The 102,659-nt window shown below is 42.4% G+C and overlaps 2 protein-coding genes and 1 non-coding gene across 10 annotated transcripts in view; 2 read left to right on the forward strand and 1 right to left on the reverse strand.

The window, feature by feature from the left end:
* NR2E1 (nuclear receptor subfamily 2 group E member 1) overlaps positions 1–4,549 on the forward strand; it is a 23,575-nt gene extending 19,026 nt beyond the window's left edge. The window contains exon 9 of the mRNA XM_025383464.1: positions 3,068–4,549. Coding sequence (XP_025239249.1) covers positions 3,068–3,230 — 163 coding nt within the window. The 3' untranslated portion in view covers positions 3,231–4,549. The remainder of the gene's footprint in view (positions 1–3,067) is intronic.
* A 15,032-nt stretch (positions 4,550–19,581) lies between these two features.
* On the reverse strand, positions 19,582–78,691 carry SNX3 (sorting nexin 3). Of its 8 annotated transcripts, XR_003118976.1 has the most exons (6): positions 78,189–78,691; positions 39,736–39,831; positions 30,638–30,762; positions 28,209–28,454; positions 26,527–26,534; positions 19,582–19,596 (listed from the first exon to the last, which is right to left on the reverse strand). XR_003118976.1 is itself a non-coding variant. In XM_025381927.1 (4 exons), exons 1-4 carry the CDS (start codon positions 78,348–78,350, stop codon positions 28,349–28,351), a joined length of 423 nt encoding a protein of 140 aa, XP_025237712.1. In that variant the 5' UTR covers positions 78,351–78,691; the 3' UTR covers positions 27,713–28,348. The 8 variants fall into 8 exon arrangements, 6 of the variants coding, with proteins under 6 accessions (XP_025237712.1, XP_025237711.1, XP_025237710.1 ...); XR_003118975.1 differs by lacking the exons at positions 19,582–19,596; positions 26,527–26,534 and adding an exon at positions 22,154–22,165 and having other exon boundaries at positions 28,175–28,454; XM_025381927.1 differs by lacking the exons at positions 19,582–19,596; positions 26,527–26,534 and having other exon boundaries at positions 27,713–28,454; positions 78,255–78,691.
* Positions 60,313–60,416, forward strand: LOC112623998. The gene has a single exon (XR_003119329.1). It is a non-coding gene; the product is annotated as a small nucleolar RNA U13 (small nucleolar RNA).
* Positions 78,692–102,659: the final 23,968 nt, after the last annotated feature.

The following is a 102,659-nucleotide window of genomic DNA, read 5'->3' on the forward strand; positions in this document are numbered from 1 at the left end:
AAAAAAAAAAAAAAAAAAAAAAAAAAAAAAAAAAAAAAAAAAAGAACTTAAAAATGAGAAGAACATGGTATCTAGTTATTGATTCAGTCAAGCCTTTGCCGAGTACTGGCCACATGCAGGGCTGCAGGTGGGCACTATGGGATACCAGAAGGAGCAAGACACTGCCCCCTATCATCTCAAGCAGTGGGCAGCAGTGTCACTCCAATCCAAATAGAGGAGAGGAAAGCAATGTGGAGAGTGTGAGAGATGAATCCTAGACAGAGGGAGTGAGGGACAATTGGAAAGGCTGAAAGTCTGATTGGTGGAGGAAGGAACATGAGAGTTGGTCCTTCAATAGGAGGAGGATTTCAGCAGGAGAGAAGTTGTGTCTTGAGAGCGGTGGAGGAGCTGGTAGGTGTCCTGTGGGAAGTGCCAGGGAGGTGAGTGAGGAGGGGAGCCTGGTGTGCCGGGAGCTGCTGATAGGGTGGCCCAAGAGAATTCAACCATGGGTTAACAACAGCCTATTTTAGAGAAATGGCAAGGAAACTACATCTCCCCAACACCCCAAAAGAAGAAAATCATGTGTGGAAAAAACACATCTGCTTTGCCATGGGATTCGTATTATTTCTATTAAATATTAGAATAGTAAATATTAAATAAGTATCTTATTTCTTATTAAATAATGGAATTATGGAATTTCTTATTTTATGGAATTCTTATTTCATTCTGATATCAGCTACAGCTGTAATTTAATATTTATATCTAGGGTCATACATGTGACAAAAATGACTATGTCTTATTTCTTAGCCCTTCAAATCAGTGAACACTTTTGCCTCCAGCACTTTCCTGTCTAGAAAAATAAAATCTGAAATTGAAATGAAAAGTTAACATGCAAACTGAAACTGAGCCTAATTGTATATTACAGCTCTCTAAGCTATTTCTCTAATTATCCAGGATGTAAGGAGGAGCCTAGGAATTGACATTCCACACAAACTATATGCTATACTGAAGATCAAATGTGCAAATCTATAATAGACCTAAAACACTTAAACCTGAAAGAAAATCCAATTATTGATGCTAATGGATGAAGACAAGGGCATAGATATTCTAAAAAATAATTTTGATTAGTCAGACTCCCTCTCTCTCTCTGTCTGTCTGTCTGTCTCTCTCTCTCTCTCTCTCTCTCACACACACACACACACACACACACACATACACACACACATATTTTTGTTTTGAATGCCCAGGCTGTGTTGCAGTGGTGCAGTCGTGGCTCACTGCAACCTCTGCCTCCTAGGCTTCAGCAATTCTCCTACCTCTGCCTTCTGAGTATCTGGGACTACAGGTGCCCAGCGAATTTTTGTAGAGATGAGCCTTGCTTTGTTGCCCACGCTCATCTTGAACTCCTGGGCTCAAGCGATGCTCTTGCCTCAGCCTCCCAAAGTGCTGGGATTACAGGTATGAGCCCACCACACCTGACCTCCTACATTGCTATTTCTGGTAGTACTGTATGCTACATATAATAGACAATTAATTTTTGTTGACTGACTAACCAACCCTTTCCCAACTAGAGAATAAAATAAGTGGGAGAGTAGATGAGTGGGTAATCTGTTTGCAGAAAATCAGGAGCTGGTTGTCTATGGATTCCCCCAAATTCATCCTTTCCGAAGGTGATGATTTCTCGCAGTGGTTTATCACCATGGGAAACGTTCAGCATGTTGGGTGGATGCGCAGATGGCAGAGGTCGTCCAGGCAGCCACTGCCTCCAACTTGCTGCAGAATTATCTCTACTATGCCTGGTCCTGGGAAGGGAAATAGAGCTGTTGAAGAAAAAACTGGCCAATGTGAAAGGGAGACATGGATTTGGGGATTACTTTCCAAGAAACATTAGAAATACATTCAACAAGGAGAACAAGTGGTAGGATTTAAGTTTTTTGTTTTTTTTTTTAACGTAGATAAGCTTCGCCATTTCCACACCACACTACTAGATGTGGTCTGGTGGCCCCTGTCCCCAGGTGGTCATGAAGCTGGGCAGTGAAAGAGTCAGCTGAGGTCCTGAGAGGCCCAGAATGAACTAAAAGCCTTGTATTCTGTGGAAGAGAAGGACTCTTATGTGCCCAAAGCTAAATAGACAAGCATGAAAGTTGCTCCCCTGAACTTTATTTGCAGGGTGGAGTTACTCGGTAGTTAAACACAGCCACCTGACTCCTTTGAAGGAATTTTGATATCCCTTAGCTTCTAGCACCTTGTGGCCTGGGTTGAACCCAGCTTAGTCACAGATGTGTATCCCGGAAGGTCAGTTTTTTGGGTGTTTCATTTCAGTGGAGGGAGCCTTCCTTATGTATATTGATATCTAATTCTAACTATTGGCTGAAGAAGTATCAGGGCTGCAGTGAGGAGGTGGGTGCAGGCATCTAAAGGCAGCAGAAGATTGAACTTGCACATCTGAGCACAGATATATGTTGGACATCAAGAGAGGAAATTGTTAAGCAATTTCTCACATCTTTAATTACATGCCAATTTCATTGACATGAGAGTTGGGTGGCACTGCCCCAACAGAACTTAGTCTTTAATTTGCAGTGTAATAAGGATGGAATTATTCCTGAGAGAGACTAAGTATAATGCCTGAATAATAATTTGGAGAATTGCTTAGAAAAAGAAGCCATTTTATGTGAGGGAAATAGCCTTGTGAAGGAGTCCTGAGAATTAGAAAATGTGTATTCTGTTGCTAGCTTTATCCTCAACGTCCTGGTCATTTTCTATAATGGAAATCTTAAATTTATTATTTGGCTTAAAATTAGTACTATGTTTCTTAAAATTCTTTTTTCCCCCAAACAAAATGCAATCCTTTTGTTAATGTAGAGAGAGTGTCTGTGTGATTTTGGCAGCATCATTTATGGTCTCCCTGCCTCAAGCAGTCTACCTGCAAAACAGGGACAACAGTGCCTGTCCAGAACTCTGCTGCGGGAGACTGTTATTCAGGACACCTAGATCAGGAATGCAGGAGGTGATGTATGTTCAAGTATAAGACGTTAGTTTCCATGAGTAATGGACTCTGACCTTGTTTTCATGGCTTCTCATATTCCAGATATCCCACTCAACCCTGTCGCTTTGGAAAACTCCTGTTGCTTTTGCCAGCTTTACGTTCTATTAGCCCATCAACTATAGAAGAAGTGTTTTTCAAAAAAACCATTGGCAACGTGCCAATTACAAGACTGCTTTCAGATATGTACAAATCCAGTGATATCTAAGCTCACAAGGTACCCACTTTTCAGGATGGGACAGTATCAGATGAACTTCGACCCGTGGAGAACAAGCCTCAACTAACAAACCCTTCAGGAAGCATACACCGGGGAATGTGTAGCCTTCAGGAAAAAATGCCAATTGACACGAAACATTCCAGTAGCTATGACCTGCCGCCCTGACCAGGGTAGGGAGGCTGGGAAGGAGAGGGGTACAACAGGACCGCCTGCACTGAAAACTCACTGCTGCCATGCCCTGGGAGGGGGCAAACTGGGGGTTTCCACAGGCCATGCCATTCTGCCTCTTACCTGGAAGATCAGGCTGAACGATCAAAAGCTGAAACATAAGTAGTGCTTTCTTTTCCTTTTTAGCATATAAAGTTTGGTAACCAAATATAGCTCTGTGTATAACATCATACTGCGGCCTTCAGAACTACGTTATGTTGGAGCATTTATTTTAAAAATAATGGTAGGTTTTAAATTAAAAGTGTTATCAAAAGTTTCCCCTCTATTGTAATACATTATTAAATGGCCTTCAGAACTGAGTTAATAAGTGAAAAGTAGCTTATGCTATGTGATTTGCTTTTTCGCTATCTTCTTTTTTCTTTTCTTTCTCTTTCTTTTGTTCTTTCTTCTTCTTCTTTTTTAATACCATAGGCCAGGCAACCTTGTCAAAGGAATTGGTGGACAAAACGAGATTCTCACCAGGACTTCAGGTTGGATAACATCTCAAAAAGAGAAGAGCTTTACTAAAAGAACATAAGTCAAGGGAGGATGAATCAAAACAGCAAAACCAAATAAAGTGGAGATGAGTGATTGAGTGAGGTAGATTGCTGTCCCGTTAACATAGTGCTGAAACCAAAGGCAGTGGGGGTCCAAACTCGTGGTGCAGCAAGTCACACCAGACAGGAAACGAGTATGGACGTAATTGCAGAAGGAACTTCAAGGAGATGAATGCTAAGAGGGTTCTTGATTGATCCATTGCTAACAGCCTGAGACTCTTCAATGCCTTTCCGAAAACTGGTTTCTAGTAAAGCCTTGAATGAACACACACACACACACACACACACACCGTCCTACACTTTAAGCTGCTCCTTTGGTATGACTCTATACTTATGGAAATGTAGAAACAAACATTTTTAAATAGCTGCTGTACTTTTCACATTTTGATTTATTAGGTACTAGCACTGAGGGAAAACATTCAGCACTTGGACTATCATAGGAGGAGTAAAACTTTCCTTGTACAAAGTGAATTAACTGATTTGTGAAGTTAAAAGGTTGTACTCATTGTATTTACAAAGAATAAAAATATATTGAATTTAAATGAACTCTGCCTGATTTCTTACCCTGCCTCTCTGGCTGGTTCTCACCCACCAGAAACAAGGTAGGGGCAACAGCTGGTGTTAAAACTGAAGCTCGGAGCACTCCAGCACAGAGCCTGCAGAACCGAACTACAAAGGCAATTTCCTTCTTACAGTGAATACCATTTGGAAAATGATGAATAAAGAAATAAAACATAAGATTCTGTTCTCTACAGCTCTCAAATGTAATTGCATCTGTTAGAAAAATTGCTGTGTGAGGAAGAAAGAGGCCGATTAACGGAGTCTTCGTTCCTTCCTCTGTTTCTAACTCTCTTGCTAACATTTCAATCCTGACCAGACACTTGAAACCATTTAATGATCAAAAATATGAAGTATGATGAAGTTCATATGGTGAGTAAGATGTGGAAGGAGCAGTAGAAAGGTCATCCAGATGTTCCCAGCAAGCCTTAAGGCACTGGTCCCACAAGCAAAGGCCAGAGATAGAAATCAGAGGTGCCCAAGGCCACAGGCACTGTGGACTCCTTTTGGGTGGCAGCTCCAGCAAGAGATGCTCGTGCCTCTTCTCTTGCTAAAATGGCCTTACAGACTGCATATGTGAAATTTCAATCAGCCGTGCACTTCTTGTCTACTTATTCTACAAAGAATGAGAATTGGTCTTAAAGAAAAGCACAGTACTCAAAGATTGTGCAAAATGTCCCTTGCAACACTGTTTGTATTTAACAACTTTAATATCCATTGACAGAGAATAGGTACATTGTAGTGAATACAGACAATGTCGCCATAGGCAAAGTGAATGGCTAGAGCTAATGTATCAACATGGGTAAATCTGAAATACAGTGTGTTTGTGTGTGTTATGGGGAAAGTAAATTGCAGAGGACACATACAGCTTAGTATCATTTAAATAAAGTTTTACAACCTACAGAACAATATTAGACAATGTTTATGGGTATATAAATGTATAGAAAACATTTAAAATAGGCATGAGTATTATAAATACTAACTGCTTGATAGTGGCTACTTCCAAGAGATGGGATGGGTGAAGGGTACTTAGAGGACCCTCAAATGTTTCTGTAATGGTTAATTTCATAAGAAAAAAAAAAAAACTCAAACAAATATGAGATCAATGACAAGATTTAGTAAAGCTGAGTGATGGGTCCAAGGCTGTTCATCTGTATCAGTCAAGTTTTCCTTCAATAATACTGAAAAACAAACATCCCTCAAAGCTTACACCAACAAACTCTTATAACTTGCTCACAGGACTGCCAGTCTCGTGTGCGTGTGCAGGGCTTGGCTGGGATCAGCTGGAGCTGACTCCAGGCTATAGTTTGGGTTTAAATATGCTCCAGGGAGTCTGGGGGAGGTGACTCACACCTGTAATCCCAGCACTTTGGGAGACTGAGAAGGCAGATCACAAGCCCAGGAGTTCGAGACCAGCCTGTGCAACAAGGTGGAACCCAGTCTCTACTAAAAATACAAAAAATTAGCCAGGTGTGGTCATGTGCACCTGTGGTCCTAGTTATTTGGGAGGCTAAGGTGGGAGGATCACTTGAGCCCAGAAAGTCGAGGCTGCAGTGAGCTGTGATCATGCTACTGCACTCCAGCCTGGTGACAGAGTGAGACCCTGTCTCAATAATAAATAAATAAATAAGCTTCAGGGTTTCCTCATCCTAGACTAGCAACTTTCCTAGGATAACTTCTTTTCATGGCAACATGCAGAAGTGCAAGAGGCTGATGCAAAGACATTTACACCTGCTACTGACTTCACATTGCTTACTTTCCCCTGGCCACAGCTAGATCGATGGCCAACCTTCCCAACCTTCAGTGGGCAGAGAAGTGTACTCCTCCCATGGAGGTGGAGTGAGGGGAGAAGATTCACTGAACTGTAACAAAACCTAGTACAATCACAATCTACTTTAGTCTATTATAAATATTCTCAGGAAAATTAAAAGAGAGTAAGATTCTTGGAACAAGCCACAGAATACTGATTCCTACTGGGATGACTTTTGTTTCAGGCATCTCTGCCATTATTTAAAAAAAAAAAAAAGCAAACCTGGCCTCCAACATTTGAAAAAGCCCAGAATTTAAAGCATTTAAAACTCAGTAACAGTCTCCTATGGGATTTTGGGGTTTCTGCTGGATGTAGCCTGACGATGGGCTCCTTTGGGTTCTTAAAGAACATTACTACGTGCATGGACTTAAGGCAGGTATTCTCCATGGTCTCTGTGGTCGGTGATGTGGGGGAGGCTCAACAGTGGTCTGTGAATACACAAGTTCAACATATACAATCCAAATAAGAGATGCATTCAGCCAAGTGATTATTGCAGTTAAAAAAAAAAAAAAAAAAAAAAGTCTTCAGTGCTTCTCCTTTTTTTTTTTTTTTTTTTTGACAGAGTCTCACTCTGTCTCCCCGGCTGGAGTGCAATGGCCCGATCTCGGCTCACTGCAACCTCTGCCTCCCGGGTTCTAAGTGATTCTCGTCCCTCAGCCTCTGGAGTAGCTGGGATTACAGGCACAGGCCCACGCCCGGCTAATTCTGTGTTTTTAGTGGAGACGGGGTTTCACCATGTTGGCCAGGCTGGTCTCAAACTCCTGACCTCAGGTGATCCACCCGCCTCAGCCTCCCAAAGTGCTGAGATTACAGGTGTGAGCCAGTGCGCCCAGCCTAGAGCTTCTCCTTTGATAAATGTTTTTTCTAAATCTGGGAGGGTCACTTTTCAAAAGTGTTATTTACATATCATGGCAATTAGGAATCATGTCTTACATTTGCGTTTAACTTACTTTTAGTTATCCTTTGATACAAGAGAAGAGAGAGAACAGGGGGTGAGTTCAGGCACTGAATTGAGACTCCTGTTATTTTACATATAGATTAGGTTTTCATTCCAATGTAGGAGCCCAAGCACTGAATCCAATGGCCAGAGATTGCTCATGGCTGCCTTCCTTACACATTTTTATAAAAATGGTAACACTACTTTTCTGTAAGTTTCTTTTTTTGCCTAAGGCTATCTCTCCTGATGAATACATATGGCTCTACCTCATTCAATTTAACATCTATCTAGTATTCCATTTTAAGGATGGACCACCGTGTACCCAACTAATTCCTTGTTCAGGAACTTGGTTTGCTTGCAGTGTTTCACTATAATAAATTAAACTGCAAAGAACTCACCTTCCACGTACAGTTTTGTGGGTTTGGGGGGTGTTTCTGCAGGATAAATTCTTAGAAGTGGCATTTCTGGGTCAAAGATTATATGCATTTTTAATTTTGACAGATACAGCCAAATGGCTCTCCAAAGAGTTGTATCAATTTGCACTCCTGCCAAGAGGGTATGAGAGGGCCCATTTCATTGCTCAGAATTTAAAAGTGCTTAATCAGACACGGGCTTGATGAACACTTCAGAAGCTGTTAGAAAAATACAGAGAATGCATATGTTTCTATTGTGAATATGCCGCTGCTACAATGCTTTCTGGACTCATTAAGTAGGTCTCACCCTGTACTGATAGTCAGAGTTTGGTTCCACCAAATTTTTAGTGCAGGCCACTTCTAAGAACTTTTGGGAGTGCCCATGCTACAGTGAAGTTTGAGAGAAAGGGTAAATGAAAATGTGAAAATGTAGAACCAGGTTGGCTGACGCTTTTTATTTTATTTTAAAAATTTAATTAAAAAATTTTTTTGAGATAGTGTCTTACTCTGTCACCCAGGCTGGAGTGCGATGGCACCATCTAGGCTTACTGCAGCCTCTGCCTCCTGGACTTAAGTGATCTTCCCACCTCAGCTCCCAAGTAACTGATACTACCATGCTCGGCTAATTTTTTTGTAGAGATGGGGGTCTCGCCATGTTGCCCATGATGGTCTCGAACTCCTGGACTCAAGTGATCTGCCCATCTCAGCCTCCCAAAGTTCCGTGATTATAGGCGTGATAATTTTTTTTTTTTTTTTTGAGACAGAGTCTTGCTTTGTCACCCAGGCTGGAGTGCAGTGATACAATCACAGTTCACTGCAGCCTCCAACTCCTGGGCTCAAGGGATCCTCCCACCTCAGCCTACTGAGTAGGCTAGAAGTAAATGTGCATGCCATCATGCTCAGCTAAATTTTTTACTAAATTCTTTTTCTTTGCAGAGACAGAGTCTAAGCTATGTTGGCAAGGCTGGTCTCAGGTCCTGGCCTTGAGTGATCCTCCTACCTCAGCCTCCCAAAGCACTGGAATTAAAGGTGTGAGTCACTTCACTTGGCTGGCTTATGCTTTCTACTACTAAGATGCTGCTCTAAGGATCTTGTACTACGCATTTTACAATACCTTTCTGAAAACAATCAGTTCTAGAAATTGAAGAACAACAACTCTCTTTAACTGAATAACTCCAGTACCTTTACCACAAATCACAAATGATTTCTTTTCAATGTAGTCTTCATTTTTAATAATGTTTTTAGATTTTTGAAACTCATTTTGTAACATTGCTGAATATTGAATATTGCTGACCTCAATATAGACCATCAGGGAGCCTCATCAGATCTTTTACCGTACACTGTGAGGCAGGCTTGTCAGCAATGTGGCAGACGGCAGACTCTCAGATGAAGAAACCAGGATGTTGCCACATATCCTGGGCATCTTCATGATGTGCCAAGATGTTGCAATGCTCTGCTGGGAAACCATGGGTGGAGTCAATGTATTGAGGAGACTAAGGTCATAGTTTGCATTTTCAGGTGAACCAGGCGGCCTTATTCTGTCCATGGAACTGATATCTCTACTATCTGTCGATCACTATGTCCCAGGAAACTGAGCAAGAGTCAGGAGAGACCTGGACTCTTCTACCATGCAGGCTAGAAAACAGCTCACAGCTCCCGACCCTCGACGGTCAGAACAGAGCATCCTGTTTGACACAGTAATGGGCCTAATAGAAGGAGCATTGGCCAGGGGGAAGAGACTGAGGTTCCAGTTGTGACCAGTGTGATCTCTGGCAGGTCAGCTAACCTGTTTGCACCGCTGGGTTTTCCGTCTGTGAAAGGAGTATTAGGCTTAGTGATGCCTAATTTTCCTCCTTCTGTTCTAAAATCTCATCATCATCTTTTACTGGTGTGGTGCTAGGAGACCCCAGAAGAAATTCTCTTTTGTGGAAGAATTAATCAGAGTGCCCAGGTGCAGTGGCTCACACCTGTAATCCCAGCACTTTGGGAGGCCAAAGCGGGAGGATTGCTTGAGGCCAGGAGTTTGAGACCAGCTTGGACAACATGCTGAGAAAAAGAAAGAAAAGAAAGAAGGTAAGGGAAAGGGAAAGAAAGGAAAGGAAAAGAAAGAAAGGAAGAAAGAAAAGAGAGAAGAAGGAAAGGAAAGGAAAGAAAAAGAAAGGAAACGAGAAAGGAAAGGAAGGAAAGGAAAGGGAAAGGGAAAGGAAAGAATAAAAGAACCAATCAGATTAAGCACATTTGCAAATGTGTTCAACCTTGGCCACTTGCTTCTTTTAGACTGGTCCTTCTCAATCTTTGTTGCACATGGAATCACCTGGGGAGTGTTAAAAATGCTCAGTGTCCAAGCTGTACCCCAGATAGATTACACTAGCATTTCTGGGCCAGGGCCCAGGCATCAGTGTTGTTTTGTTTGCTTGTTTGTTTGTTTTTTGAGACGGAGTCTCATTCTGTCGCCCAGGCTGGAGTGCAGTGGAAACAATCTCAGCTCACTGCAAGCTCTGCCTCCCGGGTTCACGCCATTCTCCTGCCTCAGCCTCCCTGAGTAGCTGGGACTACAGGCGCCTGCTACCACATCTGGCTAATTTTTTTTTTTTTTTTTTTTTGTAGTTTTAGTAAAGACAGGATTTCACCATGTTAACCAGGATGGTCTCGATCTCCTGACCTCATGATCCATGCACCTCGGACTCCCAAAGTGCTGGGATTACAGGCTTGAGCCACCGCGCCCAGCTGGCATCAGTGTTTTTAAGGCAATTCCAGTGTGCAACTAAAGATGAGAAGCCCTGATGCTGGCCTTTGGTCAAGAACCCTGGAAAAGGGGCTCATCTTCAGGCTCCAGAGTCGTCTGTGCCCTCATCCGTCATGCCTGGTTGGTCTCCCCCTACTTTCTGGTGACCTTTTAAAAAGTTAATTCTTTCCCCTCTTTTTTGCTCTGGCTTGTCATTGAACTCACCCAGCTGATTATGGCGCTTATGATTGAGAACCTCTTCTGACCGCTTCCCTTTCCCCAGAAATTAACATGATCATTAAGGCTTATAATTTTACTCACCAGTGCTATCAATCAAGGGGCTGCAAAAAGGAGTTAAGAGTCCTTTTGTAATTGGCAGCAGCCTGTGATTTGGAGCAGAGCATCCAGGATCTGTGGGAGGCTGGAGGTGGGGAAGGCCTGGGGTGCAGGGAGGGGCTCTGCCCCCCTTGAGCTGACTCCTAAAGCTTCCCCCAGGGGCTAGCGAGTTTCAGTCTTCCTCTTCCCTGAATATCAAAATAAGGAAGCCAGTTCTTGCCAACGGGACTCCAGGCTCACCCCAAGCTCTGCCATAGGAAGGAAGGTCTCTCAAGGCATTCCTGGGATAAGGAAGATCAGGGAATTTTGTATACACTAGGCAACCCAGGTCTGGCTGGGGAGGGGCAGTGGGCCCAGATTATCTGTAGTTCAGAAGTGGGATTGAGACTGTCAGACCCAAGAAGGTGATCCATCCTTCCCTAGTCCCCTTGGAACCTTGTTTAGGGCAACAAAAACAACAGCTGAGTCTGATGCAATGCACCCTCCGCCGCTCCCCACAGCCCAGGCAACTCCATGCTCCTTCCACATGCAGCGAGCTGCAGAATCGCAGTGCCCTGGGACAAGGGCTGACCTTCCCTTCTGGGAGGGCTGGGCTGTCTGAAGACATCTCTGACCCATGCAGTGCCTTGTGGTATATTTTACAGATACATGGTAAGTGGCATGTATGCCAGAGGTGATAGGGTAGTTATTCTCTCTTTCTCTCTCTCTCTTTTTTCTTTCTTTTTTTGAGAAAGTGTCTCACGCTGTCACCTAGGCTGGAGTGCAGTGGTGCGATCTCCACTCACTGCAAGCTCCGCCTCCTGGGTTCAAGCGATTCTCCTGCCCCAGCCTCCCAAATAACTGGAATTACAGGCACGCACCACCATGCCCGGCTAATTTTTGTATTTTTTAGTAGAGATGGGGTTTCACCATATTGGCCAGGCTGGTCTCGAACTCCTGGCCTCAAGTGATCTGCCCACCTCAGTCTCCCAAAGGGCTGGGATTACAGTCATGAGCCACCATGTCCAGCCCTATTTTATTTCAATTACAATATTGTAACCACACGAAAGTGATTTATTTTTATCTTTATTTTATTTATTTATTTATTTGAGATGGAGTATCACTCTGTCGCCCAGGCTGGAGTGCAGTGGTGCAATCACAGCTTACTGCAACCTCCATCTCCTTGGTTCCAGCAATTCTCCTGCCTCAGCCTCCTGAGTAGCTGGGATTACAGGTGTCCACCACCGCACCCAGCTAATTTTTGTGTTTTAATTTTGTAGTTTAGTTTCACGATGTTTGGCCAGGCTGGTCTCGAACTCCTGACCTCAGGTGATCCGCCTGCCTCAGCCTCCCAAAGTGCTGGGATTACAGGCATGAGCCACTGTACCTGGCCTTTTTTTTTTTTTTTTTTTTTTTTGATAACACTATAGGAAAATCTGGAGACGGATAAATCACCTATAATTCTACTTCTCTAATACAACTATTTTATTTTCGCCTTTTTTTTCTATTTCCTACACGTGTACCTATGTATTTTAACATAATTGTAATCAGAGTAAACATGTTTTGCATTCTGATAGCCCTCTTAACATTCGATCTCTGGCATTGTTACTAGTGGTTATGAAGTCTAGAATTCCTTTTGGTGTTTGCATAATAATTCTGTTAGTTGGTATGTGCCATTTTACCTGCCACTCACTGTTTTGGCTAATTAGGCCCAACAAAAATGTTTAAAAAATCAGTTCGCAATATATGAAACAGCATGAATATGACTTACCCGTGGAGATTAGATTCCCAGTTCTTACCTCCTGAGACTGGGACTCAGCAAGTGCGAGGTGGAGCCCTGGCACCTGCATTTCACAACCCTGATGCCATTGGTCCTCACTCCATACTTCCTGAAACACTGCCCTGAGGCTTGCTGAGTTTCTTCAGGGACCATCAATGATAGGGGCTTGGTTATAGCCACCACAGAAACACCAAGAGCAATTGCTTTCATCTTCCCTTCCACTTAACACCAAGGTTGGGCAGAAGATTGGAGTTAACATCTCTTCAAACATCATGTGTAGGGGCTGGGCGCAGTGGCTCATGCCTGTAACCCAGCACTTTGGGAGGCCAAGGCAGCTGGATCACTTGAAGCCAGGAGTTCAAGACCAGCCTGGGCAACATGGTGAAACCCCGTCTCTACTAAAAATACAGAAAATATAAATAGCTGGGCATGTTGGTGCAAACCTGTAATCCCAGCTACTAGGGAGGCTGAGGCAGGAGAATCAGTTGAACTCTGGAGGAGCAGATTGCAGAGAGCAGAGATCATGCCACTGCACTCCAGCCTGTGTCACAGAATGAGGCTGTGTCTCAAAAAAAAAAAAAAAAAATATATATATATATATATATATATGAAATACATATACACGCACACATATATATGCGTGTGTGTGTGTGTGTGTCTCACATGTGGGTGGACCAGGTGCAGTGGCTTATTCCTGTAATCCTAGCTGCTTGGGAGGCTGAGGCAGAAGGATGACTAGAGCCCAGGAATTCAAGGCTGCAGTAAGTTTTGTTTGTGCCATTGCACTCCAGCCTAGGCAAAAGAGTGAGATCCTGACCCTGGAAAAAAAAAAGAAAGAAAAGAAAAGAAAAACAACTGTGGGTTACACTGGAGCTTCTTCTCCATGGGGCTGTTCTTCCCCACCTGAGCACTCGCTCTCCTGGAAGGTGGTGCCACAGGACATGTCAGCACCTTGTGGCCCTAGGTCACATCTGCTCCAGGTGCCTTTGTTCCAGTAACTCAATACTCAGATGATGGGGGAGTGGGGGGGACCCACATTTTCCAGCTGGTGGAGATCTGGGCAGTCAGCACAAGGAAGGGGATAGTGAGGGATTGCTTGACTCATGCTGGGCTCGCCTTACTTCCGGCAGCCCAGGCCTCTCTCTCTGCACACACAGGCTGCACTTGCCAGCATCTCTTCTCTCCCAAGCCGAAACCGTCTGGCAGTCTCTTCAACCTGCTCTCTTTCCTCCTCTTTGGTGTCTTGGTGGTCAGAATTATCTGCAAAAAGGAAAATGCCTGCCTTACCTTCCTTTGTTTGCCTTAAACCTCCCAAATCTGGGTCTAGCCCAGCTATAAGCAGAGGCTGAGCAAGCAGGCCCCGGGAGTGAGACTGGGCCCAGAAAATGGCTCCAGAAACCACCAGATGACCACGAGTAGACTGTGGTGAGCACTTGGAGTAACTGCCATGTGATTCCACCCCAAATCTGGCTGCGGCTCCACTTCTTTCAGAAAGGGAGAGGGAGCTGCCACCTCTGAAAAATCAAGTCAGCGACCAGCCCAGCCACTTGCCATGTCCTAGCCTGAGTTTCGTTTCAGGGCCACAGTTGTGAGCGTATTCTTCGCTTTGTTATGAGATCTCTGGGGTGTCGATTTTTCTGGCTAGAAACCTCTGTGGCCTGAGTTCCTGTTCTGTGTCCAGGAAGAATGAGGCACACAGACAAGTGAAGGGTGAAGAAGATGAAGAGTTTTATTTAGTGTTAAAACAGCTCAGAGGAGACCCACAGTGGGTAGCTCCTTTTTCCAGGCAGATCATCCTGTGGAGTGTTGAGCTCTCAGCAGAGATGCGGCCCTGGAGAGGCTGGCTCCTCTCTGCAGGCAGGTCATTTGGATGTCTCTGCAGGTCTCTGAAGCTCTCAGCAGAGAGGGGCGTCTTGTCTTCCCATTGTCTCTCTACCCTCTTCTCTTATGGCCATCCTCTGCCCTGCTCTGGCTGAGCCCAGTTTTCATGGACCTCAGAGGGGAGGAAGTGGGTGCCAATTGGTCCATGGGCGGCCATGGGTGCCGGGAAGAAGCACCACCAGTCCCCACTTCAGTCTGTGGGACTGGCAGCCCGGCCTTCAAGCCCTCTCTGGCCTGAAGGTGGGGCCTTGCTGAGGACCTGCCCCTTTCAGGCCAGGACTCTGTCTCCCGCTGCCATTCAAGGCCTGGGGGCTCAGCCCCAACCCCACTCCAAGATCAGAACAGGCGCCAGAAGTGGAGAGAGGCCAGGCGGTGGAACAGACACCCTCGAGCCTGTAGGGATGCGGAGGGCGTGGGGAGTGTCCTTCCCGAAGGTGCAGGCTGCAGCCACGCAGAGGTCCTGCACCTAGGAGGGCCAGGCAGTGGGAGCAGACACCACCGAGCCTGCAGGGATTGGGGTGGGGAGTTTCCCTCCTGGGGCCTTCGAGGGTACAGGCTGCAGAGACGACGGGTCCTGTGCCTAGGAGGGTGGCTGCAGTCTCAGCAGATCCTGCCTGCACCTAGCCCTCCTCCAAGAGCATAAGGAGGTTCGAATCCACAGCTGCAGTTTGGGTGGCTATAGCCCTGCCCAGGAGTCGGGGGACTCCTGCCTGCTCCATGGAGCAGGAGGCCTGGGTCTGCAGCTGTGGTTTGGGAGGCTGTGGCAGCTCCAGGAGTTCCCATCCCAAGACAGAGCAGAGCTCCCGGTGGGGCTCCCACTGGGAGCGTGCAGTCCCAGCCGCGCCTCCCTGCTGCAGCCGGCGTGATGGCGGCAGCCACAGCCATCAACTTTGCCTTCATTTAAGTACAGGCCATAAGAATCGTTATAAATGAGTAACAAAATAACTGGGATGATACTTTAAATTTATCTATTGCCTGGTTTCTGAGGGGATAAAAACTGACTTACATTTTCTCATCATCTTCATATCCCTCATGTTGTCTTGATTTTAGTTTTCTTTCTTAATTACCTTATTTTATTTCATTTTACTGTTTTTTGAGACCCGGCTTGCTTCGTTGCCCAGGATGGAGTGAAGTGGCATGATCTCATCTCACTATAGCCTGCATCTCTTGGGCTCAAGTGATCCTCCCACCTCGGCCTCCAGAGTAGCTAGGCCTATAGGTGGGCACCACCACGCCCAGCTAATTTTTGTATTTTTTGTAGAGACAGGGTCTTCCTATGTTGCCCAGGCTGGTCTCGAACTCCTGGGCCCAAGCAATTCACCCACCTCAGCCTCTCAGAGTGCTGGGATTACAGGCACGGGCCACCGAGACTGGCTTTAATTGCCTTATTAATGCAGATTCACGGCATGAAAGGAAGGGCGCAACGGTAAAACCTACCCAAAAAATTGAAACTAGATACATCAGCTCTGAAAAATCAACAAATTATTCTCTAGGACGGTAGTCCTTTATTTCAAAAAGGATTCTCAAATGCATGTTTTAGTGGAATTGGCAAGTTTACTAAAATTTCCATTTGCTGCCGGGCGCGGTGGCTCAAGCCTGTAATCCCAGCACTTTGGGAGGCCGAGGCGGGTGGATCACAAGGTCAGGAGATCGAGACTATCCTGGCTAACATGGTGAAACCCCGTCTCTACTAAAATACAAAAAACTAGCCGGGCGCGGTAGCGGGCACCTGTAGTCCCAGCTACTTGGGAGGCTGAGGCGGGAGAATGGCGTGAACCCGGGGGGCGGAGCTTGCAGTGAGCCGAGATCGCGCCACTGCACTCCAGCCTGGGAGACACAGTGAGACTCCGTCTCAAAAAAAAAAAAAAAAAAAAAAATTTCCATTTGCTTTGAATTTTTATGTGGTGCACACAGTCACTCTAGGAGGCGCTGTCCATCTCCGGAGAGAGAATCAGAGAGAAGAGGAAGCTTTATGACCTGACCCCCGGGGCCCGGGAGGCTGAATCTCACACAGTCGGTGCCTTCATCCTCCAGAGAGGTGCAGTCATGGAGGTCAGCAGGCCTGCAAGACAAGGTCTGGACAGTTTGAAGTTTTTTGGCGGTTGGCGGGGGTGGGGCGGAGTCCCGCCCTTGTCACCCAGGTGGGAATGCGGTGGTATGATCTTGGCTCACCGCAACCTCCGCCTCCCAGGTTCAAGCGATTCTCCTGCCTGGAGACAGGGTAGAATCCCAGACTGGTCTCAAACTCTTGGCCTCAAGGGATCTTCCCATGTGGGCCTTTAAGTTCTTTTCATCTACATTTTCCAAAATATCTATCATGTGGTTTTTAATTTGCATTATTTTATATGTTTATTTAGAGACACGGTTTCACTTTATCACCCAGGCTGGATGGAGTGCAGTGGTGCACAGTTCACTGCAGCCTTCACCTCCTGGGCTCAAGCCACCCTCCCACCTCAGCCTCTTGAGTAGCTGGGACCATGGGTGCACGCCACCACGCCTAGCTAATTTCCCCTGCTTCTTTCTTAATATGGAGGTACTGACTCAGTGTTTACATTTGAGGCTTTCTTCTGATTCCCCCTGCCTGAGGGCTTTGTCTCACAGTGCTCTCAACCATGGTTCCCTGTAGGCACCCCCAGCAACAGTGCCTGGGCTGAGGACAAAGTGCACCAAGCCAGCTTCTGTTTGGTGCTGAAATGTGCGGGAATGTCTATGGGAAGGTTAGAGAGTGGTCAGTGGTGTCGCATTTCTGCACAAGTACAGATCCAGGATAGAGAAACACACTTCTTCTTCTCAGAAAATTCTTAGAAATCAGGAATACTTCTTCAAGGAATTGTTTTTAATTTTTTTGGTCTTTTAAGGAAATTATTGATATGTGTGCAACATGGATGACTCTTAAAACATTATGTGGAGCGAAAGAAGCCAGTCCAAATAGAAGTGTAGTGACTGGCCCAAGACTGGGTGACTTCAAAGCCTGTGTTCTTTCAACCACTCTCCAAGGGCCCCTCCCCTTGGTTTCTAGTCTGAGCCCCAGGTCTGCTGTTAGGGGAGGCCCTTGGACAAGTCCCTTCCCATTATGAGAGGCTTAGATGAGATTGCTTCTAAGATTTGTTACAGTTCTAACATCCTAGCACTTTCCAAGTCTATTTCTTTTAAAAAACTTACTTGTTTTTGGCTGGGTGCGATGGCTCACACCTGTCATCCCAGCACTTTGGAAGACCAAGGCAGGCGGATCACGAGGTCAGGAGTTCAAGACCAGCCTGACCAACATGGTGAAATCCCGTCTCTACTAGAAATACAAAAATATAGCTGGGCATGGTGGCACGTGCCCGTAATCCCAGCTACTCAGGCTGAGGCAGGAGAATCACTTGAACCTGGGAGGCAGAGGTTGTAGTGAGCCGAAATGGCACCACTGCACTCCAGCCTAGGCGACAGAGTGAGACTCTACCTCAAAAAAAAAAAAAAAAAAAAAAAAAAAAAAAAAAAATTAATTAATTAATTTACTTGTTTTGGAATAGTTAATAGTCACATGATACAAAGTTCAAAAGGATATACATGTCACAGACCAGGAAACTAAAGAGATAGGAGGACTAAGTGAAATATGGTTTCCTGAATTGGCTCCTGGAACAGAAAAAGGATATTCTTTAAAACTAGTGAAAGTGGTCCAGCACTGTGGCTCACACCTGTAATCCCAGCACTTTGGGAGGCCAAGGTGAATGGATCACTTGAGTCCAGGAGTTGGAGACCAGCATGGGCAACACAGTGAGCCACGCACCCCCATCTCTAAAAAAATTTAAAAAATAATAATAAAAAAAAACCAAACTAGTGAAAGTCAAAGTTTGGAATTTGGTTAGTAACAATGTACCAATACTAGTTTCTTTCTTTCTTTTCTTTTCTTTTTTTTTTTGAGACAGAGTCTCACTCTGTTGCCCAGGCTGGAGTCTGGTGGCACAATTTCAGTTCACTACAACCTCTGCCTCCTGGGTTTAAGCGATTCTCCGGCCTCAGCCTCCCTAGTAGCTGGGATTACAGGTGCATACCACCACACTCGGCTAATTTTTGTGTTTTTGGTAGAGAGGGGGTTTCACTATGTTGACCAAACTGGTCTCGAACTCCTGGTCTCGAGTGATCACCTGCCTTGGCCTCCCGAAATGTTGAGATTACAAGCGTGAGCCACCACTCCTGGTCCCAGTGCTTGGTTCTTAGTTTTGACAAATATGCCATGGTCCTGTAAGATGTCAGCATGAAGGGGTATATAACTCTTTGTACTCTTACAACTTTTCTGTAAATCTAAAATTATTCCAAAACAGGCCAGGCGCAGTGGCTTACGCCTATAATCCCAGCACTTTGGGAGGCCAAGGCGGGTAGATCACCTGAGGTCATGAGTTTGAGACTAGCCTGGTCAAGATGGTGAAACTCCATCTCTACTAAAAATACAAAAATTAACCAGGCGTGGTGGCAGGTGCCTGTAATCCCAGCTACTTGGGAGGCTGAGGCATGAGAATCACTCGAACCTGGGAGGTGGAGGTTGCAGTGAGCTGAGATTGTGCCACTGCACTCCAGCCTGGGTGACAAGAGCAAGACTCTGTCTCAAAGAAAAAAAAATTATTCAAAAATAAAAAGCGTTTTTGTGTTTTTTGTTTTTAAAGTAACGTTTTCCCTTTGTCCCTGTCCTTGAGCCACCCAGTCCCCAAGCCAGACAACCAATGTTCAATGTTATCTCTTTCTTATATAATCTTTAAGATATATTCAATTAATATTAAAAGAAAATCTATATTCTACAAATGTATCTCCAAATAGAAAGTGTGCTCTGAGATGAATTCCTAGAAGTGGGATTCCTGGGCATATAGTTTTCATAGTTATTGCCAAATTGCCTTCCATAAAAGTTGTAACAATCTATCCTTCCACCAGACAATGTGTGTGAGGACCTGTTGTCTCATCAGCTCAGAGTGATCTGAGAGTGAACTGGTATTCACTTACTTCAGTTTAAGTCAGACTGTCAACTCTCAAAGTGCTCTTGAACAAAACCTCTCTAGAAAGCTGCCACAAAATGGCGGCTCCATTCTCAAGGAGGGAGTAGAGGCAAGCTGGGAGTTGGCTGCAGTGGCAAAGGGCAGCAAGGTCATGAAGAAGCGCTCGCCAAATGATTAACATTCCTGTCGCCAATTACTACTGTCCTCAAGAGGAGAAGACATTCACAGAAGGGCATTGTCTCTGCTTCACAGCACACAAAGGGTCAAGCCTCACAAATTTGCTCCTAGTTGGGGGGGAAAACCCTCACAGGTCAAAGTGTTCAGATTACAGATCCAGGAAAATCCCTTTGCAGAAAGAAGACAGCAAATCCCCAGTGAAGTTGAAAGGACAAAACTTTCTTCACCTCAGAGACACTCCAATGAATAAACCGGTTAAACATGGTTTGGATTTAGTGAACATGAAAACAACTGGATTAAAGTATAATCTAGCTAGAAAGGAAAGGAAATGTGCGGAGAGCGCTAAGCAATGACAAAGCTGCGGTGTTTACATCTGTCAAGCAGGAACGACCATTCCAGGTTTATAACTGAATTCTCTTAAATGTTTAATTTTTCTTTAGCTCAACATGAGCCTCTGCTCATGTTGGCCTCTTTGATAACACTGGCACCAAGGCAACTGTGTGAGCACGAGGGGTGTAGAGTCCAGGAGTCTGCAGGCACCAGCTGTCAGGGCGAGTGTTCGGCATGGGCCTTGGCCAAGCTGCACACAGTCCAGATTGGAGGCAGCATCCATCACACAGGTGCAGGTTTTAGAATCACAAAGACTTGGGTTTGAATCCCAATTGTACTTTTTACTGGCTGTGTGACCTTGGACAAATTAAACTCTGTTCCATTTCCTCTCTTGGTAAAATGAAGATAATACCCATCCAATAGGGCTGTTTCGATAATTAAATGAGGTAATACATGTAAAAGCCTACACCGAAACCTAAACACTCAATAGGTGGTCGGATCACCAATCTCTGTCTTTCTGTCTCTCCTGCTCCTGTTTCCCCTTGTACACACACCGGAGCACCAAGTGAACCTGTTCCACATCAGGCTAACTCCAGGCACTTCAGATCTTACTCTGTGACAGGAGCATTCAGAGTCTTAAACATTTTTGTAAAGACCCCTACTCACATATCTGTTTGTAAAAGTATAAAATAAAATACATAGGATTATAAAAGAAACCAACTTATTGAAGTATGTTTATTAAAATATTTTAAAACTTGTGATAAAATATGTGCTTCTTTGGAAAATGTTAAACAAGCTGGGTGTGGTGACTCACACCTGTAATCCCAGCACTTTGGGTGGCCAAGGAGGGCGGATCACTTGAGGCCAGGAGTTTGAGAACAGCCTGACCAACACGGTGAAACCCTGACTCTACTGGAAACACACAAAAAAATTGGGCATGTGTGCACCTATAGTTCCAGCTACTTGGGAGGCTGAGTCTGGAGAATCGCTCGAACCCAGGAGGTGGAGGCTGCAGTGAGCTGAGATCGCACCACTGCACTCTAGCCTGGGCAACAGATTGAGACCCTGTCTCAAAAAAAAAAAAAAAAAAAAAAAAAGAAAGAAGAAAAAAATTAAACAAGATCTGGGGGTGAGTCTGATAACTACAATAATTTTCAAGCAGTGATCAATGTATTTCAAGATCTGCAACAACAAATGTGATATAATTAACATACTTACATTTTTTAATTGGTGACAGTCAAAAGTCCTGCTTCTACTAATACTCTGGTTTACTTCTACATTCATAATGGAAGAAATAATAAATTTTAGTTACAGACTATTAAAGGTGACCCCCTCTCTCTCTCCCTTAGAGCAGAAGAAAAAAAAGAATATTAAAGATACACCATTTTCCCATTCAAATTAGACTCCAGGTATTATAAAATATTACCACCTCTGTTCTCAAGACTGCTGATAAAAGATACTTACAAACTGTCATGCCAGCACTCCCTTATTTTACTTTTTTCTCTGACTTCTTTCAAGATTTTATCTTGGTCTGCAGTTTTTTTGCAGTTTGAACATGACATCCCTAGGTGTTTTTGTTATTTTTATTTTTTTACCAACAAGGTTATTACTTTTAAATTTATTCTGCTTGGTGTTCTCTCAGCATCCTGGATCTGCGGTTTGGTTCACTAACTTTGGAAAGGTCTCAGCCATTATTACTTCAAACATATAGACAGTTTGAACGACACGGGTTTGAACTGCGCAGGCCCACTCATACACAGACTTTTCCAATAAAAGTAATAGAATGTGCCTGTCCCTTCTGCCTCCCCTTCCACCTCCTCCACCTCTCCGCCTCCCCACCCCTCGACAGCAAGACCAACCCTTCCTCTTCCTCCTCCTCAGCCTACTCAACGTGAAGATGAGGATGAAGACCTTTATGGTGATCCACTTCCACTTAATGAATAGTGAATGTTTTCTCTTCCTTAGGATTTTCTTAGTAACATTTTCTTTAGCTTACTTTAAAAATACAGTATACACGTAACATACAAAATACTTGTTAACTATGTTATCAGCAAGGCCTCTGGAAAACAGTAGGCTATTAAATTTTGGGGGAGTCAAAAGTTATATGCAAATTTTCAACTATATGAGGGGTTGGCACCCCTAACCCCTGCATTGTTCAACTGTATATATTTTTTGGCTCTACTCTCTTTTTTTCACGTATTCCAATTACACATATGCTATACCTTTTGAAATGATCCCAGTTTTTGGATGGTCTGGGTTTTTTTTCCTACTTTTTCTCTTCCCATTTCAGTTTGGGAAGTTCCTACTGACCTACCTTCAAATTCACTAATTGTTTCCTAAATTTGTCAAGTCTACTTATGAGTCCATCAAAAACATTCTTCGTTTTTATTATAGTGATTTTGATTTTTAGCATTTCCTTTTGAATTTCCATCTCTCTGATTACCCATCTATTCTTGCACATGTCTACTTTTTCCATTACAAATTTTAATATGTTAGGTTGTAATTATCAAACAGGGAATCTGTGTCATATCCAACTCTGGTTCTGATTGCTTTCTCTCTTCAGACTGTTTTTTCTTTCTTTTTGGCATGCCTTGAAATTTTTTTGTTGAAAGCCAGGTATGTTGCACTGGGTAATAGAAACTGAGGTAGACAGGCCTTAAGTGTGAAGGTTCATGGTAATCTGGCTAGAGGATGGACTATGTTAAATGTTTGCTGCAGTTACAGGTGCCAGAGGTTTCACCTTCCTCTAGTGTCTTTGCTTTTGCCTGTCTCTTAACTTTGGGTTTCCCTAGTTACTCCTCCACAGAGGGGGACTTCCAGCTGTAATCCACTACGGTTACACTGGAATCCCACTGGTGCGGTGGTAAACTGTGGGAAGCGGGATATTCTATAATCTTCAGATTAAATCTATGTCTTAGTGGGCCTGTGAGCTTCACAAGTGTTTTTCCAGTGGTAGAGCTTTTCCTTTCTGGCCTCCTACTCCCTTCTCTGGCTGCAGCATTTGCAGTCTATTTCCTTGAAATCCTGACCCCTCTTGACTAAATCCCCATCCCCGCCCCAATTAAGAAAGACAGGAAGCCTAGAGGGGAGGGGCTAGAGTGGGAAGAACGCCCTTCTGCCAATTGAGATAAGGCTCTGGCAGTCTTTCACCCTGGAGAGTAAGCCTTTGTAATAAAGGTTTTGGACATTGATCGCTTTTCCACATCAGAGCCACAGATCTTACTAGATCTTCACCGAGGATGTGGTGGGATTCTTGGAGGTAAAGCTCACGAACCTGTGGAGACCCCTCTTAAGACTATGATCCCCAGGGACTTCTCACTCTCATACTCGCCCACACTCAGCTGCTAGCAATTCATTACCATCTAAGTGTTTCCAACTAGCTTATGGCTCCAGTAGCTTTTGCTCCAGATAAGCAGATTTTGGCTGTCTCTCTCTAGATAGCCGTTTCTCCAGACTTTAGGATGATGGTTTGCCCTTCAACCTCAATTCTCTGATGGGTCCAAGAAAAGTCACTGATTTTCCATTTGTCCAGATTTTTCTTGTTGTAAGGACAAGATGATAACTTTTTCTCTTGAGAAAGGGTCTCACTCTGTCACCCAGGCTGGAGTGCAGCAGCGCAATCACGGCTCACTGCAGCCCCACCCTCCCAGGCTCAGGTGATCTCCTGCCTCAGTCTCCCAAGTAGCTGGGACTACAGGTGCGTGCCACCATCCCTGGCTAATTTTTTAATTTTTATAGAGACTGGGTTTTGCCATGTTGTCCAGGCTGGTCTCGAACTCCTGGGCTCAAGTAATCTGCCTGCCTCAGCCTCCCAAAGTACTGTTGATTACGGGTGCATACCACTGTGCCAGGCTTGGTGCCAACTTTCAAGCTTTTTACCTGTAGAAGCTTAAACCAGAATTATTTATATCATTTTGGTCATTCCCTTCCATCCACCTGAACTACTGTGTCCCTTCTTGTCCTCACATTTGCCGTGACTACTGTACCTCTTAGTCTTTTCATGTCTAGGTTTGAGGAAAGGGCTGGTGTTTGATCTCGCCTGTCTGTCAGCACTTTGCACAATCAAGTGCTTGGTGTTGCTAGTTGAGTCCACTGGGTCGCTTTCATTTCTGGCACTCACTCTACAGTAAAGAGCATCTGGGATGAGGTGTTATTGCCCAGCACCCTCTAAGCTTCCTTTGTGCTTTTAAATTCATTTCCCTGGCCTCCAAGTCAGTCTTATTTTCTTAGCAAGGTTGGAATAAAGCAAACTTCACTTCCTGTAAATTAGGATTTACAAAAGTAATTTCTCAAGTTCTGATAAATCCTTTTTTCTCAATTTCTTGATTTCTTTCTGTAATGACTTAAGTAGCCAGGTAAGATCAGATTTGACCAAGTTCAAGGAAATCACAGGGCCTCTGAGCTAAATGACCAAACCTGACAGTTTCGGAATTACTTGGGAAGCTTTAAAAAAGAAAATCCTAAACTCAGTCCTAAGAGAGTAATTGTGGTGGGTAGCTATGTTTAGGAAAATACGATACTTCAAGTAAGCTGTGCCATGTCCAAAAGAGCTACTTACACCTAAACTTAAAATCAAAACTAAAAAACATACTAGGGAGACAAAGTGAAAAATACTATTAGAAAAACCAAACCAAACCTATTCATTCATAACAAACGATATAGGAATTGTTTCTTAACATTCACCCTTTCACTCATTCAGTAACTGTATTGAAAGTCAGAGGCACGGCTGGGCGCGGTGGCTCACGCCTGTAATCCTAGCACTTTGGGAGACTGAGGCGGGTGGATCACTTGAGGTCAGGAGTTCCAGACAAGCCTGACCAACATGGTGAAACCCCGTCTCCACTAAAAAAAATACAAAATTAGCTGGGCATGGTGGCGCACGCCCGTAATCCCAGCTACATCGGAAGGCTGAGGCAGGAGAATTGCTTGAACCCAGGAGGCGGAGGCTGCAGTGAGCGAAGATCATGCCACTGCACTCCAGCCTGGGGAAGAGTGAGACTCCATCTCAATAAAAAAATAAAAAAATAAAAAAATAAAAATCATAGGCCCTGTCCACAAGGAAGTACACCAAGCCATGGCCTTTAGAATCAAACATCTTCACAGTTTATATCCAGTACCATCCTCTCCCGGTTAACCTTGAAAATTCTGCTCAAGCTTTCAAAACCTCAGTCTTCTCATTTGTAAAAATAACATTATCTACCTCATAGGGAAGTTCTGTGACAGAGATCACAGTGGAATTATTACAAACTTATTATCTCTATCCTAAAACAGTTTTAAGTCCTTTCCTAGCCTAAACACTGGCGTTTTGTTAATAATAGCAGCTGGCACCCACTGAATATTAATCTATATGCCAGGGAGTGGCCTAAACTCTGTCCATCCATAGCTCAAACACATTTTATCTGTAAAGGCCTGGGGGCCACAGCCTTATTCCTTCATTGGCCATATTCACCCCACTCATGTAACCAAAAAAGGCAAAGCAAGTGGACACAACAGGACAGCTTTTAATCTAGGGTGGCCTCCCAGCAAAGAGGGCTGAGTGGAAAAACCATGGGATGTAATAAAAAGGAGATGCTCCTCCTCCCCTAACACCCCTTCCCCCAAGTCATAATCACTACCAGGGGTCATGATGGCAGAACCTCTGGGTAGCAAACCAAATACCAGATAAACCTATTCTGGAACTGCCATGGTAAATGAGTAAGAGTGGTACCATTTGCTACTACTACTGTTGTATCCATGACTACCACTGTCAACTAATAACTATTATTATGCTTTTATATGTTCCGACACTGTTCTATGAATTTTACATGTAATCCTCAACGTAAGTTACTAAAGTTACCACCAATATTGACCCTTTATAACTGGCAGGAGTTGAGACAAGGCAATTAAATACTTAAACAATGGACACAGAGCCTGAGATTCCTTAGAATTACCCATCTATTGCTTTGTAATTCACTGCCAAATTAGTTTTTTTAGGAAGATTCTTAAGGGATTCTGGAATCCCCTCCTATGTAGTTAGAATTATGAGCACCTGTATTTTTACTTTAGTGGGTTAAAGGCATAGTTTTACTATAAACCATGGTCTCAATTTCCTACGAGACATCACTGAAAAGTACCCTCCTCCATTAGGCAAAAACATGTTACCTGGAATAAACTTTTCGCCTACTTTAAAACCATTGACTTTTCAAGAGCATGCCTGCCCTTAGGAAATTGTGGTAGAGGTTAAAAGTGGGCAGGCTGGTACAAACCATCCTAAACCACACTATTCCTTGTCTGTGAGTGATCAAAATCAAGACTCCATGGTGAGTGGAAACCTTGACATTACTGACATTTTTCTGTTGTGGGAGGCTGGCTTGTTCATTGTAAGAGGTTTAGCAGCATCTCTGACATCCACCTGTTACATTCCAGTAACATTCCCTAGTTGAGACAACCAAAAATATCTTCAGACATTGCCAAACATCCCCTGGGGGACAAAATCATCCCTGGTTGAGAACCACTGCTTTATTTTAATGTTTAACAGAAAAAAAAAAAAAAAAATTCTTTTGAGACAGGGTCTCACTCTCACCCAGGCTAGAATGAAGTGGCATGATCTTGCCTCATCGCAACCTCAACTTCCTGGGCTCAAGATACACTTCCGGCTAGCCACCCAAGTAGCTGGGACTACAGGCACACACTACCATGCCCAGCTAATTTTTAAACTTTTTGTAGAGACACAGTCTCACTATGTTACCCAGGTTGGTCTCAGAACACCTGGCCTCAAGCAATCCTCCTGCCTTGGCCTCCCAAAATGCTGGCACTATAGGTGCAAGTCACTGTGCCTTGCTGAGAACCACTGCTTTAAAGAATTATTTGGTTTTGCAGAGCTACCATTATTCTGTTCTGCATACCCAAAACTGACAGCCTTTGACTTTACTTCTCAGTTCACTGAAATAAAACTTACGTGTTGTTTAGCTTTGTACCTTCTTACTTTACGGTAATTGAAATCTCCAGTATTAGGGAACTGTGAAATACTGTTTGAGCAACGAAAGGCCTTATGGGGCAACTATGACTTCTTCCTATGACTTCCATCTGCTTGGTGGACGTCCTAGTTTGGCCAAGACCTAAGCTTGTTTCCTTTTAAATGGACTGATCCATCTTCAGAGGAGACGCCTCTGTTGTAGGAGGACAAAATTTCTTTACCTTGGGATTTAACTCCAAGTCACAACGGGTCCCCAAACCACCAGAAGTTGTACAGACTCAAACTAGAGACCACATTCTGGCCGAAAGGTCTGACCACAACACAAGCTAGGCAGCAAGAAGTCATGTATTTTCTGGTATCTTATCATTTTTGCAGGTCAGGCTACAAGATTGTGCCCTTCTCTTAAAGAGGATAAAGTGTGCTAGTATCCCAAACCAAATTAAAGAGAAAGCACAAACCTGCTGACTAAGAAGAGTTATTACACCCCTGCTAAATTTATTTAAACAAGTCACTCAGTTGAACTAGGAAAAAACTTCTGAAAAATAGGAGAAATGGTATTGAGTTATCTTTAAAAGTCCTTTTAATAAATGACTTGAGATTATAAAACAGTTTTGAAATACACAAAAGTGCTTCAAAATGATTCAGTAAGTCTTAAGGAATAAATTTTTTAGTATATCACTTTTGTTGTTGTTGAAAACACCCCATTCAATGGGTGGAAGTATATTTGATGTCACCAGTGTTTAAAGGGAATGGAATGACAGGAATGAGAAGTATATAATTAGTAAATAATCCCTCTCAACAAGTGACTTAAGCAGTCACTCATGGAGAGCAAAGAAAAGCTGGAGGCAACACAATCAGTGCATATCAGAAACGCATTTTAATTTTTATTTGAAAACAACTTAAATTTTTAGACAAATGATTTTAGTATATAAATTTGATTTTGTTTTTATACAGAATATAAAGATTTCCCTCATTAATCTTCCATGTGAAGGGTATTACAAGCCTGAAGGAAGATACTTTCTGCACACAAGTATGTATCTTACGTGTGCAGTATTGGAAACCAATGGTGTAGTGCTCCTACACATAAATTGGGTCAAGTGACATCACACATTAAAAGGGGGAAAGAGAAATATTCTAGTTAATCAGATGCAAGAAGCAAACAAGACACAAAAACTGTGCAAATAAGACCAAGCCAGTAACTTTAGTTAGGACACTGCAGATTACATTGGAATAACAGGTTTGTGAGGCTACAGTGTGCACCACATTAAAACAGCAAGGAAGAGCTATTTATATAGAAAGGCTGGAATGAGGGATTTTCACTAAAGCAAATTAACTTCTTGTCAACTGCCAAAACAAAACAAAACTGAGCATATGAGTGTTAGTATACTGAAGGCATGTTATACCAGTTTCTGTGCAGCATGCTAAAAGTTAGAACTTCTTCACTGGTGCTTATCAATCATTAATAGTCACATTTTTGCCCCTTCTTGCCAAATTTCAGGCATGTCTTATTTTAGATGGAGTATAGCTTTTATCTATTATTTCATCTTGTAAAAACATGTGAAGACAACGTTCATTCTGTGCCAGAGGATGACCAGCGACCCTAAGAATAAAAAATATAAATTTAGTCCAACATTTTACACAAGGTGGGGGAGTTCAAAACACATATTTTAAGGTTAAGAAGTATGTATAATTTTTTTTTTTTTTTTGAGATGGAGTCTTGCTCTGTTGCCCAGGCTGGAGTGCAGTGCCTGATCTTGACTCATGGCAACCTCCATCTCCTGGGTTCAAGTGATTTTGTGCCTCAGCCCTCTGAGTATCTAGGACTACAGGCGTGTGCCACTATGCCCAGCTAATTTTTACTAGAGACGGGGTTTCACCATGTTGGCCAGGCTGGTCTCAAATCCCTGACCTCAAGTGATCTGTCCACCTCAGCCTCCCAAAGTGCTGGGATTACAGGCATGAGCCACCATGCTTGGCCCAGAAGCATGTACAGTTTACTAATAAGTATTATTCTGGACTGTCCATAAAGCTATGCACTATCAACTAATGGCATATGTTCTTTTGTTTGGTTCACAACTCTTAATTTAGAAAACATTTAATCACAAATTTTTCACTGCTTGTGGTACATGTATCCAATTAGCTTTACATATAGCTGGTGTATTCATAAGAAACTTTAATTTTAATGTTAAAAGTGAAACATGTCAATTGATCGTAAGAACCTTTTTTTTGAGATAAAGTGTTGTTCTGTCACTCAGGCTGGAGTGCAGTAGCGTGATCTCGGCTCACTGCAACCTCCACCTGCCAGGTTCAAGCGATTTTCCTGCCACAGCCTCCTGAGTAGCTGAGACTACCGGCGTGCACCACCACGCCCCACTAATTTTTGTATTTTTAGTAGAGACAGGGTTTTGCCATGTGGCCTTGGAACTCCTGACCTCAAGTGATCTGCGCACCTCGGCCTCCCAAAGTACTGGGATTACAGGTGTGATCCACTGCACCAGGCCAGAATCTATTTTAAAGAGGAGAAGATACAGGATTGAAGTTAGAAATACAATGAAGTTCAATAAAAGCCCCAAATACTAAAAAAACAGGCACAAATATCCAGGCATTTTGTTTTTGCCTGCTTAAAACCAGACTGGGCAACCAGACTCCTATCTTACAACTTAAAAACATCTAATATAGGCCAGGCGTGGTGGCTCATGCTTGTAATCCCAGCACTGTGGGAGACTGAGGCAGGCAGATCACTTGAGATCAGGAGTTCGAGACCAGCCTGGCCAATATGGCAAACCCCTGTCTCTACTAAAAACACAAAAATAAGCCAGACACTATGGTGTGCACCTATAATCCCAACTACTCAGGTGGCTGAGGCATGAGAATCACTTGAACCTGGGAGGTGGAGGTTTCAGTGAGCCGAGATTGCACCACTACACTCCAAAGCCTGGGTGACAGAGCAAGACTTTGTCAAAAAAAAAAAAAAAAAGGTTTACAGACAATGAAGATTGAGTGCTATAGTAGATAACCAAGGGCTTTATGTAACCCTTTCTCTTCTGTTTACCACTCATGCATCTTCAAATCACTAGATAAAATTTAAAGTGTAAGCTCATATTACCATATTCTGTAGGATTTGATTTACTTTTCCTAGTTTAAGGCCAATGCACAATTACAGTGAGGTCTTTCTTGGCATAAATCTTTCTATCATTTTGGCTTTCTATTACTTTACAAAATAGCTGTATTTCAAACGGGAATAAAATTAAAAGCTAAAAATATTGGTTTGAGCTTATCAAGAGTTTCTAAAGTAAGAGAGAAACAATCCTAAGTCTTCTTACATTTTTAAAAGAATACATTTTACCATGAAAATTAAAAATGTGCACCTTTATACAAGACATGCTAATACCTCCATCTGCAATCAGACAAGATGATTGCAAGTATATTGTAAGTTTTATTGTTCATGCTAGAACATACCTTAAATCAGAAAGAATCATAAGTAAAACTGTATTTTTTAAATGCCGTAATTTTAAATGTAATTTGCATAAATTAACCAAGAAAAACAAATACAAAACTTAGGTCAACACAAAGATGCTCATTTCAATCACTCAAGTGTGTTAATATTTATCACATGATATTCAACTTGTCGGATACTTTACTTTGTTTAAATGATATGAAAAGTTAGGAAATGGCTAAAAGGCAACAGTGCAGTTTAGCTTAACATCTAAACTATAAGTAGTCACTTCAAGTAGTCTCAAAACATACCTCACTGCTACACTTTGAGGAATAGGAAGCACTTACTTGTTTATAAACTGCTCCAGCCCTTGTTTTCTTTCCTCAATAAAATTGTCATCAAATATTCCATCATCTCCTCTAAAAGGAAGCTGACGCAAAAACGCTTTCCCAGGGAGTGGGGGAACTACGACCTAAAACATGAAGACGGAAAGTTCTTGATCATGATGACTGGTTGTGAAAATGTATAGAGCACAGCATGAACACAAAGCAAGTCCTCACTATGGCAGCCATCACCTGGTCAAACTAGTTTAAATATAAAAGAGCAAAAAATACACTGAAAAAAGACCAAATGTTTAGATAAATGCAGAATAGCCCATCAGACAAAAGCTCCTAACTCAAAGGCAGGGCCCAGAGCTTATATTAATTTTCTTGGCCTTATCGAAGCACAGGTATACAAAGAGAACACTCACAATACTGAAATAAAGGTTACCATGCCCCTCAGACACTTGTGATGCCACTTGGAGAAGGCAATGCCTTCTTGCAATAGAAACTGCAGAGATCAAAATCAACTCTCAATTAAATGAAGAAATGTTAATGTTCTCTCTGCAACATGGTTAGATAAGAATTCTGGTTTCAGCCGGGCGTGGTGGCTCACGCCTGTAATCCCAGAACTTTGGGAGGCCAAGGTGGGCGGATCATGAGGCCAGGATCATCCTGGCTAAGACGGTGAAACCCCATCTCTACTAAAAAACACAAAAAATTAGCCGGGCGTGGTGGCGGGCGCCTGTAGTCCCAGCTACTCTGGAGGCTGAAGCAGGAGAATGGTGTGAACCCGGGAGGCGGAGCTTGCAGTGAGCAGCGATCACGCTAGTGCACTCCAGCCTGGGCGACAGAGCGAGACTCCATCTCAAAAAAAAAAAAAAAAAGGCCGGGCGCGGTGGCTCAAGCCTGTAATCCCAGCACTTTGGGAGGCCGAGACGGGCGGATCATGAGGTCAGGAGATCGAGACCATCCTGGCTAACACGGTGAAACCCCGTCTCTACTAAAAAATACAAAAAACTAGCCGGGCAAAGTGGCGGATGCCTGTAGTCCCAGCTACTCGGGAGGCTGAGGCAGGAGAATGGCGTGAACCCGAGAGGAGGAGCTTGCAGTGAGCTGAGATCCGGCCACTGCACTCCAGCCTGGGTGACAGAGCAAGACTCCGTCTCAAAAAAAAAAAAAAAAAAAAAAAAAAAAAAAAAAAGAATTCTGGTTTCTTCAACCTCTTACCGTCTGCATTATAGTCTTTCCTGTTTGTGTTTGAGGTGATGACAAAATATCAATAACTCTAGTTGTCACTATTCTGTTTCCTAAATTAAGAAACAAGTCAACTTTCTCCCAAATGCCCTATCCTGCTGTATTTTCCCAAAGACCTGTCATTTCTCCCTTCCCGCACTATAGGAAGATCCCAAATTTTCCCCTTCAAAGCCTAACCAAGGGTCAACTCCTGCGATCTCTCCCTTCTGGGAATTATCCGGAGCTCAAATATTATTATAGGCCAGGTGCAGTGGCTCACATCTGCAATCCCTGCACTTGGGAGGCCAAGGAAGGCGGGAGGATTGCTTGAGACCAGGAGTAACACAAGCCTGGACACATGTCTACAAAAATAAAAAAAAAACTTAGTGGGGTGTGGTGGTGTGAGCCTGTAGTCCCAGCTACTCAGGAGGCAGAGGTGGGAGGATCACTTGAATACAGGAGTTCAGGACTGCAGTGAGCTAAAATCACATTGCTGCACTCTAGCCTAGGTGACAGCGAGACCCCGTCTTAAAAAAAATAAATAAATTTTTAAAAATGTTATTCTGGAGCTCAAAATACTTGTTTTGATTAAATAGCACCTAGCTATTTCACAGGTTTCTTTGGTTTCTCTATCCTAGCATTATTGAGAATCAGGTAATTTTTGTACAGGGGGGCTTTCTTGTGCATTATTTTCTTTCTTGAGATGGGGTCTTGCTCTGTCACCCAGGCTGGAGTTCCATGGTGCAATCATGGCTCACTGCAGCCTCCCCCAGACTCAGGTGATCCTCCTGCGTCAGCCTCCTGAATAGCTGGGACACTACAGGCACACAGCATGCCACCATGCCTGGCTAATTTTTCTATTTTTTGTGGAGATGGTGTTTCACCATGTTGTCCAGCCTGGCATTCTTTTCTTTAGCTGTATCCCCGGCCTCTACCCACTAGACATCATAGCACCCCCCGCTGAGACAATAAAAACTGTCTCTAGACAGTGTCAAATGTCTCCCGGGGGATAAAACTGTCTTTGGTGGAAAACCACCAATCTATCATACTAATGTCTTCAAATCAAGACCCCTGTCTTAGGCTTCTTGTGGTTATTTTAAGAAAAACTGGGCATACAACAGAAGCTCAAATATCTGTTAAATGACCAACCACTTAGCTGGATCCTTACTTTAAAACCAAACAGAAAAATGTGTAAGCAAACAATTAGAACAAGGAGAAATATAGATAGTAAACTGATACATATATATATTTCTTTTCACTAATAATAAAAATTACACATATTCAAAAAAATTAAAACTTTAAACCCTTGATACAGTTTCTACACCAAGGAGTTTATCCTCAAACAAAATTCAATAGGGTAAAAAAGGGAAAGAACAACTCGACTTCATGTAGATTAACAAAAAACAAAATAAAAACAAAAAACGAAACGTTTGGCCGGGCGCGGTGGCTCAAGCCTGTAATCCCAGCACTTTGGGAGGCCGAGACGGGCGGATCACGAGGTCAGGAGATCGAGACCATCCTGGCTAACATGGTGAAACCCCGTCTCTACTAAAAAATACAAAAAACTAGCCGGGCGAGGTGGCGGGCGTCCCAGCTACTCGGGAGGCTGAGGCAGGAGAATGGCGTGAACCCAGGAGGCGGAGCTTGCAGTGAGCTGAGATCCAGCCACGGCACTCCAGCATGGGCAAGAGAGCCAGACTCCGCCTCAAAAAAAAAAAAACAACGAAACGTCCAAATAAACTTTATAATCCCTTCCTAGATTTACTCTCCCCAGATGACCAATGATGAAGATATCTAAGGATTTATCTCTGTAAATTTATGCTAGCATTCTTAGATCTCACTCCCATGTTAGCATCTGTTTAGCTAAGAGTTAAAATCTGCAGGGACCTTTTATAACTGAGAAACAAAGGAATGCTAACCATTAAGTTCCAGTAGAATGGCTATCTGGTGAGCAGGGAAAAATATCTGTATCTACACAATTATTATTTAAAAAAAGAATCTAGAACCAGTGTGTTAAATAAACGACCATCATTAATTCAGGGTAGAATTTAGCATGAAACTTAAGAAAAGTATGGCTCGAGGATGTCGGTTAAAGAAAGAAGGAAAATGATAAAAAAAAATTTAAGAATATATATATAAAATTAAATATATATAAATTTCATATATAAGGGAAATTTAAGAAAAGGATTGCTATATTATCCTCTGTAGAGATACATTCTTCCTAATATATTCAAACTAGTCATTCAAATGGATGGTGAGGTGGTAGGCAACAGGATTAATGACCTATAAAAATCATAAATGGCTTATCCAGCTAAGATTCTCTTCTACATCAAATTATTTTTGCTAAAGCAGTCTGAAAACACCTAATTGGAATTCTAACACCAGGTTGGGTGCGGTAGCTCACACCTGTAATCCCAGTACTTCAGGAGACCAAGGTGGGCAGATCACCTGAGGTCAGAAGTTCGAGATCAGCCTGGCCAACATGGTGAAACCCTGTGTCTACTAAATATACAAAAAATTAGCCGGGCATGGTGGTGCATGCTTATAACCCCTTTACTCAGGAGGCTGAGGCAGGAGAATTGCTTGAGCCTGGGAGGCAGAGACTGCAGTAAGCCGGGATTGCACCACAGTACTCCAGCCTGGGCAAGAGCCAGACTCCGTCTCAAAAAAAAAAAAAAAAAAAAAGAAAAGAAAAAATCTAATACTAATTAAAAGGTCACGAATGCAAAGATATGTGCATGCATGTGGGGTGAGAAACAGAGTATCTGGTGAGCATAATATATTGAAAGCTAAAGTAAACTAGAATAAAAGCTAAAAGATCTGACCACAATACATGTCGGCTAATTTCTAGCTTAGTTTAACAGATCTTAGTTAAAAGTACTAATATACCACAAAATAACTTGATTACATTGTTCTTTCCAATACTGTAATACGAGTACAACTTTCACATGGATTTAACTCTCAATCTATTTAACTGGTCTAATGTTAAATGTGAAGTATTGTGCTTCAAAAGACAACATCAAGAAAGTGAAAAACAGCCCACAGACTGGGAGATACATGCAAAATATGTATCTGATAGGGAACTCTAAGAGTCTTATATGTTCTCGACATAACTCTACAATAAAAAAGATGAACCCATTTAAAAAGGCAAAAGATCTCAATAAAGATTTCTCCAAAGAAGATACATAAACGGCCAGTAAGTACATGAAAAAAAATCAACATTAGTGGCCATCAGAGAAATAAAAATCAAAACCACAATGCAATACCCCTTCACGAACGGTAGGATAGCTATAATAAAGAAGACAGGCAATATAATAAAGAAGACAGGCAATTAATTAGTAGGGATGTGGAGAAAAGTAGAACTTCACATTGCTTGTAAGAATGTTAAAATCGGCCGGGCGCGGTGGCTCAAGCCTGTAATCCCAGCACTTTGGGAGGCCGAGACGGGCGGATCACGAGGTCAGGCGATCGAGACCATCCTGGCTAACACGATGAAACCCCGTCTCTACTAAAAGATACAAAAAACTAGCCGGGCATGGTGGCGGGCGCCTGTAGTCCCAGCTACTCCGGAGGCTCAGGCAGGAGAATGGCGTGAACCCAGGAGGCGGAGCTTGCAGTGAGCCGAGATCGGGCCACTGCAATCCAGCCTGGGCGACAGAGCGAGACTCCGTCTCAAAAAAAAAAAAAAAAAAAAAAAGAATGTTAAAATCATGCAGCTGCTTTGGAAAAACAGTCTGCCAATTCCTCGAAAGGTTAAAAAGAGTTATGATATGACCCAGCAATGTACTGGTAGGTATATACTGAACAGAAATGAAAACACATGTAGACAGAAACCTATGCATAAATGTTCACAGCAGCACTACTAAAAACAGCCAAAAAGTAGAACCAAATGTCCACCAAATAAGTGGATAAATAAAATGTGGTATAAGCATACAATAGGATATTATTTAGGAATAAAACAAAATGAAGTACTGATGCATGTTAGAAAAGCATGAACTGTGAAAACATGTTAAGTGAAAGAAGCCAGACCCAAAAGATCACATATTCTGGGCTTCCATTTATGTATGTCCAGAATGGGCAAATCCACAGAGAAAGGAGACTAGCAGGTGGTTGTCTCAGGCTGAGTGAAGAAGGGTTGGGGAAAAATCAGTAGTGACTACTAATGGGGACAGGGTTTCTTTTAATGGGTGATAAAAATGCTCTGAAATTGAATAGTGCTCTAAAATAGTGATGGTTGCACAACTCTGCGAACATATTAACAACCAGTGAATTATACACTTCAAATGGGTGAAGAGCATGGTATGTGAATTATATCTCAATAAAGCTGTTACTAAAAACAAAAGCGGCCGGGCGGGGTAGCTCACGCCTGTAATCCCAGCACTTTGGGAGGCCAAGGTGGGCAGATCACGAGGCCAGGAGACCGAGACCGTCTTGCTAACATGGTAAAAATAAAAATAATAATAATTTTAAAAAGCAAAATATACTATTCAGCAAAAGTTTATTAAACATTTCCAGTGTGCCACATGGTATGTGAAGCAAAGCCCAAAGCCTATGAATCAAGACACTTCTCAGCTAGGTGTGGTGGCTCATGCCTGTAATTCCAGCACTTTGGGAGGCCAAGGCAGGAGGATTGAGGCCAGGAGTTCGAGACCAGCCTGGGCAACATAGTGAAACCCCGTTCTTACAAAAAAATTCTAAAAATTAGCTGGACATGGTGGCTCATGCCTGTAGTCCCAGCTACTTGGGAGGCTGAGGCAGGACAATCACTTGAGACCAGGAGTTGGAGGATGTTATAGTATGCTATGATCACACCACTGCATTCCAGCTTGGGCAACAGAGCAAGACTCTGTCAATCAATTAATCTATCAATCTCCTAACCATCTGTAATTTGTATATAGTGAGATACAAATCTTTATTTCCTAATAGACAAATATTTCAACTCCATTTGCTGAATTCCTTTCCCACTGAATGATAATGTTATTTTTGTTATGAACTAAATTCCCTATAAATACATGGGTCAAAGTCTAAACTCTATTACATTCCACTCATCTATCTGCCCAACCTAAAGCAATATACACTGCATAACAGTTTCCATCAGAGATGGACCACATAAGATAATAATGGTTGTGCCATGAGATTATAATGGAGGTAAAAAATTCCTATTGCCTAGAAATGTCTTGGTGATCCTGATTGTGTGCAGGCCTAGGCTCCTATGTATATTTGTGACTTGATTTTTAAGAAAAAGTTAAAAAAATTTTAAATAGAGAACAGCTTATAAAATAAGAATATAAAGAACATATTTTTGTACAGTTGTTCAATACGTTTGTGTTTTAAGGTAAGTGTTAAATTACAAGAGTCAAAGAGTTAAAGTAAAAAGTTTAAAAACTAAGCTAAGATTAATTATTGAAGAAAAATATTTTATAAATTTCAATGTACAGTGTTTATAAAGCCTGCAGTAATAAACAGGAATGTCCTAGGTCTTCACATTCACTTGCCACGTACTCGCTGACTCACCCAGAACAACTTTCAATCCTGCAAGCTCCATTTATGGTTAAGTGCCCTATACAGGTGTACCATTTAAAAAATTGTCAGTGCTTTAAAAAAAAAAAAAAATTCTTCCACTCTGTATTTTTTACCATATCTTTTCTATGTTTAGATGCACAAATGCTTCCCACTGTGTTACAACTGCCTGTAGTATTCAGTACAGTAACATGTTGGATAGGCTTGTAGTCTAGGAGCAATAAGCTGTACCATATAGCCTAGGTGTGTAGCAGGCTACACCACCTGCGTTTGTGTGAGTATACTCATATGATGTTTGCACAAACAATGAAATCACCTAAGGATGCATTTCTTAAAATGTATTCTCATCATTAAGTGCCATATGACTACACCACATTGTTTGAATTACTACAGCTTTAAGATATGTTTTGACGTCTGGTAGAACAAACACCTGCTGCCCACTATATACTGAAAATATTTTTTGGTTATTCTTGAGTTTTTACTGATTCTAAAGCTCATATATAAATCTGCAAGTTTATAAACACCCCTACTGAAATTTCTACTAGAATCTTATGAATTTATAAATAAGTTAGAAGATACTGCTTCATGCAGGTCTTTGCTAATGTCACCTAGAGCGAGGCCTTCCCTGCGCTCTATATGAGAGTGGCTCCCCTGGCACTTCCTACTTCCCTTAGTTTAGCTTTGTCTTATTTTTTTTTAGAGCTTCTCATCATATGACATCTATATATTTTACTACATTTTTCCTGCCTTCTCTTCAACAACCCCCTCCCCGCCGCAATTTGCCTAATAAGATATAAGCACCATAAAAGAGGGGACCTTAATTTGTTCATAGCTCTACCCATAACTCCTAGAACACAAAGAACGAGCTCTCTAAAATGTTCATAAAATAAACAAATCTTCAAAAGTAAATATTCCAAACGAGGAACACAGTATTACAATGAATACAGTATCACACTTTTTTTTTTTTTTTTTTTTTTTAGACAGGGTCTGGCTCTGGTGCCCATGCTGGAGTGCAGCTGTGAGACTACAGCTCACTTCAATCTCTGCCTCCTGGGCTCAAGTGATCCTCTTGCCTCAGCCTCCTGAGTGCTGGGACTACAGGTGCATGTCACCATGCCTGGCTAATTTTTGTATTTTTGGTAGCGATGGGGTTTCGCATGTTGCCCAGGCTGGTCTCGAACTCCTGAGCGTAAGTGATCCATTGGCGTTGGCCTCCCAAAGTGCTGGGATTATAGGCGTAAGCCACTGTACCTGGTCGCTCTTTATTTAGGTCTTATTTTTTCTGGTAAAGTTTTAGAGCTTTCTTAACATGGATTTTGTATTTCTAGTTTTATTCCTATTTAAACATTTTGGAAGAGATGGGGCGCGACTCACAATGTTGCCCAGGCTGGTCTTGAACTCCTGGGCTCAGGAGATCCTCCTGACTCAGCCTACCAAAGTACTGGGATTATAGGCATGAGCCACCATGCTTGGCCTTCTTTATATTTTTGTTGGAATGCTATTATCTGCATATTTTGTGCTCTTATGCAGCCATTTTTAAGCTAGAAACAGAAAAAAAAAAACAAAAACCAAAACCCTTATTAAACTTGAGAAATGAGTACAAACTAGCCTTCATCTAGTTCAGGACTCCTACCATACCCACTTCTTTTCACCTACTTTCTAGTCACAAAATAACTTTTCATCATTCTGAGCATACCATGTCCTTCCATGACTCCTTGCCTCTGATGTCATTCTGAGGCAGGGCTGAAATGAGAGACATCAGAGTGAGACCTTGCTTTAACTTATTTTGAAGCCAAAGCTACCAAATTCTATTCTAAGAAGATCAGGCATGTAACAGTGTTTTTAAATTGCAGGCAGCAACCCACTAGTGGATCACGGCTATCATTTAAAAACGCTAATCTGAAGAGTATCAACATATATCACACAGAGTGAGGTCTTTTACTGCTTTATGAAACTTCTGTTACATGAACATGTGTGATGAAAAAAACTTATGTGTCAGTAAAACAAAATTGGAAATACACTGACATTTATAAAATGTACTGAGAAAGAGAAACCTGGCTTAAGTGTGTGGAGAGAGGAAGATGGAATAGGACGATGAGGGAAAGGAAGGAAGTAATAGCAAGAAGATTCTAAGAAGTGTTATTCAAGTGTGAGTCAGCAAAGACCTCAACTGAGCCAAAGTAGACAAGAGAAAGAGTTCTAAGGAAAATTTACAAAGACTCTACCTCTATAAAATGACATCGAACTATTTGAAAAAAAGAAATCACATTTGCTTTTACCCATTTTATTCAAGATCATTTTCCTGAGAAATATTAAACATTAAAACTTGGAATGTTTTGCTTTAAAACCGCATTTCGAATCATTCTTACCTTGCTCTCTCTTTCTAATTCACTTCGCAGCCATTCAAAGTCACTGTATCTTCTTCTAACAGTAGATTCTTTCAGCTTGAAAATAGGAAGATTTGTCTGAAACAAAAAAAGTTACTCCTAAATTGAAGTACATTAAGGAAACGTCAAAAAAATGGAGGAATGGGGGAATCTAGGCTTGCCAATTGATAATATGGCAAATCTGATTACCTTACCAAAAGAAATCATGACTTTCTTTTTCTTTTTTTTGGGACAGAATCTCGCTTTGTTGCCTAGGCTGGAGTGCAATGGCACGATCTCGGCTCACTGCAACCTCCACCTCCCAGGTTCAAGTGATTTCTCCACCTCAGCCTCCCGAGTAGCTGGGATTACAGGCACCCACCATCATGCCCAGCTAATTTTTGTATTTTTGTAGAGATGGGGTTTTACCATGTTGTCCAGGCTGGTCTTGAACTCCTGACCTCAGGTGATCTGCCCACCTCGGCCTCCCAAAGTGCTGGGATTACAGGCATGAGCCACCACACCCGGCCGAAATCATGAGGTTTTTAAGATGACCTTTTACCCATAACAAAAAAAACTTTGCTAGTTCTTTTTTTTTTCTGAGACAGAGTCTCGCTCTGTCGCCCAGGCAGAGATGCGATCTTGGCTCACTGCAACCTACGCCTCCTGGGTTCAAGTGATTCTCCTGCCTCAGCCTCCCAAGTAGCTGGGATTACAGGCACCTGCCACCAGGCCTGGCTAATTTTCTTGTATTTTTAGTACAGGCGGGGTTTCACCATGTTGGCCAGGCTGATCACAAATTCGTGATCTCACGTGATCTGCCGCCTCAGTCTCCCAGAGTGCTAGGCTTACAGGCCTGAGCCACTGCCTGGCCCACTAGTTCTTTAAAAGTATTTACACAAGAATACAACTTTTAAATGTACCTTTGCATGCATGCTTTTGGATGTCATTCTGCCTGCGGCTATCTGCATAAATGTAGGTCATTTTCTTATTATTTTGGTGAGCTTTAAAAATGTCAACTAAGCAGGGGTGAAAAAAGGTTAGCTCTTGACTATTCTTCTAGCTAGTACCTCAGCAAACAGTCCTCATAGGGGAAATACAACTAACCTTTTCAATTTTAAAATTTAATTTTCTTGGTGCTCATTCATTATAGCAAAACCCCAACTTATGTCTCAATGCCTATCACTGCCCATTGATGTAGAAATTCTTTTTCTTCTCCCAGAGAGAGGGTCTCACTGCATTGCCCAGGCTGGATTTAAACTCCTAGGCTCAAGCAATCCTCTCGCCTTGGCCTCCCAGGTAGCTGGGACTGCAGGGTCATACCACTGTGCTGGCTCACTTTACTTTATTTTAGTTTTTGAGACAGAGTCTGCTCTGTTGCCCAGGCTGGAGTGCAGTGGCACGATCTCGGCTCACTGCAAGCTCCGCAGCCTAGGGTCATGCCATTCTCCTGCCTCAGCCTCCCAAGTAGCTGGGACTACAGGCCCAGCTGCCACGCCCGGCTAATTTTTTGTATTTTTAGTGGAGACGGGTTTCACCGTGTTAAGCCAGGATGGTCTCCATCTCCTGGCCTCATGATCCACCCACCTCAGCCTCCCAAAGTGCTGGGATTACAGGCGTGAGCCACCGTAACCCGCCCACTTAGCTACTTTTAAATGAAAACAAAATATTTTGTTAAGAGGACTAGATTAGATCTTGTATAAAAAAAGACCTAAATAAAACATTATTCTTAACGGCCACCTAAAAAATGCCAAAAACAGCAGGGAAAGTGCTGCATAAAGTGTCTGTGGTCTTACCACTAGTAGGAAATTAAATCGTACTCAGTAGACCAAGCTCATAAACCCAGAGCTTTAAAAGCGAGGGCAAGAACCGAAAACATAACACCCAGTACTTGGAAGTTACACCAGAATGTAAGAAAATTTCTGGAGACTTTGTTCTTTATAAGATTGCAAAGGCTACTTGTTGCCACTTCAGTCAACTTCTACATTTAAAAAAAAGTAACAAGAAAGATTTCTATTATCTTTTACTGGATTCCTTTTAAAGAAAAAATATGCTAGGCCTGGCGGGGTGGCTCACGTCTGTAATCCCAGCTCTTTGGGAGGCCGAGGTGGGAGGATCACGAGGTCAGGAGTTCGAGACCAGCAAGAGATCAGCCTGACCAATAGCCTGACCAATACGGTGAAACCCCGTCTCCACTAAAAATATAAAACTTAGCTGGGCATGGTGGCGGGCGCCTGTAATCCCAGCTACTTGGGAGGCTGAGGCAGGAGAACTGCTTGAACCCGGGAGGTGGAGGTGGCAGTGAGCCAAAGATCGCTCCACTGCACTCCAGCCCGAGTGACAGCAAGACTCTGACTCAAAAAAAAAAAAAAAAAGATGTTACCAAATCCAATAAAAAATGGTTTATGACTAAAGACACTAAAGACTATTAGGAGTGGTATGAGACCAGTATTTTATAATTAAGAAGAGATTTCAGGCCTGGCACGGTGGCTCATGCCTGTAATCCTAGTGCTCTGGGAGGCTGAGGTGGGAGGACTGCTTGACGCCAAGAGTTACCAGCCTGGGAAACATAAAAAGATTCCATCTATACAAAAAATAAAATAAATTTACTGGGCATGGTGGCATGTGCCTGTGGTCCTAACTACTTGGGATGCTGAGGTAGGAGGATCTCTTGAACCCAGGAGTTCAAGACTGTAGTGAACTGTGATTGTACCACTGCACTCCAGCATGGGCAATGAACGAGACCCTCTCTCAAAAAAAAAAAAAAAAAAAAAAAGAAGATAGATTTTATTTTATTTGAGACAGGATCTCACTCTAACCCAGGCTGGAGAGCAGCGGCATGATCACAGCAGGGTCAAGTGATTTCTCCCACCTCAACCCCCTGGGTAGCTCAGCCTACAGGCACATGCCATCACACCTGGCTAATTTTTGTACTTTTGGTAGAGACAGGGTTTCACCATGTTGCTCAGGCTGGTCTTGAACTCCTGAGTACAAGGAATCCACCTATACTGGACTCCCAAAGAGCTGGGATTACAGGCATGAGCCACCGTGCCCAGCCAAAAAGATTTTAAAATATCACAGAGTTTGTAGGTGACAGAAATGACTTAACACAATAACTAATGCCATACTACACCAAAAATACTACTCAACACTATATATTCTCTTAGATTATATTCTGTCTGTTAATTCAGACCTTGAATTAATTAGCACAGAATTTGCATAGAACTGCAAAGTGTTTTACAATTGGAAGAAAAAAGTTAAGTGCCACCTGAAGGAAAGACTGGCTTCCTACTGTGTACACAGGGACATCATCTTGTAATATTAACTCCTAAGAAAGTTCCACCTATTTGTTAAGCTTAATGCCACTGGTAAATAGCTGTCACTCAACACAATAAAAGCTTTTTATTAAGGACCTTACATCCATTTTGTAGTGGTCTCAATTTTTTCCTAAGTGTATTAACTTCTCTATGTTGTATACCTTATAGCTTAGAATTCTCAACAGATGCTATTGGGCATAACAGCGTATAGGTTTCAAGCATGAAACCAAATCTCACAAGAGATTTAAAAGCACTTGAATTTTCTTTCCCAGGTAACCACAACATTTGTTCATTGTATTAATGACTAAGGAAATAATTGCACCTAACAAGACTCGTATTATACTAAAAGTCAAGCTTATATTTAAAGATGCTGGCTTGTTGTACAGAGGGTATTCTCATTCCCCACAGGGAATAAAATTAGGTCCCCTGGAGAGTAGAATAATTCCCAGAAAGAAAGCACTGGATTATTTCTCTCTAATTTCACCTATTGGCTTTTTAACCAAGTTCACCCTTCCGCATTAAAATATTAAGTCTTTGTAAGTGTCTTAAAGATAAAAAGGCCTTTACAGAGCTGAGTGTTTTCTGCAGGTGAGATTTTACATTCTGAATTCCCTCCTCTCAAATTACTTTACAAAGGGGATTAACTGCTCTCTTTATTCAAATACGTTAAGATCAAGCTTGTGAAAAGAGTCCCCTAAGAATTTTCATACTTCTGGGTACGGAAGTCTATAAAGTTAATCTCTGAAACAACATATCAAGCTTACAGGTACAATGTTGAGAGAAGAGTGCCAATTCAGCTCATTTTACCTTCCATTTTCCCTTTTGAACTTTTGACACAATCATGATTATATCTGATTCACTCTAATAGAAAGGGGAGGGGTGATGGGGGAAAAGTCCTTTCCCTTCTATGATTAGCTAATAGTTTGATAGTTTATATACTTAAAGAGGATCATGATTAGCTTAAGAAAGTTCTTTTAGTTTTCTTAACTGGTTATGATTTCTTTTTGCATGAGGACTTCTTTAGAGTTTAAAGTCACATCAAGAAATTCGAACATCACTTGCCCATTACATATGCAGTGGTTAACTTAGCTTGTTAAACATCTTCCTGATGATTACAAGGACTTGTAATTCAACGTCACCGATTAAAATAAGTAAGTGGAAAATGTGGGGGTTTTTTGTTGTTGTTTGTTCACTGCTGAAACTCCTGTGATTGGTCACTTTCAACTTATTCAACTTTTATAAAATGACTGAAGGGAGAGGTTTTTTACCTACAGCTTCAGGAGGACTAAACTATTATTTACTGATCATCTATAAAAGGCACCATGCTAGATAAGGTAGAATCATTATTTATAATGATGAATAAGATGCAGACCTGGCCCTTATGAAACATATACCAACCAAGGAGGTTAGAAAATAAGCACATAAAAAGTTGAATTTCCATGGTTAAAAAGACTACAAACTGGCTGGGCATGATGGCTCAAGCCTGTAATCCCTGTACTTTGGGAGGCCAAGGTGGGCGGATCATCTGAGGTCAGGAGTTCGCAAACAGCCTGGCCAACGTGGTGAAACCCTGTCTATACTAAAAATACAAAAATCAGCCAGGCGTGGTGGCGGGTGCCTGTAAGCCCAGCTACTTGGGATGCTGAGGCAGAATTGCTTGAACCCGGGAGGTGGAGACTACAGTGAACCAAGATCGCGCCATTGCACTCCAGCCTGGGCAACAAGAGCAAAACTCTGCTAAAAAAAAAAAAAAAAATTAGCTGGGCATGGTGGCACATGCCTGTAGTAGGAGGATAAGGTGTCAGGACGGCTTCAGCCTTCAAGACTGAGGCTGCATGAGCTGTGATCACATCACTCACTGCACTTCAGCCTGGGTGACAGAGGGAGACTGTCTCAAAAAAAAAAAAGGAGGGGGGGCATTTTGGTGAATACATTATCCATTACTGTATTAAATGTACATAACTTTTGAATGAACAATTTCAATGGGAATTAATCCTACAAATATTTCCACACATACAAAAATATTTCAGCATTGTTTGTAATAGAAAAAAAAAAAGACCAGAAACAATAAATCTTACATTACAAACTTACATTACACAGCCTTTTACAAAATATAACTCAGCCCTAGGTTAATCAGAAAAGCTGTCTAGAATGTATGACACATAAAAAGTTTCAGGCCGGGCGCGGTGGCTCATGCCTCAAATCCCAGCACTTTGAGAGGCCGAGGCGGGTGGCTCACTTGAGGTCAGGAGTTCAAGACCAGCCTGGCCAACACAGTGAAACCCCATCTCTACTAAAAATACAAACATTAGCTGGGCGAGGTGGCACGAGCCTATAATTTCTGCTACTCGGGAGGCTGTGGCAGGATAATCGCTTGAACCCGGGAGGCGGAGGTTGCAGTGAGGTGAGATCATGCCACTGCACTACAGCTTGGGCAACAGAGTGAGACTCCACCTCAAGAAAAAAAAAAAAGTTTCAGAACAGTATATTCCATAGCATAATACCATTTGTGTAATACAAAAAGCACGAAGGAATTGACAATTGATTTGGCCCGGATTCATTCATTCTTTCCCTTCCTTTTTTTTCCTTTCCTCAGTCTCTCTGCTTCCCCTCCCTCCCTGCCTTCCTTCCTTTAGAGACAGGGTCTCCCTAAGTTGCTCAGGCTGGTCTTGAACTCCTGGGCTCAAGGGATCCTTCCACCTCAGCCTCCCAAAGTGCTGGGATTTGAGGTGTGAGCCACTGCATACAGCCAGCCGGGACTCTTTTTTGTTTTGTTTTTGAGACAGAGTTTCGCTCTTGTTGCCCATGCTAGAGTGCAATGGCCTCAGCCAGGACTCTCTTAAGACAGAGCTAGCCATACTATAAGACAGTTGAAAACGGTGACAATGGTGTGAGCTAAATGCAGAGAAGAAGTAAGTACAGGGTATATTTAGTATATATTTCTTGAATATTCTAAAGCATAGGCAGTGGTGGGAAATAAAACTGAAAAGTTTAAACTGGACTCTAAATATAGGGCTAAGGTGCCTACCTGTGAGCACCGGGAGTTAATATGTTTGAATAGAAAAATGATAGCTATGAACAGAAAAAATAGAACAGAGAAGTTACCACAGAAGTAGAAGCCACAGATGAGCTGCATGTAGGTTTAAGGTGTAGAATTAAGAACAGATGGCTCTAGTTAATTCTTAGGTTTATCTGCTTTGAAGTGTATGGACAAGAGTCAGACTACTGAGGCAAATTACAGCAAAAATCCCTTAAAGGTTTTATCTTGGATGTCACTTTAAATGCTCTAGATTTATCCAGAAAGAATGAATTCTGAAATTAAACGTAAATCAGGCTTAAATATTGTTAACTTACTTTAAGATGACTAAAACTTTTGAAATTTAAACAGCAAGATTTAGTATTCTCTCACCCTAATATTCATATTTTCCCCCAATTTTAAGAGAAGTTTCTTAGTATCAGGCTGAGTATGAAGTGGAAGCCATAATTTTCTTCCTAGCTACTGTTCATTTTATTTCCTAACAGGTAAAAGCGTCAAATACAACCATCTGTATGAAATAGTATTTGTAGGAAATACAAGAAATATGTTATTTGTGGGAAATAACAATAGATCAGCCAATATGGGCACAGTGATCACAGACAGGTAAGATGGGAGACAAGCAAAAGTATAGCATGGGGCAAGAACCAAAAAGTAAGCCACAGCCTTCATCTATTTGTATAGGTATATATTAGTAAATGCCGAAGACAGTGAGTTTGAGTAACCCTGGACTACTTTAGACTTCAGTTTTGTTCATGGAGTTCAAAAGTTCTGCAAATCACGTTTCATCATATATATGAAGCAAAGACAGAGGCTCAAATAATCTGGATAGCTCTCAAGGGTTCTATGTAAGAAACCCAATATTAACAGTCACTTAAAGCAATGTCAGGGCCCAAACTAACATTTAAAGAGCAGATAATTATAATTATCTGCATCTCAAAAAAGTTAAGTTCGTTGCCTGGAATCCACTGAGTCTATAAAACTATCTTATTCCACACTCAAAATATGCCTTTGTTAATTGTTATTTGCCAAATGCTAATCTGTTACCACTACTTAGTAACATTTCTTTGGAAAACTATAAAATAGATTACCAATATTATCAAAGAAGACAGGAAAAAACAGAGGGTCTCGCTGTGTTGCCAAGGGTGGAGTACAGTGGCAAGATCCTAGCATACGACAGATACTTGGGCTGGAGGGATCCTCCCACCTCTGGTGGTTATTTTATTTTATTTTTTTTTGAGACAGAGTCTTGCCTTGTCGCTCAGGCTGGAGTGCAATGGCGCAATCTCAGCTCACTGCAACCTCTGCCTCCTGCCTCAGCCTTCCGCGTAGCTGGGATTACAGGCGCGCATTACCATGCCTGGCTAATTTTTTTGTATCTTTAGTAGAGATGGGATTTCACCATGTTGGCCAGGCTGGTCTTGAACTCCTGACCTTGTGATCCCCCCACCTCGACCTCCCAAAGTGCTGAGATTATCGGCGTGAGCCACTGCACATTTCAAAGGTTCTCTGGACTAAAAGCTTATTCTTCATTTAAATGACTTCTTCTCAGCCTTATTAAGAGTTCATCTAGGCCGGGCGCGGTGGCTCAAGCCTGTAATCCCAGCACTTTGGGAGGCCGAGACGGGCGGATCACGAGGTCAGGAGATCGAGACCATCCTGGCGAACACAGTGAAACCCCATCTCTACTAAGAAATACAAAAAATAGCCGGGCGAGATGGCGGGCGCCTGTAGTCCCAGCTACTCGGGAGGCTGAGGCAGGAGAATGGCGTAAACCCGGGAGGCGGAGCTTGCAGTGAGCTGAGATCCGGCCACTGCACTCCAGCCTGGGTGACAGAGCGAGACTCCGTCTCAAAAAAAAAAAAAAAAAAAAAAAAAGAGTTCATCTAGGTTATAAACCATGTCTCAAGGTCACAGGTAGACACCTTAGCCCCATATTTAGAGTGCAGTTTAAACTTTTCGGTTTTATTTCCCACCATTCCCTATGCTTTAGAATATTCAAGAATTATATACTGCACGTTGTTTCTTTAGTCATCTTTAACCTAGAAGAGTCGCCCCTGCCTTGTTGTCATTGAAGACATTGACAATAAAGAGTTCAGGCTAGCTATCTGAGCTACATTCTACATTTGGGTTTGTCTGTTTCCTCATGACCAGTTTTGTTATGCATTATTGGCAGTAATGTTCCTAAACCGCAGGAATGTTGATGTTTTCTGAGGCATCACATCACAAGGCATATAATGTCAGTTTGTCCCATGACTGGGTCACTTGGTAAGGAGAGGTCAGATTCCTCCAATAGTTATCTTTCCCCCACCTTTTAATACCTTTTTCTTGAACCAGCCCTTCATAATAAAATTTAGTGCCATTTAGAATTTGCCCAGCGAATTTGAACTTACAAAACTATCAGACCACAGAATAAACTCTGCTTCTTGGAGAATTCACATTTTTAGGTGAAGTTATTTATCTAACTTTAACCATTAGGAGAGAGATTGCTTTACTGAAGGAAAGCCCCACTCCCTGCCAAATACAGTATTAATATACAGATGTATTAAGTACAGTATGTTCTCAATTTGTTGATTTAATAAACAGAATTAAAGAAGGGTTTATAGTCTACTTCGATATTTGTACTCTTCTGGAGAAATTCAGGGTAATGCTCAAGCTAGTAGGTATCTTGCTTTTCATTTGCAAGATGAGAATATATTTTGCTTGGCTCATGAAAAAGTGATGAAATAATTACAAGATCCTGGGACATTCAAAGAACTAGAAAAGAACAAGACTAAAAACCTGAAGAGAATTGTTCAATGTTATTTTGTTGCTATTTGTATATACCAGGAACAAAACTGCAAAGTGGTAAAATGTTAAGAGACACATGTGTATGCCAGATACTAAACCAGCCATTTTCTACAAAAAGTATTACTAATCACACAGGGTAAGATCATCAGGAATGCAAATGGACATTACATACTAAGGAAAAGATTTTTGAAACCATGGTATAGAGGTCTAAAACAAGTGCTCCCTTCAAGTCTAAGCATAAGAAACTACCACATTATTGGTCTCCAAAAAGGTAGGTCTTATACACTTACACAGGCTGACCTATTAAAGTCAGCAGCTCACAGATACCCTATATGTTACCTGATTATCACTGATAGCCAAGCAGAAAACCAAGCCTCAAAATGTGATCACCTGAATATAGCTTAACAATAGATATTAGAAAAATGTTTACTAGGTGTTTCTAGTATTTCTTCAGATAGTGTCACGTGTACATTTGAAAAGAGACTGGCAACAACATCAAAAGTATACTCAATAGGCCATACTCTATTCAACCAATCCTAAGAGATGTAAATGGATGCCCCACTACAGTTCTCATTAAACAGCCGCATTTCTCCAAATATCTACATCTAGAGATAAAAGATAAACTGAGAAGTGCTTAAGCTATTACTTCTCCCTTCAGTACTTTTGATACCTGTTTTACCCAATCTGGAACAGCATGAATAACTGGAGATATGGTTTATAACCTAGATGAACTCTTAATAAGGCTGAGAAGAAGTCATTTAAATGAAGAATAAGCTTTTAGTCCCGAGAACCTTTGAAATGTAGATTGTCACTAAGCCAAAGTATTTGGTTTCTTTCTTTAAAAAATAAGGACATGGCCTTCCAGTGATACAATTCCTCGTTATTTTAAAAGAAGTATCCTTTATGGTATAATTTCCAAAACAGTAGAGAATTATCTAGACTAGCTTAAATGCATAAACCAAGGAATTCCAGATATTTTCCTACATTGCCCATATTCTTCATTTGTGAATTAGCAACAAGACTCACTGGAGAGCTCACACAAGGTTTTCAATGAGTAATCTCTAATGAAACTGTGCAATAATAATTCTATTTTAAAGGAAAATTCATTCATAACAATTCATGCAGATTTACATAATCCTACAGGCTTATGCTGAAATAAAACTGTCTATTAATAGTCTAACACCTTTTTTGGACAATCTTTAAAATGCAAAACTATTTTCTGTATCTTCCCAACTTGTCCAATGCTAAGAAACACACTCAAGTGACACCAACTAGAGAATCTCATGCAACTGATCTAGGGTGGAATCTGGACATCAGCATTTTCAAATGATTCTCAAGTGCATCCAGGGTCAAGAACTGCTGCCCTAGGAGTTCGAGACCAGCCTGGCCAACATGGCAAAACCCTGTCTCTACTAAAAATACAAAAATTAGCCGGGCGTGGTGGCACACACCTGTAATTCCAGCAACTCGGGAGGCTGAGGCAGGAGAATCGCTTGAGACCGGGAGGCAGAGGTTGCAGTGAGCCAAGGTTGTTCCACTGCACTCCAGCCTGGCTGACAGAGGGAATAACTGCTGCCCTAGACTTAACAAATGTGAAAGAGGGTAGGAACTTGAGAATTTGTACAACCACCAAGTAATTCTGGTTTAGCTGGGACAGATATGGGCGATAATATTTTACCTCTTTAAGGGTAGTGATTTGGAATAATACTGTGAGAATGGAGTGTAAAGTCATTATAAGTAAAACTATGATGTGGGAGCCAGTTAAAGAATATTGGTTAAGAAGCTCTATTCAGTAAGTACTCGTATTTTCTAAGCTTCTACATATGGAGCATCAGGCAGCTATGGACCACAGGGATCTCAAAACATCCTCCTCAAGGGTTATATTTACATTATATTTACAGTGTGAAGGGGGGATGGGGACGGGAGAATGGAATACTCTTCCAAGATTCATTACATGTGGCATTTACAACCACAATCACATAGCTCTTTGATGTTTGAATGAAAGGGTGGAGACCAGTATTTGAGAATCAGGGTAAAATTAAAATATATATAAAACATATACATGTGACAGCTGGGTGCGGTGGCTCACGCTTATAATCCCAGCACTTTGGGAGGCCGAGGCGGGTGGATCACCTGAGGTCAGGAGTTCAAAACCAGCCTGGCCAAAATAGCAAAACCTGTCTCTACCAAAAGTATAAAAATTAACCAGGCACGGGGGCATATGCCTGTAGTTCCAGCTACTCGGAGGCTGAGGCAGGAGAATCGCTTGAACCCAGGAGGCGAAGGTTGTGGTGAGCCTAAATTGCACCACTGCACTCTAGCCTGGGCGACAGAGTGAGACTCTGTCACAAAAAACAAAACAAAACATATACATGTGAATATACTGAGTTTGCATGGTGGACTTATAAAAGATATCCTTACAATTAAAAAACATACATACTGGCTTGTAGATATTCCATTTCAGTATACAGCCTTTTAGATTTTTATATATACAAATCTTGGCCGGGCGCAGTGGCTCAAGCCTGTAATCCCAGCACTTTGGGAGGCCGAGACGGGTGGATCACGAGGTCAGGAGATCGAGACCATCCTGGCGAACACGGTGAAACCCCGTCTCTACTAAAAAATACAAAAAACTAGCCGGGCGAGATGGCGGGCGCCTGTAGTCCCAGTTACTTGGGAGGCTGAGGCAGGAGAATGGCGTAAACCCGGGAGGCGGAGCTTGCAGTGAGCTGAGATCCGGCCACTGCACTCCAGCCCGGGCGACAGAGCGAGACTCCGTCTCAAAAAAAAAAAACAAAAAACAAAAAAAAACCCCCAAATCTTACTTTTATTAAATACATTATCAGCTTCTCATATCATTGACATGATTATATATAGACATCCCTGGGTGAGAGGCTGTATAGTACAATGATTAAGCACACAGTTCTGGAACTAGAAAATCTGGTTTTAATCTTAATTCCTGCATTAACCAGCTATCTAACTCTGGGCAAAATGCTATGGATGAAAACTAGATGAAGCCTTGATACAGATCCAGGGAGTTTAAATATTTTCCTTAGGATAAACCCTAAAGGTGAAATTCCTAGGCCAAAGACTATAAATATTAAGTCTTCAAGTTGTCCTCCAGAAAGGCTACTTTGCTGTAAAATGAGAAGAACACTGCAGTAGTAGTAGCTACTTTACTTTAGTAGCCTACAATAAACCATAACACTCAATATTTAAATATTGTTCTGTATCCTCTCTCACACTGGCTTGGCCATGTGACTGCCTTTGATCAAACATTTGTGAATTGGGGCCTGTCCTCTTGGAACATCTGTTCATAAAGACATTCTCTCTTGGGATCCTGTCACCGTTATTCTGTGAGAAGTCTTGCTCTCCCCATGAAGAACTGAGGACCTGATCTACATTCCCATCTGAGCTCCCAGCTGGCAGCCAGCCATATGACTGAGTTATCTCGAAAATAAATCCTCCAGTCCCAGTCAAGTGTCTCTACAGATATCAAGTGGAATAGAGACAAGTCATGACTTCTAAGACCTGACCAAACTGTAGAACTGTAATGAAGTGAATGTTTAATTGTAACTGTTTTTGGTCACCAACTTTTAGGGTTTTTACATAGCAATAATCAACTGAAGCAATAACCTGACTTTGGTAGAGTTATGCTAAATAAGACGCAGATTATGAGAGGATAGTATTTCATCTCTAAAAACTTGGTAACTCAAAAGTATGTAGACTTGGGCCAGGCGCAGTGGCTCACACCTGTAATCCCAGCATGTTGGGATGCCACTTGAGGTCAGGAGAGCACGACTAGCCTGCCCAATATAGTGAAACCCCGGTCTCTACTAAAAATACAAAATTAGCCAGGCATGGTGGCACATGCCTGTAGTCCCAGCTACTCGGGAGACTGAGGCACAAGAATCGCTTGAACCTGGGAAGCAGAGGTTGCAGTGAGCTGATATCACGCACTGCACTCCAGCCTGGGCGACAGAGTGAGATTCTACCTTAAAAAAAAAAAAAGTATATAAGACTTGTTATTTAACTCTTTGCTCTTTACTTCTTTTCTAATTCCTTAATTAGCTTCTGATTATATTCTGAGTAGTTGAGGTTCCTCAGTAATACAGAAAAGTCAATTAATTCTGGATTATTCAGCAAGGAAAGAATTCCTTCATAATTTAGAAATCTGATAAAATGAGCTAAAGTTTTTCTACGCTAAAGAAAGGTAAGATACTAAATAAAAACTGTAATTTAAGACTGAGTTGCTCTCTACAATAAATAACTTAATAAACCTCTAAGAATAGTTGTATGAAACAGTTTTGGCCGGGCATGATGGCTCGTGCCTGTAATCCCAGCACTTTGGGAGGCTGAAGCAGAATGATTGCTTGAAGTCAGGAGTTCAATACCAAGCTGGCCAACACAGCAATACCCTGTCTCTCTCTCTACCTCTCTCTCTCTCTATATATATATAAAATAGTTTGCCACCTATATTATAAAAGAACAAAACTAAGCTGTTTCTTCAAAGCTTGAAGTATTACCTGGAAAACTATAAAAAACATGAAAATGAATGTTTAATAAGTCTAAATTCTCTAACACATGAGTGATACATGTAGTAATAAACTCTTCCAGTCAGAGTGATTAGCTATAACAGCAACTAGACAATGACATTGAACACTACACACATGCATGCTTTAAATTTGCAGATTGACAGTAGTGCCATTACAACACTTTACTCCTTTCATAAAGCTCCACAAAGAATGTTTATTGTTCTAACAGCCTGAGAGTACTCAAATCACTAACATAAAAATCTGTTTATTAGAAATGGAAAGTAACTGTCTAAGAATCCCCCAAATAAACCATGGTTAAGAGGAGCTGCGACTTGCCATCAAAAGTTTCAATACATAATCAGGTCAGCACAATTTAAAATATTTTCTGGCTTCTTTAACTGTTAGGTATAATAAGTGTTTGAGGTGGAGCTGGAGAGCAGAATATTCTGGTTCTTTTCCTCATAATTTAAAGTTGATTTCTAAGTACTTCGGCCACCTTTCTCTCTACATTCCAATACCTTCCCCTCTACTCTGAGTTGCAGAGTTCGTAAGAAAAGGAAATCATTCCAGATCCTTTATCTCTAGCCCTCAAATCTTACTTGGAAGCATGGTAAGATTTTAAACCATGACATCTATCAATATTGATTATGACAGCTCATTAGCCATTAAAATGATGTTACTTAGAATGCTAATAAGTACACAGCATAAAAGGCATGAAGAAACTACCATGAGGCCAGGTGCGGTGGCTCACGCCTGTAATCCCAGCACTTTGGGAGGCCGAGGCAGGCAGATCAATCACCTGAGGTCAAGAGCTCGAGACCAGCCTGGCTAACATGGTGAAGCCCCATCTCTACTAAAAATGCAAAAATTAGCCAGGCATGGCGGTGAGTGCCTGTAATCCAGCTACTCAGGAGTCTGAGGCAGGAGAATCACGTGAACCAGGGAGGCAGAGGTTGCAGTGAGCTGAAATTGCGCCACTGCACTCTAGCCTGGGGGACAAGAGTGAGACTCCGTTTCAAAAAAAAAAGAATCTACCATGATAGGCTGGGTGCCGTTTCAAAAAAAAAGAATCTACCATGATAGGCTGGGTGCAGTGGCTCGTGTCTGTAATCCTAGCACCTTGGAAGGCTGGGGTAGGCTGACTGCTTGAACTCAGGAGTTTGAGACCAGCCTTGGCAACATAGCAAAACCCTAACTTTACTAAAAATACAAAATTAGCCAGGCATGGTGGCACACGCCTGTAGTCTCAGCTACTCGGGAGGCTGAAGTGGGAGATCACCTGAGCCCAGGAGGTCAAGGCTGAAGTGAGCTGAGATGGCATCACTGCACTCCAGCCTGGGCAACAGAGCAAGACTCTGCCTCCAAAAAAAAAAAAAAAAAAAAAAGAATCAACTATAATGGATACCCCTCTTCCCCAAAAAGAATCTACCATGAACTAAGTACATGAACATTGTGTCCCTGCATTAGCTGATTTTATGACACAGTTAAGAATTATAAGAGGATACCCAAGCAGAGTAGGTGTCACAGTACAGACAAAAATAGGTCAGGAAAGAGAATTAAAGAGAAGGAATACCACTAGGGAGGTTTCTGTAAGAGAGTACACAATTTTTGGAGTACATTATGATAAAAACATGTATGTACAATGTTTCAGTCTCAGAGGCTTTAAAGCTAACAAAATTGTTCTAAGTATACTTTTTATAGCTACTTACACCATTATGTATCAAAAGCGTTTGTGAGAGCCAGGTACAGTGGCATGTGCCTGTAGTCCCAGCTACTAGAGAGCCTGAGGTAGGCGGATCCTTTGAGCCCAGGAATTTGAGACCAGCCTAGGCAACTCAGTGAAACCTCCACCTCAAACCCCCCTAAAAAAGAAAATTTTTTTTAAAAAAAAGTGTCCCAGTTTTGATGCTCATATTTGTGGATGAAGAGTTTAAAGTCTCTTATTTTTCCGCTCACCTAAGAAATTCCAGGTTTTATTCACTAAGGCTGTATCTTAGAGAAACACACAAGGTTCAAATAATTGGTGTATCACTTTTGTAGTGGAAGTTCTTGACACGTTGCATGAGGTGGGGGGAAAATGCAAACAAATAAATATTTGCTTTGTACCAATGATAAGAGCTAACCACAAACCCGTGACACCTTTTCTTTCTTTTTTTTTGGAGACAGAGTCTCACAGGTCACCCAGGCTGGACTGCCATGTGCAATCTCGGTTCACTGAAACTTCCATCTCCTGGGTTCAAGCGGTTTTCCTACGTCAGCCTCCTGAGTAGCTAGAATTACATGCATGTGCCCCCAAATCCTGCTAATTATTATTATTATTATTATTTTTTTTTGAGACGGAGTCTCGCTCTGTCGCCCAGGCTGGAGTACAGTGGCCGGATCTCAGCTCACTGCAAGCTCCACCTCCCGGGGGTTTACGCCATTCTCCTGCCTCAGCCTCCAGAGTAGCTGGGACTACAGGCGCCCGCCACCTCGCCCGGCTAGTTTTTTGTATTTTTCAGTAGAGACGGGGTTTCATCACATTGGCCAGGCTGTTCTCGAACTCCTGACCTCAAGTGATCCACTCGCCTCAGCCTCCCAAAGCGCTGGGATTACAGGCGTGAGCCACTGTGCCCAGCCCTTGATGCCTTTTCTGATTCCTAGAAGTAGCAGGGAAAAATGGATTAGTCAAGCAGACCCGGGATCAACTCCTCTTTCTGGAACTCATTAACAGTATGATCACGCCAAATTACCAAATTACTTTCCTTCTCTAATCTGAGTTTTACCATCTTTAAAATGAGCCAGGTGCAGTGGCTCATGTTTGTGATCCCAGCTACTCCGGAGGACTGCTTGAGGCCAAGAGTTCAAGACCAGCCTGGGCAACATAGCAAGACCCTGTCTCAAGAAAGAAAAGAAAAGAAAGCAAAAGAAAGGAAAAGAAAGGAAAGGAAAAGGAAAAGAAAAGAAAGAAAATACTGTCAATTACCTTAATAATTAAGTAGAAACTATTATTATACATTCTTCTCACACATTGTCACAGGTTATCACTTACTGAATACTTAATGTAGGGCAAATATTATGCCTTAAGTCACATTTACTCCCCTGAAGTTTTATTTTATGGTTGAAGACATTCAAAAGAGAATTAAGCAACTTGTTCAAGGTCACATTTCCATTAACAAGAGAGAGGATTCTTGCACAGGTTCAACTTTAAAGTCTATGCTCTAAAGTCATACTATGGTTATAGTACCTGACCCAAAGCAGATATTAAATAAAGCTTTAAAACTCTACTAAATGAGCATTTAATGACTACCTCGACAACTACTATGTTCAAGGGGCCTGGGAATATTTGATTAAGAGGCTTCTAAAAACATTTAAACACTGCATAAAAAGTGTTTCTGAGCACCCACAAATTAAGAGTAAAAGCATAATAACGTAAAGAAAAACATAACATGAATAAGACCATTTCTCTTAAAAATATGAGAACCTAAAAGAAAGGTATAAAATAAAAAGGTAAAGGGGGAACTGCTGGAATAGTAGAGTAAAGTTCAACAGAGCCTCTCTCCAAAATTCAATGAAAAAAACTAGACAAACACGTCAAACCACCATATCAGAACTCTGGAAAGTGGGCACAGGCGTATAACAAATTGAAAAGTGATCATTCAAGAAAAACTACTCAACTCAGTTAAGAAGAGCAGAAGTCTGCATGTGAGTTTTTTTGTTTTTGTTTTTGAGAAGGAGTCTCGCTCTTGTTGCCCAGGCTGGAGTGCAGTGGTGCGATTTCAGCTTTTGGCAACCTCTGCCTTGTGGGTTCAAGCGATTCTTCTGCCTCAGCCTCCCGAGTAGCTGGGATTACGGGCACCCGCCACCACACCTGGCTAATTTTTGTATTTTCAGTAGATATGGAGTTTCACCATGTTAGCCAGGCTGGTCTCAAAATCCTGACCTCAGGTGATCCACCCGCCTCGGCCTTCCAGAGTGTTGGGATTACAGGCATGAGCCACCGTGCCCAGCCAGAAGTCTGTGTGTTTTAACCTAGGGCTATTGTTACCATGTTCCACCAGCTCTATCAATGGTAGTTCTACCAGGATGGGGCAAGCTGTGAAAACCAACACCATCACTGCTGGAGGGGGGCCACTGGTTAGGAGCAGAATATAGAAAAGTCCCAAATGCGGGACTATTGTTGAAACCAACAGCAATTTTGGCAGCAAACAGTTGGGAAGGCTAATATTGCAGCAACCCAAGGTTGCAATATTGGGGGCAAGCAACAAACCAGCAGACTTACCAGAAGAATTACATAGCCATGGTGGGCCTTGATTAGCTCCCAGGTATCTGTGGAGGTCTGAGGGTCTGTGTGATGTCAGGCGCGGTGGCTCACGCCTGTAATCCTAGCACTTTGGGAGTCTGAGGCAGGTGGATCACGAGGTCAGGAGTATGAGACCAGCCTGGCCAACATGGTGAAACCCTGTCTCTACTAAAAATACAAAAAATTAGCTGGGTATGGTGGCACATGCCTATAATCCCAGCTACTTGGGAGGCTGAGGCAGAAGAATCTCTTGAACCCAGGAGGTGGAGGCTGCAGTGAGCCAAGATCACGCCGCTGCACTCAAGCTTGAGCGACAGAGCAAGACTCTGTCTCAAAAAAAAAAGTATGTGTGCTTACACAAAGCTGTATGCATGCTCAGCTGGAAAGGACCCTAGTCATAGAAACATCCATGGCTCAATGACACCTTTAACAGACACAGGACAGCCATGGACATGAAAAGACAGCACGAAGTAAAAGCTGGGGCAAACTTGTAAACTGCCTGAACTTTGACTTTGTTTTCCAACTTGCATTGGCAAAAAGCAGAAGCTAGTCAGGTGCAGTGGCTCACGCCTGTAATCCTAACACTTTGGAAGGCGAAGGTGGGAGGACTGCTTAAGGCTAGGAGTTCAAGACCAACCTGGCCAACAGAGCAAGACCCTGTCTCTTAAAAAAGAAAAAGGCTGAAGCCTCACTGGCTGCAGTAGCTACACATAACCTTTGACCAGTCATTTCTGACCACTAAGAGAAACTGACAAACTGACTCAGGGTGACCCTTAGAAAACCTGGCAAAAAAAAATTGATCTCTGCTATCACCACCTCATACTACAGACTTAATGCAGGCAACTCCCTAAAAAAAAATAGCAACCACCACCTCCCTTTGGGAAGGGGCAGGAGGCAATCTAACTCAGAGTCTCCACAATGTATTATCTAAAACGTTCAGTTTAACAAAAAATTATGAGACATGCAAAGAAACTGGAAAGTGTGAGCCACAGATAGGATAAAAAGTCAGAAACTGTCTCTGGGGAGGTTCAGCTGTTCAGCTGTCCAGGATTTCCAAGCAGCTATCAATACGTTCAAATTAAAAGAAACCATGCTTAAAGAACTGAAAGAAAAGCATGATGACAATGATTCAAGGAATAGAGAATCTCAACAAAAAGATCATAAAAAAAAAAAACACTGAATTGGACCTCTACAGCTGAAAAGTATAATAGCTGAAACGAAAAATTAACTGAAGGGGATCAACAGTGGATTCAAACTGGCAGACAAAAGCATCAGCAAACTTGAAGACACATCAAGAAATTGTCCAATCTGAAAAGCAGAAAGAAAGAAAAAAATAAGAATGAACAGAGTCTCAGGGACCTGTAGGATACCAACAAGCCTATCAACACACATGTAACGGGAGTCCCATGATGACAGAAACAATAAATAATGGCTCAAAACTTTAAAAATTTGACTAAACCCTTAATCTATACATCCAAGAAGCTCAATGAACTCTAAGTAGGATAAACACAAAGAGATCCCCACCCAACAATCACAGTAAAACTGTTAAAAGCTAAAGAAAAGCAAAATCTTGAATTTAGTGGCAAGAGAAATCTACTCATCAATACAGGGGATCCATAGTAAGATTAACAGCTGACTTCTCACCAGAAACAATGGAGACAAGGAAGCAGTAGCATATTCAGAGTGCTCAAAGAAAAAAAGAAAATCAACAAAGAATTCCCTATCCAGTGTGGTAGGCTGAATTCCAAGATGGTGCCTAAAATTGCCACCACTTGGCAGACACACCTCCCTGAGAATGTGAGAAAGGCCTATGAATGAGATGGATGTCACTTCCATAATTAGGTTACATTACATGGCAAAGGTGAAGGGATTTTACAGATATTAAACTCCCTAATCAGTTTGACTTTGACTTCACCGAGTTTTTTTGTGAGTAGTCTTGACTTAACCAGGTGAGCCCCTTAAAAAGGGGCTTTAGTCTTCACTGAGATCAAAGAGGTTTTTTTCCACTGGCCTTTAAGAGGAAGGCTACTCTAAACTCTACAGCTCCAGGAAAATAATACTGCCCACAACTGTGTAAGCCTGGAAGAGAATTCCGGAGCCTCAGATGAAACCACAACCCTGACCAACCTTCCTTGATTATAGGCACTGTGAGACCCCAAGCAAAATGTCCAGATAAGCCATATTCAGACTTCTCACTTACAGAAACTTGTGAGATATTTGGTGGTGTTTTTTAAATAATTAAAAACTCAATCTATTTATTTAAATTTTTACTTTTTCAAAGACACAGTGTCTTGCTTATTTCCCAGGCTGGAGTACAGGCTATTTACAGGCATGATCACAGCACAATGCAGCCGCCTCAAACTCCTGGGCTAAAGTGATTCTCCTGTCTTAGCCTCCTGTGTAGATGGGACTATAGGCACAAACCACTGCACCTGGCTGGGGGTGTTTTGAGAGCTACAATTGTGGTAATTTTTAATTCAGCAATAAAAAACTAATACATCTAACAAGACTATCCTTCAAAAATAAAAACATTAAGACAGTCTCAGACAAAAAAAAAAAAAAAAAAAAAAGACTACAAGCCTTCATACTTAGCAGACCTGACTTATAAGAAATACTAAAGAAATCCTTCTGTAGTTTGTAAGCATGATGATTGGGTTTTCATGCTCATGTATGTGACATGCCTCCTTCAAACCTTGTTATGACTTCAGCACATTACCCATCTGATGGGAACCTTAGAAGAAGAAAAAAGAAATACTAAAGAAAGCCCTTCAGGCTGAAAAAAATGATACCAGATGGTAAATGAAATCCACATGAAGAGCCAGGTGTGGTGGCTCACACCTGTAATCCCAGTATTTTAGGAGGCCAAGGGCGGGGTGGATCACCTGAGGTTGAGAGTTCGAGACCAGCCTGGCCACCATGGTGAAACTCCGTCTCCACTGAAAATACAAAAATTAGCCAGGCGTGGTGGTATGCGCCTGTAATCCCAGCTACTTGGAAGGCTGAGGCACAAGAATCGCATGAATCTGGGAGGTGAAGGTTGCAGTGAGCCGAGATTGTGCCACTGCACCCCAGCCTGGGTGAGAAAGTGAGACTCTGCCTCAAAAATCAAAACAGGTTAAAAGTGAAAGGACAGAAAATTACATACCCTGCAAATACTCATAAAAAAACTGGACTGGCTATATTAGTGTTAGATAAAGTAGACTGTAAAACACAACAGATGAGTAAGAACTGAGGGTTCTTGGCAAAAAGTCATAAAGAACTACTTTTTTCCTTGCTTTGATAGTTTGAAGGGAAAGAAACTGCCCTCTCCAGTTCCCCCCCCTTTTTTTTTTCCTTCTTTATGAGATGGTAGGTCTCACCCTGTCACCCAGGGTGGAGTGCAGTAGTGCAATCCTGGCCCACTGCGGCCTTGACCTCCTGGGCTCAAACAATCCTCCCACCTCAGTCTCCTGAGTAGCTGGGACTATAGGTGCACGCCACCATACCTAGCTAATTTTTGTATTTTTTGTAGAGAGGAGGGTCTCATTATGTTACCCAAACTGGTTTTTTACTCTTGACCTCAAGTGATCCTCCTGCTTTGGCCTTCCAAAGTTCTGGGATTACAGGAGATAGCCACTGTACCTGGCCCCTCCATACTATTTGTTTCCATATTTATTACTGCGGTAAAATACGCATAATATAAAATTATCATTTTCAGCATGTTTAAGTGTACAGAGTTCTGTGGCATTAAGTAAATCCATATTGTTATGCAAACATCACCACCATCAATCTCTAGAATATCCACATTTAAAATAATATAGTCTGTAAGAATATAAGGAATTTTTTCTTTTTCTTTTTTTTTTTTTTGGCTCTGTTGCCAGGTGGGAGTGCGGTGGCATGATCTCAGCTCACTGCAACCTGCAACCTCTACCTCTTGGGTTCAAGAAATTATGTCTCAGCCTTCCCAGTAGCTGGGACTACAGGCATTCGTCACCATGCCCGCCTAATTTTTCGTATTTTTAGTAGAGATGGGGTTTCGCCATGTTGCCAGTCTGGTCTTGAACTTCTGACCTCAAGTAATCCACCCACCTCGGCCTCCTAAAGTGCTGGGGTTACAGGCATGAGCCGCTGTGCCCGGCCAAGAAAATAACTTTTTTTTTTTTTTTAAAGTTCTGGGATACTTGTGCAAAACGTGCAGGTTTGTTACATAGGTATACATGTGCCATGGTGGTTTGCTGCACCTGTCAACCCGTCATCTAGGTTTTAAGCCCCACATGCATTAGGTATTTGTTCTAATGCTCTCCCTCCCCTTGTCCCCCAGTCCCTGGCAGGTCCTGGTGTGTGATGTTCCCCTCCCTGTGTCCATGTGTTCTCATTGTTCATCTCCCACTAATGAGTGAAAACATGCGGTGTTTGGTTTTCTGTTCCTGTGTTAGTTTGTTGAGGATGGTGGTTTCCAATTTCATCCATGTCCCTGCAAAGGACATGAACTCATTCTTTTTTATGGCTGCATAATATTCCATGGTGTATATGTGCCACATTTTCTTTATCCAGTCTATCACTGATGGGCATTTGGGTGGGTTCCAAGTCTTCACTATTGTAAATAGTGCTGCAATAAACATACGTGTGCATGTGTCTTTATAGAATGATTTATAATCCTTTGGGTATATATCCAGTAACGGGATTGCTGGATCAAATGGTATATTTCTGGTTCTAGATCCTTGAGGAAATGCCACATTGTCTTCCACAATGGTTGAACTAATTTACACTCCCACCAACAGTGTAAAAGCGTTCCTACTTCTCCACATCGTCGCATCCGTTGTTTCCTGACATTTTAATGACCACCATTCTAACTAGCGTGAGATGGTATCTCACTGTAGTTTTGATTTGCATTTCTCTAATGACCAATGATGATGAGATTTTTAAAATATGTTTGTTGGTCACGTAAATGTCTTCTTTTGAGAAGCGTCTGTTCATATCCTTCACCCACTTTTTGAAGGGGTTGTTTTTTTCTTGTAAATTTAAGTTCCTTGTAGATTCTGGATATTAGACCTTTGTCAGATGGATAGATTGCAAAAATTTTCTCCCATTCTGTAGGTTGCCTGCTCACCCTGATAATAGTTTCTTTTGCTGTGCTGAACCTTTTTAATTAGATTCCATTTGTTAATTTTGGCTTTTGCTGCCATTGCTTTTGGTGTTTTAGTCATGAAGTCTTTGCTCATGTCTACGTTCTGAATGGTACTGCCTAGGTTTTATTCTAGGGTTCTTATGGTTTTAGGTTTTACATTTAAGTCTTTAATCCATCAGAGTTAATTTTTGTATAAGGTGTAAAGAAGGGGTCCAGTTTGTTTTCTGTATATGGCTAACCAGTTTTCCCAGCACTATTTATTAAATAGGGAATCCTTTCCCCATTGCTTGTTTTTGTCAGGTTTCTCGAGGATCAGATGGTTGTAGATGTGTGGTGTTATTTCTGAGGCCTCTAAGTAAGAAATTCTTAAAAGAGCTTTGAGCATTCCTTTTTTTTTTTTTTTTTGAGATAGGGTCATGCCCTGTTGCCCTGGCTAGACTACAGACGTGCAATCTCGGCTCACTGCAACCTCTGCCTCCCAGGTTCAAGTGATTCTCCTGCCTCAGCCTCCCGACTAGCTGGGATTACAGGCGCACACCACCATGTCTGCCTAATTTTTTTTTTTTTTTTTTGGTCTTTTTAGTAGAGACAGGGTTTCACCATGTTGGACAGGCTGGTCTCAAACTCCTGATCTCTGGTGATCCGCCCACCTTCGCCTCCCAAAATGCTGGGATTATAGGCATGAGACACTGCACCTGCCCTTTTTTTTTTTCTTAAAATTGTGTTGATTCTTTTTATTTTTTTTGCCTGGGAACACAAACTCATTATAGAATAGAATGTGTTCTCAGCATTTTATTTTATTTTTTTTTAAGAGATAGGATTTGCTGTGTTGCCCAGGCTAGAGTGCAGTGGCAAGATCATAACTCAGTGCAGATTCTAATTCCTGGCCTCAAATGATCCTCCTACTTCAGCCTCCCAAATAGCTAAGACTACAGGCTCAAGTCCACACTGGATTACCTTTTGGCAAGAGGAATCAGGAAAGATCATTAGAGTTTAGCATGGGAAAAGAGCAAGTAAACTTTCTTAGCTATATCATAAAGCATGATCAGGAAGTGATATGGTTTGGTTGTATGTCCCTACCCAAATCTCATCTTGAACTGTAACCCCCACGTGTAACCCCCCAGGTGACTGGATCATGGGGGTGGTTCCGCCATGCTCTCCTCGTGATAATGAGTGAGTTATCACGAAAGCTGACGGTTTTATAAGGGGCTCTTTCTGCTCACTTTCTCTTTCCTGGCGCCTTGTGAAGCAGGTACTTGCTTCTTCTTTGCCTTCCATGCTTGTAAGTTTCCTGAGGCCTCCCCAGCTATGCAGTACTGTGAGTCAATTAAACCTCTTTCCTTTATAAATTACCCAGTCTCAGGTAGTAAATTTATAGTGTGAAAATGGAGTAAGACAGGAGGAAACAGGAAACGATTATTGCTAAGTAAGAACGATGAAGTGGTCGATATCTATGATCTATTTTTTGAGTGTGTGACCAGGTCTCACTCTGTCACCTAGGCTGGAGTGCAGTAGCATGACCACGGCTTAATGTAGCCTCGACCTCTTGGGCTCAAGTGATCCTTCTACCTCAGCCTCCTAAGTAGTTGGGACTACTAGTCCATGCCACTATGCCCAGCTAATTAAAAAAAAAAAGTTTAAGTCTCCCTGTGTTGCCCAGGCTGGTCTTGAATGCCTGGGCTCAAGTGATCTTCCCACCTCTGCCTCCCAAAGTGCTAAAATTATAGGCATGAGCCACCATGTCCAGTCTATCATCTGTTTTAAGTGGAAATAATAGTGATTACAGTTTGTAAGAAAATGCAGTAGAATAAACTATATCAGAGAAAACACAGAGTGAAAGTGCCTACCATACCGCCTGAACACAGATGCTTAAAACAAATTATAGCCAGGTGCAGTGACTCATGCCTGTAATCTCAGCACTTTGGGAGGCAGAGGCAGGAGGATTGCTTGAGCTCAGGAGTTCAAAACCAGCCTGGGCAACACAGCGAGACCCTGTCTCTATTTATTAAAAAATTAAAATTAAAATAACAATTTTAAAACCAAATTATACATTATATATAAAATTATAAATAAAAATCGAGAAAAATGTTTGAGTCAGAGAGTAACAAGGAACCACTCCAGTATTATTACTGTGCGATTCTGGCAGGCCATTGACGTCAGATGTTGGCAGTGAAGGACAGAAGAGACAGGTGCTCCCCCTACCTAAAACACTACTGGCTCTCTTTTTGCCCTCACACACTTCTGGCCCCTCAGGGCAGACCTGGGTTTCCACTACACCTTATGCATATTTTACGAATTTACCTCTCCCTACTCTCCTTACCACCAGTTTGGAAGCTTCTAAAGGCTAGGCATGTCTTATTCATCTCTTAAACAAGCATCTAGCAATGTCTGGAATATAGCAGACAGTTCATAAATGTTCATTTATTGGACAGTTCTGGGGAAAACTTATCAGAGAAATCTAGCCCTGTTTCAGGCTGTTGGGAACTTACTAAATGCAGTAACATATGTTATTAAACTTAGCATTCCAAGTACTCAATAAAGCAACTGACCCACAGGAGCTACTCAAGTTAAAATCAACAACTCTAAAAAAGAAATTTACTTAGAAAAAAACAATTGATCAGATGTCTTGAAGGAAGAAAACTCAGCAAATATCAATTATAGATAAGAATCATATCCTGATGTCTAAAGAAAAACGCTCTAAAATGGCAATTTATCCCAACTTAAGTATATCAACATAATCTGGCCTTATAAACTAAGACAAAAATTCTATCAGTTTACTGCGTTGTCCCATTTAGAGTCGGTATCACAGTTTCTCAATTTTCCACTTAACTCCTTCCTTTCTTTTTTTGAGACAGGGTCTCACTCTGTCACCCAGGCTGGAGTGCAGTGGTACCATTATAGCTCACTGCAGCCTCAACCTCCTGGGCTCAAATGAGTCTCCCACCTCAACCTCCTGAGTAGCTGGGACTACAGGTGTGCACCACCACACCCAGCTTTTAGACAGACAGACAAAGTTTGTAGAAAGGACTTACCTAAGTTAATAGTTCAACCAAGACTAATTTAAATTTTAATAACTATTATTTATACAATGGCACACTGCCCTATTACACAGGGGTTTAACATGTAAGAACACGAAACATTAAGACAGGTGTAATGGCTCACATCTGTAGTACCAGCTACTCAGAAGACTGAGGCAGATAAGAGGATTGCTTGAGCTCAGGAGTTCAAGACCAACCTGGGCTACATAGTGATATTCTGTCTCTTAAAAAACACACGCACACATAAAACCCCACAAATCATTAAATGATGATACTGTATAAGAAATTAATTAATTATACAAAAATTAGCTGGGCGTGGTGGCACGCGCCTGTAATCCCAGCTACTCGGGAGGCTGAGGCAGGAGAATCGCTTGAACCCGGGAAGTGGAGGTTGCAGTGAGCCAAGATCGCGCCACTGCACTCTAGCCTGGCAACAGAGTGAGACTCCGTCTCAAAAAAAGAAAAAATTAATTAATTCTGGCTAGAAAATATCTAAACCATGATCCTGGCTAGAACTGATTGCAGTCAATTTTGTTTGGCATCATCTTCAGTGTTGGCACTGGTTTGCTGACCGACCCTGAACCACCATGAACCTGGTGCCCACTAGTTTATCAGCACCAACTTTCTTTGCTTTATGTGGGTATTCAAAGGAGTTTACATAAATGGCTTCGAGTGAGAAAATAAACTTCAAAAGTTGAAAATCCTTGTGCCTGGCCTTAGTATTACCAGTGGGATGACAACACAAAGTTACAATTTCTATGTAAAACTGGACCTCTAGGAGGAAAGAATGGTATCTAATATTTCATTCACCACCCAACAATAGGGCTATGCATTAAGATCCTATTATTTGATGAATGTGCAGTGTTATATTTAATGACTATTTCCTCAGTCGTTTACTACTGGCTTCCTAAATGAATGTTCTTTCCATAGCCTCAAGATATTTTTTAGGGTTTGAGACAGGGTTCTACTCTGTCACATAGGCTGGAGTGCAGTGGTGTGATCTTGGCTCACTGCAACATCCGCCTCCAGGGTTCAAGTGATCCTCCCACCTCAGGCTCTTGAGTAGCTGGGACTACAGGGGCACACCACCACATCTGGCTAATTTTTATATTTTTAGTAGAGACAGGGTTTTGCCATGTTGGTCAGGCTGGTCTTGAACTCCTGACCTCAAGTGATCCACCCACCTCAGACTCCACAAGTGCTGGAATTACAGGAGTGAGGCACCATGCCTGGCCTCATGTTTTGATAAAAGATTCTCCAAGTACCTTTTGATTTCCATTATTTCAATGTCACATGAGCAAATTCTAGACACAAAATTGGCAAACCTTTTCTTAAAGGGCAAGATAGTAAACATACTGTTTCAACTACTCAATTCTGCCCTTATAGTATAAAAGTGGTCTTACATAATACGGGAAGAAATGGATATGCTGTGTTCCAATAAAACTTTATTTATAAAAAAAGGTGGGGCCGGGCGCGGTGGCTCAAGCCTGTAATCCCAACACTTTGGGAGGCCGAGACGGGTGGATCACGAGGTCAGGAGATCGAGACCATCCTGGCTGACACGGTGAAACCCCTTCTCTACTAAAAAATACAAAAAACTAGCCGGGCGAGGTGGCGGGCGCCTGTAGTCCCAGCTACTCGGGAGGCTGAGGCAGGAGAATGGCGTGAACCCGGGAGGTGGAGCTTGCAGTGAGCTGAGATCCGGCCACTGCACTCCAGCCTGGGCGACAGAGTGAGACTCTGTCTCAAAAAAATAAAATAAAAAATAAAATAAATAAAAAAAGGTAAGCCCACAGTTTGCCAACCCCTGCTCTATCTATACTCCTTAGTGTCCTACGAATGTCCTCAGTTATATGCCACGGGGGAATCTTTGGGTGTAAATTTAAGACAAGACCTGGTGATATACACATACATGCCTAGCTGACAAGATTTTTCTCTACTTGTTTCCACTTGAAGATAACCAGTAAAGTCAACACAAGAGAGGGGTGAGATACCAAGACCAGACACAAGGAGGGGCTTTAAGACTCCTGTTTCTCAGTATGGATGAGACTTATTGTACAACAGAGAAGGTCATTCCACAAGGGCAGGACTAGAAAAAACAGAAAGCAAACAAGCTATAGGTGACAGGTGCTAAAATAACTTTACGAAAGCCAAAAGAAATGCTCCATCAGTGATAAAATCTAAGTTTACAGAACAAATAATTATGGAATGACCATTCCGATACTGCTGGACACAAAGTAACTTTACGAAATTATTTTAAGTAATTATCTACTTCTCTGCTAGGAGATTAAGTGATTCTCTGCTAAGAGACACTGGCCTCATTTATTTTGGTGGCTCAAATTATATACTCCCATCATTCAATGTCAGCAACTTCAATGGTGGGCCTAAGTAAAACCAATATAGTTTTAAGCAGCCTTGGAAGGGGAAAAAAAAGGTTAATCAACTATTTTTAGAATCTCTAGCCCAATCTCAAGGTATACCCCTATCAGATATGCCATGTCTTCATGCTTGCCTTTTTTCTCAACTTAACAAAATTATCATGAAAGAATCAAAACTTACTCACTTAAGACTTCCAAACTAATGAAAGTACAATTTTATTTCTTGCAAATCAAATGAACTTACTCTAAACCGAAATTCCAGGCATCAGCAAAAAAAAAAAAGGAGTAAGAGATGATCACAGTGTAGCTTAAAGCCATATCCTAGAAGGGCCAACCACAACCATTTGTTAATGTGGCAAAGCAAAGAACAGTATCTACTCTTCCCTTCTTCACATGGCTGCCTGGTTAAATTTCCCAGCTTCTTTTATAGCTAAGTACGGCAATGGGGCAGAAACAGAAATAATACAACTTCCTGGCTGTGTCCTTCAAGGGCAGAAATAAACCTTCCCCCTGACTAGAATGTGAATATATTAGAAGCTGATAGTCAAGCCACGATACTAACCCTGGACTGTGCCTGAAACCTCTCCATGTGGAGAAAAAACCAAAAGAACAACAAAATTATCTTCTTTATCTGAGAACAGCCCAAACTCTATACTATTTGATACAACCTTTCTGGCAAGCTATAGCAAACATCACATTTTACCAACACATTCCAAATTCCTAGGTTGTCAGTTAAATATTTCTTTAAAGAAGTAGTGGCCAGGCGTGGTGGCTCACGCCTGTATTTTGGGAGGCTGAAGTGGGCAGATCACTTGAGGCCAGGAGTTTGAGACCAGCCTTGGCAACATGGTGAAACCCCATCTCTACTAAAAATACAAAAATTAGCCGGGCATGGCGGTGCACGACCTGTATACTCCCAGCTACTTGGGAGGCTGAAGCACGAGAATTGCTTGAACCACAGAGGCGGAGACTGCAGTGAGCTGAGATTGCACCATTGCACTCCAGTCTGGGCAACAGAGTGAGACTCTGTCTAAAAAAATAAATAAAATTAAAAAAACAAAAAACGAAGTAGAACTTTGGTTGAAAGCTTTATGTCTTTTAACTAAGGAATCAAAATAGTAAACTGCAGTTCCAGTTTCCTATGCAGGGTCTGGGGAAGGAATGCTAGGCACCACGGCCAGCGTTCCTGACAGGCACCTATGGCAAGAAGCCCCTGACAAGAAACAGGCCAAGGAGATCTATGAGGAAGACAAGGATTTCAAGCAGAAACAAAAAGAGGAGCAGAAAAAACTTGAGGAGCTAAAAGCAAAGGCGACAGGGAAGGGTTCCCTGGACAGGTGGAATTAACAAATCTGGCAAAAGTCTATGGGCATTCTATCCTGAATGCACCCAATTGCTCGTCTGATCTCAGAAGCTAAGTAGGGTTGGGCCTGGTTAGTACTTAGAAGGGAGAAATCTGGAAAACAAGAACAAAAACCAAAAAACGAACCACTGTGCCCGAGGCAATGATGACCCTTGATCCCATTCCTATTTAAATATCTGTATTTCCTACCATAAAATCTTCTGCTTCCACCCTAGGAAGCAAAGGATGAAATGTCTTGGAGCCTGTTGCACACGTAAGAATAAGCTTTCTCTCTCTCTCTCTCTCTCTTTTTTTTTAAGCACAGAGTCTCGCTGCCACCCAGGATGGAATGTGGTAGTGCAATCTCGACTGACTGCATCCTCTGCCTCCAGGGTTCAAGCAATCTTTGTGCCTCAGCCTCCTGAGTAGCTGGGATTATAGGCATGCACCACCACACTGGCTAATTTTTGTATTTTAGTAGATATGGGTTTTTGCCATGTTGGTAAGGCTGGTCTCGAACTCCTGATCTCGAGTGATCCACCCACCTCAGCCTCCCAAAGTGCTGGGATTACAGGCATGAGCTACCTACTGCACCCGGCCCTAGGAATAAACTTCTGGAAAAAAGAAAATAGCAGTTCCAAGATTTTCTTGGACACCATCTTTCTTATCTGATATTCAATTGCTGGCTCTGTTTACATGAAAGCAGCATTACATGGTACAAACATCAAAGTATCTAATAGTAACAGTCTAGTACTTTTTGGAAGGGGTGAGATAAGCATGATGATGAAGGTGAGCAGGAGAGGAAAATTTCTATTACATGTGATCACCAGGATAGTTCAAAGCATTTTTTTAGATTTTCCCCTTTAAAAGTGTAAAGTGACAATATTTATAAAGATTCCTTTTTTGAGGCATGCTTGATGGCATGCAACAGTAATCCCAGCTACTTGGCTGAGGTGGGAGGCTCACTTCAGCCCAGGAGTTCAAGACCAGCCTCGACAACACAGCATAACACTGTCTCCAAAAAATCCCTTTCTTAAATGAATATGTATTTTTGTCTTTTTTTTTGTTTTTTACTTCTGGCTTACTTTCATGATTATTATATAAAGATGTAGACATGGATGATGCAAGACAAAGGTAAAAAGATCTGGCTTGACTGGATGTAGTCTGTGTCTCCCCTTCTTCCCAAAACCTTAAGCTGTAGAGATCAGTATGCTTTCAGTTAATATTTAAATGCCTCCCCTCCAAAAAGTTTTCTATCTTTGGCAAATGTCGCTGGTTTTCCTCTCTGTTGCCAAGATCTGCTATTCATTTTATGTTTTACTATTTTAGAATCTGTTTTTTTTTTTTTTTTTAACCCCATCAAAGCTACCAACCACTGTGGTTCTATGTATATTTCTCCTCCTTCTCTACTGTCTATCTCAGTGAGACAGAGAGCATGATAAACAGCAGCAGAAATCCTTGCTGCATATCAGTAAAGTGCCCTTACTGGGATGCTTTTTAAACCACCACTGCCAGCCGGGCGCGGTGGCTCACGCCTGTAATCCCAGCACTTTTGGAGGCCGAGGTGGGTGGATGATGAGGTCAGGAGATCGAGACCATCCTGGCTAACATGGTGAAACCCCATCTCTACTAAAAACACAAAAAATTAGCTGGGCGTGGTGGCCGGCACCTGTAGTCCCAGCTACTCAGGAGGCTGAGGCAGGAGAATGGCGTGAACTCGGGAGGTGCAACTTGCAGTGAGCCAAGATCGTGCCACTGCACTCCAGCCTGGGTGACAGAGCAAGACTCCGTCTCAAAGACAAAAAAAAGAAAAAAAAACCCCACCACTGCCCAAACCCCACCCCACCCCAATTAAAAGAAAACCTGAATGGTTTCAAAGGCTCCTCAGGTGGTATGAATGTTCTGTGAGGGCTCTGGGCAATCATGGTGAAACCTTTGTCTGAGACAAGCCTGGGCAACATGGAGAAACCCTGTCTCTACAAATACAAAAAAATTAGCCAGGCATAGTTGCATGCTCCTGGAGCCCCAATTACTCAGGAGGTGAAGGTGGGAGGGTTGCCTGAGCCCAGGAGGTTGAGGCTGCAATGAGCTGAGATTGCACCACCGTGCACTCTAGCTTGGGCAAGAGTGAGAACCTGTCTCAAAAAAAAATATGGGCTCTGAAGGTCAGAAAAACCTAGGTTCAAATCCCAGTTTTACCATTTAATAGCTGGGACCTTGGGGAAGTTAACTTTCCTAAACTTCATTTATTTATAAGTGTTCACTATGTGCCAAGCAGTGTTAGATATTGAGTAAGGGTGATTATGACTCCCTGTTCTCTAAGAGCTTATAATGGGTGATAGGAACTTACAGGAAGCCAAAGACAAGCAAACAAATTTAATCCTAACAAGGCTACTAGGACACACAGGAAGGAAATCTGGTCCAGAGTCAAGGGATCAGCAAAATCTCTAAAAAGGGGACATTAAGGCTGAGTCCTGCAGGATAAGTCATAGTAACCAGATGAGGCTGTTAAAGGAAGCCTGTTCTTAACAGAGGAGGAAGTGTGTGCAAAAGGCCTGGATACAAAAGAACTCAGCTTAATTGGGAGATACCAGCTCAGGACTGGAGTCAAAATGAGGAAAGGACAAGAGATGAGGATCAATTGGGACTTCGGCTTCTACATCTGCAAAACAGGAGTATTATCTACTCTGCTTGGTTATCTCAATATTAAATTTTACACATACAGCACAGTGCCTTGCACATAATAGATACTCAAATGATACATCCCTTAACAGAACAGAATCCCTAAAAACTCAATATAACAGGGCTACTTTAAAATTGCCACTGTCTTCCTCCCCCACTCTCCATTCTCTTAAGGGATGGATGAGATAAGAACAGAATCTTCACTGCTAATAGCATGCTTCTCCTTGATGGAGATCCTAGAAATGTCAGCCATAGCTGGCAGGAACATGTATAACAGACAACATCTCATTGGCCAATTGATATTTCTGCAGATGTCCTTTGGCATCAAAATGTCCTGATTTTTTTTTTTTTTTTTGAGATGGAGTCTTGCTCTGTTGCCCAGGCTAGAGTGCAGTGGCGCGATCTCGGCTCACTGCAAGCTCTGCCTCCCGGGTTCACGCCATTCTCCTGCCTCAGCCTCCTGAGTAGCTGGGACTACAGGCGCCCACCACCACGCCCGGCTAATTTTTTGTATTTTTAATAGAGACGGGGTTTCACCGTGTTAGCCAGGATGGTCTCGATCTCCTGACCTCGTGATCTGCCCGCCTCGGCCTCCCAAAGTGCTGGGATTACAAGCGTGAGCCACCGCGCCTGGCCTTTCTTTTCTTTTTTTAGAGACAGGGTCTCACTGTGTCACCCAGGCTAGAGTGCAGTGGTGTGATCATGACTCACTGCAGCCTTGACCTCCTCCTGGGCTCAAGAAATCCTCCCACTTCAGCCTCCCACATAGGTGGGACTACAGGCACATACCACCGCACCTGGCTAATTTTTAAATTTTTGTAGAGACAGGGTCTCACTGCATTGCCCAGGCTGTGTGGCAACACCTGAGCTCAAGTAGTCCTCCCACCTTGGCCTCCCAAAGTGCTGGGATTACATACAGGATTTGCCATGCCCGACCCCCCAAATCTTTAAAATACTATTAATATTTTAGCCCTTCAATAATACATGTTTATAATTCCTAATATTAAGTCTAAGATTTTAAAATTTATTTCTCAGCTTCCAATCTGGGTATTAATGACTCCTAATTTAAGATTAGATGACTGACCCAGAGGAAAAAACATACAAGTTTAGAACGGCAAGCAGTCAAGATAAGATGCTACATTTATTTAGCATCTTGCTAAAATTTTTACCAGCCAACGTTATTATTCAGCTTTATGCTTTAATAAAGCTCAACTTTAAAAGATTATTTGGAGCCGGGTATGGTGGCTCATACTTATAATCCTAGCAGTTTTGGAGGCTGAGGTGGGAGTATCACTTGAGCCCAGGAGTTCAAGAGCAGCCTGGGCAACATAGTGAGATCTCGTCTCTACAAATAATTTAAAAATTAGCTGGGCATGGTGGTGTGTGCCTGTGGTCCTAACTACTAGAGAGGCTGAGGTTGGGAGGATCATTTGAGCTTGGAGGTCAAGGCTTCGGTGAGCTGTGATTGCACCACTGCACTCTAGGCTGAGAGTCAGAGGGAGACCCTGCCTTGAAAAAATAAATACATACACAAAGGTTACTTGGTTAAGTACCAAATAAGATAGCTTCTTTTTATACCATGCTTACTTAATGAAGGTACACTTCCAAGACAAGTAGGTTTCTTGGTAAGAAAATCTAACAATTTTAGTAACTCAACCACACGTTAACACAGAAAATGTAGTTGATCACTGACGTTTAATTTAGAAAATGTCTATCTTCAGAAAGAGCTAAATTCTGCGTGCTTATTATGTGCCAGGCACTGTGCTAGAAAGATTCATGTGCCTTATCCCATTTAGTCCTAAGAGGTAGGTACTATTATTAGCACACCTATTTCACAGACGGGAAGTGGAGCTTTGATTTTGTACCCTACCCAGCTAGGAAATGCTAAATCTATTCTTTGAACTGAGGACTATGTCAGAGCTCAAGAAAGATTCTAATTCCATTCCTGTTCAAAACAGTGGTCTCCAGGTAAAATAGATCTTGATTAATTTAAAAATCTCCAGAATATTAAAGTTACATTACAGCACAAACTTATAAACAGTGACTGAATTTTACTTTCAGCCTTCTCTTTAATATGCCTAAATAATTCTAGACCTTGAACTTTCCTAAACCTTTAATCATTTATGGCGCTCTCTGCTGTACCTATCCATTAGAACAATTTTTAAAAACATAACACTGTGTAATTATTTTCAAAAGCCCAGAGATACTAATCAAGTGATCCTAATAGTCTTAAACACTATCCTCAAACCAAAAGATAAATGGAGATTGGGAAACTTGCATTCTAAGTGCCACCATCCAGATAAAATTGCCCTGTGAATTAGAGTAATTTCAATCAGATCCTGTAAAACTGAAAATTTTTCTCAAGACCAGAATGAGACAGTAACTGTAAGATAGTTTAAAAGTTCAAATTCTGGAACATAAAATGGTTTTCCATATAGCAAATTCAATAGCAAAAGGTAGTCAGTAGGGGTTAGGGAGAGCAGCAACAGTTTAGAGAATAATAAAATTGCAGGGCTGGGTGGGGTGGCTCATGCCCGTAATTCCAACACTGGGAGGCTGAGTGGGGCAGGGTCACTTGAGGCCAGGAGTTCAAGACCATCATGGGCAACATAGCAAGTCTCAACTGACAAAAAAAAAAAAATTAGCCAGGGGTAGTAGCACCCTGTAGTCCCCAGCTACCTGGGAGGCTGAGGCGGGGGTAACACTTGAGCCCTGAAGTTTGAGACTGCAGTGAGCCATGATCACGCCACTGCATTCCAGCCTGGGCTACAGAGCGGGACTCTTATTTCAAGAAAAAAAAAAATTACAAAATATTAAACTATTCATGTCATAGCCACTCTGCCTTAATGCAAGACTATAATTACGCTAAAAAAATCATATGCTGCTCAAATAAGGGCTAATTTCCTTACTATATAGTGTCCTTAGTTTTAAGCGAACACATTACATACTAAAAGAAATCCAGGCCGGGTGTGGGGGCTCACGCCTGTAATCCCAGCACTTTGGGAGGCAAAGGCGGATGAATCATGAGGTCAAGGGATCCAGACCATTCTGGTCAACACAGTGAAACCCCATGTCTACTAAAAGTACAAAAATTAGCTGGGCATGGTGGCGCATGCCTGTAGTTCCAGCTACTTGGGTGGCTGAGGCAGGAGAATGGCTTTAACTCGGGAGGCAGAGGTTGCAGTGGGCCGAGATTGCGCCACTGCACTCCAGCCTGGCGACAGAGCAAGACTCCGTCTCAAAAAAAAAAAAAAAGAAAGAAAGAAATCCAAAGGCATTTCATGCATTAAAAACTCAATTAGGTTTTCATATAGGCACCTGCATTTACGACTGTTAACAGCTATTAACACCCAGTGAGTTGGTTTATACAAAAATACAAACCAAAGTAAGTGTATAATTTGTTAGTTCTCTGACTCATTAATCATTCTTAAAAAAGATTATTTTCAGGCCGGGCGCAGTGGTTCCTGTCTGTAATCCCAGCACTTTGGGAAGCCAAGGCAGGTGTATAACGAGGTCAGGAGTTCAAGACCAGCCTGACCAACAGGGTGAAACCCCATCTCTACTAAAAATACAAAAATTAGCCAGACATGGTGGCGTATGCCTGTAATCCCAGCTACTCAGGAGGCTGAGGCAGGAGAATTGTTTGAACCTGGGAGGCGGAGGTTGCTGTGAGCCAAAATAGCGCCACTGCACTCCAACCTGGGCGACAGAGCGAGACTCCATCTCAAAAAAAAAAAAAAATTATTTTATTTAACATACAAATGACTATTCTGGGCTCAAGTGATGCTCCCACCTCAGCCTCCGGAGTAGCTGCGACCTCAGGCATGCGCACTACCATGCCCAGCTAATGTCTTTTTTTGTGGAGAAGGGGTTTCAACGTGTTGCCCAGGCTGGTCTCAAACTTCAGAGCTCAAGGGATCCACCAGCCTCAGCCTCCCACAGTGCTGGGACGAGAGGCGTGAGCCACTGCGCCACGCCCAAAAACCATTTTTAAGTGTCACATCAGTTATTTGCTAAGGTATTAGTTGTATTTACAAAAAAAAAAAAAAAAAAGAGGATTAAGTTATTATACTAGAATCCATTTAATATAATGCACTCGGCAAGATAAACTCAGTTAGTAAGTGGAGGAAGTGTAGGCAGGATATTCCAATTCAATTTTGTGACAGGAAGTACCTGCTATGGAAGTCTAGAAACAAGAATACCAAGTTCTGTTTTAGCACAAGAGAAAAAAAAAAAAAGAAAACACTGGTGTATAGGGCAAAAGAGGAAGTTCTTTTTAGTGAACCATCTGTCAGGTATTACAGACAATTAGAAAAACATTCACTTTTCCGCTAAGTTTATGTGGGAATGTAGTTCCCCAGGTGTACTGGAGACTGGATTTTGCAGTTTCCCTATGGCAACATAGCCTATGATTCAATTTTTATTTATTTATTTAGAGACAGGGTTTCGCTCTTGTTGCCCAGGCTGGAATGCAATGGCCTGATCTAGACTCACTGCAACCTCTGCCTCCCTAGATCAAGCGATTCTCCAGCCTCAGCCTCCCGAGTAGCTAGGATTACAGGCACGCGCCACCACACCCGGCTAATTTTGTATTTCTAGTACAGATAGGGTTTCTCCATGCTGATCAGGCTGGTGTCGAACTCCCAACCTCGGTGTTCCGCCCATCTGGTCCTCCCAAAGTGCTGGGATTACAGGCGTGAGTCACCGCGCCCGGCCTATGATTCACATTTTACACATCCATAAGAAGACAACACTGGCTTGAAACAGTAAACTATTCGTTTCATATTTTAAAGTTTAACTTTTTAAAATCAATACTAACTACATAAGAATCATTTTTTAAAAATACTTAAGTTTCACAACTTAAGTGAATATACTACTGAGCTGTCCACTTAAAAATGGTTAGGATGGCAAAGTTCACGTTTTGTGTTTTTCACGACACAAAGTGCGTAAGTTAATGAGAAATTATTTCACTTAAATGTTAATAGTAGCTTGTCATATAAATTTTGATTAAAGGCAAAATCCTCATACTTAATTTTTAATAAAGTAATTTGCTGTCATCTTTAAGTTAATGTAATTAATTTTTAAAGATGCTTCCATACATGGGCAAATTCTTTAATACTTAACTATAGAGTGAAAGTGAAGCACTATTTTCAATATCTTTCAAATCATCTGAATTATTTATTGCCAACAAACACTAGTTGTGAAATTAGGTATATTTTATTTCTGTTGATTTCTTCATTCAGTTAAATGCAAATCTCGAATTAAGACAGCAAGATCTCTAAATAAATAGGCTTTTCTTAAAGCAACTGTAGTTTTGGATTATGAGGTAAGTGACACCACACTTCAGCCTTTAGCAGGGCGGTGGCCCAAAGTGCTTAAGTCAACCATGTCCAATCACCCTTCTGGTCTGGCTCAGCCCTATCAAAAATCGTCAGGCTTCTGTGAACTTTCATTAAGTCCCGTTTAGAAGACTACACAACCTAGGTTACTTTAGTAGCTCGGGAAGGGCCTGGAGCAGCGGGCTTGGCTTGCTACCTCTGGGAAGTCTCCAGGAAGAGAAAACTGGGAAAAGGCTTTAACTTTGCGCAAGCCCCTTCTCTCAGTCAACATCTCCTTCCCTTCCCAGTGAAGGGATGTGTTCTCGAAAGATCTACCCCTTTCCAACTCAAATGTCATTCCCAGATCAGCTGCTGGAGGGGCAAGCGGCGCTCAACCCACGCCCTCCTCTTCGAGCACCTTCTCCAAGTGCTAGGGCGCCGGGCTCGCTCTGCAGCCCCCCACACCAGCCCTACAGGAAGAGGGGCCCTGGCTCACGACCCCGGCCAGCCTCTGCAAGGGGGCTCCCGGCCTGGGCGGCTGTGGCTGCCCGCGGAGGTTCACTCCTGGGCCGAGTGGGGGGTGACCAGAGCCAGCGGGAGGGGTTTCTTGGGAGAGGGGAAAGACGGCCTCACCTTGACCCTGATTTCGTAAGTGGTGAAGCGGCCCCGGCCGACCCCCACCGTCTGCGGGTTGCTCACATCGATCTCAAGGAAGTTGCTGGGGGGTCCATAGGCATCATTCAGGTTCTGCGGCTTGGTGATCAGCCGCCGGGTGTCAGCCACGGTCTCCGCCATTTCGCTGTAGCCGCCGCCGCCGCGGGCTCCCTCCGCCCCCTCCGCGTTCAGCCTCCGCCGCCGCTGCTGCCCGCCGTGGGGACACGGGGCTCGCGCGCAGCGGTCGCGAAGCGAACGAGCACGTAGAGCGGGCGTTCACCCCGCACGCGAAGCTCCTCCCCGCGCCCCTGAAGCTTCCGTGTCCGAGCCCAGGGGAGAAACAGCTGACTCGCTGGAACGCCGCGCTCGGGTCCCGGGAGGACCCGCCGAAGCTAGGGAGGGGCACTGCGGGTTGGGCTGTGAGGAGAAGCGGTGTCATGGGACTCGCGGTTGCAAACAGGTTCCGGCCGGACTACAGCGCCCACAATGCACCGCGAGCGCCGCCGCCGCGGGGCTGCGGCCGATGAAGCGAGGACCGAGACGCCGAGGGGCGGTGCTTCCTGTCTCTCTGCGCCAGCCTCGGCCTGCGGCGGGGCAGAGCGCCGGAAACGGCCTTCGCGGCGTTAGGAATTGCGGGCGAAAGTTAAACGGGGAGATTTTAGAGATTCGCCAGCAAATCGAAACAAAACTGCCCCTACTAACTGTACCAACAGTGAACCCTTGAAAATGCCTTTCTGGAGAGGGTTAAACAAATGCCTGAAATGATTTTGCCATAAACCGGAGCGTTCCACCAGACACCCATCTGGATTGATAAGTTGAAACCAGTAAAGTGTGGGAGTGAAATAAAAACAAAAGCCCTAGGTAAATCCTAGCATTATGGTCAAACCATATTTGGAGACAGGTCGGCCCGCTAAAACAAAGTAACAGTAGACCAGCTGCAAGCTGCCTTGGATGTCCGCTTTCATTTCTCACGAAGTCCTGGTAAGTTTTTTTTTTTTTTTGAAAGTATTAAACGTACCTCTACAGGACTGGAAATGCAACTCACATAAGCCTTTTTAAGAAACGGGGAGGAAGGCCGGGCACGGTGGCTTATGCCGGTAATCCCAGCACTTTGGGAGGCCGAGGCGGGCGGATCACGAGGTCAGGAGTTCGAGACTAGCGTTGCCCACATAGTGAAACCCCATCTCTACTTAAAAATGCAAAATTAGCTGGGCGTGGTGGTGTGCGCCTGTAATCCCAGCTACTTAGGAGGCTGAGGCAGGAGAATCGCTTGAACCCAGGAGGCGGAAGTTGCAGTGAGCCGAGATCGTGCCGTTGCACTCCAGCCTGGGCAATAGAGTGAGACTTCGTCTCAAAAAAAAAAAAAAAAAAGAAAGAAACGGGGAGAAAACCCAGTTAATTAGGAATTAGGTCCTAGTTCATCTCTCATGGTCTAATGGGAAATGCAGATTTTAAATGTTGAGATACGATACATTTTTCTCTCTTTGTCCAGAGAGTTATCCCTCTTAATGGTATGGTCTCACAACTATTTCTGCATTTTTTAATATGTCAAGTTTAATCCTATAATTACTTTAACCTGATCTTCCCCTCTCCCCCATTTTTTTAGATTTTAAGTTATTAGTAATTATTTGTGGAGACGGGATCTCACTATAATTTCCAGGCTGGTCTCCAACTCCTAGCATCAAAGTGATCCTCCCGCCGCAGCCTACCATAAGTACTGAGATGGCAGTCATAAGCCACCGTGCTCGGCCTGATCTGTCCCTTGATCCCTTGAACTGAAATTTTCTTTTCTTTTCTTTTCTTTTCTTTTCTTTTCTTTCTTTCTTTCTTTCTTTCTTTCTTTTTTTTTTTGAGACGGAGTCTCGCTGTGTCGTTCAGACTGGAGTGCAGTGGCGCATCTTGTCTTACTGCAATCTCCACCTTCCGGATTCAAGCGATTCTCCTGCCTCAGCCTCCCGAGTAGCTGGGATTACAGGCGTGCGCCACGACACCCAGCTAACTTTTGTGTATTTTTAGTAGAAACGGGGTTTCGCCTTGTTGGCTGGGCTGGTCTCGAACTCCTAACATCAGCCGATCCGCCTGCCTCAGCCTCCCAAAGTGCTGGTAGTACAGGCGTGAGCCACCGTGCTCGGCCAACAGCAACCATTCTTAATAACACTAAGAAACACTGGAATAAAAACAAATTACTTGGCCGGGTGCAGTGGTTTACTCTTGTAATCCCAGCACTCTCAGAGGCCGAGGCGGGCGGATCACCTCAGGTCGGGAGTTCGAGACCAGCCTGACCAACATGGAGAAACCCCGTCTCTACTAAAAATATAAAATTAGCCAGGCGTGGTAGCACATGCCTGTAATCCCAGCTACTCGGGAAGCTGAGGCAGGAGAATTGCTTGAATCTGGGCGGTGGAGATTGTGGTGAGCCGAGATCATGCCATTGCACTACAGCCTGGACAACAAGAGCAAAACTCCGTCTCAAAAAAAAAAAAAAGAAAAGAAAAGAAAAAGAAATTACTTAAATACAATGTATATTATTTTCCAGAAAACAACATTCATTTATTCATTCAACAAATATTTGTTGAAGGCCTATTAGATGTTTTCATTCTAGGTGCTAGAGATTAAAGGGTAGATAAGTCAGGTTTATAACCTAGTATATAGTCTATCTTAGGGAGACAAATCAGTAAATAATACACCTGCCAATATGATTGGTGCTATGAGACAAAACTGAATAATGTGACAGATAGCGACAGACAAGCTCATTAGATATTAATGCTGGGCATGTCTCCTAATACAACAGACCAAATGGGAATTTGACTGGTATGATTAGAAATGTGAGCTCAAGAAATTTATATCAATGGCTCTGAATTGAAGTCTATGAAAGCTAAGAGACCAGGAACTACTGTATTTGTTGTCATCGGTGACACCTGAACAAAGCAATCATAGAATATTCTCATAGAATGCTTCTGTCTGATTCCTTGGTGGCCACTCAGGGCACACTTGGGCAGCCGGAACAAATGCCTGCAGTGGGGAAGCAGCTAGGAGGGACAGCAGCACAGCATCATAGCACAGTTGTATAGCCAAAGAAGACCTTCTTGGTGTAAATATCAGGAAAAAAAAAAATCTTTATTTTTCAGGAATTGTGATTGCATTTCTAGAATGCAAATCCAGAAAGAATAAGCTACTAGAATTAACAAAATGTAGTGGCAGAATAGAAATATAGAATATAATAGCTTTCCTTTGTCTAGGCAATATCTAGTTAGAATGGAAATAGAAGAAAATACCCTGTTCACAAGTGACCAGAAGTACAAAATATCTAGGAAGGAAGGGATAGGAGCTACAGGGAGCAAAGGAAACATAGGACTAAAACTATGAAATTGTATTAAAAGATGTAAGACAAAACCTAAAGAGAAAAGAGTCTGTGTTCCTGGATGGGAGGACTTAATATCAGAAAAATATCACTCTATCTAAAATTAATAACTTAATACAATTAGAATCTCAGTGTGGTTAGTTTTACTCACCCACTCCTACCTTGGATGGATGGGTGGCAATGAGTCAAGTTTTTTTTTTTTGAGATGGAGTCTTGCTCTGTCACCCAGGCTGAAGTGCAGTGGCACGATCTTGGCTCACTACCTCTGCCTCCTGGGTTCAAGCTATTCTCCTGCCTCAGCCTCCCAAGTAGCTGGGACTACAGGTGCCCGCCACCACGCCCAGCTAATTTTTGTGTTTTTAGTAGAAACGGGGTTTCACCATGTTGGCCAGGCTGGTCTCGGACTCCTGACCTTGTGATCCACCCACCTTGGCCTCCCAAAGTGCTGGGATTACAGGTGTGAGCCACTGCACCTGGCCCAAAGGTTTTATCGTTCAGAAATGGCAAAACTCGGCTGGGCACGGTGACTCACGCCTGTAATCCCAGCACTTTGGGAGGCCGAGATGGGCGGATCACCTGAGGTCAGAAGTTCGAGACCAGCCTGGCCAACATGGTGAAACCCTGTCTCTACTAAAAATACAAAAAAATAGCCGGGCATGGAGCTGGGCGCCTGTAATCCCAGCTACTCCAGAGGCTGAGGCAGAAGAATGGCTTGAACCTGGGAGGTGGAGGTTGCAGTGAGCCGAGATGGCGCCACTGCACACTCCAGCCTGGGTGACAAGAGTGAGACTCCGTCTCAAAAAAAAAAAAAAAAAAGAAATGGCAAAACTAGCTCCAGAATTTATATACTTACCAATATTTTATGCTGCCTCTTAGGCAGGAATTCAAATGGACAATAAGCATAAAAAAGAAATGAAATTACTATCAGCTGACTGTTTAGTGAGCTCAGAATAAACACGAATGGATAATCTTAATGGCCAGAGCCTTCAAACTGTGATAATGAATACTCTACTCAAAGGACGCACCTCTCAGGGCACCCACAGCGATACCAGTATACAGACAACTTATTTTTCTAGAATTAGGCCACTTTAGGAAAACATAAAATTGATGATAGTTTTCTAACATTTTAGCTCATTGTTAGAATATATTCATGTCTTCTCCTCATACCTCTACTTCAACTGCCACTATACTCAAACTTACTAATCATATAAATGCACATTAAACATGAATACTTTTTTCTGTCTATCAGAATGACAAAAATCCAAATGAACAGAAGCACACAGTAGGAAAGTAAGAAAACAGGCATTCATATTTTGATGACATGAGTATGAATTGTTACATCCTTTTGGAAAAGTAATTTGATGATATTTATCAAAAGTAAGACTATTAGAGTAGTTTTACCTGCAAATCTAACTTTTGCTGCAAGAGTCCATGGTACACAAGGTTGTAAGGGCAAGGATGTTTATCACATCTTTGTTTGTAGTGGCAAAAACTGGAAACAGCTCCAAGGCGTATCAGTTTTTAAAAATGCTTGAATTAGGCTGGGCAATGGCTCATACCTGTAATCCCAGCACTTTGGGAGGCCAGGTCAGGGAGATCACTTGTCAAGACCAACATAGGGCGCCGGGCGCGGTGGCTCAAGCCTGTAATCCCAGCACTTTGGGAGGCCGAGATGGGCGGATCACGAGGTCAGGAGATCAAGACCATCCTGGCTAACACGGTGAAACCCCGTCTTTACTAAAAAATACAAAAAACTAGCCGGGCGTGGTGGCGGGCGCCTGTAGTCCCAGCTACTCAGGAGGCTGAGGCAGGAGAATGGCGGGAACCCAGGAGCTGGAGCTTGTAGTGAGCTGAGATCCGGCCACTGCACTCCAGCCTGGGCGACAGAGCGAGACTCCGTCTCAAAAAAAAAAAAAAAGACCAACATAGGGAGACTCTATCTCTACAAAAAATTTAAAAATTGCAGGGCATGCTGGTGTGTGCATGTAGTCCCAACTACTTGGGAGGCTGAGGTGAGAGGATTGCTTGAGCCCAGGAGGTTGAGGCTGCATAAAATATTGGTAAGTATATTGGTAAGTATATGATCATGCCACTCTACTCCAGCCTAGATAACAGACAAAGACCTTGTCTCAAGAAAGAAAAGAAGAAAAAGAAAATGCTTGAATTATAGTATATTTAAACTGTGGGAAATTGTATAATGATTAAAGTAAATTAACTAGTTATATTTTCATTTATTAGAATAATCTATTTTTTAGTTATTAGAATTAGAGGGGGAATATCCTGATGTATTGGTGAAAGCACTGAATCCTAGCCACTAGACTACCAGAGACCATGATACTGGTAAGTGAGGATCACAAAATAATCTGTCTGCTATGGTCCATTTGGGTAAACAAACAAAACCCTATCAGTAGGCCAGCCAGAGTGGCTCATGCCTGTAATCCCAGCACTTTAGGAGGCTGAGGCAGGTGGATCATTTGAGGTCCGGAGTTTGAGACCAGCCTGGCCAACATGGTGAAACCCAGCCTCCGCTAAAAATACAAAAAAATTATTAGCTGGGCATGGTGGCACATACCTGTAATCCCAGCTACTAGGGAGGCTGAGGCAAGAGAATTGCTTGAACCCGGGAGACAGAGGTTGCAGTGAGCCAAGATCACGCCACTGCACTCCAACCTGGTTGACAGAGTGAGACTCTGTCTCAAAACAAACAAACAAAAAAACCCACCCTATCACCCTACATTTATATTTGTATATGTTTATATGTGCATGGGGAGAAGTATAGAAGGATATACACCAGGGTATTAGCGCTGGTAGCTTAAGAGGGTGGCAATTGAAGTGGAGGTAGGAGAAGACACAAACATATTCTAAGGAGGAGGTAAAATGTTAGAAAACTATCATCAATTTTCTGTTTTCCTTAATGGCCTAATTCTAAAACAAATAAGTTGTCTGTGTACTGGTTTTGCTGTGGGCATCCTGAAAGGTATGTCCCTTGAGTAGAATATTAATTATCACAGTTTGAAGGCTCTGGCCATTAAGATTATCCATTCCTTAGCTGGGAGTGGTGGCACGTGCCTGTAATCCCAGCTACTCAGGAGGCTGGGGCAGGAGAATCACTTGAACCCAGGAGGTGGAGGTTGCAGTGAGCTGAGATCGTGCCATTGCACTCCAGCCTGAGCAATAAGAGTGAAACTCCGTCTCAAAAAAAAAAAAAAAAAAAAAAGATTATCCATTCCTGGCTGAGCACAGTGGCTCTTGCCTGTAATCCCAGCACTTTGGAAGGCCAGGGTAGGCAAATAACTTGAGATAAGGAGTTCGAGACCAGCCTAGTCAACATGGTGAAACCCTGTCTCTACTAAAAGTACAAAAATTAGCCTGGCGCAGTGGCATGCACCTGTAATCCTAGCTACTCGGGAGGCTGAGGCAGGAGAATTGCTTGAACCTGGGAGGTGCATGATGCAGTGAGCCGAGATCACACCACTGTACTCCAGCTTGGGTGACAGAGTGACACTCCACCTCAAAAAATAATAATAATAATTAATTAATTGGGATTCTGTTTTATCAGTCGGTCCCTTGTGAACTTGATTAATGTGTCACTTCCTCAAAACCTGATCACTTCTAAAGGAAAAGAATAAAATCAAGTCACTGAACCTCTGAAGTGTCAGACTCTGGAATTATGGCTGTCAACGAAAAGAGTCAAACTGTGTGAAATATTTGAAGAGATTTATTCTGAGCCAAACATGAGTGACCAATGGCCCATGATACAGGCCTCAGGAGGTCCTGAGAACATGACGCTAGGATGGTCAGGGTACAGCTTGGTTTTATACATTTTAGGGAGACATGAGACGTCAATTAATACATGTAAGATATACATTGATTTGGGCCAGAAAGGCGGGACAACTGGAAGTCAGGGCTTCCAAGCCATTAGGCAGATTCAAAGGATTTCTGATTGGCAATTGGTTGAGTTACTATCAATAAAAAAGAATGTCTGGGTTGTGATAAGGGGTTATGAAGAAATAAAGGTTTTATTTTGCAGATAAAGCCTCCAGGTAGAGGGCTTCAGAGAAAATAGATTGTAAATGTTTCTTATCAGATCTAAAGAATCTGTTCTATTGGTAATTCCAAAAGGGAGGAGGGTGTGATAAGGCATGTCTGACTCTCCCTTCCCATCATGGCCTGAAAGAGTTTTTCAGGTTAACTTTGGAATGCCTTTGTCTGAGAGGAGGGGTCCATTTAGATGGTTGAGGGGACTTAGAATTTTATTTTTGGTTTACGTGGCAAACCTAATGAGATCTGTCAACTTCTCAAGTGCCAGGTGGGTTTCTTTTACATCATTTTTCCTATGTGGAGCATTTCAAATCTCACACCCTGACCTACCCTCCAAACTCCTGCTCCCAGGCTGCTGAGCATTCCTGGAGGAAATCTCGACCTACTGGCACCTTTGCAAATTTATGGTTTCCAACTTCAGTTGATCCTTAGACACATCTCAGAAATCCCATTTAATTCTTTTTTTTTTTTTAGATGCAGTTTCGCTTTTGTCGCCAGGCTGGAGCACAATGGTGCAATCTTGGCTCACTGCAACCTCCACCTCCTGGGTTCAAGCAATTCTCCTGCCTCAGCCTCCTGAGTAGCTGGGATTACAGGTGCCTGCCAACATGCCAGCTAATTTTTTTTTTTTTTTTTAAGTAGAGATGGGATTTCACCATGTTGGCCAGGCTGGTCTCAAACTCCTGACCTCAGGTGATCCACCTGCCTCAGCCTCCCAAAGTTCTGGGATGACAGATGTGAGCCACCATGCCTGGCCTCCCCTGTTTAATTCTCTTCTCACATTTTGCATTCTTCTTCCTTACTCTCAGCAGATAACCTTACTTCTTCCTGCACAAAGAAAAGTAAAAACCATGAAGCTCAGTGTCTCCCTCCTCACTACCAAAAGACTATTTACAGTATGAGTCAATTTCAGAACTTCTGAGAGCATGAAGCAGACCCACACCACTTTCAGCTTTTGAGGATCTGGACATTTTCAACTTTGGTACTGAGGAAATTATTTAAGGGCATTGTGAGTTGTTTGTTATTTTTAAGTAGATAGAGCATTTACATTATTTAAAAATCAAAATGTATTTAAGGGTGTTCATTGAAAAATCTGTCGCCAATTCCTGTCTCCAGCCATCCTCCCTTCTCTATTGACAGCCACTGTTGGCAGTTTCTTATGTATCTCATATATATATGAGAAATAGTATGATAGGATACAAACAGTTTTGCACCTTACCTCACTTAAATGTTATATGCCAAGGTAGTTACACATCTATATCTGTACAAGAGCAAAGTATTCTATGATATGCCATAATTATTTAACTTATCTTCTACTGACAAATACATGTTGATCCTAATCTTTTACTATTATAGTGCTATAATGAATAACCTTGAATATGCCAGTCATTATACACATGGGAGCATATCTGTAGCATAAATTGCTGTGAATAGAATTACTGAGGCAAAGGATATATGCATTTGTAATTTTGAGAGGTATTGTAAAAATTTCCTTTCATATAGATGAGGAAAAAATAGTTCAAAGCAGCCTGAGCTTGGAGAGGTATGCAAAATTTATCAGGCCCGAGAAACTTTAAGCAATAAAGACCTTTTTTTTCTTTTTTTTTTTGAGACAGGGTATCACTGTCGCCCAGGTTGGCGTGCAGCGGTGCAATCATGGCTCACTGTAGCCTCAACTTCAGCCTTGACTTCCTGGGCTCCTGCAGTCCTCCCACCTCAGCCTCCTGCGTAGCTGGACCACAGGTGCATGCCACAACCCCCATATACTTTTTGTATTTTTGGTAGAGTTGGGATTTTGCCTCATTGCCCAGGTTGGTCTCAAACTTCTGAACTCAAGCTATCCACCCGCCTCAGCCTCCCAAAGTGCTGAGATTACAGACATGAGCCATCATGCCTAACAAGACTTTTTTTTTTTTTTTAAAATAGGCAAAAGGAGGTACTGCCTTGTGGGAGCAGATAGTTTATATTTCTTATTTTAAATTAGTAAATTGGAATTCTGTTTTAACAGCCAGTTCCTTGTAAACTTGATCAGTGCATTGCTTCTTCAAAACCTGGTCGAGCGTGGTGGCTCACACCTGTCATCCCAGCACTTTGGGATCACTTGAGGTTAGGAGTTCAAGACCAGCCTGGCCAACATGGCAAAATCTCATCTCTACTAAAAATATAAAACAATTAGCCAGGCGTGGTGGCTCACACCTGTAATCCCAGCACTTTGAGAGGCTGAGGCGGGCAGATCACGAGGAGATCGAGACCATCCTGGCTAACACGGTGAAACCCTGTCTCTACTAAAAATACAACAAAAATTAGCCAGGTGTGGTGGCGGGCATCTGTAGTCCCAGCTACTCAGGAGGCTGAGGCAGGAGAATGGCGTGAACCCGGGAGGTAGAGCTTGCAGTGAGCCGAGATCGCGCCACTGCACTCCAGCCTGGGTGACAGAGCGAGACTCTGAGACTCCGTCTCAAAAAAAACAAAAAAGAAATCAGTGGGGCATGGTGGTGCACACCTGTAATCCCAGCTACTGGCGAGACTGAGGCAGGAGAATCCCTTGAACCCAGGAGGTGGAGGTTGCAGTGAGTTGAGATTGTGCCACTGCACTCCAGCGTGGGCCACAGAGTGAGACTCTGTCTTAAAAAAAAACAAACAACAGCAATGAAAAACCTGATGAGTATGGGACTTGAATCATGACCTCTTAAGGGCAAATACTTAAAGGCATTTTGTTCCTGACTTGCTGCCTCACCCATTATCTTCATGTTTCTGTAGTCTGTGATATAAAGAATAAAGTATAAAAAAAAACCCCATCAAAAAGTGGGCAAAGGATATGAACAGACACTTCTCAAAAGAAGACATTCATACAGCCAACAGACACATGAAAAAATGCTCATCACTGGCCATCAGAGAAATGCAAATCAAAACCACAATGAGATACCATCTCACACCAGTTAGAATGGCAATCATTAAAAAATCAGGAAACAACAGGTGCTGGAGAGGATGTGGAGAAATAGGAACATTTTTACACTGTTGGTGGGAGTGTAAACTAGTTCAACCATTGTGGGAAACAGTGTGGCAATTCCTCAAGGATCTAGAACTAGAAATACCATTCGACTCAGCCATCCCATTACTGGGGATATACCCAAAGGATTATAAATCATGCTGCTATAAAGACACATGCACACGTATGTTTATTGCGGCACTATCACAATAGCAAAGACTTGGAATCAACCCAAATGTCCAGTGACAGACTGGATTAAGAAAATGTGGCACATATACACCATGGAATACTATGCAGCCATAAAAAAGCATGAGTTCGTGTCCTTTGTAGGGACATGGATGCAGCTGGAAACCATCATTCTCAGCAAACTATCGCAAGAACAGAAAACCAAATACCGCATGTTCTCACTCATAGGTGGGAATTGAACAATGAGATCACTTGGACACAGGAAGGGGAACATCACACACTGGGTCCTATTGTGGGGAGGGGGTTGGGGGAGGGATAGCATTAGGAGATATAACTAATGTAAATGATGAGTTAATGGGTGCAGCACACCAACATGGCTCATGTATACATATGTAACAAACCTGCATGTTGTGCACATGTACCCTAGAACTTAAAGTATAATAATAATAAAAAAAAGAATAAAGTATAAGCAATCAATAGCTTCTGTTTACTTCTCATTTTTTACAGATAGGATCTAGCTCTATTGCCCAAGCTGGGGTGCAGTGGTGCTATCATAGCTCCCTGAAGCCTTGAACTCCTGGGCTCAAGCAATTCCCTTGCCTCAGCCTCCCACATACCTGGGACCATAGGCACAGACCACCAGGCCCAGCTTCTTATGTTATTTTCATGTAAATTCTTGCGAAACAACTTAGGAACTATGTCTTCTTTTTTCCTTTAAAAACCCACTTATGGCCAGGCGCAGTGGCTTATGCCTGTAATCCTAGCACTTTGGGAGGCCAAGGTGGGAGGATCACTTGAGCTCAGGAGTTTGAGACCAGCCTGGCTGGGCAACAAAGGGAGACCTCGTTGCTATCTTAAAAAAAAAAAAAAAATCCACTTGTGGCTGGGCACGGTAGCTCACACCTATAATCCTAGGGAGGGGCAGGAGGATTGCTTGAGTGCAGAGCTTGAGACCAGACTGGGCAACATAGTGAGACCTGCCTCTACAAAATTTTTTTAAAAAAATTAGCCAGGCATGGTAGTGTGCCCTTGTAGTCCCAGCTACTACAGAGGGTGAAGTGAAAAAGGAGGATCACTTGAACCCAGGGTGTCGAGGCTGCAGTGAGGTGTGAAGGCACCATTGCACTCCAGCCTGGGCAACAGAGCAAGATCTGTCTCAAAAAAGAAAAGAGAGAGAGAGAGAGAAGAAGAAGAAGAAGGAGAAGAGAAGAAAAGAAAGACCCACCCGACTTGTAACTGCTGCTAATAGGAGTGCATATTCAGGGCGACTTGAATCAACATTGCTGGGTGGCCATCCTCAAGCTTTGGGCTCAGTTAAACTCTACATTTAACATATTTCCCAAATCTCCTTATTGAAGGTTGACATAGGTTTTGCCAGTTTATACCCTGTTCAGCAATGTATGGAAGTGCTTGTTGGAATGTATGAAAAGGATGTGTGTGTGGCAGGGGGAGGGGGTGGCAGTTATGAGAAGCACCAAATTAGTAGGGGCTGGGCAGAAGCGTGGGTAGTCTGGACATCCTATTTGCAACTGGCATCTGAAGTGGGGGCAGTCTTATGGGACTGAGCCTTAACCTGTGGGGTCTGCACTAACTCTGGATAATTAGTGTCAGAATTGGATTGAATTGTTGGATACCCAGTTGGTACCAGGAGAATCAGAGACTACACACATAACCTTGGAGATGATGTTAATGTTGTTTGAAGTCCTTTGTGACGGGACCTGTGTGACCTGCTCCTTTGTGATGGTCCTCCTGGGAACCCCTTGCCAACCCCCATGAAGAGCCCTTCTCATCTTGCTGTGTTCTAGTAGCATATCAATCAGTCTCCCTGCTCTCAAAGGCTAACTACTTCCACAGTCATGAAGAGATCAGCACATGGATTGCTCTCTGGACAGCCTGAGTTTGATGGCTCTGGGAGGCTAATACTTTAGTTGAACACTGATTTCTTTGTATATTTGTTCAGTTTTATTTAGAGAAGAGGCTAACTACTGCTGGGGAAGAGCAGGAAAGAGCCAGCCCCTGCTTGCATTCCATCTCAGCAAAATAAGCCTGGTGGTAACTTTTAATTTTCTTTTCTTTTTTTTTTTTTTATAGAGATGGGGGTCTCTCTATGTTGCTAAGGTTGGTCTTGAACTCTTGACCTCAAGTAGTCCTCCCCCTTTGACCTCCCAGAGTGCTGAGATGACAGTCGTGGGCCACTGTGCCAGGCCCCTTGTGGTAACTTGACTTTCACTCTTGGTAGGTTAGGGAGGTTAGTGACCATCTGTTTTGTTTTAGGCATGCTCATTAAGGGGTCTCACTCCCTGCTAGACTTTACAAATTCTCTTCCAAGGCACAAGTTTCTGTTCTGTTACATTGTTTGCGCCTTGCCTCTTGTATGTTGGTAAATCAGGCAGTGCTGGGTTGGTTGTATGAACATCAGAACCACCTTTGTCAAGTTCTTCTCCATCAATTACCTATTTTTATCTTCTCCCTTACGCGTTGTGGCAGCCGTGAGACTGCGTCTCTCAGATCTCCAACTGTGGAAAGCATAATTAACCTTTGGCCTCACCTGCTGTACTCTGAAATTCATGACTACTGCATTTGCTCAGAGGCTACACTTTCCATGGGCTGCTCCCAGCCAATGGCCAAGCACATCAGGGATACTAAGGCAGGCTTATTCCTTTATAGATGACATTGGACACAATGTCTGAAAAAGTCAAAGGGAAGCATGACATGTGCAACATGTGCAATTCTTGTCTCAAGTCAGGTGGTTAGCTTCTGAAAAATCATAGGCACAGAATTTTTGTTGAGATAGGGGAGCGCCTGATATCATGCAGAGTGTGTGATTTCAACCATGTAAGGCCATGTTACATGTTAGTGTAAACCTGGATCAGGGCAGAAATAAAAAAGTTCTCAGCCACAGGAATCCTGGAAACCAGGCATTTTCACTGCTTCTCTCAAGAAGATGAATTACCCACTTTCTGAGTAAAGAACCACCAATGTATCTATCTAGAGCAGTGTTTCTTCAACTGTTGTTATTGTTGTTGTTTTTTAGACAGTCTTGCTCTGTCACCCATACTGAAGTGCAGTGGTACCATCAGAGCTCACTGCAGCCTTGAACTCAGACTCAAGTGATCCTACACCCTCAGCCTCCCCAGTAGCTAGGACTAGAGGTGTGTGCTACCACCACACCTGACTAATAAAAAAAAGTTGGGGGGCCGGGTGCGGTGGCTCGTGCCTATAATCCCAGCACTTTGGGAGGCTGAGGCGGGTGGATCACGAGGTCAAGAGATGAAGACCATCCTGGCCAACATGGTGAAACCCCATCTCTTCTAAAAATACAAAAATTAGCTGGGCATGGTGGCGTGCACCTGTAGTCCCAGCTACTTGGGAAGCTGAGGCAGGAGAATCGCTTGAACCCAGGAGGTGGAGGTTGCAGTGAGCTGAGATCATGCCATTGCACTCCAGCCTGGCGACAGAGCGAGACTCCATCTCAAAAAAAAAAAAAAAAAAAAAAAATTCTGTAGAGACCAAATCTCACTTTTTTTGCCCAGGCTGGTCTCAAACTCCTGGGCTCAAGTGATCCTCCCACCTTGGCCTCCCAGAGTGCTGGGATTACAGGAGTAAGCCACCTCGCCATCCAGAGCAATATTTTTTCAAACACTAATATGCATACAGGTCACCTGGACCTTGTAAAAATGCAAATTCTGATTCAGGAGTTCTAGGATGAGGCCTGAGATTTTCCATTTCTAACGAGTTCCAGGTAATGCCAATGCTGCTGGTCCCCAGACCACACTGAGTAGCAGGGATGTAGAGAATCTCAAGAATGCCAGATGTATTTGATTAATTGATGGGATCTTGTGGAGGGTGCCATTCCAGAACCATTAGCATCATGTGATCTCTTTGGCTGAACAGATATGGATTTCTTAGGATTCTCAGACCCTCTGGCTATTCATGTGACAAATATGTACTGAGCACCTACAAGAAACCAGGGACTGTGCTAGGTGCTAGGGTGGGTGTGAGGCATATGGAGAGGAGACAAAGTGGTAAACAAGATACAGTTTTTCCTTCCACAATCTTTTGTCTTTTATGCTTTTTTAGAGAAAGAGTCTTGGTCTGCTGCCCAGGCTGGAGTGCAGTGGCACGATCATGGCTCACTGAAGCCTCCACCTCCTGGGCACAAGCTGTCCTCCCATCTCAGCCTCCTGAGTTACTAAGACTGCAGGTGAGTACCACCATGCCTGGATAATTTTTTAATTTTATTTTTTGTAGAGACAGGGTCTTGCTATGTTTCCCAGGCTGGTCTCCAACTTCTGGCCTCAAGTGATCCTGCTGCCTCACCCTCCGAAAGTGCTGTGATTACAGGCAGGAGTCACCATGCCCGGCCACGATCTTTCAGTCTGGTCATAGGGGCAAGAAAATGAACAAAGCCATGTCAGGAGAGTGTCATAATAGCCACATAGCCCAGTCTTGGGGGGAAGAGTAATGGAGGAAGGATTCCAGAAGGAAGCAACAAGGAAACTGAGACATGAAGTTGGTGTTTGACAGGCAAATTGCATATGTTTTGGGTGTGCTTAAGTGTCTGAAGTATATTCCAGAGGTAGAGATAAACAGCTGAAGAGGTCCAGAGGAAAGAGAGAGCACGGGACACTTAGGGAACTAGTGTAGTTAAGGACTATTGGAATGAAAGGGAAAGAAGATCAGGACTCAGGCCAGAGAGACAAGGTCACGAAGGGCATCATAGTCCATGTTTATGGTTCTAGACACTATCTAAAGACACTCTAAAGTAAACCATGGAATGAGTGTAACTTATTTTTAGCTCAAAAAGCTAACTGTGACAGAACAAAGACAGTAGCAGTAGGAATGTGGAGAAATTAATGGACTTGAGAAATACTTACCCTGTTTCTCTGATTTGACCCAAAGAAGGTACAACTGAAGATTGCTCAGACCAGAAGTCTGTGAGATGCCAGGTCAGAGGAAGATGTCAGGATATAAAAAGCACCATGACTTCCACTGGGAGTGGAGGGCCTGGCAAATCTCTGTGGATTGTTTTCAGGGTTCTAATGAAAGCCCTTAGCCACAGGGATATGTACTCCCAGGAACAACAGGTTTGATTCCCAATTGTATTTGCAAAGGCATTTCTTCTAACTTTTCATTTACACATCCTCACAGGAGGTATATTTGTCAGGAAACCATGGGTTGGGTCTGGTAGAGACTCTGACCAGGCCTGCCAGACAAGACTTGGTGTACCAAACTGTCCAATATTCCCAAACCTTTAATTACCTCAACGAAGTATGAGAATATCATTACAACTTTTGCCACCTGTCACACCAAACACTCACACAGGCACTCACCGGCTATTTCTGTTTGTTATCCTACTCACTAAATAAAGCTCAACTTGTCTGAAGTCAGTCTAATGCCATTTACCCCTAAGCATTTCCCAATATTTACAACCTTTCTGCTGCAAATATTATCATTACTTATCTAATTACTTGGGCTTATACCTCTGAGACATGTTTTTGTCTTTCTCATCTACCCGTCACCCCACCTCCCTGCCATAACTTAATTTATTTAATGTTAGACTATAGAGCTCTCCATATACTGCTTTGCTTTCTCTAATCTCTTCAGTCCATTGTGAATAATAGCATGATGTGCATATCACTATCCTGGTATACTTTGCTTTTATATTATAAATTATTTCTTGGCTAGAATTTTTTTTTTTTTTTTTTTTTTTTTGGAGAGGGAGTTTTGCTCTTGTTGCCCAGGCTAGAGTACAGTGGCGCAATCTCGACTCACTGCAACCTCTTCCTCCCGGGTTCAAGCGATTCTCCTGCCTCAGTCTCCCGAGTAGCTGGGGTTACAGGCACCCGCCACCTCACCTGGCTAATTTTTTTTTTTTTTTGTATTTTTAGTAGAGATGGGGTTTCATCGTGTTGGCCAGGCTGGTCTTGAACTCCTGACCTCAGGTGATCCCCTGCCTCTGCCTCCCAAAGTGCTGAGATTACAGATGTGAGCCACCACACTCAGCCTAGAATTTTATATTTTATATAAATCTGTCTGGTTTGAAGACAGTACTATAAGCAAATCAATTCTATTTAACCAAGGGTTGGTAGAGATGTGCTTAGTAGCTGTGTAACCTTAGGCAAGTTATTTTACATGTCTGGGTTTCCATTTCTTCATGGATAAAATGGGGACAATAATAGTCCCTAATTCACAGGGTGTTACGAGGATTGAAAGAGTTAATATTTGTAAGACAGTTGGAACAGCACCAGAGACTTGGTAAGCTCTGAAATACCTGTAATCTGTGTAGAAGTCAATAAGGAAATGAGTTTATCAAGAAAGAAAGAACATGATTGAAATGAGACCTTGAATCCCACAATAAGGAGTGGCGTTTGGTGGTGTTTGGCTGGGTTTGTTAGCTGAGGATAGCGAATGAATGTTATATCTAGGTGAATCTAATAATGGAATTGATTATTCTCTTGACCGGAAACCTGAGCTTAAATCTATTGATAGAATGTTTGAACTGTTTGACTTACTGTTGTCTTAGATTCAAAACGTTGGTTTTCATAGGCATTTCAGTTCAATGCAATGTCAGTTAACTAGGTCTGAAGTAAAACAGTTACCATGAGAGGTTTATATTACTATAACTTGCATTTGAGAAAGTCAAAATTTTCAAAATATAGTTAGTTCCAAAGTATATTTTTGATAAACCAGCTTGAATACTGCATTGTGGATAACAAGGTTAAATAAAGGTTCTAATAAGACAAACAGTGACAATTTAAATAAATCAGATGTTTTTGTCGAAGATTACTCTGTGATTTTCTCCAATTATTCATGACATTTCACCCATTCATATTGTGATCTGCTTTAATAGTGGAAGAAAAAAAAAACCCTTGTCTCCTTGTTTATTCTTTGTTCTCAAGGAGATAAGCTGTTTATAAAGACACGTTATTTGTTATTTAAATCACTTTTACTGAAGTTGTTTATTTCCTTGTTTCAGTTTCTAAAAATATTGCAACAATTGTAATGCTTCTTAGAGATGTCTGTTCAATTCAGAGTGATTTGTACTGAAATTCTTTGCTAAATGGGCACAGGTGCTGATGTGTATAACATGCTAGAGTGAGTCAAAACTAATAAGTGCTAAAAAAAAGATAGTGGGGATATACTTGTGTCAACTTTAAAAATCTATGATTAAAAACATTTTAGACCTAAAGTCTTAGATATTTGTAAAGGTCTATCTCTACACATGCTTTTTAATAAGAATTTAATAATAGTAATAATAATAATGAAAATAATAAATTAGGTATAACACCAAAACCATAAGCAGAAAAACTGCATAATTTAAATACAGAAATCTGTTTCCTAGAAAATACCCTTTAATCACTTTGCAGACTTTAAAGACCATAATTATTATATAAAAGTAATTACATTAAAAGATAATTTACCTGGTAATAAAGTATCAAATTAAAGCTGAAAAACCATACTTGTAAACAGAATTATATATTTTAAAATATTGTTAAACAGCAAACATGTGAAATCGTATCTCCTGCTTCTCTCTTTGCTATGCATAAAATTACCTCCAGAAAAATTTTGGTGATTTGGTACTATAAAGCTACATGGTAGTAAAGTATACAGCTACATTACATGTCTTGAATATCAACCTAAACTATGACTTATCCTAGGTAATCAGCAGGATTGATGTATGAAATAAAGCCAAGCAGATCTGATATTTTAAGGGACAGCTGATTATTTCTAAGAACTAAAGGTTGAAAATCCAGCTGGGTTGATTTGGCTTGAAAAAATGAAGTCTGGTAATGTAATTTATAGTATCTGTTCCTGCTGAGTAAGCCCTGGATACTGCAAACTTGTATCTGTGATGCACATCTCTCCCTTTGAAATTGATGAGAATTGCTTGGGCTAAGTGAGAGGCATGCTGGGAAAATTGGGCGTATATACAATTGGTGTGTATAGACATTAGAGGTTTCATGACACTTTCCTCATCTGGTCCCTCAGTTGTCTCCAGTTCTGGTTTTGGCAGAAGACACTCAGCTTTGGAAGGAATACTCCTTGAATTAGATATGTCCAGACTAAAAATTATTCAGGTGTTATCACCTAGAGAGTCTTACTTGAGAATTTCTTCATTATCAGTAAAGTTGGGTAAATAAAACTTACCTTGATTTAAATCTTATCCAAGTAATCTCAAGATGTCCATTTGAAAAACAAAACAAAAACCAGCTGATATCTTTGAAGTCTAGGCCAAATCATGGCTAATTTTGAGTGTAGTCACCTGGAGCAAGTACTATACTTATAAATAAATGAATTCATATAGTTTTATCATGGCATCTTTGAGTTTTGAAGATTGGCTGCATTTTAGGCCAACTTCAGTTTCTCTGAATAAGTGGTCTATAGAACTGAAAAACACTCAATTTGTTTGCCTGGTTGCATCTCATTAAATCCAACTAACCAATCAACAAAACTAGATTGGTTATGACTATCAATGAATAGCAATCAAAGTATTATGTGGCATGGTCTGTTTTTTGTCTATCTGTTGATCTGGTTTAAGGGTTATTTCCATTACCATTCAGTTAACTTCAAGAAGGTATAGTAGCTGTGTTATATTGGACAAATCACTTACTGTATCTCTCAGAATCATGGAGGTTTTTTGTTTGTTTGTTTGTTTTAATTGAGACAGGGTCTTGCCCTGTTGCTCAACCTGGAATGGAGTGGCTCGAAAACAGCTCACTACAGCCTTGACCTCCCAGGCTCAAGCAATCCTCTCACCTCAGCCTCCTGAGTAGCTGGGACTACAGGTGGACATCATCATACTTGGCTAGTTTTTAAAAGCATTTTTTGTAGAGACGGGGTCTTGCTATGTTGCCTAGGCTGATCTTGAATTCCTGACCTCAGCAATCCTCCAGCTCAGCCTCCCAAAGTGGTAGGGTTACAGGCATGAGCCACAACGTGCCCAGCCCCCTTGAGGATCTTAAAGTAAATGTATTCATTAAGTCTGAATATCAACAGTAGTATCAAGTATATAATGTATGTGTAATGATGGATACTAAATATATATTGCAGTATTAACCTGGAACTTTTTTTTTTTTTTTTTTTTTTTGAGACAGAGTCTTGCTCTGTCACCCAGGCTGGAGTGCAATGGCACAATCTCAGCTGACTGCAACCTCCACCTCCCGGGTTCAAGCAATTCTCCTGCCTCAGCCTCCTGAGTAGCTGGGATTACACGCACGTGCCACCACGCCCAGCTAAGTTTTGTATTTTTAGTAGAGATGGGGTTTCACTATGTTGGTCAGACTGGTCTTGAACTCCTGACCTCAAATGATCCACCCGCTTCGGCCTCCCAAAGTGCTGGGATTGCAGGCATGAGCCACTGCACTTGGCCTAAATCTGGAATATTCTTAAAATTGCCTTGAAAATATTAGAAGTCAATTGATAGTTTGGGTAATTATTTTCATCAAAATTTTCTTTCTTTTTTTTTTTTTTGAGGTGGAGTCTCACTCTATCACCCGGGCTAGAGGGCAATGGCGTGATCTTGGCTCACTGCAACCTCTGCCTCCTGGTTCAAGCAATTCTCCTACCTCAGCCTGCCTAGTAGCAGGGATTACAGGCACCCGCCATCATGCCCGGCTAATTTTTTTTGTATTTTTATAGAGATGGGGTTTCACCATGTTGGCCAGGCTGGTCTTGAGCTCCTGACCTCAGGTGATCCATCCATCCTGGCTTCAAGTGCTGGGATTATAGGCGTGAGCCGTTGTGCCCAGCCAAAACTTTTTTTTTTCTAATTTAAAAAATATCTTGAACCTGACCTCAAGTGATTCTCCCACCTCAGCCTCCCAAAGCACTGGGATTATAGGTGTGAGCTACTGCACTGATTTTTCAAATATTAGTAAAAACCATCAGAACATGTGTAGGAAATAAAGGGGGGTTTACCAGTTTTTCTAGAGTAATATATACAAAGGTGCATGTAAACAAATAAGATGCTTGGTAAATCACCCATGATATGTCGCTTACTGAGTATAAATTATTTGAGTGATCTGAGAGGATGGTAAGGTAGGCAGGAGCCAGATATTGATTTTCTAAAGGTCCATAATAAAGAAGTTGTACTTCATTCTGTAGACAGTAGGGAGGCATTGCAAATTTAGGAACTGTGAAGGATCATAGTCAGAGAGGTGACATATTTGGAAAGATGCATTTGACAGCAGTGTGGTGTGTAGGGGAAAGAGCCAGAGCCAGAGCTGGGATATGACTGCATCAGCCTCTGAAAGACAAGAGGGAGACCCAATGGTAACAGATGGATTTAATCATGTTTGGTGAAGGACTGGATAGGAGGGATGAAGAAGAGAAACCAGGTGATGATTCCCAGATTACAAGTTTGTGTGTCCAGTTGGGGAACGTTAGTATTGGTTGGTGTTTGTTGCTATTTTTAAAGGGAAGATGGTGGCTGGGTGCAGTGGCTCATGCCTGTAATCCCAGCACTTTGGGAGGCTGAGGCGGGAGGATCACTTGAGGTCAGGTGTTTGAGACCAACCTGGTCAATATGGTGAAACCCCGTTTCTACTAAAAATACAAAAATTAGCCAGGCGTTGTGATGCATGCTTGTAATCCCAGCTACTTGGGAGGCTGAGGCACGAGAATCGCTTGAACCCGGGAGGCGGAGGTTGCAGTGAGCCGAGATCGCATCACTGCACTCCAGCCTGGGTGACAGAGCAAGACTCTCTACAAAAAATACATATGTGTATATATATACACATATATGTGTGTGTGTATATATATACACATATATATATGTATATATGGAAAGCTTTTTTTCCCTCTCAAAATTTGGATAAGGAAGAAATACTAGGTAAATACACATATATTATCATGTGATTCAATTTTTTGAAAAAGGATATTCAAAACTGAAAAAAATACCAACCAGTTATTTTTAATTTGGTGTTGAAAATAAGTAGTAAGAAACTAAACAAAGGCTGGGTGTGGTGGCTCACATCTGTAATCCCAGCACTTTGGGAGGCTGAGACAGGAGGATCTCTTGAGGTCAAGAGTTCAAGACCAGCCTGGCCAACATGGTGAAACCCCGTCTCTACTAAAAATACAAAAATTAGCTGGGCATGTTGGCATGCACCTGTAGTCCCAGCTACTCGAGAGGCTGAGGCAGGAGAATCACTTGCACCCAGGAGGTGGAGACTGCAGTAAGCCGAGATTGCGCCACTGCCCTCCAGTCTGGGCAACACAGCAAGACTCCATCTCAAAAAATAAAAAAAAAAAAAGAAAGAAAAACAAGAAAAGAAAATTAAAAAGAAACTGGCTGCGCATGGCGGCTCACACCTGTAATCCCAGCACTTTGGAAGGCCGAGGCAGGCGGATCACGAGGTTGGGAGTTTGAGACCAGCCTGGCCAACATAGTGAAACCTTGTCGCTACTAAAAATACAAAAATTAGCCAGGCATGGTGGCATGCACCTGTAGTCTCAGCTACTTGGGAAGCTGAGGCGGGATAATTGCTTGAACCCGGGAGGTGGAGGGTGCAGTGAGCTGAGAAAAAAGAAACTAAATAAAAAAGAAAAAAGAAACTAAATAAAGATTTGAGCACTGGACTTGACTTCAAATATTCTGGCCAGTCTCTAGTTATGAGTTAAACAATGTTTCAGTAAAGGGGAAAAAAGGTAACTTTTGTTGAAAGGTTAGCAAAAGAATAAGAAATGAACTGTTTGTAGCAAAATCTATACTTTGTATACATTTATAAATCTATATTACTGAAGTATGTACGTCTTGGTTAGAAGTTACATTTCTCATAGTTAATAAGGTACTTAGGTATATTTGTTTATCTAGTTGGTTTAAATTAAGTAACCTAGTGCCTATAGTACCAGCTACTTGGGAGGAAGAGGCAGGAGGATTGCTTGAGCCCAGGAGTTTGAGGCTGCACTGAGCTATGATGGCACCACTGCACTTTACCCTAGGTTGACAGAGTGAGATCTTGTCTCTAAAAAAATGGAAAAGAAAAGAAATTAAGTAACTTAAGTTATATCTTGTTAAGGATATTTAAAATACAAATGTTTTGAATTTAGAAGCTAGATATTTGACTCTACTTGACTGTAGAAACTAGGAATTATTATGTAATGGTTTCCATGTGAATTTATTTATTTATTTATTTATTTATTTATTTATTTATTTATTTATTTATTTAGTGTAATGATGGGGGTCTTGTTATGTTGTCCAGGCTGGTCTTGAACTCCTGGCCTCAAGCAAGCCTTCCATCGGTGCTGCCTCTCAAAGTGCTGAGATTACTGGCGTGAGCCACTGTACCCCCTGAAATAATTTCTTATGTATCTTCAAATGACCACATTGTTTTTCTTAGCTCTAAAGTGTTTCTTTGTTAAATTGGAAGAAATTATACTTATGAAGAACCATGTGTAATGGCAAATAAATAAAGAAGCAAATGGAAAAAAGGGCTCTTGGGTTGTGTTTCTATTACTTCCGTAATATTGAATTTAATGGTGTTTTTAAAAATTAATCTTTAAAATGGATCCACAGTGTGGATGTTCCTAAAGATATTAGAAACAGAACTACCCGGACTACAGTGGCTCATGCCTGTAATCCCAGCACTTTGGGAGGCCGAGGTGGGAAGACTGCTTGAGCCCAGGAGTTTGAGAGCAGCCTAGACAACATGGCAAACTCTGTCTCTACAAAAAGTACAAAAATTAGCCAGGCATGTGTTGCGCACCTGTAGTTCCAGCCACTTGGGAGGCTTATGTGGGAGGGAGAATTGCTTGAGCCCCGGAAGTCAAGGCTGCAGTGAGGCAAGATTGTGCTACTGCACTCCAGCCTGGGCGACAAAGTGAGACTCTGTCTCAAAAAAAAAAAAAAGAAGAAAAAAAAAAAAAAACCCCTCAAAACCACAGAACTATCATATAAACCGTGAATCTCCCTCTGGGGAAACCACCTCCTTGTAAAGATATCTGTACACCCATGTTCTTTGCAGCATTAGTCACAATAGCCGAGATATGGAGACAACCTGTGTCCATAGACAGATGAATGAATAAAGAAAATGTAGCATGTGTGTGTGTGCGCGTGCGCTGGAGTATTATTTTATTTTTTTGAGACAAAGTTTCACTCTTGTTGCCCAGGCTGGAGTGCAATGGTGCGATCTCGGCTCACTGCAACCTCTGCCTCCTGAGTTCAAGCGATTCTCGAGCCTCAGCCTCCCAAGTAGCTGTGATTACAGGCATGTGCCACCACGCCCCGCTAATTTTGTATTTTTGGTAGAGACGGGGTTTCACTGTGTTAGCCAGGTGGTCTTGAACTTCTGACCTCAGGTGATCCGCCCACTTCGGCCTTCCAAACTGCTGGGATTACAGGCGTGAGCCACTGCGCCCGGCCTGGAATATTATTTAGCATTAAAAAAGAAGGGGCCGAGCGCGGTGGCTCAAGCCTGTAATCCCAGCACTTTGGGAGGCCGAGACGGGCGGATCACGAGGTCAGGAGATCGAGACCATCCTGGCTAACACGGTGAAACCCCGTCTCTACTAAAAAATACAAAAAAACTAGCCGGGCGAGGTGGCGGGCGCCTGTAGTCCCAGCTACTCGGGAGGCTGAGGCAGGAGAATGGCGTGAACCCGGGAGGCGGAGCTTGCAGTGAGCTGAGATCGGGCCACTGCACTCCAGCCTGGGCGACAGAGCCAGACTCCGTCTCAAAAAAAAAAAAAAAAAAAAAAAAAAAGAAGGAAATCCTGCCATTTGTAGGATGGACCTGGAGGACGTTATGCTAAGTGAAATAAGCCAGACATAGAAATAAAAATATTGAATGGTCTCACTTATGTTTGGAATCTATTTTCGTTTTTTTTTTTTTTTTTTTTTTTTTTTTTTTTTTTTTTTTTTTTTTTTTTT

Source organism: Theropithecus gelada, chromosome 4 (assembly GCF_003255815.1).
Source record: "Theropithecus gelada isolate Dixy chromosome 4, Tgel_1.0, whole genome shotgun sequence".
NCBI classification, from domain to species: Eukaryota; Metazoa; Chordata; class Mammalia; order Primates; family Cercopithecidae; genus Theropithecus; species Theropithecus gelada.

Excerpts from the sequence above, each read along its gene's own strand:
- SNX3 (XM_025381925.1), bottom strand. The coding sequence starts at position 78,350 with ATGGCGGAGACCGTGGCTGACACCCGGCGGCTGATCACCAAGCCGCAG. Across the intron at positions 30,763-39,735 it reads AATTAGAAAGAGAGAGCAAG|GTCGTAGTTCCCCCACTCCC; the intron begins GTAAGAATGATT and ends TTCATGTTTTAG. Across the intron at positions 28,455-30,637 it reads CTGGAGCAGTTTATAAACAA|GGTCGCTGGTCATCCTCTGG; the intron begins GTAAGTGCTTCC and ends TTTTATTCTTAG.